Below are 144,179 nucleotides of genomic sequence, written 5' to 3'. Positions count from 1 at the left end.
GGCAGCACAGCACAGTGGAAAAAAAAAATTCTAAGCACTCACCAACCCAATGTCGGGACCGAGACAGACGATTTTGGAAAACAGCTCTACCTCCACGGCAAAACAGAATTCCATCAAGGAGGCTGCCACTGTGGAGCGTCCTATCCCAAACAGGTCACTGGCCACCTGAAAGCTGCAGCCATTGGCAAGACACCAAACTGCAACTCTTCTTTCTACCGAGAGAGGAGCGCGCATGGTGGTGGTCTGGCGCTGGAGACGAGGGCGAAGAACCTCCACCAGTTCAAGAAAGGTCACCTTTGTCATCCTGAATCGCATCATCCAAGCATGGTCATCCCACTGTTCCGACACTATTCTGTCCCACCAATGGAGGCTCCTTGGGCATACCCAATGCTCCCTTGGCTCCTCCAGCTCCGCCAAAACATACCAGCGTCGTATCTTGTTCCTAGGAGGAGCACGGGCCAGGCGACGGAATGTAGAACGCCGGTGGCGAAAGAAAAGTAGCATTGCTGCCGCACGTCTACGACGGGACATGTGCCACCTGTGAAATAGCATCATGGATGTGGTGCATCGCAGCATCATCAAAACTACCTGTGCCATAAGGAACAGGATGGTTTCACGAGGAGCCATGATGTGCAATCCGAAAACCCACCTACTACCCACAGAGATGAAAACTCCACGGACCCAATATCAAAAGACATTTCAAAATTGCCCACCCAAACAGGGGACCAATCACTGCAGACTATCGATGGCGGGAGGAGAAAGAGCCAATCAGCGCCAAGTACTGGGGTGTGGTTTCGACAGGATATGATAGTATTGTGTCGGTATACCGACCGCCTAACAAAAAATTTTTTTTAAAAAAAACCCCGACTTTTCAGAGCAGAACCACGCCCCCACCCGTTCATTGTGGGTTTTATTGAGGGGATGTGATCAAGGTGTTGCGCGAAAAAAACGGAAGTCGGAAGGTGATGTGAACACGCGCGTGATTGTTGCGACCTCAGACATGGTGCAATGATATCGGAAAACAAGCGGGAGGTAAGGTAGTGTGGAATCGACCCTGGTTTGCTGAAAGTGAAATGTATTCTAATCAATGAAATAAGGTCACTTACATTTTTTTCTTATTTTCTTACTAAGATGTGCTTGGTAACGTGTAATGAAATACATGTGAAGATTCAAAAGTACACATAATCCTGCATTTTCTGCTGCATTTTTTAATTATTTAGCTAAGTTTTTATTGAGGACAATTACTAGGAAAGGAACTTGTGATGATTTTAAATGAAAGGGGTATGCATTAGAAAAATACCGTGTAGTGGCTTTTACGTTTCTCTTACAATTATTGAAAGGTGAGTACTTTAACAGGCTTTCCTTTTTAATTTATTTGCAGCTACACACAGTGAGAAGCCAAGATACATCTAAGATTTTAAAAGCAGCTTTGAAATAGTCCTAGAAATGTACCAAAGATGAAACAAAATACTGATGATGAAACGAAATATGAGTATCCTTTTTGTGGTGGCTTGTCCTTACAGCAATCTGGCAGGAGCACTCTGGACCAGCTGTAATTTTTGAACACTTACAGAATGCCATTATGGTAGTCTAATTTGATGTCAGTGCGGCAGGAATAAACACGACCATGTGGATGGCTAATGGATCAAACAAAGCCCTCCTTAATTTTCAATGTGCATAGCAATTTTTCATTCTACTTAATTATCCTAAGTTCTTTTATTGTAAATAATCAACTATAATGACATATATTTGTTAGACAGTACACTGAGATGAGCTAATCTGAAATCATTGCAAATAAGATTGATTTCTGACATGTATCCCTTGTTATTCACATCAAATGTGACACATTCCATGTAACGAACACAAATGTGTATGCCTTAGCCTGTGAACGCACGGACAACTGCCAGAAATGCTATCTATTCATTGTAGTGAAGTGATTATAGAACACTTCCACTGGCATGGACTTTTGCAAATTTTCAAAAATGTAGTACTACCCCACTTGTATTGATTACAAATATAGTGTCAGACTGCAAAAGGCTTTGGTGTAACCTTGCAACGTTCCCTATGCTGCAAAGTCAGATGTTGCTGCAATATACTGGCAGCCCAAGCAAGTTATGTACTGGATACAAGTGCAGGATCAATACTTAGGATACCTGTATTGAGTAAAGCCCCTGTGACTTTCTGGTATCTCAGCTGCACACACAGATTCTTGTAAACTACCGATTGGACTGGGCAGGGCAATGTGTGGTTGCTCTTTGACAGTGCATGAAACCTAAATATCTACCAATAGTCATCTGGTCTATATCTGATGGATTCAGCAGCATGCACATTGTAAGGATATTAACTATATATTTAGGATCTGTTAATAAGCCTCTATGTCAGTGTTTCCCAATCTTTTTTCCATGGAGGAACACCTAAATTAATTTTTCAGATCCCAAGGAACCTCTATATTTACTGGCAAGAAAAAGTTTTTGGTGGTGAACACACCTTTAAATTATTGTCTAGAAAACGTATTTGTAAAGAGCTGCTCTCTCTCTCTCTGTCTCTGTATAAGTTAGCTTACTTTGTAAAGTTCTGAAAAGAATTTTTCCTATCTTTTTTGTATTGTCTAATCTTTTTTTTTTCAAATATCAAAATATCAAATTAAAATAAAGTTTACTTTAACATCAAAATGCAAGGTCAGTATAAGGCTTACTTTCAGCATGATATTCGGGTGTGCTTATTTTTGCTCAAATGTTGCCTTCTTGACTGAATTTGGATATTTGGAATTTTTCACAATATTTCAAATTTTATTTATTTATTCCATGATTTCTCATGATACCTGTGAAGATGTCATGCAGTACCCCAGGGTTCTGTAGAATTCTGGTTGGGAAACAGTGTTCTATGTGGTGTTTAGAAAAGACAAAGTTTAGCTGAAGTTTTATATATCATCATAACACTGCTGCTGCTAATGAGTTCTTTCTGCATTTATTTAGCCTAACATTTCCATTAAAACGGTTCCCCCCATGTGACAATAATTTTCTCTAGGTGCAAACTGAAGGACCGCCTTATATTTGTGCCTTCCTTTTTAAAACAAAGACTTTTTATCCTTTACATTGTAATTCCCAATAAATATACTTTGGAAATATTGTATATTCAGTTCCTGCTTCATCATCATATATATATTTCCTGTTTCAGATCTTGAAAGATAAATACTTGTGTATATTAATACACAATAATTCCTTCATTCCAACCTAACTCTACAGTAAACAATTCATTGAAATCAATTACATTTTTGGCATTTGGTGTATTGGTTTGTACATGACTCATATATAGGGATGTGCGTTTCGGGTTTCTGAAACCCGAAAGAAACCCAAAACAAACTGTTTCGGGTTTCTTTCGGGTTATCCGAAACGTTTCAGGAAACCCGAAACGTTTCAGGTTATCCGAAAGAAAAAAACCCGAAACGTTTCGGGTTGTTTCGGGTTTCTTTCGGGTTTCAAGAATCACTATTTTGTTTTTGCTAGGCGCTTGCCTTTGCAAGCGTCTAGCAAAATCCTGCTGGAAGCTAAGGCTTCCTGCAGGCTCTAAGAAGAGGGGAGGGGGGAGAAGGAGTGAATCACTCACTCCTTCTATCACCCCCCACCCCTCTTGCAAAGGAGGGAAGGGAATCCTGTGCTTTGCCTTGCAAATGCAAGGTGCATTGCATATATTTTCAGTTTCTCTGTCCTACTCAGTTCTAGAGATGGGCACGAACAGCAATATGAACCAAAAAACCCCATGAACAGCCCAATCTGCTATTTGCAAAAAAGCTTTTCGTGAGGCCCCATTCTAAACAAACAGGTGGTTGTTGCAAGCCTCATTTGTTGCTGTTTGTTGCTGTTTGTCAAGCCAGACACTCTGGCACCTGCAATCAATTCCCATGGCAACTCAAGCAGGGATTGTCTGAACTCCTGCTGTTGTTCTGGAAACCCCAGTCTAAGCCTAATTTAGCTTGATAGGCAGGTCTTCCTTCCAAGTGTGGACTGGAGCTCCAAATTTGTTACAAAAGGTAAAGACCAGGGGGGAGGGGAGCTCCCAGCTCTGGCTTTCAGGGAGAGACAGCTGCTGTTAGAGAGAGAGGGTGAGTGCATTGGAGCTTGAATTCTCTTTGTGAGTGGTGGGATAGGGATCTACCTCTTCAAGTTCCAGGGCTGCTGCCAGGCTCTGGGCCAAGCTATTATTTATTACTGGTACCTTTCCTGCTGCCTACTCAGGTAAGGTTTCTGGGAGTGGTATGGTAGGGATCTACCCCTTCAGGTTCCAGGGCTGCTGCCAGGCTCTGGGGCCAAGCTATTATTTATTATTGGTACCTTTCCTGCTGCCTGCTCAGGTAGTGTTTCTGGAAGTGGTGCAGTAGGGATCTTGATGGCTGGAGAAGAGCCTGCTGGCCCCCACGAACAATGACCAAGTTCACAACAGGATCATGTTCATCATTGTTCATTGTTCGTGGATGGCAATGAACAACGAACACCATGTTCGTTTTTTCTGTTCGTGCCCATGTGAAGTGCCAGTATGAAAAAAGAGATGCTCAGTAAAATGAATAAATCTATTCATTCTTATTCGTAATCAGTTCCTCCTAATGTTTGGAAAAGGTTGACAGTAATGGAAATGGAAGCCTGAGTTGAGATGGTAAGAGTCTTGCTTGCTACTTCACGCAACAGTCTAGGAGTCACTGGAGCACACAGTGAAATGGCATGCACATGTGCTCCAGAGGCATGAATTATGCATAATAAAAATGCTGTTTGGCCCTGCTGAGAACCCATAGCTTCGAGTTTTCAACTGGAAGTGATGTCATTGGGGCATCCAGAGTGTATGTGCATGCTCTGCAAGTGTGAGAGGAATATGGATTCATGGCACTGCCTTCCTACCGACTCCATGTCCTCCACTTTTCAGGTAAGGGGGAGTTGGCAACCCTAGGCTCACAATGCACTGCCATCTGTTACAATGTGAAATATGTAACTTTCAGAGGTAGAAGTGGAGTTCTTTTTAAAGAACTGGACTTTAGAGCTGCCTTCAACTCCCCCATTGCACTGAAAAAATGACATCATTTTCTGGCATTATGGGGGAGTGTGGGAAGTAAGCACCCCACTGCCTCCACCCCACAGCCCTTTGCTCCCTGACTTTGGCCCTTGGGGCCCCTGGTAGCCATTTCCCTGAACATTTATATAGTGGTAGAAAATAAAGATACCCTCTGCTTTCTACCAATAAACCTATTGTTTTACGAGCTGTTTTGTGAGCATTGAAATAATTATCCTTCTGGATATGTTTCCATGCAAATGAATCACCAAAAGTGTCTAGCATGCACTGAGGGGACATAATGTTGGTCCTAAGTAAAAAGAAATGCTCTGTAGAGCTACTTGTGATAGAGTAGGATGTATTGTTCAAGATATACATGCTACCCCTCAAATATGTATTGTATTTTGCTCAATTAAGGAAGTATTATCTCATAAACATAATTGAAAAAAATCATGGCAAGTACTGTTGGTAGACAATATTTTGCTAATGTCTGTGTTATAGGATGGGTAGATGGAGATTCCTGTCTTTGCAAGTGATAGTAATCATCATACATATGTTGGTAGACAATATTTTACTAATGTCTGTTTTATAGGATGGCTAGATGGAGATTCCTGGCTTTGCAAGTGATAGTAATCATCATAAGCCACCTCTTTTGCCTTTCTTCAAAGGTACTATAAAAAAGGCCACAGATAAGGCTTAATTCTATTCACATTATAATTTAAACTTGGTATTTTACACAGGAACAAACCTGATAGTATGATTCTCATGCCATGAATGAATATATTGAGTTTTTTTTTCAACTAGTGGGTAAGGTTATTGACTTTTTTACTATCAATAAGAAGCATCTTACCACCAATCTAATTTCTAATACCACTGAGAACCATCCACCACCCATGCAGGAGCTCATAAGTGTGATGCAGGGCTTGATGTAAGAGCCAAGTCCTGCACCTAAAATACTGTATTTTAATATTTATATACGCCAATTGAGAAATTTTTATTGTTTATGGAATAGTGTTTTAATGTTTATTTATAATGTTTTTATTGTTTTTAATCTGTATGTTATTAATTGTATGTTGTCACACCACCCTGAGCCCATCTGACGGGGAGGGCGGTCTAGAAATGCAACAAACAAACAAACAAACAAACAAACAATATTCAAAACTTCGTAGTGCAGAATTAGAATAGGATGTAGAATTATGATCTATTGATTTGTAAGTATTTCTTCCATATTAAAGTGGAGCATTCTTCTAACTAATGCATATGATTCTTTTTATACTTTTCTAAAATGCTTCTTTTAAATGCTATATTATTACAGGATCACATATATTGTACAAATACACTAAATATGATTAGTCACATAATATGATTTTAGCAATCATGACATAATGTTGTAAACATAATATGTTATGATGGTCTGAAGGAAATGATATTTATTGGATTTGATAAAAACAAGATGTTTGGAGAAAATAACCAGTCAGATATTCCTTCTTATTTACTTAGCTTTGCTAAAATGGAGAGCTGAAATGACACAAAGTATTTTACACGCACACACACACACACAGATCTGTGTATTGGCAGGGTTCTTTACTTGTCCATGCCAACATTTTCTCCTTCTGAATTCCATTCGTTGTACATGCAAGTTACAATTGATTTTAGGTGCAATGAATTAATGTTAGAACACTTTGGGGGTGACATCTTTTTTGCATATGTGAAACTCTGCTTTTCTTCTGGGCTTTAGCAAAGCAAATGATGACATTGACACTACTAACCCAGCAAGGCTCTTTCAGAACTGTCTTCAGAGAAGTAGTGCTGTAAGACTGGGCTGGCTTCAGGTTTCTGTAAGCTTTTAACTGTTTCCCAGTGGAAGGAGTATAAAGAGGCAACAGACGAGAAGCATGAAAGAGTTGTTTGATCTTCTCTGGCCTCAGACCCCCTACCTACCAGAAAAAGAAAATTACCCAGTCATCATCGTCACAGGGGATTTTGGGGGTGACTCAGCCCAGGCCTTAAGCCAAGAAGAAAAGTGAGGTGCTGCCTCCAGGTACACCTGCTATTGGGAAATAGGTTATACCCCAGCATCTTGGGTCATGCTGGTTCATAGGTAGACATGGGCACGAATGGAAAAAACCCATGAACAGCCCATTCTGTTCACAAACAAGCTGTTCGTGAGGCTCCATTCTAAACGAACCAATGGTCTTTGCAAGCCTCATTCGTTGCCTTTGTCAGCCATTCATCAAGCCAGACAGTCTGGGGCCTTTCAATCAATTCCCCTGGCAACGGCAGGGACTGAACTCTGTCTGAACTCCTTCTGGCTTTCCTTCTGGCTTTAACCCTTCAAAGTACTTCCAGCAGAGAGTCCCATTTTTGCCACTGTGAAGAGAAAATGACAACAAAGGGGGAGACCCATGCATCATGCCTTTCCCAGGGTGCAATCTCTCTGAAACTTGGAGGGTCTTTGGAGGACACTGAGGACTATGTCCCCTGCACATTTGGGGGGTATTGGACATTGGGAAGGTCAGTTTGTAACCCCTCAAAGTAGCTGCCTTCCAACAGGCAGTTCTGTTTTTGTCACTGTGACCAGAAAATGACAGCAAAGGGGAGCACATGGATTATGCCTTTTCTGGGGTGCAATCTCTCCGAAACTTGGGGGGGGGGACTTGGGAGGAGTGAGGACTATGTCCCATGCAAATTTGGTGGGAAGGTCAGTTTGTGGGGTGTTTAAAGGGCCGTGCCCCTTGCACGTGGCAGGAAAGGCCCCTTTAAACTATTCACTGGCAGGCGGCAGGGGGGAATTCCCCCTGCCACCTGCCAGTGGATAGTTTAAAGGGATCTTTAAGGGGCCACGAACAACGAACATGTTTGTGAACAGGGTCATGTTTGTTACTGTTCGTTGTTCATTGTTCATGGAAGGCAACAAACAACTAACAGCTTGTTCAGTCCCCCCCCCCGTTCATGCCCATGTCTATTCATAGGCTTTTGACAAGTATTCAGTAATGTTTGCTCTTGAAGCACCTGTATTCTAGCCCTGCAGAACTTGATAAGGAAGAGATGGCATGGGTGAAATAATGCCCTATACCAGACATCTTAGCATATCAAGGGCCATTTGGACCCAGCAGATCAGTGCAGCTTATGAGGTCCTGTGACTCTGTAAGTGTGTCCCATATGTGAGTGAGTGAATGAGTTTCCAGGGAGTAGATTTACATGTTTGTGCCTCCATTGCCAGGCATGAAATATTGCAGTTACTATAATGACTGGAGCGACTGCTTGTAGATAAGAGATTTGACAGTACCATGATGCAAGTATTCTGGCTGCTCTTTTCTCACTGAAGTTCAGTATGGGTTATATTAAGTTTATTATCCTGAGAACAAAAGCACAATGGAGTTTAAATCCCATGAGAACATTTGACAACCCCAGCCACTGAAAAGATGACTAAAAAAGCATGGAAAATTCCTAGAGAGTTGGGGGCCAAGCGTGGAGTGGGTTGAGTCTGGAGAGGGGAAGGATCTCAGCTGGGGATTATGCCATAAAGTCTACCTTCCAAAGCTGTCATTTCCTCCAGAGGAACTGATATCTGTAGTCTGGAAATCATTTGTAATCCTGGGAGATTTCCAGATTCCAATTAGAAGTTGGCAGCCTTAAACAACGGTGGCGGTGAGGAAGGGAGAATTTAACAGAAAAATTAGAACCTGGGAAAAGTATATCAAATGACAGCACGAAGAGCTAGCCAATATATTCAATGTACAGTTAAGTAAGACTAATAATGTGTATGCATGGGTACAATATAGAATGGTATCTCAAAAGGGTTTGAAAGAGAAGGCTCCAACAGGGTGCCTGTAATTACAGGCAATTAGAAGCATTAAATATAAGGGAGAAGAACAAACAAGTCAGACAATAAATGACTCTGCTTTTGATTTATTAAGGATATGTGTTCTTTAGAAGATTCCCTAAATGAAGTTCATTTCTATTATGTATTATTTATTATACAGTACCTCAGCTAATGGCTCAACCCTCTGTTCCAGCATACTTCTCACAGAGCACATAGTGTTGGACTCAAGGTGTAAGGATTGGTTCTTAGCACTTGTTTAATGGTTGCCATCATCAGTGCTACTTGTCAGTGCTTTCCTCTTGTCTGTAGTGTGGCTATTCTATAGTTCTTGGTTGATTCTAAAGTAGATAATTAATTTGGGCACAAATGTTTGAGGCAAGATCTCAGTCTCAAGAATGTAGATAAATTAAACAGTTCCATAACTGGAACTGCGAGAAAACTTTGATTTAGGACTTGAAATATAAATAGGATAAGTATCCATTCTCAGCACAGTGTCACACTAGTATCCATGGTTTCTAATGACTAAAAAGATGTGTTTGGTATGTATGTGACTGAGATCCTGAGTTTGCTGTTCCTTGTGTGTTGCCGATACATGGTGAAGAATTCTATGACTGGCACAAGAAACCTTTAGGAAGGATCCTGAAAACTGCTGTTTCTAGACAGCACTGGTAATGGTTTGCAACTGTCAAGAGAAAAGCTGTCAGGGGAACTGAACTCTGTTGTCTGAAGATTGGTTGTAATTCTGGGAGATCTCCAGGCCCCACCTGAAGGATGGCAACTGTATGTTAAGTGCTTAATTCTGACTAGCTTTGTATTTTTAGTCACATTTTGCAAAAGGAATGCACTGTTATGATTTCTTGCATTAATTTATAGGAGTTTGCAAAACAAAACAAACAAGCTGGAAATATACACAGGAATCTCCTTTTTTTTGTTTGTCAAAGTAGCTTCTGGAATGGTAAACTAAATCTGGGCAACCAAATTATATTTATTTATTTATTTATTTTAGATTTTTATTCCGCCTTTCCCATAAGTGGGCTCAAGGTAGATTACAAGTCACAATACATCATATAATGTATATATATAAAATAATAAAAACATTTAAAAACATTTCATAGCATAAGATACAAGCAATGTGTAATAACCAGATGGCAGCAATCAATATACGCTAATTTAGAAGCAGGATAGTGGTCAACCCTAATAGGGAGGGTTCAGATCTTCCATTTATCCTCTTATCAGCCGGAGGAGGCCAAGCCCAGCCTAGCGGAACATCTCCATCTTGCAGGTCTGGTGAAACGATAACAAGTCCTGCTGGGCCCTGGTCTCAATAGACATAGAGTTCCACCAGGCCAGAGCCAGGATCAAAAAAGCCCTGGTTTTGGTTGAGGTCAGGCAAGCCTCTTTGGGGCCAAGGACCACCAATAGTTGTTTCTCTCCTGATTGGAGCACCCTCCCACCAAAAAGTGTGTGTGTTTTGTTTCAGTTCTTATGTTACAGCAGTGGCAGCAGCAGGCAGGCTGGCACTGTGCCTGCAGATCAGCATCTTGTTTTCCTTAACAGCATTCACCAATTGGATCCCAAAGGGAGAGAGCCCTTGTGTTATCAATTAACTCTGTTGGTGGGAAGGGGGAATGTGCCCAATGCACTTAAGTGCACACCCCCCCCCCCGCTACCTGGGCAATGGCATTTTCTCCCTGACAATCAGGTCCTCTTGAGAGGAGACCCCCATTCTGCTTATCAGCTTTGAGAACATTTGGAAGGGAGAATGTGCAGACTTCCATCAAAGGCTGCAATTCTAAAGACACTTCTCTGGAAGTAAGCACTAATGAATAACATCTGAGTAGAGCTGTTTGGGAGGGGTGCATCTTGATTTGTTTTGTGGTGCCACCCAGGCACTGGTCTGTCCCTCCCACTCCCATCAGGACACTTGGACAGTCAGTCACTGTGAGGAAAAGTGCCACTGGGGACATGCAAGTGGTCTGTTCAACCAATCAAACCTGACAAAACTCCTGGAAGACTTCAATCATAGGCTGCAATTCTAAAGATACTTCCCTGGGCATAGCACTATTGAATAACATGGAACTTGCATCTGAGTAGACATGTTTAGGGATGCTTTCCTCCCATCCAGCATCTGCCAAAACATTATTTAAAAACAAATTCTCCACATCAAGCTTAAGTCAAGCCCCTGTGAGCCACTGGCGTATGCTGCCCTTTCAAAAACATGGACCTCTTTAGGCAACAGGGGAGAAGGGGTCAGGCAATCATTCTGCCTGCCTGTCTGCACTTGGGCAATGGGGATTTGCAGTAATTAATGTGAGAATACCTCAGTTTGTGGTGGAATGCTGAGAGTCAAAAGGAAATATTTGCCTCTCATTGTGGGAGCAAAACTGCAAAGCACAAGGAAATATGACATCAGCAGTCAACAGCAGGATGTAATAATTGATTGGCACTAGAGAAAAAGAAAAAAATGGACATAAAGAAGGTTTGTTTTTAATGCCCCCACTTCCTAGCTACCCTTAACCAGACACTTTCCTGTCATAGTGTACAGTCACTGACACTCATCTTCTTCAGGGTCCATTGGTGTGTGTGGCTCTAGTGTAACAGAGGAAAAACTTGATGGATCAATGGTTTAGAGGGAAGACTGTATTCTGTACAATTTTTGTGCCATTAAGGACAAAAACAGCACCAAAGAGCCTGGAAGTCGCCATTGCAAAGAATTTGTTTGTTTGTTTGTTTGTTTGTGTGTGTGTGTGTGTGTGTGTGTTTGTTTGTTTGTTTATATCCCGCCCTCCCTGCAAGCGGGCTCTGGGCAGGAGACAATCATAAAACGACAGTTTAAAATACAATAAATAACAGTTAAAATCATAAAACAATAAAATCAACAGATCTCATTGGACAGTGGAGCGGAACAAAACAAAACAGGCAAGGGACCAGCAGGATAGTTCACAAGCTCCTCAACCGCTCTCTAGGCCTGGCAGAACATCTCTGTTTTACAGGCCCAGTGGAACTGTAATAAGTCCCACAGGGCCTGGGTCTCAACTGGGAGTGCATTCCACCAGGCCACAGCCAGAGCCAAAAAGGCTCTGGCCCTGTTTGAGGCCAAGTGAACATCCTTGGGCCCAGGGACCATCAGCAGATGTTGATCTACAGAGCATAGCACCCTCTGGGGAACATACAGCAGAATGGGACTGAAACTCATGAATGATAATGAAAAACAAAACAAACTGGCAATTCACCACGTGGAAAAAAAGATAATGACATATAGTTTGTTCAGAAACCCCAAATTTGAAACTGAAATGGGTTTTTTTTCAGTATCCATCCCTATTTACTTTGTGAAATTGACAACACTTTGGGCCTAATTCTTCCCTTTTTTGTATGGTTAATGGATTTGTTGAATCCAGGCCTAAAAGAGTAAATCAAATGATGAATGTAACAATTAACGGGCTGTCAAAACAGTCCTGCAAAGTGCACTCCAACTGAATTTGCCTTCTCACGTGGTCCTCCTGTTAGTTTTTCACAGATCAGTAGTCTCAGTCACCAAAAGAAAAAATAGAGAAAGCTGAAGAATGAGCCTTGATTTAGAGAGCGAGCCATGCTACAACTGTTGTACACTCTTGTTTTTTATTGGCCTTAACAAAATTATTTAAGTGTTACTTGTGCCATTGTAAGCAGGTAAGTGAATTTAAAAGGGTATTTTTATCAGCCAATAACCCTGACGTCTAATGACAAACATTGGAGAGTCAGGTTCAGCATTAAAATGAAACTGATGTGGCTTCTTCATGATTGGGATAATCGGAGACCTCTTTTAAATATGTTACAGAACTAAGATTGCTCAATCAGGAAAGATTAATAAAAGAAAAACCTTATTGAAAATCTTTTCCAAATGTTGTGCATGGCAAAGAGAGTTTGTGTCACTTGTCTTGGGACTCTGCCCAGTAGGTATCTGTGGTATTTGCACAGTCATAATCCATATGGCATTATCTGGTAGAATATTTTTCTCTCTAGCATCTATATTTTACTGTTCAAATGGAAGAGGGTAGAAGAGAGGATGACCAGTTCCCAGTCCCACATTAGTCAGATGCTGTTTTCCTAGCTCATGACTTTGTAACATCTGATTCCTTAGAGTCCTCTTGATCAGAGGAAGATGGATGTTCAGAGGGAGAATTCGTAGAGGATCCTAGTCCAAACATATAAGGATCAGAAAGGGGAGAAGGCTAGACAGCCCATAGGCTCATGCAGGGTTTTTTCCTTTGAAGATTTAACTGTTTGCCTCTTTCTGCCTTCTCTGAACTCTGGGAGTATTGTCCAGCTGTTACTTGTTTAGGTTGAGTCAGGTGCGTGCCATAGGATAGGATTTTATTGAAACACAACCTCTATTGCTGACTGATTTATATGATTTGTAAGTCATCTAATTGTATGTTTAAACAATTAGTGGTTGATCAGAGCAATTTTGCAGCAAGGATGGAGTGGAAGCAGACCCCAATTGGGCTGTGTAAGAACTGGCATGTACAAAACCCCAGTTGCGCTATACCGTATGGTTAGTAAGGAATATGGTGATACAACCTGTCAAACATGCACAAACAGATAGATGAACTATCAAACTGATTGTTGAAAAACTGTCTCTTTTTGTAACTCACAAACAGGGCATGGGATGAACTGGCGGGTGTTTGAACAGTCTTAATCAAGTTTATTATTGTCTTCTTGGACTGGCAGTATCTTTCCAGGATTTTCCGTTTTGTGAAGATTGCATTGCAGATTCTGTTTATAGGAAATCACTTAGGTGACTATTTTCTCAGAGCTGACATAAAAAGAAAGATGTCATAAGTAGAACACATGAACAATGCTATCCTAAGAACAACTTCATTAGACAGACCTGTGTAGGATTCTGAGTAGAGCTACTTAGAATTGCTCTGTAAGTTGCCTCATACTGATTCTATCAACATCAGTTCTGTTTAATGTAACTGGCAGCTGAAGCAGCAACGTTTACTTTACCTACCATCCTTTTAATTGCAGATGTCGGAGATGGAAAGCAAAGCATATGCAGTACCACAGAGCCACAGCTCCTGCTGTGTAGTTAGGTAACTAGACAAATGGCCTGCTCTTGTGCCATTAACAATAGCTGATGAGGAGAAATTAGCAGGTGAAGTTTTTCATAGAATGGAGGTGAACATTGTTACTGGCTAATCACAAAATTACCCTTGAGCCTAGTGGTGGCTGTGAGCATCAGCCTTAACATTTACTTTATCTTACAATGCAAGTCATTAATTTAAAAGTTACAGTGTTAGGTGGCTGGTATGAGTATGACATTGGAAAACTCAGGGAATTTAGGCTCTAGCCACACATTTACTTACTTTATTTATAGTCCTTTCTCACTGAGGCTTGGTGGATTATCTCTTAAATTTGTAGTATAGATAATATTTTTCCTCTACTAGCATTTCTCACAGATAATAAACATATCGCATTCTGGGTGTAGTGCACATATGTGGTACATCTTCCACAAACGATTGTTTGCGAAAATACACTCTATAGCGAAAAGACCTTGTTTGCGAAAATACACTCTATAGCAAACTCTCTTCAGACATACACCATTGACTCTACAGATCATGCTGGGCTAGATACATTGCAGATTCTTTTCTGCAGTCAAAGCAACGAAGGTGATAGTCTTTTATTGTCAAAGCAGCATTTGGCTCAATCCCAAGAGATCTTCTGTGGGATAAATTGGCCAGAATAAACATGGAGCCCAGACTACTTTTTCTAATTAAAAAACTTTACACAGACACTAGCTGTCAGGTTAAACTCAACCTCTTAGGAAATCTTATCCCCAAAATTCCAATTTGCAAAGGGGTTAAACAGGGCTGCATTCTTGCCCCCTCATTGTTTAATCTGTTTCTAAACGAGCTGGTCCCTACCTTGTCCGAAATTGATGGACATTTTCCTAAAATTGGTCACCACCTTATTCCAATTCTTCTATATGTGGATGACGCCGTCTTACTATCATGCTCTCGAATAGGACTGAAGTGACTTCTACATCAATGCCTGACCTATTGTAATAATAACAGGCTAACTTTGAATGACAAGTAAACAAAGATAATAGTCTTCGCTAAAGCCTGGAAACAGCTTGCATGGTCAATTCAAGGAAATCCTATCGAGCAGGTTAAAAACTTTAAATATCTGGGGATTAACTTTTTCTACAAGGGGGGATGGGCTACTCACTGCATAGGTGCTATTAACGTAGCAAGAAATACTGCCGCTGTTATGGGCAGAGATTGTGTGTTTTATCTTAATTTTGCTGTATGCATAAAATGTTATATGGGGCAATGCAGGTGTCACTTTCCACTGTGCTTTCTGTTCTTCTTTTTTACTTCACTGCCTCCCTTTAAATTAAAAAAAATACAATGTTGCAATGCTGAGATAAAACAATGTTGCAAATCTGGCAACCTAAGAATTGCCAGCTTTCATATTGTGAAATACATTTCTTGGATTCATTAGTGCATCCCCCCCCCCCGCCCCTATTTGGATTACATGGCATTTACTGGGCCTACATGATTGTGAAGGTTCATCGCTTAGCCTTGCCCCATGATCACAGGACTGGGATTTTCCAACCACTTTCTAGAGTCCCTGGCTGCCAAAGATTGGAACTTTTCTCTACAGGCCCATCAGTGCCATTTATAGCCTTGGCAGCACAGTGCTTCACAAGGCAAAATGGCAGCACAAAAAGGAGTTGACGGCGATGTATAGTGATTGTGCTCTAGATAATCTGTGTAAAGGGCATCTTAATATTCCCCAAGTGTAATGGATATTTCTGTTTTTTATTATCTTTTTTCCTGTATCTCCCTTGTTGTTTAGAAAATTTAAAAGAAAAATAATAAAGGAGTTGGCGGCAGAGGGATGACATGGTGGGAGAAGGAGACATGGGACCTGATAGAGATTTGGAGGGAGGAAAAAGTACAGGAGGCTATTTCTCTGTCTCATGGAAACATCAGGTGGCTGAGCAACTAGCGGAAAGGGGATATCAGTGGACTGCCATTGAGTGCAGAACTAAGTGCAAAGTTCTGTGGCAAGAATACAAGAGGGTAATAGCCCACAACAACCGCTCCGGGAACTCCCTGGCATTGTGTCCTATTTTCCAGGAACTGGTCTTGTAAATTTCATCTTTAAAAAAATCTGAGAGCTAAACCACAGGAGATGAATTACACGAGGACACTCAAGGGAGATGTAATGTTAGCTGGGAAGTGTAGCTTGAATTTCACCTTTCTCTACAGAACCAGCTAGATTGCTCCTCAGAGGGCTTGTTAATTTCACCTCTCTACAGAGATGGCAAAGATAGCTCTTCAGAGGGTTTGTTAATTTCCTCTTTGCCTCCCTTAAGGCTCTGTCAATTAATAAACCCTCTGAAGATTGCTCTGAAGTTAACCACACTGGAGTCCAGAAGCACCATTGAGATCTCAAGGTTTTTACTTTGTAAGGCTTAGCATACCGAGTTTTCCTTCTACAGATACCTACAGTTCACTTCTGTGGATGTGCTTTTGATGCATCTGCAAAAATGTCTCTCTCTGTACAGGCAAACTTAGATAATTGAACAGCATCTATATCATAACTAGAAGTAAGTGGACAGGAAGGTGTGGAAGAGTCTCTGGTCATGGAACCATGCTTCAAGACTATGAACCAGAAACGTGACACTACTGTGGGGGGCATATAATCTCTCCCAGCCAAACACTGAATGTACATACCCACGTGCTGTTTAGGGACAGGATCCTCCTCCACTGGACCACCCTTCTGGGCCCATGGTTCCTCCTCCTGCATTCTCCCTTCCTGTTCTTCTTGCACAATGCGTGATGATGCTTTGGGGATTAAAATAGGGGATTTGAATAAAGTCAGTAGCGTGCATTTAAGAAGGAAAAAAATTTGCTTCCCAAAAGTGTCATCAAAGCAATTGCATGGCACATGCCTGACATAGGGAGATGACTATTTGATCTTGTTGTAGGCCCAGTTTGTGCATTGTCACCTCAGCAGTCTAACTATAGGTAAAGCCTCTCTCTGGACAAGAAGGTTTGGACGACTCTGCGTTACAAGTGTTGTGATTTGAATCAATGAATGACAAACTTCTCACTATGCAAGTGTGGGAGAGAGGCCCTAGCTGGACTTCTATTCCAATGCATTGCACAGCAACCAAACCTGCCCACCCCCTTAAAATCACAAAGCAAACACTCACCAACATAGTGCCTGTCTTCCCATCGGGGGCATCTGGCAGCCTTCCACAGACTCATCATTGTATTGTGGAAGGCGGTCCTTCCACTCAGGTAGGGGATTCCCTTCCAAGCCTCCAGGATGTTGCACTTTACCCTCTTGAACTTGGTTTGGCACTGTGTGGCTGATCGGGTGAAGGTTCGACTGGTGAGTTCCTCAGCAATCCATCAGTAGATCATCCTATTGCTGGCATGTCTGGAAGTCATGAAAGCCTCTTCATGTCCCCAGTCTAGGGCTATTTTCAGCAAGAGTGTTAATTTCTCCCTCTGCCAGGATGCCCCTCTTCTTGCCCTGCCAGCCATCTGCACCCTAGAAGCCATTGTGCAGCCTTAAGAAGCACGATGCAATGAAGGCTCATCCAAATGTCTGGTTTTGTTTTTTTTAAATCAAACTCACATCTCTATTGGGTTTTTAAAAGAAACTTGACCTCTTATCAGGCTCGTGGTTTGTTCCCAATTAATAATACCACTTTTGCAGCCTGTGGCTAGTTTGATTGTCCAATGTAGGCCATTTGTTTTTTTTGAAAATTGAATAAATTGATGAAGCAATGTATCTACTAGGAGGTAGACAGGGATTGGTCCAAGAGGAACACCCTATACTGAAAAGTGGGAAGTTATTTGTTTGTTTCACCCTATAAAGGCTCCTCCAACCCCACCCCACATGAAGAAACAACTATTGAGTTATTTGAGACAGAAATATCTGTATTCCCCCCTCCTACACACACACCATGAGAGACATTTTAATTGCCAGCACTTCAAAAAAACAGAGAATGGGAGCAAAGGCTTTTGGTAGATTTTGAGATTTTTACCTGGAAACTGCAATGAACCCCCCCCCCCATCTTTCCCTATTTCTCCCTTTCTTGTGTCACTTCTCAACCAGCCCTCCTTTCTTGTCCCTGATGGCTGCAAAGCCAGTGAATGCCAGGGAAGGATACAACCTAAGTTTGTCTTGAAGGGCGCATATAAATCGAATGTTATTTTTATTATTATAATCTTTGTGGTTTATAATGAATGGAAAGATTCTCCACCTTTGAAAGGTGGGTCTCCTTTTGAAAGGAGTTTCCAGGCACAGAGCACGTTTGCTGGTTGTAGGGACCGTCATTCCCCTCTGGGGGCTTTCATTCCCAGCCCAATGCATGATACTTTAACTCCATTGTATATTTGCATTGCAACTTTTCTGTGCTATAATTTATTTCAATGGAACCCATGCAAGTCAATTGGTATTTGTAGCTCCCAATGTATCCAATGGGCCTTCAAGCCTCTTCCATTGTTTTCAATGGACATTTTTGTCATTTATTACAGTACATCCCCTGCAATTTTCTCCATGAAGGACACTTTTCTGAAGCAGCCACCCCTCCTTTTTAACCCTCACCTCTTACTTTCTCAAGGCTATGTAATCACCTTCTGTACTAGGGAGAACCTCAGTCTCACCTACTGAACATCAAACAGCTTGCTACCCAACCCCATGGGGTTCTTGTATATAGAGGGAATGTGCAATAAGAATGCCACCGTGTTTTACAAAAGTGTTTTAATTATTATGTTGCCTGTTTTATATTTTCTCTGTGATCCGCTCCAAGCATGGTTCTCAGGGAGAGCAGAATATAAATGTAAATGTATTTTCCAAGCAATGTACATATACATTTCCAAGCAAAGGAATGTTTTGACTGCCTCCACGCTAATTGCATTCTGTCTCCTTGTGATATATGTCCCCTTCTTTCTCCCCTCTCATCCCTCCTCTTCTGTATTTGACCAGTTCGGATCATGCATCTGATGAAGAGAACTTGATTCTCGAAGCTTATGCTACAATAAAATTGGTTAGTCTTAAAGGTGCTACTGGACTCTTTTTGATTTTACCGTAAGGAAGTGTTTCAGACATCACAGTTGCCAATATCCAATGCCACCATTGTCTCCAATGTAGGTAAAATAGATCATATGGAGTTCAGTTGAAATGGAAGGAAATCTCCAGGTATGGCAACCCTAATATGGAGGGTCCTCAGTGGGGTATAATTCCACAGAAGCCACATTCCAAAGCCACCATTCTGTGTCATTTGAAAATCATTTGTAATTCTGGGAAATCTCTAGGTGGGTTGGCATCAATTGTCAGGCGGTACCTAAGTGGGCCAGCCTAAGAAGCCTCCATGTTTCCGAGAATGTTAACATTCATTTGGATATCAGCTGTAATTTGTGGAGATCTCCAGGAGGGTTGGCAACCACAGTAGTGTCGTCAAGCCAGGAGGCCTTAGCATGGACCTGCCTACTGCCAAGCCTGCCACTGTCTCCCAAAGAACCTTAGGAGCAGAGAATGCTGAGGGAAAGGGCAGAGGCCTGGACCAAAGATAGATTAGGATGAAGGAATAGAGAGAATGCTTATTAAATTTGCAGAGAATAATAAATTAGGAGGAGTGGCAAATCTGATAGAAGACAAAGCCAGGATACAGGATGATCTTGACAGGCTGGGAAACTGGGCTAAAACAAATAAAACGAATTTCAATGGAGGTAAACACAAAGTTCTGCATTTAGGTAAGAAAAATCAAAGGCATAATTATAGTATGGTGGAGACTCTTGGCAGTAGTATGTACAAAAAGAATCTAAGGTTTTTAGTAGACCATACACTGAACATGAGTCAGCAGTATGATGTAGTAGGTCAAAAGGCAAAAGCGATTTTGGGCTGTATCAACAGAAGCATAGTATCCAAATCAAGCGAAGTGATGATATTGCTCTACTCTGCTCTGGTTACACCTCACTTAGAATAGTTTTGGGCACCACAGTTTTGGGCACCACAATTTCAGAAGGATATAGACAAGCTGGAACATGTCGAATGGAGGGCAACGAAGATGCTGAGAGGGTCTGGAGACCAAGTCCTATGGGGAAAGGTTGAAGGAGCTTGTATGTTTAACCTGGAGAGGAGACGACTAAGAGGTGATATGATAACCATCTTCAAGTACCTGAAGGGCTGTCATATAGAGGATGGCACAGTTGTTTCCCACTGCCTCAGAAGGCTGGACCACGACCAACGGATCGAAATTAAATCAAAAGAGTTTTTGGCTAAACATTAGAAAAAACTTCCTGACAGTTACAGCGGTCCCTCAGTGGAACAGGTTTCCTTGGGAGGTGGTGGGTTCTCCTTCTTTGGGGGTTTTTAAGCAGAGGCTAGATGGCCATCTGACAACAATGCTTATTCTGTGAACCTAGGCAGATCATGAGAGGGAGGGCAGAAAGGGTTACTATGTAAAAGGCAAGCTGTATTGGTGATGACTAACTTTTTATCCCCGCACAGGCACACTCTGGCAATCCTGAGGATAAAGAGTCATTGCCAATATGGCTTGCTGAGGAGTGGGGCAGAGAGGGCCGACATGCTCCTCCCAAGGCTCACAGTGGCTGTGGGAAGCCTGGCGCAGCCCAGCACTACTCACGGTACGCCAGTAGGGAGGGATCCTGCACTGGCCTTCTTTGTTGCTGCAGCAGCCTCCTCGTGGTCTCTGAAGGGTTGTGCTGCCACAGCCGCCAAAGAACTAGGGAGGTCCACCATGCCGGGACAGCCCTCAGCATGCCCCAAGAAGGCTGGGGTGTCGCAATGGCCGTGGAGTGCTGCTGCACTCCGCACTGGCCCAATTTCTGCCTGCTTGAGGTAGAATTGGGCCAGTGCAGAGCACAGGAATACTGCCAAGGTGGCGAGATGGGCTGTGGAGTGTTCCTGCGCACTGCAGAGGCTAAATCAGGCCAGTGCAGAGTGCAGGAACACTGCCAGGGAGGTGCGATGGGCCATGGAGTGCTGCTGTGCTTCACACCGGCCCAGTTTCTGCCGGCTTGAGGCTGAATTGGGAAGGTGCAAAACATAGGAACGCTGCCAGGGTGGTAGATTGGCCATGGAGTGCTCCTGTGCTCTGCATCATCTTGATTTCTGCCCATTTCAGGCCAAATCAGGCTGGTGAAGAGTGCAGGCATGCTGCCGGGGCAGTGCCATGGGCCCTGGAGTGCTCCTGAGGTTTGCAAAGGTCTGATTTTGTCTTTTTGAGGCCGAATAGGGCCAGAGCAGAGCACAGAAATGCTGCCAGGGTGGCGCGATGGGCCCTGAAGTGCTGCTGCACTCCCTACCAGCCTGATTTCTGCCTACTTGAGGCAGAAATCAGTTCAGGAACACTGCTGCAGTGGTGCAACAGGTCGTGTAGTGGTACTGCACTCTGCACCGGTTCGATTTCCACCTGCTTGAGGCTGAATCAGGCCAGTACAGAGTGCAGGAACACTGATGGGGCCACATGGTGGGCCCTGGAGCGCTCCTGCACTCTGCACGGCCCTATTTTGGCCAGTTTGAGGCTGAAATCGACCCACTTTGGGGCGCAGGAATGCTGCTGAGTTGGTGCATGCCCTCACAAGGCCCTGCTAGAACCTGTTGTGTTGGGCTTTGTTGCTAGTGATTCTATGTGTGTATGCCTGGCATCCCTGCTGAGGAAACGTCAGGAGAGCCTTGGGTCAGTACAGGATCTGAAACCTACTACTCCTCATGAGTAGCAGAGATAAGTCCGCTTAAAGAGTCTATGAACCCAGCCTCACCTGTAGGGGAAACCCCCTCATATAAGACTACAGCCAGTGTGGGATTAGTTTATCACAATCTTGGTGTTCTTGACCTGCCTGTGACTGAGCTCTTGGACTACTGCTGCCTGAGCCTTGGATTGCCACAGTCTTTGATTTTGGAATATGTTACCTGACCCTGCACTTTGACCTGAGAAGCCTTGTTGTGGACCCGGTTGTTGCCAGGACTTTTCTCCAACCTGGTGAGCAGGACACATTTAATTCTTCTATTTTTATCTGTTGCTCTCTGCTAAGCATTATGTTGCTGCTGTTTCTGCTGGTTTGATATGAAAATATGGTTTAGAGCACATTACACTTAATGATACACATTACACTTAATGATTCTTTTTATTATTATTATTTTTTTAATTACTAAACTCAAAAAACTACAAAAGGGAAAAAGGGAGAACAAGGGGAAAGGGAAGGAACAACATATAAAAAACACACACTACAACTACAAGTCTTTCATTCCCTTCATAATACAGTTATTTAAAGTTAAACTTTCTAATATGCCATTAGATTGGTAGACCCTATAAAATACAAACTACAGTCAGGATCAGGTCTTCTTCCCTCCCCTGCGTCTCAGTCACAGCTCTCTCTGAACAGCTATAGTAGCTGCGCTCACTGCCCCTCCCCCGTCCCCCTTCAGATTCTGGATCTTCTCCTTGCTGAAACTCTTGATGATTAAACACAAAGTCCCTCAGCTGTGCTTCTGATGTTATCTTGTAGGCTTGATCTTTATAACTGAACCAGATGCCTTCTGGAAATAACCATTTGTATTTTATTTCACACTTCCTCAGAAGAGCTGCAAACCTTTTGTATTTGAATCTTCTTTTCCGAGCTAGAAATGGAACGTCCTTCAATATCTTAACCTTGTTACCCAGAAAGTCCAAGTACACATTATACGAATTATATAAGATGGTGTACCGAGTCTCCTTAGATGAAAAGTCAATAATAATCTCGTGAGGCAGCTGACGCTTCGTTGCATATTTTGAAGATGTCCGGCGGACTTCCAAACTATCGCTTTTAAACTCTTCTTTAGTTGCCTTTGCGAATGACACCAAAAGTTCCGACACCAAATCCTTTAAATTTTCATTTTCCTCCTCCTTTACATTCTGAAGACACAATACCGTCTGAGCACGCTCCACTTGTAGCCCTATCAGTTGATTCTCCAAAAGCTTTACTTCTTTGTTTGTAGTTTTCATGAGTGCTGCGTTTTCCCAAGCAGATTGCTCTGCCCCAGACGCTACGTCTTTAATGGTTTTCACTTCGTTCTCAATTGTGTCAACCCTTTGACTGATTTCATTTAGCTTATCAACAAAGGGCTTCATAGCTTCAACGATCGACCGTTTAACTACCTCTTCAAGAGACTCTCCTTTCCCCTGCAATGCAGCCGAGACCGATTTGCCCACGGCCGGGCTCTGCTTTTTCGTCGCCATCTTAGGGGTGGGGGGAGTCTGCCAACTAAGTTTCAAAACTCAATGAAGGGGAAGATACCCGAGCCTTCTTGGCTTGAACTACCACCAATCCTTCGCATATGCTTGGAATAACAGAAGAGATTCACTTACTTACAGGTTTTCACCTTAAATCTGCTTGTTGCTGTTCTCCATGGCCCGGCAGCACGCGATGTGCTGCGCAAGTCTGCCGGCCTTCGTTGGAGCAAACGGGCAATTTACCCCCTGCATCGACTTCAGGGGGCTCTTCCCGCAGCGCTCCGGACCCTGACCCCCTCACTGGGAGTCCTGGGGGTTAACCCTCACAGGTCAACCACCCGGTCAGGCTGCTCGGGCGCTTCCTCCTGGACCTGCGGAGAGGAGCGTCCGACATGGCTGGGAAAACGAAACCGAATCTCATGATACACATGTATTCTAATGAATTCTGTATATTTTGGAATTTCATGAAACCTTACGGTGTTACTCCTGAGTTTTGTTTCTAAGATTTCTATTCATTGGTTTGCTTCTGTCAAGGAGCTTGCTTGTAGTTCTTGTACTAATTCATTTTTTCTTGTGTCCCTCCGAGTTCCTTTTTGCTGTGTCTTAATTTCTTGGATATCTTGTGTGTTTTCTTGTGTTTTTTTTTTTTACTTATTGCTTGTAGTACAGAAGATAACTCAGTCCTTGGCTTAGTATTCTAGTGAAATCTGTATGAACTTTACTGTAGTTTTTTTCTAGCATGTTGTATAGCTACACAAGTTCTCCTTCATCTTTGACAGCCAATTAAAAACAGTGTACAGTATCAGAGAAATGTTCTCTGATTTTTAGAATGGATCAACAATGTTCTGCTCACTTAACTTTTCCTGTCATCTTTACTGATTTATACATCTTACTTTGCAGCTAGACATAGTGTCACTTTTTGGCTAGGCAGAATGTCACATGATTGGATATATGAATAATTAATTAAACTATGATTGGTTTGAGATTTATTGTTATCACATGAAAAAGATCTTAGATTTATGCATAAGATAACATATGGAAAAAGCTAACCCAAATAGCAGATCAGGATTTTGGCTGAAAGAAATCTCATGAAGATCTAGGTGAGAAACTTACCATTGTAATGTGTGCTTTGGGAACTTTAATGCATTTCACAGTAAATATGATTGATTTAAACTTAGATTTAATTCAGAAATGTCAGGTAATTTCATTCTTTTTTATATAATATATTTTTTGGAAAACCAAAATAATAGTAAGAGGGGATACAGAAAGAAAAAAGGGATTGTATAACATAGTTGTATAAACCAGCAATAGTTATATATGACAGATTATAAAGTACTTCTCCCCACCATCCCCTTTATTAAATTTCTTTAAACACTTTCTATGAGATACAATACTTATTTATATTAAGATACATTTATATTCAACAATTTAATTATAAACTTGATAGCTAATCTATTTTACTTATCAATCTTCTTAATTATTCTTAATTTTCAGATACATAGTCAAAGCAAGCTTTCCATTTTTTCCTATAATGTATGTAAGATGTTAATATATTACTCCCTGGACTGAATGTCCACAGAAAATTTCTGAACAACAGGAAGTAAAAATCTTGCTGTTAGGCAAGAAAAAAAAATGTACATGTGATCTAGCCATATTTATCCATGAAGTTATACACTACTTATAAAATACTTGACGTATGGCTTGTAGGCTGTTATGTTACAGGAAAGGGAAACAAATTTTTTTGCCAGTGATGCATATTTGTACAGCTTATACATCCATTCTGTCAAATCTGGACAGCATTCTGCCTTCCATTTTGCTGCGTATACTATTTTCTCCAAAGTTTTGCATCCATTTATCATACAGTTTTAACTTGTTCTGATTCTGTGACATATTGCAGTAAAATTTTATTTACTTCTCCTAATAGGTGCTTCGAATCTCCAGTGATTAAGTGTCCAAACACTTTCTTTCTTAACTGGCCACCTTCTTTGGATAGTTGTTCATTAAGTATTGGCACCATTTGATAATACATCATCCATGAAATGTTTTTTCCTTGAGCTTGAATTTCTTGCAATGTTTATATTTTTCCTTGTTTATTCATTATACATTCATAATATAATGTTTTATTTCTTCAAATAATATCATAATAGGCATAAATTGGGGATGTCAATGGTGAATTTGGCAGACTTAATCGATTTCTCCATTGAATCCATATTCTTAGTAGACCATCCCTCAAAATATTAGAGCTGTCTTGTCTTTGAAAAGTTTTTAATGATTTCTTGATCCATAAATAGTTATAAATTCCTTTTTTGGTATTATTTATTTTCAGTTTTATGTTTCTTCTGTTTGGATTTTAATCCAGTCTGATAAACAAACTAATTTAGCTGCTTGACGATACAGTTTAATATTTAGTACCACTAACTCTCCTTGGGTTCCCCCCCCATCTTGTAATATTTTAAACCTTATTCTTGGTTTCTTTGCATTCCATACAAAATAATTTATCCTCTTCTGCCATTTTTTAAAGATCTCATCTGTACGGATTGGTAACATTTGGAACATGAAGTTCAGTTTTGGTAATATGTTCTTTTTGACAGCAGAGATTCTTTGTAACCACAAAATATTCAGTTTTTCCCATCTTTGCAGATCTTAATTAATGCTTGTCCAAACTTTTTGGTAGTTATTTATCTTTATATACTTTATCATTTTGTCCTGTTACATTTATCCCCAAATATCTGACTGATTTTCTGGTGACAACACAATCTCTTATTTCCTCTATCTCTTCTTGTTCTGTTCTAGTTGCCTCTAGTAATCTTATCTTAGTCTTCTTTTTGTTCAATTTATATCCAGAATACAATCCAAATCTGACTATTTTCCATTATTTTTTCAGAGAGAGGTTTGGTTTTATACTTGATATAACAATATAATCCACATAACTTTTCATTTTGTTATTTTTTTGCCTTCTTTTATTCCCACAATTCTAGTGTCTTGCCTAATTTTCACAGCCAATATCTCCAATGCCATACTAAAGAAAAGTGGTGATATTGGTTGAATTCCTTTTCTATTTCAATTTTCTCTATTCAGGAACCATTTACTAAAATTATGGCTTGCTGATCAATATAAATGCTTTTCATCCAATTTAAAAAAATCAGTCCCATGGTTCATATTTTGTAATACTTTCATCAAAAATTGCCAAGAAACATTATTAAAATCTTTCTCAGCATACAAAACAGAAATGTGTTTTTTTTCCCTTGTATACTCAATTGCATTAAGCAGATATCTGATGCTATCTCTCATATCTCTTTGTAACAAATCTTGTTTGATTTTTCTGAATTATATCTGGAATACATATAATATAGAATGCTCTGCCATTATTTTTGTAAAAATGCTATAGTCCACTGTGATGATTTTAAATGTTTGTGTGTGTTTCTTTAAATGCTTGGTATGGTACAGATGAAGAATGGGGATGAAAGAGAGTGATGAGTGAGTGATATGACTCGTTGATGACTGAGAGTGTGGATGGAGTGAATGGAGTTTTCAGTTACTGAGTGGCGAGAAAAGATTCAGTCTGGGGAAAGCAGGCAACCTGTGTGCAGCCTGAGCAAGTCTAAGCATTTCTGAGAGAAATATTGTGTCGGGGCAAGAGAGGCAAGCTGTGTGCAGCCTGAGTGTGTTTAAGCATTTCTGAGAGAAATCTAACCTGTGCGGAAATCTGAACTCTGTGTGTCTGAGAGAAACATATTCATTCTATCTAAAGCTGGCAAAGTGTGGGTGTGCCTGAGAGAAAATCTATGCGTATTTGAGTGAGAAATTGGTATCTGAAGCAGGCAAACTGTGTGTGCAGCTTGAGAGAGAAAGTTTATGAAGAGTTGAGTGATTGTACCTGTACAAAGAAACTAAGAACAGATAACGCTTTTTGAAACCATCAAGCTTAAGAAGTAATATGAAACTGATACACATCTCGTAAAAATAAAAGTTTATTTCCCCCCCCCCCCCAGAGTTATTCCTTTCCTCAGGGCCACATAGTATCATGAAGGAGCCTGACATTTGGACACGTTATTAAAGGGGAAATTTAAATTATTTTGGAATATAATTCCTAGTGGCAGCAATCTACCCAGAGTGGGCAAGAAGAAAAGGCTTAAAGGCAAAATCTAACTGAAAGACAGAAAGGCGGTTGTAACATCCACATTCAATAATGACACTGGTCTGCATGATTGTGGTGTAATAATGGATCATTCCCTTCTTTATATATTAAAATTATACTCACATCTTGCCACGTTGGTGGTATATACTTTCTGTCCTGTATTTCATTCATTAGTCTTTGTAAGGGTATTGCTAATATGTCTTCGAGGCATTTGCCATCAGTCTGTCTTGGCAAGGCTCTTATTTTTAGTTTTTTGATTGTGTAGGCAATCTCTTGTATGGTTATCGCTTGAATCAGGACTCTTCCATGTTTGGATGTAAATTCTTTTTGGATTTTTTTGGAGCTTCTTTTTTATTTTTTTCAGATTTAAATAAACTATTAAAACAGAAAATGTACAATAGCTTAAAAACAATGTACATCAGAAGCTAGAAATCAAAACATTGAAAGACACTAAACTGAAAGATACTAAAGTATACACAAGAATTACTAAGTAATTGAAGAACAATGGGTCAACTAAATTTACAATCATGGATAGAACTACAGGTAACAATAAATCTATTTCATAAAAGTAGGAAATGTTTGGGGTGCGTGAAGTGGAATGTTGCTTCATTTCTTGCTATAAAGTCAATTATATGTTGCCATGTTTCAGCAAAATGAGATATACTGGTCTGATTTGATCTGCTTTTCTTGATCTAGAATTTTCTCCATTTCAAATATGTCCCATATCTTCTTGTACCAATCAGAAAACAAAGGGATTTTACTGCTCTTCCAAGCTGCTGCAATGACTAAGTGGGCTGCAGCACATAAAAATGCTATTATGTTAAGTCCTAACCAAGGTATACCTGTATTTTGAAAGAAATTCAACATTACTTCTGGCTTAAAAGGAATTAGACGTGTTGTCTAAATACGTGTTGTGTAAATATTAGACATCAGAATGATTGGACATGTTTACAGGACCACCAAGTATGAAAATAGGAAACTCATTCTCCACGTTTTTTCCAGCAGGTTGATTGCTGGTTGCAGTTCATATGATTAATTTTAACTGGCATAAGATACTACCTCATTAATATTTTAAACATCTGGGTTTTAATATTGATTGATCTGGAAGTAGCCAATTTAGATTACCAGATCTGTTGCCATTGAACTTTACATATTGTAAAACCAAGGGCTCTGTGCCAAGCTGCACATATGATGGTGGAAGCTGTTAATAAGATGTAGATGGTTGAGATAATTCCTTTGTCACTTGCTGGAGGTACTTCTAACAATTTTTCAAAGTCAGTCAAGGTTTAAACAACCAATCTTTAAACATGTTACCTATGTTTATTATCTGAAAGTATTGATACCAATGGATCTGGGAATGTAATTTGGCCCCTAAAACCTTAATGTTCTTGGTTAAATCTATTACCTTGTATAGTGAGTTTTCCTCCAAAACCTGAGCTAGCTGAAGTGATGGAGGCTGCATAAAACTCTTTCTTCACAGCCTTCACTGCCACCTCATAGGCTTTCATAAACATCCTATAAGATGATCAATACATATATCTATATAATTAGCATTTCGTTTCTAATTTTTAATATCCTCATCCCCATCCACAAAGACAGAGACAGGCTTTGCCGGGTGCGGGCCGGAGGCCTCTGGTCACAGCAACACTGCTCCCTGGGGCCCGACAGGCTTTGCAAGGAGCAGGCTGGAGGCCCTGGGTCACAGCAACACCGCTCCCCGGAGCCCCTAGTATTCCCTAGCAGCAAGCTTATTCTCTCTTTTTGCCTCTGCACAAACATGGGCTCCATTATTTACTACAGGCAGTTTCTGTCCCCATTATTCCCTGCGGGCAAGCATGCTTTCCACCATTTCCTATGGGCAAGTGTGGTCTCCATTGTTGCCTATGGGCTAGCGTGGTCTCCCTTATTTCCTATAAGTAAATGTTATCCAAAGAGCAGGTCTCCTTTTGAGTAAGGGGAATTAGCAACAAGGAGAAGCTTGCAAGAGGGGGATAACTGGGATCTTTTGCGCCAATGTATAGGAGGATCCCTTCCTCTAGAAAACCCTGCCATCCTCTAGAAAACATGCCATCTGAGGGTGTGTGGAAGGTCCAGAACACACATACACTGAGCACATGGCAGGACAGTCAGATATACTGTGAAACATCCCTGAGGCAGGACTGAGAGTCTCTGCCCTAAAACAATGCCTTGATGGGGTTCTTCCCAGGGTGGGACAAAGGATTGGGAAACTGTCTCCAGGGTGAGACAATAAGGCTGGTGAACTGTCTCCAAGGTGGGACAATGAAAGTTTGATTAGGTTTTCCTGAGAGGAACTATAGGTGTAAAATGATTATTTGATGACCCACAATGACTGGTTGGGTGAAGCTATAATAGGAGAGTGGGTAAATGGTAGAATTGGAAGGATGTGTGAATGGATTCATTCAAGTACTTCTGGAGACCTCCATTGTTCTTTGGTTATGCACAAACTCCAGGGTGTGGGGCTAAGTCTTACTTCACTTCTCACATTCCAGTACTTTTCCATCTCCTGCCTAGCCAGGCAGCTTGTCTGTGTTTTAAACATATGATATTGCCATATTCATAAGCCTTAATATCGTAAGGACAAGTATGGCCACTTATACAAATGTGCTTTCCATTATTTCCTATGGGTAAGCGTTCATTACTCTCTGTCAGGACTGTGACCCACAGCACTTCCATCTTGCCTTGTCTTATCTGAGATGGCTTGCCACAGCGACCTTGGAGAAGTTACTTTTGAATTCCCAGCTTCTATACTAACTGGGCAGACAGGGGGGAGGTGGACTGGAGGGTTTGATATACTGCAACAAGTCAGTAACACGTCATTCTCAACAAGAGTTCTGTGTACAGCCAAAGCTTCTTTCAGCCTTTGGCTTATCTATGGACACTTGTACCTTCTGAATATATATGCTCTCAATAAATAACCTTTGACTCAAGAGACCTTGGATTTCTTGCTGCAAGGGGTGGGAAATGAAATCAGAGTATCCTGCTTTCTATAGACTGACACTCCCTATGGGCAAGCGTTCTTTCCATTATTTCCTAAGGGCCATTATGCTTTCCATTATTCCCTATGGGCAAGCATGGTTTTCTTCTTCTTTTTTAATTGTTTTATATAATGAAAACAAACCTAAAAAACTACAATTACACATGTACTATAAAAAAACAAGAATAAAACAACTAGCCAACATACAAAAACAAAAATAATCTAAACTGAAATGTTTCTGGCAACATTGGACTATTTTAAATAAATAAATAATAGTACCCCATAGACCAGTGGTCCAGAGGGCAAACAGATTGCTCCCAGCAGCATCTCTTGAAAGCTCCCTTCCAGAAGGGAGTCAACCCAGTCTAGCATAGCACCAACCAGGCTCATCTCTGCCATGTGGTTCTGAAATATTGTTACTCAAAAGGCTACCAGTGTCTGTACCCCTTCCCTTACTCTGAACATGTCTACGGTGTAGACCAGAAACCAAAGTGGGGCTCTCTTCCCATGGAGGGTGCTATTCTTGCTACTGAGGAAAATAGCATTGGGGAATGGGTGGGTGGAGGGGAGTGAGAAACCTGGGCTTGCTGCCTCTAGATAACTCTTCTAACACAGTGGGGAATAAACCAAACAAAAAAATTTACAACGGGGAATTAACCAGACACAACACTTAAGGATCCCCTGGTGATGCAGTAGAGTCATTGCTTGACAGCTGTGGTCAAATGGCTGAAAGGAAACAAACTGAAATTGAACCCAGAAAAGATGGAAATGATGCTGGTTGGGAAGGCAGAAGTTTGGAAAGCATTGAACCCTACTGAAGATGAAAACATCTTCAGTAGGGTTCAGTTGAACCTGACTGACTCAGAGTCTGTCTACACAAGATGACTCAGCGCATGTTCGTTAAGTGTAGGGAGACACAATGTTAGCGGGAAAGTGTAATTTAAAAAGACAGAGCCAAGGAGCTTCCGGTTTGGGATTATGGAGGTCTGAAGTGGTCCAGGGAGCTGGACCATCCGAGGTGCTGTTTTTTTGGCTGGTGCGGTGCCTCGACCACCCGCAGCCCCCTGATTTCAGTTAGAAATCGGGCAGGAACTCTTTGTGGCCCTAAGAGTGAGTGATCTCGGCAGAGAGGGGGTTCTGAATAAAGGATTCCCTTTCTGCCTTGAGGTCCCCTTGTAGAAGGGCGGCTATTATCTCTGCAGCAGCTTTTGGAGTCATTTAATTGGCATAGGACCTTTGTACCCAAGCTTCAGAAACGGATTTGAAGCAGAATTGAACAAAAGAAACAGTGAGTACAACCCAAGAAGAACAAAAGAAGTAAAGATTGCTATCTCCCCTAACGGACTTGATAATTAAACAAAGACCAAAGTATTGTCAAAGGCTTTCACGGCCGGAGAACGATGGTTGTTGTGGGTTTTCCAGGCTGTATTGCCGTGGTCTTGGCATTGTAGTTCCTGACGTTTCGCCAGCAGCTGTGGCTGGCATCTTCAGAGGTGTAGCACCAAAAGACAGAGATCTGGTGACACTGAGAGATCTCTGTCTTTTGGTGCTACATCTCTGAAGATGCCAAGACCACAGCTGCTGGTGAAACGTCAGGAACTACAATGCCAAGACCACGGCAATACAGCCTGGAAAACCCACAACAACCCAAGACCAAAGTATATTGAATTAAAGGGACAGATACCTAAAGCGGAGGAAGTAAGAAAGTGATTGGAAGTGGAAAGTGTGACTTTTTGAATGTAAGAGAGCTAAAAAGAGTAAAAAAGACGTTTTGTTTTGCATATCTGTGGTTTGAGAGATAATGACGTGGGGAAGGAGTGTGGGAAGTGGCTGGAAGATCGCGAGAAATTGTGTACTCATTAAAAGTAGCGAGCCGCGGCTTAAAGGGCAAGAAGTGTGTTGGGGGAGCAACGGAAGGAGAACAGCGTGGGACAGAGGACCTGAAGAGGAAGCAGAAATTCGCCATCTTGAGTGTGGGAAAGGTTGAAGACTTCACCATAGACTATTAGAGAGAAAAAATGCCTGATATTTTGAAGAAGGGAAATTCACCATTTTGAGTAAGGGAAGGTTGTGAATTTTACCATAGACTGTACCATAGAGAAAAGATGCCCGACATTTTGAATGATATAAAAATTGGACTATTAATTTAAGATTCAATACGGGAGTTTAAAGTGACAGGTGAGAAAATGGAGTTGAGAAAGAGAGCGGATTCGTGGGGTGCCAAGGCAAGTCCAGCGATGGCAAAAAAAGATAAAGATAGAGACTGGCAGATGGTGATTGAAAGCTTGGACAAAAAAGTGACAGAGGGCAATAAAGAAATAAATGAAATCATACAAAAGATGCAAGAAATGGTACAGGAATCGCAAAAGCAGATACAGGAGTCACAGCAAAATTTATTGAAGGATATTAAAGAGGCTATAAAATCTGAAGTGGCAGAGTTGGCGAAAAATATTGATGAGATAAAAAAAGAGCTGCAAACAACACAGCAGAAGGTGCAGGAGGTGGAACGGATGGCATAAAAGCAGAAACATCAGCATTAAGTGACAGGATGGTTGTGACGGAATGCAAAGCAACGGAAAAACAACTTTGTTTTAGGGGCGTTCCAGAGACAATGTCAGGATCAACCTTGAAACAAATCACGGAAATAATAGCAGAATTTCTAAATAAGGAAAAAGAAGAGGTGGCAGCCAGCCTGGATATAGCCTACAGAGTGAATTCAAGATATGCAGAGCCAATCTACCAAGAGATGTTATTGTCCAGCTAACTACAAAGAGAATGAAGGAGGAAATTATTAGAAAGCATTTTGAATCCCCGTTGGTACTTGAGGGGACAAGGGTCAGAATTATGAAGGAGTTACCGAGGAGAGTTTTGCAGGAGAGAAAGAAATACAGAGATTTGACACAGAAACTGAAATCTATGAATATAAGATATAGATGGGAAATACCTGAAGGTTTGAGTTTTGAGTTCCAGTCTGTGAGACAAGCGATTAAATGCAATGGAAGTGTTCCTGCTGGAGAACGAAAAGGACTTACCTAAAACAAGTAGACTTTAAATATGGAGTATAAATTAATATCATGGAATGTAAATGGACTTAATTCACCCTCAAAACACAAGGCAATATTTCATTGGCTTACCAAACGAAGATGTAATTTAATTTGTTTACAAGAAACCCATATAAGAGACCAAGATAATAAGTATTTACAAAATAAAAAATTGGGAAAAGAATTTGTAGTGGCAACAAAGCAAAAAAAAAAGAGGAATTGTAATTTACATAAAAGAAGAATTGCAACCAAAACTGATTGTTGGAGATAGAGATGGTAGATATCTGGCGGTGGAATTTGAGTGCAATGGGAAAAAAAACCTTGATTTTGGGAATCTATGCGCCTAATGGAGCAAAAGAACAATTTTTTAATGAAATAATGACTCAGTTGGATCAAATGACATATGATCAAGTGATTGTGGCAGGGGATTTTAATGGTGTTGTGGACTTACAATTAGACAAAAAAAACAAGTATGAGTAAGAACAAGATGGGAAAATAGCCAAAGTCATTTTTTGAACTTCAAAAACAAGAAAGTTTAGAAGATATATGGAGAAAGCATAACCCAAAGACTAAGCAATACACTTTTTTTTCAGCAAGTCACCAATCATTGTCAAGAATAGATATGATTTGGGCATCCAAAGAATTAGCAGTGTGGACTAAGGAAATGGATATTTTGCCAAAAATCAGTTCAGATCATAACCCTATGTTGTGGAGATTTGGAATGAGAAGGAAAAAACTGAGATGGAGATTAACAGCGCAATCCTATGGCCGGCCCCAACGCCGACGCGGCTGCACTGGTGGTGTGGCGGCGCCGCCGGGCCGGATCCTGTGCCAGCAAAGTGTGGCCGCAGCGGCGCCCGCAGCGGCGCAGAGATGCAATTTTGGAGAACCAGAAAGTGTTGTGGGCGGGTCTGATCCACGGCCGCCGCCAGGCGCAGCCAAAGGGCGCTGTTCCTGACAAGCGTCAGGGGGAGGGGCCAGGAAAGGCGCAGCCTATGGGCAGCACGCGATCCCGGCCAGGCCCCAGAGCAGCAGGCAAACCGCGCCCATGCTGGCAGACTGCCTCGGCTCGTGTGTCGGGCGGGGCTCGCAGTCGGGAAGGAGAGGGGTGGGCGTAGTCTGAGAAGCCTTTCCCCCGTTTGCCCAATGTAGCACCAAGTCCCTGGCGGCCGCGTCCAGAGAGGTTGGCATGGGACTGGCAGGCGCCCTGCCATGAGGAATCCAGGGCAGCAGCCAGTCTCTGGCAGCAGGGGACAGCCCCCAAGTGGTGCCGAAGGGGAGGGCTGGCCTGAGGCCGCCACCAAGAGGCAGACACAGCGGGCCTGCCCCCTCGTCCCCATCCCAAGGCAAAGAACACAGACACCCATTGCACAGAAATCAGCCTTTATTATTATATCATCCCACCTCCCCCAGCAGACGTGAGGAAGGGGAGGCGTGTAGGAGAGCCGTCTGTGCAGCAAAACACCCCACCCCACCCCCAAGGCGGCAGCGGCGGTCACCGGCGAGGCCGGCGGCCGGACCCCCTTGGCCGTCCACGGGCCCGGCCTCTCGCACGCAACTGGGCCCGAGGGAGGGGTGCCTCTGGGGCGGGTGGAGCTGCTGCAGCGGGTGGGGCCGGAGGGTCGAGGATGGCGACGAGCCGCCCGAGCAGGGCTTCGGCACGGACTTGAGAGGCACACCCCACCCCTCCCAACAACCATGGCCTGTTGGCGTGGGAGGCTGGCAACTGCTCCACGGGATTGGATGCGAGGCAGGACGCCCTGGGGTGGAAGGTGTTGGAATGACCAATGGGGCTGCTGCAGACGCCCGAGGGGCTGGACCCACTCTGGGAGGCGGCCGCTCATGGGACTGTGTTGCTGGGGCTGCGGCTGCGATGGGGGCGACCCTCCCCAGGCGCGCGAGACCTCCTGCCCGGGATATGGCATCCACCTGCCACCACCCTGGATTCTCCATTGGTGGGGGCTAGGGTTCCAGCGAGCGGACCGTTTGCCCTGCCATCTCCCGCCCCCTTGCAGCTGCAGCTCGCACCACCCTCTCCCTGGCTTATCGTGTGCCAGCTACTCTCCCCACCGGGGATCCCCGCTCACATGCCCCGCCCCAACCCTCTACCTGGCCATAGATACAGGGGGGTTAGCCGTGTTAGCCTGTGGTAGCGAATTCAAAAAGGGTCCCGTAGCACCTTTACAACTATCCAATTTTATTGTGGCACAGGCTTCTGAGAATCAAGTTCTCTTCGGCAGATGGGTGGTACAGACACTGGTCAAATACAGAGGAGGAGGGGGGGAGGAGGGAGGGAGGGGGCGGGGAGGCAAGACGGGGTGTGTCGGATACATTTGTGGCAATGTGCAGGTGGGGAGATGTGACGGGAGTGTTGGGGGAGGGGCGGAGGACGAAGTCAGACTCGCAGACACAGAAAACAGTTGTTGTACATCTCGTTTTATTGCACTGGAAAGAGCGGGCTTGCGTTTAGGCTGGCGAGGGAGCCGGAGCATTCCACACAGCCCTCCTTCCCGCTCGGAGGGGCGGGGCTGGGATGCAGGCCGCGGCGCGACGGTGCTTCCTGGGCTGCAGCCAACCGTCCGTCAGAGATGTTTGGGGAGGGCGGGGCGCGGGGGAGCAGCCATGCCCTGGACGTGCCTGTGGGGGAAAAAGACACGTGTGGGCTTTGCCTCATTCCACTGGCAAGGCAAGCCCCACACTCCGCCATCGGGGGGGGGGGTTGCACATGGTCGAGGGCAGCAGCTGATGCATGACAGTCTGGTGAGGATGCACTCGGCCTTGGCAAGCCTTTACCTCTAAGGGAGAGAATGAGCTGGTCACAACAAACACCTGGCCACATGTGGTTTTCGAGGCGCCTGCCTCTGAGGCAGCCAGGGGCGGCCATGGTTGCCCCCCACCCCTGCTGGGCCTCACCCAAAGCGGCAAGTGAGCGGGTGGGTTCAGGTGAATGGGCGGTTTGCACTAATCTGCGGAATGCCCCCCCACCTCCTCCTTACCTGTCAGCGCTCCGTCGGTCATCACCAGGTGGGAGCGCCAGAGTCAGGGCACCTGCAAGGAAACGGGAGAGCATGCGGTTAATTTGCAAAGTGTCATTCCCTTCTGCCACGGAAGGGTTAGTTTGTTTGTGCTTAGTTAGAAGCAACTAGCATGCATCAGTTAGCTGTGGAGTCATTCTTTCTATCACGGTAGAAAGAGAGTTAGGCAGACATTTGCACCTCTTCCCCTTTATGCGAAGTTCCCCCAGTTTTTCGCAAAGTCCCCGGAGTGCATTCTGCGCCTGCCAATGTGAATGCCCTCAGCCCGTTTCGGTTTTCAAAGGGGCAATGCCACTCAGCAGACGGGCAGAGCCTCCGGCCGAGTGCTCACTTACCTGGGGGTTTGGGCGGCGCTGGCCGGATGTTTTGTAGGGCGCGGTCGCAGGTGATTGGGTGCAGAGAGGGGGGCTCGTCCACGCCGGGCGCGCACGCTGATTGGTCCCCGGGATAGTTCTCATCCTATGCTCCTTCGGGCCATAGGGGCGGGGCGAGGCGCTCAGAGAGGGGGCTGATTTTTCGCCGTTCCATGGACGCCTATGGGCTACGCCTTCTTTTTCCGTGGCGTAGCTTTTTTGCGCCGCTGTGGGCGTTCCCGCTTCTGGAGGAGCTTAGGGAGCGGACTAACTCTGACCCCGCCTTGCTCCCCGCCCCCCCCCTGCGTCGGCGTAGGGCTCTACGCCACTTCTGCGCTGCCGCCCGGGCGCCTGTGGCTTGCACCGGTGCTGGCCCGCCGGCGGGCCAGCGCCGCGTCCCAGCGCGGGCGGAAGGCCACTTACGCGGGCGTACGGGCTAGATGCGCCCTCGCAAGCCTTAGTTCGGTTCCTGTTCACTTTCCGTGCCCTTCTTAGGATTGGGCTGCCCATGAAGATCTGCTGTGCCAAGTAAATTTGGATGTTCTTAAAAAAGAGACTAAATGCTTTATTCAATATAATGTGGATCAAGGTGTATCAATTCATAAAGTATGGGATACTTACAAGGCTGTTATTCAATGAGTATTGATAGATTTAAATGCCAGAGATAAGAAGAATAAAGAATTGAAATTGAAGGAAATTCAAGAAAAGATAATGCAAAAAGAGCAACAATTAAAGAAAAGACCAGGTAAAAAGAAATTGCAACATGAGATTAGAATGTTACAGGAACAAATAAAAGTGATGGAAAACAAGGAGGTGGAATGGGAATTGAAAAGACTGAAACAAAAATCTTTTGAAGGAGCCAACAAACCTGGGAAATATCTAGCATGGCAGTTGAAGAAAAAGAGAGAGAAGAAAATAATAAGTAAAATTATAGAAGATGGAAAAGAGCTATTTGATCAAAATGCAATTGGGAGAGCATTTTATAAATATTATGTGAAATTATATCAGAAAAAACCTATTGACAAAAGGCTAATGGAGGATTTTTTTCATAAAATGAAATTGCCAGAGGTGCCTAAGAAATTGAAAGACAATTTGAATGCTAAAATTACACTAACAGAAATTATGGAGGCGATACAAGCAACGAAAGTGGGGAAGGCGCCAGGACCGGATGGAATTACGGCTAAATTTTACAAAGTATTGGAGGATGAATTAGTACAATTGATGCAAAAAGTAATGAACGCAATATTAGAAGGACAGGAAATACCGGAAACATGGAATGAAGCCAATATCTCACTGATACCGAAAGAAGCACAGGATTTACAAACGTTAAAAACTATTGACCGATATCTTTGACTAATAATGACTATAAGATTTTTGCAAAAATATTGGCTGAAAGACTTAAAATCTGGTTGGTGGAGTTTATAGCAGAGGAACAAGCAGGTTTTTTGCCAGATAGACAAATAAAAGACAATCTAAGAGTAGTACTGAATGCAATAGAGTACTATGATAAGAATCCCGGAAAAAAGTCGGCTTTTTCTTTGTGGATGCAGAGAAAGCTTTTGACAATTTAAATTGGGACTTTATGTTTGCCATGATGGAAAAGATGCAAATGGGCAAGATGTTTATTCAAGCAGTGAAGGCAATATATAAAGACCAATCTGCAGCTATAATTGTAAACTATGATATAACAAAAAAGTTGGAAATAAGTAAAGGAACAAGACAAGGATGTCCACTCTCCCCATTGTTGTTTGTGATGGTATTGGAAATTTTATTGAGGCAGATACGTGGAGATGATATGATAAGAGGCTTGGAAATTAAAGGATTCTCATATAAAGTGAGAGCTTTTGCCGATGATATTATGGTGATAGTGGAAGATCCAATCCAAAATATGCCAAGATTGATGGAGAAAATAAAAGAATTTGGGGAGTAAATCAAAATTAATATGTAAAACTATGTCTAAGCAAGAACAACAAGATTTAATGGAGATAACGAACTGTGAGGTAGTCCATAAAGCAAAGTATCTAGGTATTGAGTTGACAGTGAAAAATATTGATCTTTTAAAAAACAACTACGACAAATTATGGCAGCAAATAGATATGGACATGTTGAAATGGAACAAAATGAATTTATCATGGTTGGGTCGCATGGCTGTAATTAAGATGAACGTACTTCTGAGAATAATGTTTTTAATGCAAACAATACCAATTGTGAAAGATAATAAACAATTTGAAAAATGGCAAAGGAAGATTTTGAACTTTGTATAGGCAGGGAAGAAGCCCAGAGTTAAGATGAAGGTATTATATGATGCTAAGGAGAGAGGTGGACTACAATTACCGAATTTGCAATTGTATCACGAAGCTATATGTTTGGTTTGGTTGAAAGAGTGGATGTTATTGAAAAACCATAAGATATTGACGTTGGAAGGATATAACAAACTTTTTGGATGGCATGCGTATCTGTGGTATGAGAAGACAAGAGCTGATGCTATGTTTTTACATCATTTTGTGAGATGGAGTTTATTTGCGGTTTGGAAAAAATATAAGAGATATTTAGATGAAGAGACTCCAATGTGGATTATACCTGCAGAAGTTGTAAACCCAAAGGTGGAATATGATGGAGAGGAGTGGAGGACATATAAAGAAATTTTAAGAGTAGATTGTGATAAATATATACTTAAAACCAATGAAGAACTGCCGTTTCAGTATGGTTGATCTCAATATAGACAAATAAAAGATTTATATGATACAGATCGTAGAAAGGTAGGATTTAGGACTAAAAACTCGGAACTAGAAGTATGTTTACTTCAAGAGGGGGAAAAGATGATATCTAAAGTATATAAGATTCTGTTAAAATGGTTTACAGAAGATGATATAGTTAAAGTACAGATGGTGAAATGGGCAATAAATTGTAATAAAGATATACTGATGGAAGCTTGGGAAAGGTTGTGGAAAAATACTATAAAAATTTCAACATGTACCACTATAAGAGAAAATGTGTATAAAATGATGTATAGATGGTATTTAACGCCAAAAAGGTTAGCAAATGGTAATAGTCAAATGTCAGATAAGTGTTGGAAGTGTAAAAAACATGAAGGTTCTTTTTATCATATGTGGTGGACTTGTGAAAAAGCTAAACAATTTTGGGGAGAAATTGTAGAGGTTATGTCAGATATTTTACGGAAAAATGTGATTAAGAACCCAGAATTGTTGTTATTAAGTATGAACCTAGAAGAATTTGATAGAATGGATAGAACAATGGTGTTCTATATGATTACTGTGGCTAGGATGTCCTATGCACAGTTGTGGAAGACTCAAGAGATACCATTAGTGGAAGACTGGATTCTGAAATTACTAAATATGGCAGAAATGGACAAGCTAACAAGGAAGTTGAAAGAACAAGATACTGTGGAATATGTTATGAGTTGGGAGAAACTTAAGAATTATGTGGAAAAAAAGTGGGACATGAAAGGCAAAATGTGGTCTTTGGATAATTTTTAAGAGGGCAGAATAGATCTTTACTCTATAGTAGTTAGAGGTGAAAATATGGATAGTGTATAAGTAAGAATGATATAGTATATTTTATATTATAGTCTTGAAAGTAATATTAGAGACTTATTTTAAACGTGGTAGATACAGACATGTTATACTATATATTATAATGTAGAAATTAATATTATAGGGGATAGTGATGTAATGTAGATGAAGGGAATGGAAAACTGTTGGAAGTCAACTGAAAAGGGGGGGAATGGGTGGGAGTGATATAATGTGATGGATATTGATATTGAATATTATGATTTGTGTATACTGACCCATCCAATAATTTTTTTAAAAAAAATAAATAAAAAGACAGAGTCAGCAGAGATCGCGCCTCAGTTTGTTGATTTCATCTTCGCCTCCAGAAAGGCCTCCTCTAAGGCTCTGTCAATTTCACCTCATTCTCTGTCTTGTTAAACTACCTTTCCTGGCTAACATTTCACCTCCTGATATGTGTTCTTCGTGTGTCAGATGTCTCATGTAGAAAGACTCTCAGTTAAGAGACAAGGGGTTATACTGAATCCAGCATGACAGTTAGAAAAGAAAATTAATGCAGCTGCAAAAAAGGCCTTCTCCCAACTCAGGCTAGCCTAACCTTGACACAGCTGATCTGGCCACCTGGATTCATGCTGCGGTAGCATCAAGACTAAACTATGGTAATACACTCTATATAGGAGACTCTAGCTGCTGCAAAACACTGCAGCTCATTTACTAGCAGGAGCTAGGCAGAGCATGCATATTACTCCCATTCTGCAGTTAGAATGCTACCCATCAGTTACCAGGCTTAGGTCAAGGTTTTGACTAGCACATAGCCTTGGCCCCTCATATCTGCAGGACCAAAGCAGTGGGTGAAGATGACCCCATTTGTGCATGTCATCTACCTAGATCTTTGTGGCTGTGTGGCAGATAGAGCTTGTCTTTGGGATATACATTTATGTATGGCTAAACTACCTGGTTCCAGGTTACAGTGTGAGCAAATATGAATGCTGTGCTGTCACAGGCTGGCATTGTCAACAATATCAAAAGGCACTGAGAAGTACAGGAAGACAAACAGGGATGCAGTCTCCCAATCTGTGGACCAGTGTAGAGCATTCATAACGGCAACCAATGATGTTTGTCTGTCGTGATGAGGGCAACAATCAGACTGAAATGGATCATCTTTATGACTTAGCAATGGGGTGGACAAGGTTGCCAAAACAGCCATGGAAAATGGCTCTTCACTTCCACTGGTCCCATCCCTCTTCCAGCAACACTGTCTCATCTCAGCAATTGTGGTGAATGACGAGTTGACCAAAAAACTGACTATTGGCAAAGGTACCAGACAAGGTTGCCCGTTGTCTCCACTGTTGTTTATTTTGGTCTTGGAAATTCTAATGATACAGATTCGAGAAGATAATGCAATCCGTGGAATAAAGATAAAAGACTTTTCCTACAAGGTCAGAGCATTTGCAGATGATATAATGTTAATTGTGGAAGATCCAATTGAAAACATGCCTAAGGTAATAGAAAAAATTAAAGAATTTGGAGATTTGGCAGGTTTTTATGTAAACAAAAAGAAATCAAAGATACTATGCAAAAATATGACTAAGTTAAAGCAGCAGCAATTGATGGAAGTAACAGATTGTGAAGTAACAAATAAGGTGAAATATTTGGGAATTGAACTGACTGCAAAAAATATAGATCTATTCAAGAATAACTATGAGAAACTATGGACTCAAATAGAGCATGATTTGATTAAATGGAATAGATTGAACTTGTCATGGCTGGGAAGAATTGCAGTAGTTAAGATGAATGTGTTGCCAAGAGTGATGTTTCTGTTACAGACAATACCAATTATTAGGGACTCTAAGCAGTTTGACAAATGGCAGAGGAAAATATCGGAGTTTGTGTGGGCAGGCAGGAAGCCTCGAGTGAAAATGAAAGTATTACAGGATGCAAAAGAAAGAGGTGGAATGCAGCTGCCCAACCTGAGACTTTATTATGATGCAATTTGTTTGGTATGGTTGAAAGATTGGATGACGCTGAAAAAACGCAAATTGCTGGCCTTAGAGGGATATAAAAAATTATTTGGATGGCATGCATACCTATGGTACGACAAAGTAAAAGCAGACTCTATGTTCTTGCACCACTACATTCGGAGAAGCCTCTTCACAATTGTTAAAATGGTACACGGAAGATGAAGTAGTTAAAGTGCAAATGGTGAAGTGGGCTATAAACTTTAATAAAGAAATAACAATGGAGGCGTGGGAATATTTGTGGAAAAATACATTGAAGATTACGACATGCACCAGTATCAAAGGGAATCTCTACAAAATGATTTACCGTTGGTATTTGACACCAAAGAAAATTGCGCTAGGGAATTTGAATACATCTAATAAATGCTGGAAATGTAAAAAGCATGAGGGATCTCTGTATCACATGTGGTGGACTTGTGAGGTAGCCAGGCAGTACTGGGGGGAAATAATAAGAGTAATGAGTGAGATTTTACAATTTCAAGTTAATAAGAACCCAGAACTCCTGCTACTGAACTTGGGAATGGAAGACATTCCAGCACAATACAGAACATTGTTATTTTACATGACAGCAGCAGCTAGACTTTTGTATGCGCAGAAATGGAAAGTACAAGAAGTGCCAACTATTGAGGACTGGATTTATAAGTTGCTGTACATGGCGGAGATGGATAAAATGACAAGAAAATTGAGAGACCTTGACCCAGGACAGTTTAACACGGACTGGGAGAAGCTGAAACGATATTTGGTGAAAAAATGGGAGGTGGGAGGACTGTGGCAGTTCGAAAATTACTGAAATATAACAAAAGGAGAGGGGAGTGACTATACCGGGGGGAGAGAGTTAAGTGAAAAAATTCTAAGCAATTATTTTATTTGATTAGTATGAATAGTTGGGTATTAATAGTGTTATTATCATAAGGATTACAAGGATAGAATTTAATTAATTTTTTACGCTAGTAGATAACTGTACAATGGAGAATGAATATACATTAGGATACAGAATGTGGGTCTAATTGATAGACTTATGCTGAACGTGTACATGAATTGTCTATTTTTGTTGGATAGTTTTATAATGGAGAAATTATTTAATTAAAATGGACAAGATATGTAAAAGAAAGTAAAGAGCAACATATAGAGTATAAGCCAAACTGATTGATTTATAATAAATGTATGCAATGTTTATAGAAGTATTTTAAGTTATGCATAAGGAGGGACAAATTGTTTGTCCCATTTTGAAGTAATTAGAAAGAGTATGATAGAGTACAGATTATCAAAATGATGATGATGATGATGATGATTAAGAGTGTTATACTTTTACCCATTTGGGAAGGGAATTAGAGATAGCACTATGTTACAGATAGGCTTAGAAGAGTTTGAAAGTATATTATAATAAGCATAATAAGTTTGAAATGAGTAGAGGGAGAATAGATAAGGGGTTGGAAAACTGTTGGAAGTCAACAAAAGGGGGGGAAAGGGAGGGGGTTAGAATTGGAAAATTTAAGGGAATGTGATTGTAATAAATTTTATATGTGTCTAATCCAATAAAAAATTTTATAAACAAAAAACAAAAAAAACACTGTCTCATCTAATGGAGGTTCACCAGCTAATGGGTTAATATGCAAGTACAAGCCAGCAGTGGAAGCCAGCATCACAGTGAAGCCAAGGACTATTGCTACCTGTCTCCCTCAGCTCATCCTTGCCTCACTTGCCTCATCATTGGTCATCTGTGGCTGGTGCCTCTGGTTCAAGGTGGTCACTGATGGGGCAAGTGAGGCAAAGATAAGCCAAGTGAGGAAGACCAGCAGCAGCTGGCAGCACCAGGCTTTTCTGCACCACTATACTGCTGGCTGATTCTTGCCTAGGCAGCCTTATTAGCACTCCTGGCTGCCTGGGCACTGACATGTCTGTGAGTAGAGAAGTTGTACCCGAGGCCACTATCCCGTGGAAATTTTCTCCTGGAGGCCATAAAGGCAAACCTACTCCTGCTTAGAAGCCCCTTATCTGTTATATTTTAGTGGATTACATTTGCTACTCCACCATCCTTAGCCTCCCCAGTTGTATGGCTGTTGACTCCTGCTTGTACCTGAAGATGTGGGAGTGGAACCTGAGGAGGCATGGTTTAGGAAGGGAAGGAGTATAATGTCATAGAGTCCCCCCCCCTCCAAAACAGCCATTATCCCCAGGGGAATTGATCTAGAGATCAGCTGTAATTCAAGGAGAACGCCAGGCCCCACCTGGAGGTTGGCAGCCTTACCCAGTCTCCTGCACGTAAAATCAGCTCTGCTGTTCTCCCATGTATGCTTGAATTCTCTCCAAGCACGTACTGATGCTTTAGTCAAATTCCTCTTCAAATACCAATGCTTTATGCAGCTTTCCAACCAAAGTGTTGTCAATTTTTGCATCACTAGTTTTGTTCACATTCATCCACTGTTCAATGTTCACACACACACCTTTTCCATCATTGTTGCACTCACCTTCATTTTGACCCACTAACTGAATTGGTCTATGGGATGCATCTGACAAAGAGAACTGTGATTCTCTAAAGCTTATGATACAGTAAAGTTGGTTAGTCTTAAAGGTGCTACTGGACTCTTTTCTATTTTGCTACTACAGATTAACATGGCTAACTTCTCTGGGTCTATGGGTTGAAATGCTTAAAGTAGTTTCCTTTGTTTGGTTGATTTTATATATATTACTAGGACATCTCTTTTTGATTGTTAGTTGGAGCCTCCAGCCAGGTGACCCCTATTGGCTCAAAGCCATGTTTTAAGCCCCAGGCTACTTCCAGAAAAGTGAGTGGGTGGGGAGCTGAAAACATGGTCTGGGTGCACTTTCAGCACCCAGACCACTGCAGAAATCCCTGCTGCATGATATTCTGAACCAATTCTCCATTGTTCTCCCCTCCTGAAAATCTGGCAAATTATCCTTTCCAGAACTCACCCTTAGCTCATCCCTACCTTTTTATGGAACTTGGCAACCCCATATTTCAGACAGTTTTGCTGCAATGTCTGAGCAAATGTAAGAGCTGATGGTTAGTTTGGATGTTTAGTTCAAGCTTTTTCTGCAGACAAGGGTACACCTGATATTTGTTCCCTGGTGTTCCAGGAACATTTTGGCAGGGACGTTAGTAAAAGCATATTTTCATGTTTTCATTTCTAAAATATTGTTCTCCAACGTCTTTAACACACCCCACTGTTTGTTTAATGCCTGTTCTGGCTTTTACCCTTTCTAAATATTTCTAAAATATTGTTCTCCACGGTATTTAACACATCCCACTATTTTTTTGTGGTATCACTATTGCCCGTTCTGGCTTTTACTCCTTCCCTTTTTATATGGACCCCTCAGGGCAACCGCCAGACCAACACAACAATTGGGATTTAGAATTTAAAACTGTTCCATAAGGAGCACGTGGACGCTACCCAACCGGAAAGCCTCTTTACTGTCGACTGTCTTTGAAGGACTGGGGACAGCGGATGTGTTTATTTTCACTTTCGTGAGTATGAAAGTTGTGACTCCCACCCCCTCAGGTGTCTTTTCTGGCTCCTGGCTTAAATTGACGGCAGATGCCTTACTGGAAAAGTAGCGTGAAAAGAATTCTTTCCGTCCGGGAGGGTTGTCGGGGGCTGAGTGAGAGCGGAGGCAGGCAAGAAGCATGACGTTCGCGCCCGTTGAAAGGGGCGGGAAAGTGGGCGAGCCTTGGGGTCGGGGCAGGAGTAGCGTGCTGCAGCCTCCGAGTCAGCCTGCCTGCACTGCGGAGTTGGTGGCTGCGATGGACGGAGAGTGGGATGGAAGAGCGCCCGCTGCCTGCACTGGGGCAAGAGAGGTAAATAGTCTTTCTATGCTCTGCGAGGCAAACTTTTGTGGACAAAGAAGCTGCTCTTTGGAGTTGGGGAACGAAAAGCGGCGGCGGCTGAACCGCCCGGCGAGAAAGCGCTGCTTGCGAGGAGAGCTGCGTGTGAAAGTCTGGCTGTGCGACTTCCCTTTATGCGTCCTGTGAGAACGCCTGATTGATTCACTGTGATGAGAATGAACCGGTGTCTGGATTGGGGAGGACGGATGATTGAGGCAGAAATGGCTCTGGAATGAGAGGGGCAGAAAACGGACGCCACAGTGCTCAACCTCCCCCCCCCCCGACCCTTTCACCTGCTCTCCCCGTCCTCTTGTCTTCACTCACGTCCCGCCTTTTCTTCGCACACCTGATCCTCAGCCTTATCCTCCGCTACGCTACGTTTGCTCCTCTTTCTACCACTGAAACCACCGGGTTTCATCGCTTCGTTTTTTTCCGTCTCTCCTCATATAACTTCCCCATATTTCTTTTGCATACAACGACTACAGGACACTCTTTCTTGAGCTACCCGATCGTCATTAGATCTACCATGTCTCTTCTCCCTTGTCTATATTCAAATCTTTCTTGTATCGCAACTGCTTTCTAACAGCGTGTTCCCAATTACTACCCACTAATCAACCCAACCAGTAGGCCACCCTTAAACCCTTCAAATTTCTAACACACTCCCTGTTATGTTTCCTTTGTCCTCCTTTCCTCCTTGCATCTTGGCCCATCAGTATAGGTATTCTCCCTTATGCATATGTGCTTACTTTCGTCTTCATCTGTACCTACTCTTTTCTTTCTGCTTCCAACCATACTTCTAATTTCTGCAGTATACTAAAGTGCCTGAACTGAAATTGTATTGGAGCATGCCATCAAGTAGCAGCAGATTTCCTGCTTTATTGCCTGATCTCACATCTTTTGGCTAATATTGGAATATAACTCCTAAGCAATCTACTTGGATGGTGATATACCAGCGTTGATACTAGAATATCACTTTGCTAGTGCGTGCTGTTCTAAGCAATTCTGGGAAGACAGCTTTTTGAAAATGTCTGTAGAGAGAATTCTTTTAAAACAATGGATACCTTGTAACCTGTATGAGTATGAGTGTACATGGGGATGTGAAACAAAACAAAGGTTGTAAGTGATAAGTCTAGGGACAGATCTGGAAGTTGTGCATCTTTAAATCAAATTAAAAAGATCTGTTTAGTGCAATTTACGTTTGATTTAAAAATGCATTCATGTAGCAGTCATACTTTTGAGAAATGTCATCTTCAAGATAACTAAATTTAATAATGCTTTCATTTTCCTTTGAAATTGCTCTTTTTCCAGAGCAACTTTTTAATCTCTTGAGTATGCTATTGGAACTAACTAAACAAACATCTAGCAATGAGTGTATTTCTATCAGAATTTACTGTTTTTTGTTTTGAATCAATTAATTTTTATTGAAGACAATTATTTTAAAATTACTTTAAAACACAGTTTAAGAGGCTTGTGAGACAACACAACCATTCTTTCTCACAAGTCCATAATTTACTTCTGTGCTGCTCAAATGATCAGTAGTTGCCATCTTGGTTCCTAGAACTTTACAAACATGTCATCTTAAGCAATGCTAGCTTAAAGTTCAGAAAGTTGGAAAATATTACTTATTTTGCAATAGATGAGGGGAAGTTTTGAGTATGTGGGCTGAGGAACGAAAGGATGAATGTGCATACAGTCAGCCAATTGAGTACTCTCTGGAGCTTTATGGATCATTGATTCCCATTGGGGACAATGAGTGAAAATACTACATATGCTCTGTTTTTTTTAATTGAAGAAAAATGTATTGCATATAAAAACAGAAAAAAATAGTATTTCAGCAATTGCAAGGTTTAAATTTTTATTCATTATGAACATTACAACCAAATTATAAATTGCCTTTACTGCTCTAGGACAGAAAATTTATAAATAAATTTGATAATAATAGAAACTTAGCAGCATTCTCTTTGCTGCTACAAATGCAGAGTATAATAGTGTGTGTGTGTGTGTACTGTCAAGTCGCAATCAACTTGACCCCAGCAAGGGGGCTTTCAAGGTAAGTGAGAAGCAGAGGTGGTTTGCCAGTGCCTTCCTCTGCAGAATCTTTCTTGGCAGTCACCCATCCAAGCACTGACCTTGCTTATCTTCTGAGATCTGATGATATTGGGCTATACCATGCTGCCTTCCCTTCCAATAGTGTGTATATTGAAAACTGGTATGTTTTGAAGCACCTGCTTAGATTCCTTAATAAGTTTAAACAGTGCAATCCTATGCAGTATGACTCTACTCTAAACCCATTTTCTGTTTAGGACTGCACTGCAAAGCAGTTCCATCTGATATATGCTCCTTGCTACCACTGTGTTTCTATAAAATGTTCTTGATCGGTGAGAGGAATGGGGATCACAGATATGCAGTATGGATGGTTGTCATCTCTTGCGCATGCCCCTTGGCTGCCAGAATCTACTAATCACCTGCCTCTAACATGGCACAGTGTAGCAAAGGCACATGGTGCTCTGAGTTGTGTGAATACTTCTATAACGTTTTGATTTTGATCATTGACAGATGGAGAGTATCTGATTAACGAGTCCGTTAATATAGCTACAACAAATGATTCATGTTCATGGAAAAGCATTATAACAAATTTCAAAGAATTTGAACAATATGAATAATATAAAAGTTTTAGCAAAAGATCTATGCCAAAAATGTGTGAAACTTTGACTCACACTGTTGTGAGCTGTCAAGATAGAGTTTTGTCATTACATTTTGTCTCTGTGATGGGCTAGATCAGATCTGTTTACTGCATGTATTAAAAGATAACATCCAATTTGCCATCACAGTAGCTACTTGGTAGGCCTATTTAGCAGTTGGTTTGTATGTATTTACACTATCTCAAGATTTATTTGTTTACAGTATTTCTATAACATTTTTCCCATTACTCAAAACGAACATTAAAAAACAACCAGACACCTGTCATGTTAAAATACTAATTACTAAATACTAAAATACTAACACAAACACAATTAAAACCGTCAGGCAAAAGCCTGCATAACAATACAGCCTTACACTGTTGTCTCAAATGTGAAAAGGAGCAGCCCGTTCTTCATAAAACAAGGACTGATTTTACATCTCTGGGATGACTGTACACACAGCAACACTTTAGTGTATCAACAAAATAGAACACATACAGTGCAATCTTGTACAAAGTTATTCCACTCTAAACCTGTGGTAATCAGTAGACTGAAGTGCTTTTGCACTGGAATGCATGCAAATGCTTTGAGCAAAGTAGAAACCCTAAACTGGTCATGATTTCTACTGTTAATGTAGCATTTTGCCTCTTGTGATCATTGTGTTTGATAAAAATCCCATTGTGGCTATGAAATTGTTTTTTATTATTTCTTTTCACTACATTCCTAATATTTGCAGCTTTTGAAAAAGCAGTATATACTCCTCTAGTAAAAAGTAGTTTCCTGTTAATTGGTTTCTTCCAGAAGTAAATGTTCACAATATTCATCCAGCTGAGATGAAACACACCTGAACTGTTTAGCCCATTTGCTACAACTGACACTGAGTTTCAGTACCATTACATAACCAGCAAGTCTAAAGTTGAGGCTTGCTCGAGCCAGAATAGTAAGCCAGCCCAATGCTACAAGCTGTCTTTTGAATCCCAAAGTCCTGTACTTGAATGTACCATGAAGAAACTGCAAAATTGCCTTCAATTAGAGAGAAAACAATGTTTGTGTATATCAAGTGCAAGAAGAAGAGTTTTACTTCTGCAAAATTGGGTTAATTACAAAGGAAAACTATTTTTGAATATACATTTATTTTTCCTTATCGTTTATTTCACATGAGGGAAAAAATCTAAGAACTCAGAGTCTCCAGGTTTGAGAGTATTATTAATATTCTCCTACTTCTCTGTGTAATATGTTCAGAGGGAAACACTAGCTTTAGTTGCCTTGGCTGAGAGAGTGCTGGAGACTTAAATTTTTTGTTTGTAATATTGCAAGCATATTTACAAATGTGCAAGCATAGCAGAGTAAAATTAAATAAAGGCAGACAGCAAAATTACTGATCTTGCAATAAGTTTCCACAGTTCTAGCTAAATTCACAACTAAGAACTGTTTTGTCTGTCTCAGTGTATGCAGGGTGGCTGAAGGTTTTTGATGCCCTAGGCAACCTGAATTTGGTGTCACCCAGCCACACTGAATATAGTGAAAAATGAAAATGAACTTTTGTTATACTTTTTATTTAAATTTGTTAGGCAACAGCATAAGTCTGTTTGGTGTAATTGAGACAACTAAACTTGTAACAATGATATAAGTTGTATTTTTTATTCCTCCATATGATCCTACTCTGACTGCTCATGATAATACTGTTGTGAGCGTTTCAGACTTGTTTAGGGTTAACATTTTAAGCTGGCAAAAATATTTGCATAATCAGATTCTGTTAGGAAAATGGAAATGTTTTGAAACAGTGAGATGTATATTAGACAGAATATGGTGAAGACAGAATGGAGAAGACAGAAACCAGGCAACTCAATTCAAAGGTATGCAGATGTCACTGCAGAAGAATGGTACATAATAGATTTACTATATTGGTTTAATAATTTAGCAGGAAGATGACAGCTATTTCAGACAGATCATTAATTCTGGAAACTAAATAACCTTTATGATAAGCCAAATTTATGTGTGTGTATATATATGTGTGTGTGTGTGTGTGTTTCTCAGGTTTGTTTTAAGCATTTCAAATTGTAACGTGTGTAGCATTAGTGTAGCACTAGCAGATATACTCTGATATGGAATTACATGGTGAAAAAGTTTGATAAACATGTATAGGATTATAGTACAATTTTTTACTGTTGTACAGGGTTGTTTGCTGTTCTAAAATACTGTTCTACTATTGCACTCCAAAACAGCAGTGCAGGCTTGATGTCATAAAAACGTTAACATTTCAGTCATATGTGACAGATGAGATGAGCAAAACATTGCTATTTCTTATGCTTTAAACAACCTTTTAAAAATGTATTACAGATGCCTGATGATTGCCTGACTACTGAAGTATTTTGACTGCTGAGCTTAACTTTCTAACAATGAACAGTTCAAAACCACCTGTGTTGGCTGGAATTGGTATATTTTCTAATACAACCTGTCGCACAGAAAAGAAGATCTCTGTGTTTTTTTCTGTAATTTTTATGACAGTGGGAATTTTATCCAACACTCTTGCAATAGGAATTCTTATGAAGGCTTATCAGAGATTTAGACAGAAGTCAAAAGCCTCTTTTTTGCTTTTTGCTAGTGGTTTGGTTATCACAGACTTGCTGGGCCATCTCATCGCTGGAACCATTGCAGTATTTGTATATATCTCTGACAAAGACTGGATCCGATTTAATCAGTCCAATGTTCTCTGTAGCATTTTTGGCATCTGTTTGGTGTTCTTCGGACTATGTCCCCTTTTTCTGGGCAGTGTGATGGCTGTTGAACGCTGCATAGGAGTCACAAAGCCAATATTTCATTCAACAAAAATGACCTCTAAACATGTAAAAATGATGTTGACTGTGGTATGCCTTTTTGCTATTTTTATAGCTTTGCTGCCTATATTTAGGTTAAGAGCCTATCAAATTCAAGCATCAAGGACTTGGTGTTTCTATAAAACAGAACATGTTGAAGAGTGGGAAGACAGATTTTACCTCCTACTTTTTTCATGCTTGGGTTTATTGGCCCTTGGTATTTCATTCTTGTGCAATGCTGTGACAGGAATTACACTTCTGAGGGTCAAATTTAAGAGTCAACATAGACAAGGCAGATCTCATCATTTTGAAATGATCATTCAGCTCTTGGCTATAATGTGTGTCTCTTGCATTTGCTGGAGTCCATTCCTGGTAAGACTTTAATATCTTTGTGAATTTTAATGCATTCCTTTGTTTGAGAGTTTATTAAAAATTTAATGCCTTGATGTTTCCTATATGAGAACTCACTTCATTCAACAGCACATACTTCAGATGTACATAGAGCTATGAATCTATTTTCTGTGTAGACCTGATCCAGTCAAAGTAGAGCACAGTTAGTTCCACAGTTCAAAGTGTAAAACTTGGTATGGTATAATGTCCTATACTCTCAGATGGAACCTCTCAGTGTTGGGATTATTAATACTTAAATGACATTTAATACGAATAGTTATAAACCAAGAGTAGATTTCCAGGTAAAGATTCTAGTCATAGACAACCACTTCCTGCTTTTCTTTGACTGTGCGGAATGCATGCAGGTTTTATCGATGGCTTGGGAAACGATACTACTGTTAGTAAACTTACTCTGTGTTTATATTCATGTATGTGCATTTTTGCAATTCTGTACTTAACTATTATACATTCAGATCTAATTTTAAATCCTTGGAATACAGAGTTAATGGAATACAGAATTAATCTTAATCACATTAGAATGTGGTTTAAAGAATTATTAAAGAAAGACCTTAAGTGATCAATAGTGCAATCCTAAGAACATTTTTCTGGAAGTAAGCCCCATTGAAAAGACCTGAGCAGAGTAACTGTCTAGGATTGCTCTCTAAATCTGTTAACCGAGTAATACTTAGATTGATTGTCTGGTGTCAGTAATCTGGTGTAGTCAGGTTTAACCCTAAAACTATAGTTAAATAATTATGAAGAAAACTGTTCATATTTTGCATTTTTATTGAGTTCAATGCAGTGCACTAAAATTCAACAAGAGATTGAATAAGTCTGGGGTAAAAACAATTGAATTGAATTGTCTGTGTTTGTTTTTGAATACTGCAGTTTGCATTAATTGAACTCACTGAGAACCCTTTCTGTCTTTCTCTTGCCTTTCATATGGAAACTTATTATCTGTAGTTGGACAAATAGTATCTTGATGGATGTGTATGCACTTTAGTTTGAGAAAATGGCACGAGGGGAGAGAAGGGTTATAGACCCTTCCATGCATCATGGCCTCAAGCCAAATCAGGTGACTTTCCCATTTATTTAATATGTAATCCTGTCAGGAAGTGGTGGAGATGGCCTAGTTGACTGGCAGTTGCTCTGGATCAGTGGCGGCCTCTGGGATCCCCCCCCCACAGGGTGGGATTGGAGAACAGACTGTGTAATAACCTGCAGCAGAGCTTGGCAGTGTGGACTGGGGGCTGATCAGACAGGTGATTGGCTGAGCACAACACATGACTTGAGGCCGCAAATAGGCTCGTGGGCCTTTAACATCCAACTTGTACATCTGGCTGGCAAGCTGGAAACACACCAGCTGTTAATGCACAGGATGCAGGTGCTGCAGGACAAAAGGGTACAGGCTGCAGAGGCTGGACTACTCCTTGGGAAGGATGCCCACCCCTGCAAGGAACCCAGGGAACCTATTAAGCCCGTGCAGACTGAGGGAAGGCTTTTATGAGGAAGAAGGGCCATGAGAGCTATGTGTCGTCTCTGTGCCCAGCTAAGTTTAAATGCAGTGGGACAGGGCTGCAGCAGGTGGGACAGCTTCCCTTTCCTCAGGCTGGAACCAGATAAAAAGGCAGGCCCAACTGTGAGAAAGGAGGAGAGGCTGTAAAAAAAAAAAGGATGCCCAAGTTAGGGCAAAGGATGGCTTTCTTGCAGACAGCTTGCTGAAAAGAAGAGCAGAGATTTTTCTCAAAGAAGGGAAAGGGTCTAAGACTGGAGGCAGAGAGGGCCAAGCAGCAGCGAGCAGTGCCAGGCATAGCTGCTCCCTTGGTGAGGTGGGACCAGCAATTGGACTCCAAACCTACGAAGGGACTGCAGACTCAAATTAAAGGAAGAATACTCTTTAGTTGCCTGTGAAAGGGAATAAAGAAAGGGCTAATGGCAGCTTATGATGAGGGTGGGCAAAGGGGGAAAAATGTATAGGGTTCCCAGATGCCCACTGGTGGCAGGCAAACTCCTGGAAATTTGATTTCTTGCCCGCTGATTGCTAGGCAAGTCCCCTGGAGGTAGCCGCCACTAGTAGGCACTCAGTGAACGCAAGCTGTGTGCATGTTCCCTGGGTGTGTGGCAACGTCATTCTGGAAGTGACATTGTGACCATGGGAGCATTCCTGTGCTTTGTTTGGGGCTAATTTGGGCCCCCAAATGGGCCAAATTAGTCCCATGTGGAGCATGGGAGTGCTTGCGTGGCTGGCACAGTGACATCACTTCTTGAAGTGACATTACCATGTCAGCCTTGGGGTGTGTGCGCACAAAGCATGTTCCCTGGGTGCCTTCAGGGTGTGTGTGTGGGAAACCTCTGTGGGGGGCGGGGCTTGTGCACACGAAGAGCTATCTCGTGCCCACACGAGGTAAGTGCCAGTGAGAGGGACGTGGCAACCATAAATGTGTAGTGGGTACTCTTGCCCCCTGAGGTCCCATTGAGCTCAAGTGTGACACAAGCCTGTGAGGATGTGCCAGACTGTTGCTTCTGAGGAAGCAAGGAGGAAGAATGAAAAGTAGGGGAAGAATTAGGGTGTTGAACCCTTCCCTTTTCACTTCTGATGCCATAGGGGGTTCATGGCGCTGAGCAAGGAGACAAAGGGTGTGGTGCATTGACCCTGCCTGTCAACAGATACATTAATACCAGAATCTTGTCTAGTTTTGACTAGTAGTGGTTCTGAAAGAAGACAGTGGATGTTCTAACATGCTTATTGAAATTATTTAATTAAAGCTGGAGAATTCAGTTAAAATCACTGCTTGCTCACAGGTTTTGAGCAAGCTCTCTCTCTCTCTCTCTCTCTTTGTGTGTGTGTGTGTGTGTGTGGTGTCAGTAAAATGGGAATAATAATAGCCTAATATAAACAAGTAAGATTTTTGAATAATAAAATATTACGTGAATTATTAATAATAACGTTTTAAAAGTTATATAAGAAATGTGTGCAATCGGTTATTGGGCTCAGTTCAAGGTTTTGGCTATCATGCCCAAAGCCCTTCATGACCTTGGTCCCTCATATCTACAGGGTCGCCTTTCTCCCTATGCTCTCCTATGACAGTTTTCCTCATCTGAACAGGGCCTTCTGCAGATATTAGCCTGCAAATGAGCAAAATCAATAGCTGCCTGTACAAATGCAGTATCTTCGGTGAGACCCACTTTATGGAATGGCCTACCTGAAGAGGTCAGGAAAGCTTCCATTCTCCTGATTTTCTGCAAACTATGCAAAATTGAATTATTCAAGTGGGGTTTTTAACACATGGTTCAGAGAGATGCTTTCATAAAGAGAGGGAGACTATAGACTATAATTTCTGTTGCTGTAAGTATGCTCCTGTTTTGTTTCAACATTGTTTCAGTTCTGTACTGTTTTTCTGCTTGTTTTTTCATATTTCTGCTTCCCCTAACCTATTGTATTATTGAATGTCTCAGCTATTGATCATATTAAGTTACGCTGTGTAATCTGCCTTGAGTCTCAGTGAGAAAGGCGGACTATAAATAACAAACAAATGAACATTACAAGATGGGAAGCATTTGTTATTAAAGTATAATCAAGGTATATGAACTCTGCTGGTGAATTCAGGAAGTTAGGTGCTTCTTTCAACCCAGTTATTTTAAGAAAAAGGCCAGTTCAAGTAGGAGTGGAAGTAATTACTTAACATAACAAACAATTATAGCACATGTATCTAACATTTTGCCTACATAAAATATGTACCGCAGAAGTAATTCGAATGTCATTAGTACATTTAACCTTTCTTTTATAAATTAGTTTGAAGTATCAGGTAGCTTTGCAGCCTAGCTGCTTGTTTTCTCTTTAACTTTATTTATTATAAAAGGGTTCACAGACTTACCTGCAGGCCATGTTACAGCCAGGAGAAGAGGCAGGGGGCAGAGGGCAAAGTGTCACATATGGGTGAAGGGCGAGGGTGCAGGTGGGAACTGGCTCCTCTCCAGCAGCTCTTCACGGTTGCACCACCATTTCTTCATTTGGCAGCTGAGGTGACAGTGGTCACGTCTGGCTAATGATGGCTGGAGCACTGGGTTGCAACAGGAGCGAGCTAGTGTGGTCCAGGAGGGGAGGCCTGCATTGAGAGCGAGTTTGCAGGATGTGCTGGGAATGCAACCAAAGGAAGTGTCACAGGGCATGTTGCAAGTTTGATTACGTCTGGGAGAGCTGCTATGGTCCTCTTCCACAGCTGGTGTGCATGTTCATGTCTAGGTTGCAACAACCCTTTGAGGAGGGGCTGTCAAATGCGATGGTAGAAGCCATGTCTCCCAGGAATCTGTCAGCTGAGTAACAAGCCAGCAGGAGTCAGGACTCTTGTCTTGCCCAGACAGCAGTCAACCTGAAATGCCTTTGCCCTTTCTTGATCATTATTCTGACTGCCAAGCCGCCTGCTAGATTTGGGAGGGCTTTATGCTAGGTTTTCTTATCCCCTGTTTGGGGTGCTCATGGCCACTGATGAGGCAAAGCTGAAGTTGACAAGGAACTTACTTACCTTACATGGTGGCAGCCAAGCTGCTGAAAAAACTGGAGGCTGGCAGGGTAACTGGTCCATTTGATTTGTCCCCCCGCCCCGCACCTAATCTCAGGGTTTTGCCACAGGATGTCATCTCCAAAAAGACTTCTAGGATTTTTGGATGATACATTATCCTAAAGGTTCCTCTATTATTGAGGCTGTTCTACATGAGGTCTTCTCGGTATAGCAAACCTCCCTTGATCGTGCAGTCAGACTGGTGCACTCATAAACCAGGGCCTCTTATGGCCAAGTGCAACATTGAATCTTTTTTCCGGTGACCCTGATCATTGCCTGCTTGATTTTTAAGTTTGATGGTCACTGGTACATGGACAAAGCCATGCCTATGGGGTGTGTGGTTGACTGCAGCCTTTGAGATCTTCAACACCTTCCTGGAGTGGGCTGCCAAGGATTACTGTGACTCCCCTCACATTATTCATTATCTGGATGACATCTTGTTTTCTGGGACAGATGGGATCACAGCATATGCTGACTGGCTGCAGGCATTTCAGAGGCTTGCTGAGAAGTTTGGCTTGTGTTTGGCACCTGAAAAGATCAAGGGTTCCATAAAGTGGTTGGTGTGCTTAGGCATCCTGATCTACTCAGTAGTTGTCACTTGCAACCTGCCAGTGGACAAGCTGATGGCCCTTTGGGGCATGATTGACATGGTGCTGGCAAGTAAACAAACAAATAAAAATTCCTGAAGGAGATTCAGCCCCTGTTGGGCACTTGAACATCACATGCAAGGTGGTGGCCCCTGGGAGAGCCTTCTGTGCCCACCTTGCCAGGGCGACAGCGAGCGGATGGAGTTTTGTCACCATGTTAGGATCACCAAGGAGATGAAGGCAGACTTAAAGATGTAGTGTACATTCCTGGACAATTTCAATGGCACATCTTTCTGGTTTGAGGCATTGGACATTGGTGCATGGGATTCAGGTTGTATCAGGGGGCGTGGGAGTCGGGTTGTATCTAGATGAAAGGTGGTGCACTCAGTGATGGCTGGCAGCTTGGTTGGGAACAGTGATTAGTACAGATTTAGTATTTTCGGAGTTCTTGATAATGGTTGCAGATGATCGGGTAGGACCTGTTCTGGAACAAGAATGTACGTTTTGGTGCAACAATCAAGTGGTGGTGCAGGTCATTAACTGGCAGTTGTCGTACTCTGAGAGGGTCATGCGACTTGTCCATAAATTTGTCTTAGTGCTAACATTGCTTTCTCAGCCCACTATGTTGCAGGTGTGGATGCCTTGTCTTGCTTTCAGGAGGAGAGATTCAGGGTCTTAGCACCTGGAGCATGCAGCTAGCTGCCCCATTCCCGGAGGAGCTGTAGGAGCTGGGAAATAACTCATCATGGAGGGAGTATTGAACTCACTGGTGCCGTTTACTAGGTGGGCTTATGTTGCTGCACTTGCCTCATTTTTGGCATTCTCCAACAGGTTAAGGAGGCACGAGGTGTCACCAGCATTAGAGGTGGCTGTGCTGCAGTACCTGGCCTCTGCATGCACCCTGTGACAGGGCGTGCACCTCCAAGACCATGATCCTCTACCTGGCAGCCATTTCCTTCTTCTGCAAGATTGCAGGCTTACCAGACCTAACCAATAGTTGCCCGTCTAGGAAAGCAGTAGCAGGATGGTCCTGGATGGCTTGAGCTCATGGGGATATGTGGCCTATCACCTTGCCAGTCCCTCAGGGACTTCTAGGGTAGCTTCCCAGCATCTGCTGGTCGCAGTTTGGGACAACACTTTCCCAAGTGTCTTTCACCCTTGCGTTTGATGGGACTCTCCAGGAAGATGAACGGTGGCTGCTTCAGTGAGGGACTGGTCAGGCAGGGTATTGGAACTTGGTGATGTGTTCATTGATGGAAATACACTCCAGGCTCAAGTTTGGTATTTGAAGACCAACCAGTTGGGTCTGGGGGTGACTGTGCAGCTGCGCAGTGTGGCATGAAGTGCTGCCTGCCCAGTAAAGCAGTGGCTGCCTTCATGACAATATGATTGTGCTGTCGAGGTCCCTTGCTAGTGCATTCTGATGGAGCTTTTCTTACCAGATTCCAATTCAGTGCAGTATCGTGGGTTGGGTTGGCAGCAGCTGGGTTCCTGCAAAGGAATTTTGGACTCCCTCCTTCAGGATTGGGACCATGACCATGGCAGTGGAAGTTAGATTGCCCACATCTCACATCCAATCATTCGGGTACAAGGGGTACATCTGGGGCCAGTCTGGCACTAAAGCTTCTCTACTCTAGTCACAGGTGAGTTGGCAAGATGGAGGCGGGAATGTAACATTGAGTGGACTAGTGCAGGGTAGGCTCCACTGGTGCTTGTGACCTGGGTTGTCCATGCTTGGTTGCCCACAGTTTTGCATACCAGAGGGCAAGGAGGAATGTTTTCCCTGTGGGGCCCAAATTGGCTGTGGGCCCTGTGTTTTTTTAACCTTCCGCTGGGCAAGGGGCCACCTGGGTGGGGCCTCCAACATAGCTGCACTCATTGGTGCATTGGCAGGAATTGACGATATGCCCACGTCTTGTGGCATTTTTGAGCCATTGGGCTAGATCCACTGGATTAGTTGTGCTGACGGTGTGGCTCACCCCTCCTCTTTTCATGGACCTCTTAAGTGATCTGGGGGAAACCGAAGGGTTTGCACAAGGCAGTCCATTGCAGGCTTCACCGGGGGTGACAGGGACCATCTGAGCCATGCCTGGATGGGAATGTACCAACTGCCATCCCACAGTGCCTAGTAAATGTGCTGGGGAAGTATCCATCAAGTGGCAAGGGGCAGCTTGATGTAAAGGATCCGTTGTCTTATGCCTCGGCAATGCTCCTATGGCTGTAATCAATAAAGTTGTGCCCAAAAGTTGGTGTGTTGTGTATTCTTTGTCTGGGTCATCAACCTTACCATCACCTGAATGGATGCAACAACCTTTGTGCTTAGGTTTTTTTCCTTCAAAAGATATATGGGTGTAGGGAGTTTGGGTTGAATATTGGATTCTTGTAGCAATACAAATGCCACATAGAAGTGTGGTAGAGACAGCTATCAGGAACAAGTGAGATGAGGGAGAGCTAGAGCTTATGTCATCTTGCTTTCTCTGGCCACCTGCTTATCTCTCCTCTTCAAAGCACTAGTGGGAGTGGAAACGTGATCAGACAAACAGGGTGGAGAGGGAAGACTACTGATGGGCAAGGTGGCATGTATGCGGGAAGATTAGTCAGATGGACAAATGGGTGGCAGGGCAAAATCTGGGGCAGGCGAGGAAGACAAAGGAAAGGCAGAACAAAAAGATTGACAAGATAAGTAAATCTAGAGTGAAGTGACTAAGCAAGTAGGGAAGAGTTGAGCTAGAGCCAGAGAAGTAGAGATGGGAGGGTGGGGGAGGATAGGACAAGTATTTCCTTTTCCTTGTGAGAGAGAGAAGTAGTGCTGCTACTGAGACAGAAAAACGTTTTGCTTTGATCAAAGGCAACTCTGTAGAAGGGGTGCACTGCAACCAATACACTTTCAGACAAATTTAGGGCTAAAGCAGATGATACTGAAGAGACCTGTGATGAGGATCTGACAGTGAAATCCCAAACATAGTTACTCCAGTCTAAGTCCATTGATTTCAATGGGTTTAGACTGGAGTAAGTCTGCTTAGGAAGTCTTCTCAGAGCCTAATTTTTAAAAAAGGGTATGGGAGACCTGATTTGGATTAAGGCTATAGTGTTGGGATGGATGCAGTACTTTACCCCAAACAATTTCCTACCCTAGCTGCTACTCAACCACATAAGAAAGCAGGGAACCAATTTTAGTTAACTGGACAAAAGGACTAGGTTAGATGTTCTCAGGGGGCTCTCATGCATGAGTCTACCTGTTAAGATCTGAATACTATTTTTATTGCCTAAAATTATAGGGGTCTATTTTTAACAAAAGTAAAATGCAGATAGGACAGCTTACCTGTGCCCATCACATAGCTCCTTTGCTTGAAATATTTTTCTTCCAGCTTGGCTCCACTTCCGGAAGTGACACCGAATAATAGGGAAAAAATGCTGAAAGCAACAGTGTACAATGAGTTACGGCACAGGAGAGGCAAGGGTTTAAACAATCTCCCTACTTTATAAATAAACAGTTTGATGCAGAAGGATCTTCCTGAGGAAAGTCTCATAAGTCATTGACCAGGCATATTGCCTATAAATGAGTTACTCCAGCTGGCCTAGTATTTATTGGACCTTTATTAAAGCTAATTGACTAGATCAGAAAAATGCCTAAGCAAAGAGCACAGTTTGTAGCTCAGGGCTCTAGTGTGGTGCCCATGGGCACAATGATCCCCAACAAGTTTTTCAGGTGCCTGCTGAGTGTTTTTAAAAAGTGAGCCAAGCTGGGTGTGGCTTTTGCCAGTAGGACTTCTGATTGGCCATTTGAGATCTGATTGGCTGTGCAGATTTTTTGAAGATGATGGTTTGGGAATAGCTGCCCCCACAGTGCAAGAATATTTACTACATGGTTGAAGATAACCTGTGTGTATGCAAGAAAATATTTTAAAACAGTATATTCATTTTAAAAGGCATCCTATTAAACAGAGCTTCGATCTGAAATGATGAAGAGTTACTGATAGATTTATGTATACTCTCAATCCCTGGCTCAGCCTCCTTTGGTGGCCGTTTTGTTTTTTGCACCACTGTTTGTGCTGGCCATTTTTTGGTTGCGCCCACTACCCTTTGTGAGAAGTCAAATGGTGCCCAGAGGCTCAAAAAGGTTGGCTGTTCCTATTATATCTTGTCACCTATGCGCTCTGTCAGTCTGAATTCCATCAAATAACAGTAGAGATGGGTACAGAACAAAAAAAATAAACACGTGATTTGTGGTTTATAGCATTCCACGGAACATCAAACCACGAACTTCCAACCTTTTCCCAGTTTGTGGTTCATTGTTCTGTGGCATTTCAATCACCCTGCACCGGCTGCTGAAGCTGGTGTGGGGCGTTTGAAACAGACAGACCCTTTCTTCTGCTGCCTGGCATGGAATTTTGTTCTGTGGTTTGTTTTGTGCCCATTTCTAACACATTGACACTGTCCTTTGGTTGGAATGGCCACAACTTTATTGATTACAGCTAGATGGAGCATTGGCCAGGCATGTGGGCATGGATCCATGTTGACATTGGAAGGCCCACTCGCTGTCTGATGCTTAACACTCCAGCCCCATACCGGTGCACCTCAAACAAGTGTTCCTCCGCCACCAGCCATGCTGGACGGCCGTTGCCTCCCAATCCATTGGGGTGAGCTGCCCCCTCACCCGTTTAGGATCTGGCCCAATGCCTCAAACCCACCAAACCCATAAAGTTGAGATACTCCCCCATGCCGCCATGAGAGCGGAGGGTGAGTGGGAAATGTGTTGCTCCTGCTAGGAATCCTGAGGAATGGCGCTGATCATGTGGCTGGACAGGAGGAGGGATGGATACTGCTCCACTTCCGGGCTGACCACACCTCCACTGCATTCTTCCTTCCATACCAATACAACCCACTGGTGAGTCTGCGAGCGTCTCTTGTCACCTATGTGCTACGTCAGTCTGAGTTCCGGCAAATAACACACAGACACTGTCCTTTGGTTGGAATGGCCACAACTTTATTGATTACAGCTAGATGGAGCAATGGCCAGGCATATGGACATGGATTCTCATTGGCATTGGAAGGCCCACTCGCTGTCTGATGCATAACACTCCAGCTCCATGCTGGTGCACCTCAGCAAGCGTTCTGCCATCAACCATGCCAATCCGTTGGGGTGAGCTGCCTGAGCGCCCCATTCACCCTTTTAGGATCCAGCCCAATGCCTGAAACTCACCACAGGAGGAAGGCTGAAGGCCCGACTCCCGCCAATGCTCCAACAGCTGTAGCAAAAGTTGGAGCCACCCCCCCCAAGGTTCCCAACTTCAATGCCCAGAGGAAGGAGAAAAAAAACCCAAGGGAGCCCCAGCCAACCTGGCCCCTTGTGGGAAAAATTCCTTCCTGGCCCCTGCAGGCGACCGGCACAACTGGCCCTATGGATTTCTGCTGGGACCCGCAGGGTCCCAACCGCATCCCCCTGAATAACTTCCAAATTTCTTTGCTCATCCAGGTGTTGCTGCCATGCCATTCGGCCTTCTCTCCCAGGGGAACGCTGTGCCTGTAACTAGATCAAACAAGGTTAATGCTTTCTTCCTTCCTAACATAACCCAAGTATGCTTGAGAAGTCCATCTGCCAATAGCCTTTATGCTGTCTGCTGACAGCCCTGCCTTGGCTGCTGTGGTGGCTGCCCCGATGCGGAATGAGTGAGAGCCGAACTCCATCGGTGGAAGGCCTGCTGCCTGGAGGCTGGATTTTAGAACAGCTGTGAACTGAAACATGAGTAAACTCCCGTCCATGTGGACCAGGAGTTGGCCTGCAGCCAGGGGACACTTGCCAAGATACTCCCTGACAGCCCAGACTCTCGGAGCCATACCACCACTCCTCGCCTCTGCTGGTCCGTCTTGGAGCGCCGGACTTTGGCCCGCAAGCTGCCACCCTCGAATGATATGTCACCCACTGCCAGGGCACTGCCTGATGGATCCCCAGATGAAGCAGCTACAAGTTTCCCAACCCGGAAGGCCCCGTATAACGCTAGGCAGAAGGCCACTCTGAACTGTGTGGTCTCGAAGGACAAGCAACATACTCCGGGGAAGCCCCCCAAAATATTCAGGAAGATACCTGCCGTGATCAGCCGCTGGGAGTCCTTATGGGGTGGGGGTTCCCGGCAGGTCAGGAAGCTCCTGGTTGGGTCTGTCCGACCTGTCACCCTGTAGAAAAATGAGATAGCTGCCACGTGCGTTCTGATGGTCTTGGGTGCATATCTGATCTCGTCCAACCCAGCCAAGTACTCCAAGAATGCCTCCTCTGGTACCTCGACCTCCACTCAGCTGAGTTGTTTGGAGAGGAAGGCTATGAACACAGAAACAGCTGTCCCGTATGCCTGCCTTGTAGATGGTGCTAGTGAGTTCAAAACTCCTTGGATGATCTGGTGTTCCCAAGCTCCCACAACTCATCTGCGAAGTAGTCTGGGTGTTGCTCGGCATTCGGTGCCATGTCCCAAAATCTGTCTTGCTGAAAGCAAGAAAGGGCGTCTGCTATGTTGTTCTGCACCCCCGAAATGTGGCAAGCTCCGAACACAATGTTGTGCTGCAGGCAGTCTGTATACCAGTCGCATGACTCGCTCCGAGCATGATGACTGTCTGTTTACCACCCACACCATCGCTTGGTTGTCGCACTAAAAGAGGACCTTCCTGTTCTGGAACCGGTTGGTCCAGAGGACCACCACAACCAGGATCAGAAAGAGCTCCAGGAACGTGAGGTCTCTGAGAATGTCGCTACCCCTCCAGGCTTCCGGTCATCTTTGTGCACACCAACACCCTTCCCAGTATGCTCCAAAACCCACACCCCCCATGGTGTCAAGAGTGCACCTAGAAAGCTGCCTCTATCTCCATGGGCTTGCTCCAAAAGGACACGCCGTTATAGGACTTCAAGAAGGTTTGCCATATCCGCAGATCCGCTTTCAACCATTCTGTGATCCGAATGTGATGATGGGGCGCCATCACTCCCACGGTTGTCCTGATGAGGCTGAGCGTAGAATGGCCTCCTGGGTGCTCCCACCCTACAGGCGAAGTTCAGACTACCCAAAAGGGATTGAACCTCCCACAGAGTCCTCTTATTCGCCCGAAGTGCATTGTTTACTTTCTTGCGGAGAGCTACCAGTTTGTCCTGGGGTAGGCTACATGAGCCCTGAACGGTGTCTATCAAGATCCCCAGGTATGCTATGCAGTTAGAGGGGCCCTCTGTCTTCTCATGGACTAGCGGGACGCCCAGCTCTCCAGCCACCTCCTGAAACAGTTGAAGGAGCCTCTGGCAATCAGTGTTCCCCACTGGACCCACCATGAAAGAATCTTCTAGGCAGTGCGTCGCGAAAGGGGAGCCCACTTCATCCTTCACATCCCATTCCAGTAAGGTGCTGAACGTCTCAAAGGCTGAGCAGGCTACCATGCAACCCGTAGGCATAGCCTTGTCCACATACCACTTTCCCTGAACTTTGAACCCCAGCAGGCAGAAGTTGATGGGGTGGACTGGCAGGAGCCGGAAGACCGATGGATGCCACAGTTTGCCATGAGTGCCTCACAGCCTCAAGCCCACACCAGGTTCACTGCCTGATCCAATGAGGTGTAGCGTATGGAGCAGAGGTCCAGAGGGATCGCGTCATTCACGGAGGCCCCCTTTGAGTAGGACAAGTGATGGATCAAGTGATATTCTCTGGGTGCCTTCTTTGGGACCGCACCAAGCGGGGACACTCAAATTCGGGATGGGAGGAGCATCAAAGGGGATTGCTACCTGTCCTGCACTCAAGCTCCTTCTGGATTTTGGCTGCCACCACCTCCGAGAAATCCCGTGCTGACTTCAGGTTGGTTGCATCCATGGCTACATGCGGCCCTTCGTATGGTATTCTGAACCCCTTGGTGAACCCATCCCAAATTATGTTGGCAGCAGCTCGATTCTTGTAACGCTGCAGCAAAGGCTACGTCAGTCTGAGTTCCGGCAAATAACACACTGCCGGGGAAAGTGGCATCTGGGCGAGAGACCACCAGTCCCCTTGCGTGCTTCCCTCATTTCTTGTCTGGAGTGGTAGAGCCACCTTGACTGCCACCCTGACCTGTTCGGTTCCTGTCATCTCCCTGTGCCTTGTTCCCAGTTGCACTGCCCTGAAAGGGCCGGTGAGAGCTGGACCCCCGAGAGCAATCCTGCCGTGGATGTCACCCATAGCACCCCTTGCACACATGGTCATATCTGCACCTCGACCTTTGGCATCCTCCCACGTTAAATTCCCAGCATGGCTTCCTGAGTGAGTACCTCCAAGCACCAATCCCCTCAGCTGGTAGCCTGTCCCCCCTGCTCTGGCTGTTTAGGCCCACAGCCTGGAGCCACACCACGCTGTCAAGCTGATCCCATCTGGTGAGCTCATTGCTTTTCTCCAAAATTCCTTATTGTACTTGAAGGCTGCTCGGTTCCCAGCTGCTGCCCTAATCTGTGCTACCTCCCGCTGGTGGGTGGTCAAGTGCCAGGTCCTCTTGGGATAGGCCGCTTGGATAACCCCCATGTAAACACTGTAGTCAAGGACCCAGTTGTTAAAGGTATGCTCAGCAGGGCACTCCCTCTCGGCTGTTCTCTGCTTCTTGGCGCATCCACACTACCCGGCCAGCTTGTCCAGGTGCAGCAGGGTGAAAACATCTACAAAGTACCCATTCAAGATGCGCTCCCGCACTTTTGTGGATAGATGGTACACCAGGGCCCACTAGAGGGGGGGATCGCCCCTGCCTGCTGGGCTGCGGTCCCTCCCACAAAGCACTTGTGCCCTTCATTGCCCTCCTTCAGTGCCTGCGGCGCCTAGCCCAGTCAACCAGTCCTGGAGTGTATGCTGCCTTCTCCCAGTATTCTCGTGCTCCGTGCTCCCATTCCTCATCCGCAGATGACTCACCCTGCGATTATCTGGACGATGAAGAACTGTGGCTGCGGCTTCTCCGTTGTGACCATCGAGACCTCCATTTCGATGCCTGAGCCTGGCTGTGGCCCGCTGCTGCCAGGAATCCTGAGGAATGGCACTGACCATGCGGCTGGACAGGAGGAGGGATGGATGCACCTCCTCTTCCAGGCTGACCACGCCTCCACTGCATTCTTCCCTCATTGCCAATACAGCCCGCCGGTGAGTCTGCGAGCTTCCCTCATTAGAAATAAAAGACATACACTATTGCTGTTTTTGTCAAACTATGGGTTTGTTTCTGGATGTTTTAACTCCTTTTCTTCTAGCAGCTTCATATGGCAACAGTCTTCTAACACATAGGTTATGATTTAATAGACAGAGCCCCTTTTCTGCACTTGAAAAGTAGTTCTACATTAGGGATGTGTAGCTTAACAGTAAGCCGTAAGCACATTGCTTGATCATTTTGTTAAGAAAGAAACAATGGACCAAATACATCTGTTACATAATAAATGATTGCAAAGAAATGACTTGCTAAATCCTTCAAGAAATTATGCAAACCTGGCTATAGTTTGATTGTTAATAATCTTAGACAAGCAAGGAAGAGTGGGGCTGTCCAGTTCATTTTGTTCTCTTAAATACAGCTGTAATGTACTTCTGAACTATCAGTGTATATCCTCCAAAGCACTTAGTTACTCTGTGGGTCTAACAAGACTAGGTCATTAATAGAGTGTATCTAGCAGTGGTTTTAGAGTGTCCATGTTATTAGGAGGCATGTTGCAGTGATGTTTTAAGTAATTTCTATTAACCACAATTTGCTAGACACTATGATTTTCAAATGAAAACTGGAGTTCAAACAACTGCAAACAGATGTCTTCTGGTTAAGTAAAAAAATGTCTTGTGGACCACTTGTGGTTTGCCTGGCTGAAATCTTGTATCCTGGTTTTAAACAAAGCATAAATGAATTTACAAACATTATATCATTTACCAATGTAACTGTTTCTGTTTAAATAGATAAAATATTTTAATATTATTTTCAATATGATTAATATATTTTGCTATACACTGTTGTCAGTGAGAAAATTGGAGGAGAGATTATTTTTTAATACACATATGTATAGGATTCCAGAAAATGAGGCTCTAGGTTTAGCATTCATTTGAGGCTGTAATCGTAGGGTTACCTGGATGCAAGTTCTACTGGAATCTACGGGACTTACTTCCAGGTAAATTTATTTCATATTGAGAATCAAGGACTAGATCCTGATATATTTTCTGATCATGGGTTCATGACATATATAACATCCTATGTCTTGATACTATGTAATTTCAGTGTCAAAATATTTTATTCATATCAGTTGCTTATGAATGTCAGTCTTCATATTTGCCTGTGAACATCCTTATCTGTAATGTATATGTCTGTTTTAATTAATGAATAAACAGCTTCCCTATGATGGTTCCATCTTGATATCACCTGGATTGTCCATATCACATCATTAATGAACTTTGCTGTTGGTCATTATTGGGTTTATATAGAATTTCCGTAGAACAATGAAGTCTATGTGGCAAACCACTCCATACTTTATGTACACAGTAAGAAGTGGCAGCTTTTGGTAAGAAAACTTCTTGAGCTTCTGCTGAGTTTTGAGTTGAGCATTTTAGCTTTCCTGAGGTAAAAATGGCTGAAACCATCTCATGTTGCAAACTAGCCAAGTATCTTGTCTTCCTTTGTATATATACCCACTGTATGAACAATGAAGGCACCAAAGGGTTTTATGGTTGGATGGCTTTATTTATTTCTTTATTATAATTTTTCTCACTTTTTCATCCAAATATTGGCTCCTGAAACAGCTCTCACAAATCAGATGTGAAATAAAATTATATCATTTGGCTTCTTTTTCTCCATATGATTGTCTGGTTGATGATGGCTGAAAGCTACATGGGCAGACCTTTGGCTGGAGTTTGAGCCAGGAATGATGATAAAATTAAGAACCAATGAGATGGGTCCAAGCTCCTACAAATGAGCAAAGTTTGTGTATTACAGCAGAAACTTTGTTATTTGGAACTCATAGGTTGCTAGTTAAGCAAATGTACTAGATACACAAATTTATTGTTCTTCCCCACTCCCTACCCAGAGGGATCCCCAGCAATCAAACCCAACCCCTTTGGGAATGCTATGGGAAAGCCTCCATACCTGGCAGGTCCATTCCCCCTGAGCCATCCTATACAGCATGGAGACAAGAGGAACTGGCTCCTGGTACCTTGAGGGAGGATAAAGGGGAAGGGAAATAGTAGAGTCCAGTAGCACCTTTAAGACTAACCAATTTTATTGTAGCATAAGCTTTCGGGAACCACAGCTCTCTTCGTCAGAGAGCTGTGGTTCTCGAAAGCTTATGCTATAATAAAGTTGGTTAGTCTTAAAGGTGCTACTGGACTCTTTACTATTTTGCAGCTACAGACTAACATGGCTAACTCCTCTGGATCTATGAAGGAGAAGGAGGCACCCCAGGATGATGCCAGCTGAAGTGCTGTCTGGAAGAAGCATAGCAATGGCTGAAGGCATCAAGCTTGCAGAAAAGGGACTCCTGAAGTATGGTGTCTGTGAGGAAGCCCTCTGGGGCTTTCTGCTTGTGATTTGGATAATCCCATGCTGGATAACAAAGCATTTACTATATAATATTGTCTGCTGAGAAGACATTCTTAGGTTATCTTTTGTGTGTATATTTTAGTATATTTTAGTTTTAGAATAAGAAATATTTTTGTTACTTTAAAATAATTCATACATAATCCCATCATTTTTTCAATCGCACCATTTTGTTATCCAGTCACAGTGTTCTTCTTTTACTTCACTTATCTGCTTATTAAAGCATTTTTATTTCACAGTCTGTCCCCCCACCCTCATCTACTTATTATTTGGCAAATGAGACTCCCATTTTTTTTTTAAAAAATGTTCAGCTAGTTGGCTTTGTGCAAAGCATTCCCATCACAGAGTTAAGAAAAAGAAAACTGTCCTAAGGTCACAAAGCTTGAAGACATTTACTCTTTAAGAATCTTGAGTAGAAAATATAATAAATAGGAAAAATACCTCTTTCATTGCTGCTTTTTGTTAGTTTCAAGATCTCGTTTTCACTGACAGTTTTTTTAGTCTGAATTGTGGCAGAATAATGGCATAAGAAAAATGTATTTGAGGAAAAATCTTAACTGTCAACATTAATTTGAGATTGAAGCAGCAAAAAATAGTAATTGCAATTCCTAGCTTCTATATGAATAAAACCCATATTTCCTACAGGAACCTAATGATGTATTATACAAAGAAAGGAAACCATTTTTGTGAGGAAGAATAGAGTAGATTGGAGGGGGGCTTTCATTGTAGGATCTGACACTTCTTGTTTTGAAAAATTACTGACACCAATGAATCATTTTTTCATGCCTTGTTGCTTCTTAAGTTCATGGAAAAGAAAATTGGAAGGAAGAACAAAAAGAGAAATTATATCTTTTCAACATTATAAGTCAAACAAGTTATAAAATATATTGCCATAACAGAAAATTCCTTTACAGTTCTTGCTAATTTTTAAATCAGTGCTTTCTTTAGAACATTGCTGCATTTTCTGAATGGTTCAGGCTTGTCAATAGCTACTCATCTGGATGTTTGTGGTAAAGAACAATTGCCTTCAGGTCACTAGACAGGCATGGTTAACAAATGTTATTTCATCTCTCTCTCTCTCTCATATATTTGTTTATATGGTCCATATATAATTTTACTATGAACTCTATTTTGTGTTTATTATAATTCCAAAAGAAGTACATGAAGTAACTTTGGCTAGTTTGTGATCTTATTTTATAGAAAAAGATAGACATTCCAAGTCAGTGGTTTCTGATTATGCCATCCATCTCCAAACGAAGTACAGGAATTACAATATAATCCTAAGCATAGTTACATCTTTTAAAGAAAAGAGTATAAATATGCTCAGGATTGCATTGTTAATAACTTTTTCAGTTGAAGTTTTAAGCTGAGGGCTCATATTCTTTTAAACAGTTCTTTGAGAAGTTATTTGATAAAGCATACAATGAAATAAAAATAAGCAAAAATACATGGTTATTTGTCTCTTGGAAATTTATCAAATAAAATAATTGACATTATTCCTACGTAATCACTGTCATATATAAATGAAATTATACATCTCTTCAATTCTAGAGAATTGATTCTTTTGTTTTATTTATTAAATGCTTTTACCCCACCTTTCCCCTGCAAGGAAGACAAGTTAAAATAAAAGTCTCACTAAACAAATAGAAGTTCAATAAAATGGCACCAAAAATTCTCTCATGCTACATGACTCAGGTGGAATAGGCCATGCAGTCTTTACCCCCAGGCAGAAGTTCTTTCAGTAATTAAGATGGAGACAAGGGCAGTTGGTCTCACTCATCCTTGGAAGAACCTTCTCCTCTGGCAGTAACAAATATGTATGCTTGAAAAGTTTATATGGCTTCAAAATATGGATAGATTTTCTTATTAATTTCCAGAGTATTTTAGATTGATCTTTTTAATAAGAGCCTTTTAATAATTCATATATAATTGTTAGTATGTACTTCTGTTTTTCTAAGACAGGAGTCTCCAACCTTTTTGAGTCTGTGGACACCTTTGGAATTTTGACATGTGGTGGATACAAACACAAAATGGTTGCAACAGCCGGCGGAGCAAATCAGAAAACGGCTGCTGCAGGTGGCAGAGCCACACACACAGAGGAAGCCCAAGTGCAGGGGAGAAAAGTAGTAATTAAATAATACACTGGGAAAGAGGGGTGAAAGAATAAAAACACTGTGGTAGCAGCTGCCACTGAAACAATGTTACTTTAATTTGTATAGCTGTTCAGATCTTTAGTGGCTAATCAGAAGCCCCACTGAAAAAGAGCCCTCCGACCCCACCCACTTTCCAAAAACAATTGGTGTCTACAAAGAAAGGTGTAGGCGGGAGCCATGCTGCCCATGGGCATTATATTTGGGACCCCTGTTCAATAACATTGGCAGTTTTGTCCAGCTGCTCCAATCTTACTAAGCTAAGGAAAATGGTTTATGCCATTCTCAGAGTGCTGTACTGTTTATGGGAGAGAAATATAATTTTAAATTTTATGTCTCATGTAGGTTGTTGTGATGGAATGCACTTTAAAGAAGGTTTCCTAAGTGCAGCACTCAGTTGGAAGGGAAGGAGTTAACAATTGACTGGAATGAGGGCTTGATTGACAAGCTGCTCCCTCCTCTTCTGATTGGCCAGTCAGAACCAGCCTTCAGAATGACAGTTGCTGACAGGATTTTGAGTACAGTTTGTGAGTGAGTCTGACAGGGAAGGTCAGACAGGTTCCCTCTGAAGTGAGGAAAAAGAAACATTTTGCTCTAATTGTTACATCATTGTCTTGAGGGAGAATTCTAGTTAAGAATTCCAAGTATAAAAGCCAGCACAAACTGAAGTCTGTTTACACAACCACAGTAGAACTGGGGGGTGTTTTTGGCAAAGTGTGATTGGGTAGTAAGTGAAGCCAAGTGAAGAAGGGTTATTTCTTTTTAGGAGAAGAAAATTAATTCCTGCCTAGTGTCTAAAAGGGAGTCTGGCTCTGAGGAGGACCTCGGGTCTGTTAGGGGAAAACAGTTTTGAACTAACATCAGGAAATCTGAGTTGTAAAAGGGAACTCTGTGAAGAAACATTTGTTGGTGCAACCAAAGTATTGAACAAAATACCTCTCACTGTTAAGGATTAAGAATATAGAAACTGAACTTAAAGGAAAGGAAATTTTGCCTGTGACTTAAAGCATATGCTGTTTTATTAATTTTACCTCAACACTTCCGTTCCCTAACTGCCCTTATTCCATCCCTGCCTGTTCAATAAAGTGGTTTTTTCTTTTGAACGTTATAAAGTCTCCAATGCCGTTTTCAACACAGAGGAAGAGGGCTCCTGCTTCCCCCCCTCCCTCAAGTTTCTCGGCTGAGCTATAAAGCCAACATTCTAACTGCTTATCAGGGTGGGACACAAAAGAGCTTTTAAAACCACAAATAGAGACACACTACTTGCGCTGCTCAGCAGGGGTGGAAAATAGTCAGTAAAATCAGTAAAAGTCAGTTTTTTCATCTTGGTAAGTAATTTGTACGTTTTTTAAAAAAATTGGTCAGTAAAAGACCAATTTTGAAACAGAGCAGGCTGAAGTTAAACCCCACGAAGACAGAGGTCCTGTACTTGGGCCATGGGAGGGGGGGGGTAGATATGGGGATTCAGCTCCTGGCCTTTGAGAGGGCACCACTTGTGCCTGTTTCATTGGTCAGGAGCCTTGGTGTGATGCTGGACTCCGCCCTGTCAATGGAGGCCCAGGTCAAGGCAGCTGCTAGAACTGCCTTTTCTCCCTCTGAGGCGGAGGACATCTTGGGTGTTTCCCACCATCCAATCGGGGAGGCAGGAAGTAGAATCTTTCTTCCTCTTCCTTTGGTGTGTGGGACCACCCTCTCTCTCCTCAGTTCTTTTCCTGCCTCAGGGGAGAGCAGTGCTCAATAGGTTAGCTAGGCTACCCTTCTTGACTTGAATACCTTTTTCAGTCTTTTCTCAGTCTTATTTCTTACTTGTTTTTTGTTGTCTATCCCTATACTTTCCTTGTCTGCCCCATTCTCTCTCCAACCCCATCGTTACCTGATTGGTATTCTTCCTTCTTCTTCTAACCTTTTCCTTTAAAAAAAAAAAAAGAGGGAGAGAGAAATGGAGCAACAGAGGAGAGCGGAGGAGTCATCAGACTCAGACGAGTCCTTTTTGGAGAGGGCTGAGGGCTGTTCCCCAGGAACCGTCCTTCCGGCGGTGGGGACAGACCCGGCCGGGTCCGACTCGCCTAGGAGGCTTGATCGGCCCCCCGGCAGAAGAGCGCACGCCGGCGCGGAGCAGCCCAACAAGAAACGGCCCCGTCTGTTGCAGATGCAGCCGGGGACAGCCGCATGCAGCCAACGGGCCGCAGAAGAGAGCGCGGCTGCGAGAGGCCCCTTTTCGGCGGGAAAAGACGCTGCGGCCGATTTCCCGCCAAGACGCATCGCCGAGGTTGCCAACCTCCCGGCGGGGGAGTCAAGGCAAATTTCTACAGATCCGGCGCAGGGCTCTCTCCACGGCATTCCGGACCATAATGTAAGTGCTTCCAGTGTATCCCCCGAAATGCTTGAAGCCATTAGAAGGTCTCTTAGGGAAGAGCTAAGAGCCCTTTGCCAAACAGAAGGCTTAGGGAGCAGTTCCTCTTTCTCAGCTGAGCTTCCAGGAACATCCCAAACTCAGAGTGGTGTGCCCGCATCCTGGCCAACTAAAGCAGCTAGAAAGCAGCAAGGAAAGACCCCAAGATGGGATGAGGAGGACCACTCTCTTAGTGAGGTTTCTGATGAGGGGGAGTTCCTCTCAGAGGAGGAACAGGAAGCGATCTTGGTCACTCCAGAACAGTCCAACAGGCTGTTTCAGATGGAAGACTATACATATTTATTGGCCAAAACCCTTTCAGCCTTGGAGCTAAAGGAGTCTGAAAAGGGGGAGGAGGAGGAGATCCCCTCCCAGGGTTCAAAGGGGAGACCCAAAGGGAATAAGGAGTTCTTCCCTAGATCAGAGAGCAACCCCAGAGTATTTCCTTTTCCAGAGTACTTTGAGCGACAACTCAAGGCAGAATGGTCCAATCCAGCTGCCAATAAGCAGATTCCCAATGTGATGAAAAAGCTGTATGTGTTGCCTAACTATACTGCTCAGTTCCTGCAGGTTCCTGTGATTGACGCGCCAGTGGCCGCTCTCCAGTCCCAGGGACTTCTGTCTGAAGATGGGCAAGGGATGATAAAAGATGGCCTAGACAAAAAAGGCGAAGCGGTGCTAAAGAGGGCTCACGAGGCACTAGCTACGTCCATCAAGGCGTCTTCTATAGCCTCCATGGTGTCCAGGGCCGCAGTAGTGTGGACCAGGAGGTTAATTCAGCTTCTTCCGGAAAACAACAGGAGATTGCTGGAAGGAGCCAACAGGATACTGAAAGCATGCACCTTCACCGCGGATGCCACCTTAGATGCAATGACTATGGCCTCCAGAGCGCTGGCATCCTCCTCATCAGCCAGACGACTCTTATGGCTTCGTGCCTGGCAAGCGGACCTACAGGCCAAGCTCATCTTGATGGCGTACCCTTTCCAGGGCGACAAGCTCTTTGGTGATCAACTAGAGAAGATTCTAGTGGAAACCAAGGATAAGAAAAAAGCACTTCCAAGATCCTTGAGAAAACAGGAGAGACGATCTTTTGGTTTTCAATCATTCAGATCACACCATACCTTACCTAGACATCGCCAGGACCACAAACGCAATTGGACCGGGACCAGACCACAGTCTCGGAGAGGAACATTTCAGACCAAATTCAACAGGCAACAAGGTCTTCGCGGCAACAGGCACGACTCGGAGGATAAAAGCCAGAAGCCCTGACTCTCAAGATGCTTCGGTGGGGGGAAGACTGCTCATGTTCCATCACACATGGGTGGAGTCCAAGGCGGATGCCTGGGCATTGGAGATTGTATCAAAAGGTTATCTGATAGAATTTCATTCCTTTCCACTGGAGCGATTCATAATCTCACCCCTCAAGAAAGACCCACACAAGCGTCACATCACCATTCAAGCAATGCAACATCTCCTACGGATAGGAGCAGTCGAATACGTCCCTGCAGACGAAAAGGGGCAGGGGGTGTACTCGATATTCTTCACAGTCCCCAAAAGGAATGGGGACTGGAGATCCATCCTGGACCTAAAGCATGTAAACAAATTCATCAAGCTGAAGCGGTTCAGGATGGAAACTCTTCGATCCATAGCGGAGGCCCTACAACACGGCGAGTTCTTGACATCAATAGATCTTACCGAAGCGTACCTCCACGTACCCATCGCTCCAGCTCACCGGAAGTTTCTGAGATTCTGCGTACAAGACACACACCTACAATTCAGAGCAATGCCCTTCGGACTGGCAACGGCACCCAGGGTATTTACAAAGCTGCTAGTGATACCAGTGGTCAGACTCAGGGAGAGGGGATTCCAATTACATCCATACTTGGACGATGTCTTGATAAGATCCGCCTCCTGGGAAACGTCAATCAGAGAAACAATGGAGGTCATTCGGGTCCTGGAGGACCATGGCTTCCTCATCAACAGATCCAAATGTTCTCTGCAGCCGACTCAACGCCTGGAACACCTGGGCCTTACCATAGACACCAGGGAGGGCCGCATGTTCCTTCCCAGAGAAAAGAGGATAAAACTCATTCGCTTGACTTCAGAGGTCATCAAACAATCCTCATCCTTACTAATGGAACTGTCAAAATTATTGGGCCTGATGGTGGCACACTCAGAGGCAATTTATTGGGGAAGATTCCATCTCCGACCCCTGCAGGGCTTGTTACGTCCGTTCCAGCTTCAGATAGCCCGCAAAGCGACCCTCAAAGTACAAGTTCCACTCTCAGTCAAGGAAAGCCTGCGTTGGTGGACGGTCGAGTCCAACCTACTCCAGGGCAAGAGCTTCCTCACTCCTCGCTTCACTCAGATTTTCACCGATGCCAGCTTAAAAGGTTGGGGAGCAACTCTAGAGGGCTCGCCGACACAGGGAGAGTGGTCCCCGAGAGAACGCGAACTTCCAATCAACGTTTTGGAAATGAGGGCGATTCTGCTAGCCTTGGAGTTCTTCGGCAGTCAGGGGACACTCGAACACGTGCTGATCAGGACGGACAACATCGCAGCCAAAGCTTATCTAAACAAACAAGGGGGAACCAAGTCGTCCCGCTTGCAGCGAGAAGCCAACAAGATCATCAGCTGGGCAGAACACAACCTCAAGTCTCTACAGGCAGAGCACATCCGAGGAGTACTCAATATCCAGGCAGATTGGCTGAGCAGAGAATCTCTGCATCCCGGAGAGTGGGCTCTGAAGAGAGAGATCTTCCAGATGCTGTCGGAACACTTCTGGAATCCGGTGGTAGATCTGTTCGCATCTCACCAGAACAATCAACTTCCAAGATTCCTGTCGCGGTATTTCCATCCACGAGCAGAGGGGACAGACGCACTTCATGCACAGTGGCCTCGGGGCCTTCTGTACGCATTCCCCCCTCTGCCGACTATTCCCAGACTCCTGAGAAAAATACAGGAGCAACATGCGACAGTGATCCTGGTTGCACCTTGGTGGCCAAGAAGACCATGGTTTGCTACACTACATCGGATGTCGGTAGCTCCACCTCTCAGGCTCCCGAACCACCCGGACCTACTACAGCAGGGTCCAATATGGCACCCCCGTCCAGAGTGGTGGGCTCTGACCGGCTGGAAATTGAGCGGGACCATCTCCGATTAGAGGGTTTCCCTCCAAATATTATAGCTACTCTTCTAGTGTCAAGAAAGGAGTCCACAGTCAGGATTTACAACGCAGCCTGGAAGGCATTCCACCGCTGGTGTAGACGAAAACAAATTGATCCTACAAAGCCCACTAAGTCTTCTATACTGTCATTGCTACAAGAGGGATTGGATAGAGGTTTACGTCCAGCTACGTTGAGAAAACAGGTAGCTGCTATCGGCACGGTACTACCAACGATAGAGGGAGTTCCTCTAGCTTCCCATTACCACGTAAAAAGGTTCCTGAGGGGGGCTACCCTACTAAAACCTCCGACGGTGCATAGGTTTCCAACTTGGCACTTAAGCGTGGTTCTCTCGGCACTCACACGACCTCCGTTTGAACCAATCAAGGAGATACAACTGAAATGGCTGAAGCTAAAAACCATATTCCTCGTGGCTATTACTTCGGCTCGTCGTATTTCAGAGTTGAGTGCCTTGTCCGTTCGGCCAGACCTATGTATATTTCATAGAGACAAGGTTGTCCTTAGGACCGATCCGTCCTTCATGCCTAAGGCATATTCCATGTTTCATAGATCACAGGAAATATGTCTTCCTTCATTCTGTCCAAGGCCGAGCCACCCGAAGGAACGGGAATGGCATAACCTCGACGTGAGGAGAGCTCTTAAGGCGTACTTGATAAGAACTGAATCGATACGCCTTTCGGATTCACTTTTTGTCAATGTTTCTCGTCCAAAACTGGGACAGCGAATGTCATCCACCGCCATAGCTTACAGCATCAAGTCGTGTATACAAGAAGCTTATAAAACAATGAAGATGGAGGTTCCATCAGGGATCACAGCACATTCGGCAAGGAGCACAGCTACAAACGCTGCTCTCAGAAGGAATGCCTCCATAGAAGACATTTGTAAAGCGGCTACCTGGTCTTCATCATCTACATTTATTAGACACTATCATATGCACACTTATGCTTCTGCAGACGCTGCCTTCGGACGCAGAGTTCTTCAACACGTAGTAGAGGACGAAGGCTCCATCCCACCCAGGGCTTAGTACACTGCTTTGGGAGCACCCAAGATGTCCTCCGCCTCAGAGGGAGAACGGCCCCTTGGATACTCACCGAGAAGGGTCCTTCTCCTCTGAGGACAGGAGGACATCTTGCCCTCCCGTGAGCTTCGTCTGTGTTTTTTCCTTTTGTCTGAGTCCTGGATTGTTCTTTATATGTTCCGGCTATGCGACAGCCTTTACTGCCGGACTTTGTTATGTGCATGTGCTGAACAGTGTTGCACTTTGTTCTGTGTTCATGTGTTCTTTCTATAGATTACAGTTTAAGATAGTTCTATAAAAATAGAGAGTACAAGATACTGCTGAGGGGAGTCACCCGAACTGAGGAGAGAGAGGGTGGTCCCACACACCAAAGGAAGAGGAAGAAAGATTCTACTTCCTGCCTCCCCGATTGGATGGTGGGAAACACCCAAGATGTCCTCCTGTCCTCAGAGGAGAAGGACCCTTCTCGGTGAGTATCCAAGGGGCCGTTTCCATCTCCGGTGGGCTTGGCAGCTTGCCCCCTATCTCTCAACCCATGACAGTGATCCATGCAACGATCACCTCCAGATTAGATTACTGTAACTCGCTCTACGCAGGGCTTCCCTTGGGTCTGACCCGGAAACTGCAGCAGGTCCAAAATGTTGCTGCTCGTGTCCTGACAGGAATTTCATTCAGGGCACATGTGACACCAACTCTGCAGCAGCTGCATTGGCTTCCCCTGGAGTTCCGGATCAAGTTCAAGGTTCTGGTTCTGACCTATAAAGCCCTAAACTGACTGGGACCAGCATACCTGAGGGACCGCCTCTCCCTGTATGTACCTCAGAGAGCTCTTAGATCTGCAAGTAAATACCTACTGGTGGTCCCTGGCCCCAGGGAGGCTTGGCTCGCCCCAGGGAGGCTCGGCTGGCCTCAACCATTTTCTGTCCTGGCCCCAACCTGATGGAAGTCTCTGTCGGAAGACACTTGGGCCCACCAAGATCTTGTATCTTTTCGGCGGGCCTGTAAGACAGAGTTGTTCTGCCAGGCATATGGTTGAGGCCAGTACTAGGTCCATCTAATTGGTCTCCCTGCTGGTCTCCTGCCAGTGGGGGGGCATATGGTCCATCTGCCCCCATGCTTAAGGAGTTTCACCAACCCACACCTCCACCCTTTTCTTCCCTTGGGTAGGGGAAGGGGAAGGGTGCCCCATCTGGAATGCCAAAATCTATGTTTGCACTGAGATGTATTTTATTGGTTTTATCGTAATTTATTTATGATTGTAACCTGCCCTGAGCCTGCCCTGAGCCTGCTTGCGGGGAGGGCGGGCTAAAAATCTAATCAATCAATCAAAATCAGTATTTCTTTGGTTTTGTGAATGCAATTTGTGGGTTTTTTGTTTTCATTACTGCATTTTGTAAGAAACATGATGATTTCTGAGTGAGAAGACAGATTTTTTTTCAGTTCAACTGAAATGCTCAAGAGACACTTTCATCATTGGACCACTTCGTCAGTACAATAATAATTATGAGTAGATTAGAAAAAATGAGAAAAATAATGTCTTACCTTGAGTTGAACTTGTGAATGATGATCTTATTTTGAGAGACAGCCTATGGTAGATATTGGCACTTGTAACATTCATATAATCCCTAGTGCGTCCCATAGGGGCATGGTAGAACTGGAAGATAATGCATCAAATTTAATTTTCCTCCTTCATGATTTTTTTGATGGGTGGCCATTACAATGGGAGGATTTCGCAAAAATTCAAAGAGATCTTGGCATCCCATATCATTGTTTCTTGAAACATGTTTCTTCTAGATGGTTATCACTAGAGAGTGCTGCCACAAGACTGACTGAACAGTGGCAAGCAGTTACAAAGTACTTTAAGGACTTTGTTCCTAAGATTAAAAGTGATTTGGTGAAAACTTCCACAAAGTATAGACACATAATTAACCTCTTAAAACATGAGAAAATGAAAGCAGAGGTGATGTTCTGTTGCACGAGTGCCCGCTTATTTACAAAGTTCACTTGAGAATTCCAGAAAGAAGAGCTTTTGGTGCATGTGATGCACAGTGAGGTAAAAACGCTCACAAGAACCATAATGAATCGTGTTTGTAAGAGTTCAGCACCATTGTCATTTGAAGCTTTCAGTGATGAGTACTACATACCTGTGAGAGAAGTAATCTGTGAAAGTAGAATCTGTGATGAACTGAAAAAACTTTCTGAAAAGGAACAGCTATTCTTTTTTAATAAGAGCAAAAAACATTTCATAGCAGCCTGCAAACACCGTTTATTTCAGTCATCTTTAGACAAGGCAATCCTCAGGAATCTCCAATGTTTAACTCAAGCACAGCGAGTCAAGGAAGGAACCCACAAGGCTATAATGGAAGTTGTAGGAGCACTCCCAATAGATATTCCACTGGACATGATTGTGGATGAATGGAAACTTCTTAGACTTGAAGATGAAACTGCCAGTGAAACTTGCTGCATAGATACATACTGGAATCAGTTCTTTGAAAGGACAGAACCATCTGGAGATCCAAAATACCGACTGGTTACCAAGGTGGTGAAAGCAGCATTATCGTTATCACATGGTAGTGCGGACATAGAAAAAGGGTTTCCAAAATCTGGGCACATTTTGACTGATGAAAGGGCCAGCATGTCAGAGAGAACTTTGCATGCCCATCTGATGGTCAAAGAAACTTTATATCATGTATATGAAAACAAGGTATACCATGTTAATATCACACAGAAGCTTTTACAGATGGCAAGAGCAGCTCATGTTCATTACAAGCTATTTTGTGATGAACAGCATACCATTAAAGAGGAGCAAACAGAAAAAGAAAAAAGGGAGAAGACAGAGGAGTTAGAAAGGTTTAAGAAGATCAACAGTGAAAAGGATAGTATACAAGAGATGGAAGCAAAACTAAAAAAGCTGAGACAAGAACGAGAAGAGGATGATCGCTTGAATGTTGTTAAATGATGCAACAAAACATGTAAAGGAGGCTGCTGAGAAAAAGGATATGGTGGGATTCAACACAGGAGGAGTAGAGAAAGCAATGGAAGAAGAGGACAAGAAAAAAATGCTTGCAGATGCAGAGCAGAAAACTTGAGAATCAAAAGAGTTCGTTAATAACTTTTTTTCAGCAAAAAAACAAAGAAAGTAAAAGCAATGACAAATCTTACCTTACAGTAATTATGTTTTGTTCTCATAATGATTATTTTATGTATGATTTTTAATACATTTTCCTATTTTATTATCTGCAGTACGCGATTATTTGTAAAAAGGAATCTCTTTTGCCACAAATTTTATACAAGAATAAAACATCGTCCTATCTTCATAAAAATATTTTTTTCAATAAAAAGGTGCGTGATGGCTGGCTATGGGAATGGTGGAGGCCAGATAATAATAATTTTTTAATGAAGTCCCAGTTTTACTTTTAAAACGCTAGTTTATCGATAGGCAGAAATTAAATTGTTCAGTAATTTGTCAGTTTTTTGTCAGTGTTTTTGGAATTTTGGTCAGTAAAATCATTAATTTTGACCCTTTGACTAGTTTCCACCCCTGCTCAGCCAAAGCAGGTAAACTTGGGTTTTGATAGGAAAATCTGCCTCAGAGTGGGGGTGTGAAGGGGGGGCATCATAGTTGTAAATGAAGTAGTCCTGGTTCATTAGTTATTGGAGTAAAAATGCTAGTGATATGAGCATTTAGGCATAGAATTGTTATGCAGTCATTTATTCAAGGTTTTGTTTCGGCCTTGATTATCTTTTTTTAAAAGTCTGTTCTGGTTGGATAGTGTTTTGTTATCTCAGTGTTGTGAATTCATGTCCAATTAAGGACAACCTGTGGTTGAATGTTTAGACTTCTAAACAGAATGGGTTAGTCCTATCTATTTCTTCACTTGCATACATTGCTTTTCCATCTGTGAAGGAGAGATTTCTACTGATTCACCTTCCCACTATGGATGACTATGTTGAACCCTGCACAGTCTCCAAGGGTTCACTGATCCCTGGGAGCTGCCTTTTAAAGAGCAAATAAATAGCAGTGGAAGGGGGAAAGGGTGGGAAGTTCCTTTCCAGTCATCCTGCTGTGCTTCTGCCAACTAGGCAGATCCAACAGTTTCTCTGAACAATTCACATATATTTTGAACTATTTTCTATTCTGAAATAATGCAGTCAACTCAACTTGAAAAAGTCAGTTTGAAAAACCATGAACTAATGGTGTTTGCTCCTTAATCAGGAAGATTTTTGTGTGTGTAGGCAAAACAAGCTTTACTACAGGAAAGCTTGGGTTACTACAAGAAACATTGGGTTAGTTGGATCTTATGAACTACGACCAAATGATACTTGTGACAATGAACATTCCCTGCATTCCTCTTCTCATATTACCCCTTGTGATCCATGATGGGGGACCCTCATGGACAAAAAGTCATGGGATGAGCTGCAGTGAGGAAGGGAATATTGTGCATTAAGTCTTTATTTGTCATTTGAGACTTAAGAAGCGATGAGTCCTTTTGCTCTGCACTGGTAAGGGAATATGAACAAAGCTGCCACAGGTTTTTCTCGTGTACCGGTAGCACAACAGATAGAATCATAGGGTCGTCTAGTCCAACCTCTTGCACAATGCAGGAAATTCACAACTATACTTCCCCCCCACCCCCAGAAGTGTACCTGCTCCATGCACAGAAGATGGCAATACACTGTCAGGATCCCTAGCCAAACTGGCATGGGAAAAATTGCTTCCTGACTTCAAAGTGCGATAGGCATTACCCTGGGCATGTAAGAAGGGGTCACGAGAGCTAAGCCCTGATGTAACCCTTCCTGTCCTCCTTCTCATGATCTGACTAGATTCACAGGATCAAGATGAGCGGGTGATTTCTGTCAGTTTCTTTAATCTTCTGACTGCTGCATCTCAGGAATGCAGCTTTCAGGAATGACAGATGCTGAACAAGAAACTGCAGTAAGGTGGAAGAGATGGCAAATACTCTATCTGTGAAGTTGCTTCATTTGGTACTGTAGGATCCAATGTAAAGAATGCTTTTCCTAAAACATTTTCCTGTTTAATATGTTTCCTACTTTACATGCTTCCCTAAAAGGAGAGATCATGCATAAAGGCAGTGTCCCCCAGATCCTTCCATCCATTCACAATTTATCTCCACAGCATTTTTTTCTTGATTCTAAAAGCATTTTGCTAATTACTTCCATCCTTTAAGAATTGCTTCCAGGCAGCTTTTGTAAATTGGAAGAAGTTTTAATTTTTTTTCTTTCAGGTTGTCAGTGTGCCAGTGCCATGTAATTCAGATATGTGTTAGCAGCTAATTAGTAATGTTTTGGATGTGCCTTTTTGCCTTAACAAATACAAATGCAAAGTATGGCATTATACAAACCATGTTTCACAGCTTCCATGTAGAAGGACAGATTTGCAATTTATTTAGAAAATTCCAGTTGATTCACAAATGTTTAAAAACAAGTTGGAGGAGTAGGAAGTTCTAGTCAGTTATGTTCATAACAAGTCTCTGAAGTTGTAGAAGGAAAGAAAATTAGATCACATTTAAATAAAAATAGATTTTCTATCTTACTTTCAGAACACACGATGGAATATTTTCATAGATAAGTAGTTCAGTATTTATGGTCAGATTAATTTACTTTTTAGCAATTAAAATGGAAACAATTTATGTACTCCAACTGTGTGCTGTAATAGTGATTCATTGGCCCGCTGGCTTGTTTATTGCACAGCTCATTACAACCGTTCCTTTAAAATGTTTGTAGTTTTAGGGATCAGTAATTTAAATTTTTTAAATAAAATACGAAAATAGTAAATCATAGCCATTTTTCTTAAGCCAAAAATTAATCTGCAGACAAGGTCTAGAGAGATCATCAGCAACTGAGATTATATGAAAATGTTGAAGTTGGCAGAAGTTTTCTCCTGCCAACTTCAACATTCAAGACAAACGACTTGAAGATCTCTGCTAATCCAATGAAAGATTCCCATCTGCTCCATGCTTTTCTCATCAATGCTGGTCAGTATCAAGCAGTTATAATACACCTATCCCTTGACAAGATGCTTATTTTTATAACAGTAACCGCAAAATATATGTCGATATAACTTTAGATATAAGAAAATCATATGTCCTGAAAAATGAGACCTGAAAGGGAATTAACAGTGTATTCCTGTGCTGAATTCCTCTAATTTAAATCCTTTGATTTCTGCGGGCTTAGATTAGGGTAGCTACATAGGGTTGCACTGTGAATGTCACTCTTTGGTGGAAATTAGTTTTATAATGGTTTATTCATGGTTACTAAATCTGTCCATAATTTTTATCAGGCTTTCTGCAAAAAATGCTCCAACTGCTGGTCACAAATTGTTACTTGGTTGGTCTACTGGTATAGATTATTGATGAATCTGGTGAAGTTTTACAATTACACTCTCTAAACATCTTTCTTGTTTTACCATACATTTATATACATATTGTTAAGGATAGTTGAATCCACAAACCACCTGGAGAGGGAAAAGCAAGAGCAAAACATTCAAAACTGAGGAGTGAATTCTCACTTCCCATGGTAATGTGCTACCACTAGTGTAGTGTCTCTGTCTAATCCTCATTTTGAGACTAAGAGATAAATCTCAAAGCCCTACTGAGTGTTCAACAACAAGAAGTTAGCCCTGTAATGTAGACTGTTTTGCAGACTGGGTTCCATAAAACAATTACTTGGGTAGCTATGGCAAATAGGACAAAGTACTGGACTCAGGTTGAAGCAGTCAAACCCCAAATAACACAACAGAAGTATACTCAGAGTTTATTGAGAAGAGTGCAACGATTGTAAACATAGAAGTGTGCAAATAGGAAAGGGAAATAACAAAGCTAAATAACTATCCTGAAGTACTACACAGGGATTGGTCTTCTGTAACATGTTACCTTGTCAGGCTAAAATCAGATAGTCCAGATAGGGCTCTAAAGTCTAAAATCTAAGAGCAATAGTTCTGATAACCAGATCTAAACAGCATGTAGTGTAGATGTCCACCAGCAACCTCACAGAATTGGGGATGTGGTGGGCAGACTTGCTTTCTTCCAAACTGGCTGCAATGGTCTGTCCTGATTGACCAATCAGGGGTGTTGCATGTTTCTCTACAGTTGGCATATACCTCTACAGCTGCACCCAGAATCCCTTGTGCTGCTGATGAAATTTAATAACAACATTTGACGTTTGATTTATATACCACTCTTACCCACTACACCAAACTGCCTCTCAATACAAAAACTCTCTTCTGACCTCTGACCTTGAAGTTTTGCACCTGTGTATTTCAGTTTCACTTCTGAAAACTGCAGTTATGACGACCGCTCTACCAAAGACAGGCTTCCTTTGCTTGACCAGGCCTCGAAACCCAAAAGTTTGAAAAGCCAAGAAACAGACTAGGCAAAATCAGTTTCTTCACATATATTTATCTACATAGTGGCTGCCAACCTGAACTGTGGCCAAAAGCTGACCCCCTTCTTCATCAACCCCCCTCCGCAAAGGAATTTGTTGTACAGATAGCTGAATGAAGTAAACCATTCATAGATGCCTCTGATGAGAATTCTCTTGATAACTTGGTATAGCACTTAATGTGAAATGCTGGATGATCTGTGTACATCATGAAATAGTATATGGAATACTGTGTACTGCTATTTTGAAAATAATATGATGACATCTGCCCATATTCATCTACCTACCGCAAGAGGTGGAGACAACCACAATGATCATAGAGTGAGGTCATGAATGAATGAATTTTTGAATGAATGAATTTTTATTCAGTCAATGACCAGCACTTAAAAACACCAGTAAAAAGGTACCACATAAATAAATAGAAACATCAGTAAAATCATTCAGAATACATTAAATTAAAATTTAAAATGCTTGATAGTACAGTAGAATCTTAACATTTTGAGCAGTTAAGGTTAATCATGAGTAACTCTAGTAACTCTTGAGCATTTCAGGCAGAGGTTCTATTTAACAGGGTGTCTTTTAAAATTAACTTGTTTAAAAATATTTTTTATATGCTTTCAGTCACATAATGAAGAACGTTGAACTGTAGTGGCAGCTGCTGCAGAAGTAGCATAAAATCTGCAAATAATACATAACTTGTTTATTTTTTTCTCCCACTGGGGATTTTTAAAAATGGCTCACATAAAAACAGCATAACATTCTAAAATATCCTTGAGCCATAAAACATTAAACAAACCATCATAAAACAAACTTATCAATGAAACTGAATAGTACTAGAAATACCCAGCTATCCTGCCAAACCAAATTATGCCTTTTTGCACACTGCAGTTAGAATCCTACGCCTGTCTTATTCTTGTGATCTCCCATTAGTCTTATTAATAGTAGTGAGATGCATCATGCCATGGTCCCTACCTTTACATATTTTTCCTTTGTATTTAGTGTTGGGGGTATGGTAGGAAATTTTTCAATAAATTCCTGCTCAAGTACCAATGTAATGTGAGAAAGCATTGACTTCATAAAACAGGCACTATTCTGCTTTCTTCATAATCTTTCAAAGCAAGCAAGCAATCAGACAGTATGTTGTTAGGGACACACATATAGAAAAATTACATGGTTTTTTATCTGGGGCTGTTGAGTGAAATGTTTAACATGATTGGGTAGTTTTCCATTGGGGCATTGCTGGGTTGGGGGTTGAAATTTGTTAGATTTTTTCCCATTCTTGTGATTTTTGTAGCTGTTCTTTTGAATGGAGAAGGGGAAGGGGGCCAATTGGAGGCTCTAGGACAGCTGTTTTTACACTCTACAGCACCAGCATTGCATAGAACTGTCCTCCCTCTAATCTAAAGAACTCTAAATTTCAAACAGATGGAACAAGGGAGCAATATTACAGAGCCCCAAAGTAGGTCCCTCTCTGCGCAGTCACACTAAGTTCTCTTTACTAATTTCTAAAATGGTTGTCAATCAGCAGACAGCAGGAGAGCTTCAGCCAGCCACCAACATTTAAAAGAACAAAGCCCTGTCTGCTTTCATTGTATTTCCTTACAGGTACTCTGCATTTGTCTTCCTTTCTTCTTGTGGTTTGTTGTTTATTTCTTTTCAGAAAGTGAGGAAGGCTTCCATTGCAACTCTCCCTTGCCATTGTTGCAGTTTCATTATTCCCTATGGGAGACTTCTGTGGGAGAGCTAGAATGGTTTTTTAACCAGCTCTCACAAAATTGCAGTGGAGTGTCTTCTGCTAGTCCTTAAAAGAACCCCCAAGCCTCAAGCAAATTGGGCAAAGTGTTTAAATTCTTTGGGCCACTGAGCAAGCTGCCCCTACAACAATTGTTGTATTGCCATTATTCCCTATGGGGAAATTCAGGAAGTTGCTGGAGTCATTGTTTTTCAACCAAATGTCACCAACATTGCAGCGGAGTGTCTTCTGCCAGTCCTTCAAAGAATTCTCAAGTTTCAAACAAATGGGAACACACAAAGCACTTAAATTCTGTGGCTCCCTGAGTGAGCCAAGGCTTGTCTACTGTTGCAAGAAAAAAATCTCTCTTCAGCCTACAAGAAGGGGGAAGGAAAACTGCAGCTCTTCGCAGCTTGGGATTGGCTTGGAGTACTTGTTACTCCTCCCTTGCAATGATTTGATTGGAAGGAAGAAATTCTCCAGGAAATCTATACAGATTCAGAGTGAATTGTGAGCTCATGTTGCACTGTTGGTAAACACTGGAACTTGCGGGGGGGGGGGCGGAATACAGATTTTTTTCAGGGATGGGTTTTGTGACCACCAAGGAGCCAGGACTAGCATTTCCGTTCCAGAGAACATCAAGTAAAACTCAGAAACTGTTATTTTCATGCTTTTTATGACTAGTGACTTTCATTACACATACCCCTATTCATTATATTATATTCTTTAACTGTCATGACTCTGCACTTTTCCCTTTATATATGAGCACAACTTCTTCACTTTGTTAAAAGTTCAGGTTAAGATTGCAGAGGAAACAGAAGCAACTCTGAGCTGCTCCTCTTGTGAATATTATGCTTTGATTTGGACCTGTTTCATCTGATACTGCATTGATTTGAGTAATGAAATCTATTGAAGTTAGAAACATAAGAAAGGTTTAGTTTGAATGTGGAAAAGTAGTGGACATGCCTATTATGTCCACTATGTCTTCATTATGTGATGCCTTAGAAAGGTCCCCCCACACGCGCACACAGAATAAAATAGAGAAAGAAATCTAAGAAAAGATGTAATTACAGGCTCTGCTTTTGCAGTAGCAATAACTTACATCTTCCTTTTACGTATTGTGACACTTTTATAGCAACCCAATACGTATGCTGTTGCCAGTGGTTTTATAACAATCAGTTTTCAGGAACTATAAAATTATAGATAAAAAATGAGTATGGTGTTGCTTTAAAAATGTATAGGTAAAACACTACAATAATACATCTGGAAAAAATACACTTGGTGAAAGTTGAAGGTTGCAAGAATGCTAATAAATAAATAATATCAATGTCAAGAAAATCTGAGAAAAGCAGGATATTTAAACAATATTTGCAATTAAGAACATTGCAGTAAAAATATTTTTTTTTGGATTTTGAAGAATGTGTGTAGACAAATCTCCTTTTCCTCTTATATAAAGATTGTTTCTCCCATTTTCAAAGATCTGTGTGTGATGAGTCATTATTCTCAGAAATTTTAAAATAATAAATGTGGGTTGGATTGATTTGAGCCTACAAAGAAATTAGCAGTCCCCCGAAATGAAGTCTCAGCCTTCTCCCTCTGAGGCGGAGGACATCTTGGGGTGTTTCCCACCATCCTATCGGGGAGGCAGGAAGTAGAATTTCTTCCTCTTCCTCTAGTAGGTGGGACCACACTCTCTGTCCTCAGTTCTTTCCTGCCTCCAGGGAGAGAAGTTCTGCCTTTAGTTAGCTCTGCTAGCTACTTACTGTTCTTCCTGATCTTGAATTATTATCCTATCTACAATTTCTTTTTCTATTTCTATTCCTCCTTTCCTGGATCCTTTTCCTTTCTTAATCACTTCCCTCCTCCTCAGAGAACAGGAAGAGGAACCATGACATCCAGGGAGTCATCGGACTCCGAAGACAGTTTTTTGGAGCGGGCATCAGATCCTGCCCAGGAAGCTGTCCTACCGATGGCAGGATCGAGCCCAGCCGGCACCAGCATGCCACCAAGGCCTGCATGGTCCCCCGGCAAGGAGCATCCAGCGTCCAAAGCCAGACCCCCTAAGTGGCCCTGGCTAAGCGGGAACAGGGGAAGGCTGCGCGCCCCATCCAGCCGGCTGAGGGTGCCGCAGCGCGGTGGAGCTAGTTTTTGGCGGGAAACTCAGCTGCGGCAGAAGTTTTCCCGCACGAATGCAACGATGTGCTTGCCAATCTCCCTGCGAGAGAAAATCGGCCTGAAAACAACGCAGATAACCAGAGCTCCAGCCGCATGGACCAGGAGGCCTCCGTAAGTGCCCCCAACAGCGCCTTATCCCCAGAAATCTTGGAAGCCATTAGGCGGACCATGAGGGAGGAATTGTTATCCCTGTGCCAGCTGGAGCCTTAGTGCTCCAATAGCGAGTATCCTTCCAGGTGGTCAGTAAGTAACTCCACCAGTCAGGAAGCAAGCAGCCCTTGGCCCCCAATGGCTGCCAGAAAGACCATCAGCAAGCAAGCAGATAAATCTTTCTGCTGGCTGGAAGATGGGTTGTCTCTCAGTGAGGGCTCAGATGACGGGGGCTTCCTCTCTGAGGAGGAGGAGCAAGAGGCAACCAAAGCAGAACAGTCCGTTCCAGGCTGAGGACTACCAGTATCTCCTGTCAAAGACCTTAGAAGCCTTAGACCTCAGGGAAACCCCAAAAGGGGAAGAGGAGGAACCCAGAGCAGAGTCCTCTAGAATCAGGCCCAGGGGGAATAAGGAATTCTTCCCTAGATCGGAAGATAAAGCCAAAGTCTTTCCTTTCCCCGAGTTGTTTGAAAGACAACTGAGGGCGGAATGGGCTATGCCAACAGCCCCTAAGCAGTTTTCAAATGCCATTAAAAAACTGTATGCTCTGCCTCACTTTGCATCTGAGTTATTACAGGTACCGATCGTAGACGCTCCAGTGACGGCACTCCAGTCACAAAGCCTGCTTTCGGAAGGTGGTCAAAGATCAATCAAGGATGCTCTAGATAAGAAGGGAGATGGAGCCCTTAGGAGAGCACATGAAGCAATGGCTATGGCAATCAGAGCCTCAGCCATAGCATCGATTGTATCCAGAGCGTCAGTGATGTGGATCCGGAGATTGATGGAACTCCTTCCAAACAACAGTAAACGACTTCTAGATGGGGCCAACAGAATCCTGAAAGCCAACACATTTACTGCAGATGCCACACTGGACTCTATGTCATTCGATGGTTGTTGTGGATTTTCAGGGCTGTATAGCCGTGGTCTTGGCATTGTAGTTCCTGACGTTTCGCCAGCAGCTGTGGCTGGCATCTTCAGAGGTGTAGCACCAAAAGACAGAGATCTCTCAGTGTCACAGTGTGGAAAAGATGTTGGCAGGTCATTTATATCTACTCAGGAGGGGTGGGGTTGAGCTGAGTCATCCTGTAAGAGTTTCCCAGGGTGTGGAATGCTAATGGCGGGAGGCTTCACTGTATCCTGAGGAGGTTCTTTTGCATATGGGCTATTGTCGGGTATAGAGTGTTTTGTTAGCCTGGTGTTTTTCAGGACTGGAAACCATGCTCTATTCATTCTTAAAGTCTCTTCTTTCCTGTTGAAATTGTGCTTATGCTTATGAATTTCAATGACTTCCCTGTGCAGTCTGACAAAGTAGCTGGAAGTGTTGTCAAGTATTTTAGTGTCCTGGAATAGCCATCTTTTGCCATGGTGAGGAAGAATTGATGGAGTTTTTAAACCACCTCAACAATATCCACCTGAACATACAATTCACCATGGAGAAAGAAACCGAGGGTAAACTTCCATTTCTGGATACCTTGGTCATCCGCAAAGCAAACTTTCAGTTAGGTCACAAGGTCTACAGGAAACCAACTCACACGGATCGATACTTACACAAAAACTCCAATCACCACCCTCGACAGAAAAGAGGCATAATAAAAACATTAGTAGACCGTAAAGACGGATATGTGAACCGCACTTTCTCAACGAGGACATTTAATCATCTAAACCACATACTTCAAGCAAATGGCTACTCCAGAAATGAAATCAGAAGAGCGAGTAAACCAAGGATAAATCAAACAACTAAGGAAAAATAGTCTCCCACAGGAAAAGTGTTTTTGCCATATATCAAAGGAATCACTGATCAGATGGGAAAACTTATGAAAAAGTACAGCTTACAAACAGTATTCAGACCCACCAGAAAAATACAACAGGTGCTACGTTCAGCAAAAGACAGTAGAGACCCCCTCACCTCTGCAGGAGTATACCGTATACCCTGCAGCTGTGTACAAGTTTATATCGGGACCACAAAGCGTAGCATCCAGACAAGAATATAAGAACATGAAAGACACTGCAGATTTGGCCATCCTGAAAAATCAGCAGTGGCTGAACATAGCCTAACTCAAACAGGACACAGTATCCTATTCCAGGACACTAAAATACTTGGCAACACATAGGGAAGCCATTGAAATTCATAAGCATAAGCACAATTTCAACAGGAAAGAAGAGACTTTAAGAATGAATAGAGCATGGTTTCCAGTCCTGAAAAACACCAGGCTAACAAAACACTCTATACCCGACAATAGCCCTGCAGAGAAGATTAGCATATCAAGCACCAATCCATATGCAAAAGAACCTCCTCAGGATACAGTGAAGCCTCCCTCCATTAGCATTCCACACCCTGGGAAACTCTTACAGGATGACTCAGCTCAACCCCACCCCTCCTGAGTAGATATAAATGACCTGCCATCATCTTTTCCACACTGTGACACTGAGAGATCTCTGTCTTTTGGTGCTACACCTCTGAAGATGCCAGCCACAGCTGCTGGCAAAACATCAGGAACTACAATGCCAAGACCACAGCTATACAGCCCGGAAAATCCACAACAACCATCGTTCTCTGGCCGTGAAAGCCTTCGACAATATACTATGTCATTCGTTTCCAGAGCAATGGCTACAACGATGTTGGCAAGACGCCTCTTCTGGCTTCGGGCATGGCCTGCAGACATCCAAGCTAAGACCATACTGATGTCCTATCCTTTCATGGGCGGTAAGCTTTTTGGGGAACAACTGGATAAGATCCTAGTAGAGACCAGGGAAAAGAAAAAGGCCCTTCCGAGATCTCTAAAAAGAACAGACAAACGATCCTTTGGCTACCAGCCTTTCAGATCCCAACACACGTTGCCCAGGAGCAGACCTGATAGCAAGCGCACCTGGAACCCCCAGAGGAATCAAACGCGCAGAGGGACTTTCCTATCCAGATCGCAAAGACAACAATTCAACCGCACCAACAAGCATGAGTTGGATGACAAAAGCCAGAAGCCCTGACTCGCAGGAAGCTCCGGTGTTGCCAAGTAGGCCCCCTCCCCTGCTTTGAAGCCTGCTATGAACTGTGTTAAAGTTTCCTGCGTTGCTGTTTTACTGCTACACCAAAGACTGCTTTGCACGTGTGTGTTCTGATACACGTGTCAGTTTCCTGCCTGCGTGTCAATTACCTTGCTGCTGCTATAGACTGTGTAGTTACTGACTCCATGTTTGGGTAACTGCACAAAAGGACTCTCTTTCTGGGCAGCCCTGCCCCGACCTGTATCTGGACTTCCTAGTGTGTGTTTGGACTGTGTTACAAGTATGCCCCGTGCCTGCATTGCCATCTGCCACGGACCGTGCCTGTTCCCTGCTTTGGACTGTGTTTTAAAGTGTTGTTCCCGCTGCCTCCATGGAAGCCTGCCTCATATGGGCCCAAGCCGCTGCTAGCAGCCGGGCGCCTGCCGGGGAAACCTCCAGCGAGCCTGGCTAGGCGCTCCCTGGTCAGTTCCCGCCTGGAGCCTCCCACGGGTCGGTCCCCGCGCTTGCCCTCGCTACCGGGCAGCCTGCTATCTAGCCCCAGCTATGCCCAGCCGGCATCCATGTTCTCAGGCAGACAGAAGACCCTGGGAAGAAGACTGCTTTGAGAAGCCATTTCGGCGAAGCGGGCACACCACGTCCGCAGCGAGAGCCCCTCGCCCCGCTCTGCATATCTTAGGAGCCGCCCCGGAGAAGGAACTAAGTGCCGACCATCCCAAGCACTTAGAGAATGCATCTCAAAGAAACCTCCGCATTCCAGAAGCTGATGACATCAGGACAAGCCCTGTCCGCTGGAACATCCTTTCAGCCCACCTGGATTTCCCCCTCCCTCTTTTGTCCCCTCTTCCTGAGGTGTCACTTATCACAATCTGATTACCAAAGTGGCCCATCCAAGCCATTCAGTAGCCCATTAGACCCTTTGTTGTAATCTGTGAGAACCACCAAGTACAGCACCAGCCCCAGGGTACGTTTTGGGGTATTTAAGCTGGTCTCCCAGACCACTCGGTGCTCAGGCCATTCCCTATCCAGACTTCCTTGCTGTCCGTCTGTGGTCCCAGTGCTGGCATTGGGCCACCCTCGCTGCTGCGTCTCTGCTTCGCTCCAGGATAAGTGAGTATTCCCCCTATCATCGTTGGGAACCAGCTAATGCGAACGTCTCTGTATTTCCTACTCTGTATTTCTTAGACCTTGTATGTTCTTTGTATGATTGTGCAAGCTAGGCTTACGCTACACTCAATACACGTGTTTGGACCTTACTCCTTGTCTGCCTCTTTTTCACTAGAGTGTCTGGGATCGGGACCTCCGTAAACATAGGTTATGATCCTCGCTTAATATTAATAGTTACAGACTGCTGCAGCTAATTCCCCATTATAATAAAGAGCAGTTCTGGTAACAGTTTACTGGTGGAGAATGCAGGCATAACCCAGTTCGTGTGAATACACGTGAGTCGACACGCGTGTTTTCGGCGAACTGACTTAGAGGAAAATTTTCCAGACCTCAGTGTAAAGAGCGCAATTTAGCTCAGGGAATTAAAAGTGTGATTGTGTGTGGCTCTAGTGAGCATTTCTATCTTGTGGGTTGGCTTTTTCCCCATTTCCTCCTTCAGCCAGCTTTGGACTACTTGCCTTTTGTGGTGCACCGCGAGGCCCTCCAGCCGTTATAACCGGTGTACTGTGGGTGAGGACCTCTGAACTGGTGAAGTTCCTGGCCACCTTCCGGGCCGCCTAAACGCGTCTATGTGGGTGGGATCCCAGAAGTAGGTTCTATAGATTTATATATATCCTGAAGCAGCACATATAAAACTCTTTTCCGCCCTCCCCCGTCTCTCCTAAGTCCGTCCAAACCCCGTTCCTGTCAGCACTTAGGCTTCAATCCCCGCTCCGGAGGAAACGTGAAGGGATCGTTAGTCCGTTTGGTTGTTCAGTCAGTTTAGCTTTGGGAATCTAAAGCCAGGTTCCTGAAGCCCCGCGGCAGCCGGCCGCACCGTGCTTAAGAGTTTTAAGTTAGACTCTTGGGCGACTTTCCGCTTGCGAGTTTTAAGGTAGACTCGTGGGCGCACCTCGCTTGGGAGTCAGTGGGACTCTTGGGCACACTTCTGCTTGGGAGTTGTTAGAACTCTTGAGCGCACCTCGCTTGGGAGTACAGTAAGCTTTACTCCTGAGCACTTTTGCTTGGGGACTTGCAGAGGCAGTCCTTGAGCGCTTTCAGTCTTTTGGTCGAGGCTTGGAGACAGTTTAACCGTTTGTCTCTGAGCACGAGGCCTGGGGACACTTTGAGTTTAGTTCTTGGGCAGAGAGCTTGAGAGCATTTTAGCTTCTGGGCAGAGGCTTGGGAGCATTTCTGGTTGCCTGAGCAGAGGCTTAGGAGACCCCTTAGTTGCAGTTTCCGGGCAGAGGCTTGGGAACACTTTTTGGTTTTCTGAGCGCATAGGCTTGGGAGACCCCTGAGCTTTGGTTTTCCGAGTAGAGGCTTGGGAGACCCCTGAGCTTTGGCTTCTGAGCAGAGGCTTGGAAGCACTGAGCGTTTTGGTTCTTGGGCTTAGAGAGCTTGAGAGCACCCTCTGAGCCAGTAAACTTTTCCTGGTCCCGTGGCTTGTAGGCAAGCTTGAAACGGGAATAGGAATTTCCCTTCTCCCCCGGTGGAGAAGAACCGAGTGTAGGACCCTTAAAAATCCCCTTGTGAACCTAAAAGTAGGACCTTAAAACCCCCTGGTAAAAACCCTTGAGGACCTGAGGGAAGGATAAACCTCCCAAAAGGAACATAGAGAGGAAGAAGTTGTTAAAACCCTTGAGCAGCTTTAAGCGCCCCACCCCTGGTGTCGCTGATCCACTCTTTAACCTCCCCCGAGATCAGCCTTAAACTAAAAAGAAAAAAAATGTACCGGGCAGCCCCCACCGTGCCCCGCCTGGAGAAGTGGCTAGTTAAGAAGGGAGATTGCCCCTGGGAAGCCGGTTCCTTCAAGGGACCTGACCCGCTCCAGATAGTTAGAAGCGCCTTCCAAGATTTTTGCGAAAAAGAGAAACCTAGGTCCAGTAAGAAGGATAGGTATGGAGCCTGGGCACTTTTCACCGCCCTACAGGACAGCGTGTCCCTAATTAATAAGCTACAAGTAGCTCAGGAAGAACAGGAACAGGAGATAGAAAAGCTAAGGAGAGAAAAGAAGGAACATGAGGAAAAAGCAGCCGAGTGGCGTTCAGAACGCGTTAACTTCATGCTGGAGAAGCAGGGACTAGCCGCTGCCCTCCAGGACGCCCAGCACAAGGCTGAAGTAGCCACCGCGCGTGCCGATATGGCTGAACACGCAGTAATTGAGGGACAAGAGAAAATTGCCAAATTAACCCATGCTGCCCAGTTCATGGCAGAGCAGAAGGTCGCAAAGATAGCCGCAGCAGACCACTCCGCTTGTAAGAGGGAGCTAGAGGCCCTAAAGCAGCACCTGGGGATGCAGCAGGCCGTAATTTCCGCCGTGCATCCCGCAGCCCTCTTGGCCCTCCCAGAAGATAGTAAGGATAGCTGGGCATCTCAATCGCCCCAACCCGAGGAAGCCCCACAGCCCCTCCACCCAATAGCTACTAAGGAAATAGTATCCATGAACGAGGATGGCAGAAAAACAGACCGGGTCGTTAAGGAAACCCGCAATTGGAGGCCCGACGAGCTCCAAGCCATAGCAGACCGCATGGGACCCCTAAACCGAGACACGGCCATCCAGTGGTTCACCCATGTGACCACTTCCCAGCCCTCCGCTAGTGGTTCCGATGTGGCCCAGCTGGCCCGCCAATGCGCTGCCCCTGAAATAGTCTCGGCCCTGAATGCCTATATCTCCAACCGAAGGTTAGCCACCCGCAGCCAGTATGGAGCAATTAAGGAAATTTGTGCATTCCTGTGGCCCACCAAGAGCTTGAAAGCCCTGTATATCGCGGAGTCCCAGAAACCCGGAGAGGACCCAGAGGCATACTTAGCTAGGAAACAGCTTCTTGCTGAGCTAGCAGACGAAGTGGACCTGGATGCCAGCGATGTACCCGACTTTGACGAGTTAGAATTCAGGAGAGCAGTCTTAGATGGACTCAATAGTACCACCCGCCTAGCACTGGCAGGAGTGGAGCCCGGGAGCATCTCATGGGGAGACCTGGAGGCTCGCATCAGAAGCATTGCTGGCCTGTTGCGAGAAACCGGCGCCATCCGCCATGTGAAGTCCCCGGCCTCCCATAGGAGAGAGAGTGAGCCCATCAACACAGTCACGTATGCCAACCATGGTCCCCACTCCCAATATCGGCCCCAAGGGCATAGCTCGTACTCGGAGCCTAGAGGTGGCATCTTGCGTGGGAGAAGCGGTAGCTTCACTCGGGGCCGCAGCCAAAGGGACTCTCATCCAGGAGTAACCTTTGCGCCCACCCCCAGTCGCTACCCTTCCTCCCCACAGGGACCCTCTGAGCCCTGGAGACCTGCGCTGCCCTCGGCGCCCCCGCCCCCTCGGGCACCGCACACATACAATCACCAGGTCTACCCTCCCCCAAGTCAGGCTGACTCCTGGAGACTGCGGCCAAAGGACCATGAGGAGCCCTCTGACATAGGAGAGCCGCCACCAGCTGGGAACCCCTTTTTCCAATAGGGATGCCCGGGGGTCACACATTACTCTCCCCACTTAACTGCCCGTGGGAGAAAACCAAAGGTTGAGGCTAGCCTTCGACCTCCGGGAACTAAAAATAGCTGGAAACTTAAAAGAGAGAAGGAAAGATTCCAAAGGGTGATTCGCACCCAGAACCCAGCACCAACTTTGCCAGACACCTCTGAAAGAAACCTGGCAGAGCTGCAAAATAAAATCCATGAACTCATAAGTGTAAATAGGGAACAGAATTTAAAAATAAATGATCTTAATAAAGAGAATAAGGAATTAAAGGAAAAACTAAATTCTTGCACAATAGAGAAAGAGCAGCTCCACAATAAATTCCTTAACATGCAGACTTTGCTGGAGAACCAGAATAATGAAACTGCCACTTTAAAAACCCTGATGCAAAATCTCCTGGAATCCCAGAGACTCACTGAGGCCAGATTAAAGACTTTAGAGGAACAATCAGTGATTGAATCAGCACCCCGCCCCGCCAAAGGCAGTGAAACAGGTAGCCAGTCACCTTTGCCTCCAATTTCTGCCTCAGCCCCCATGCCCAAGAAGCCAGAATTCACTTTAGCCTCTGAGCATGTGCAGAGTTTAAAAGTCATTCCCCAAGAAATTGTCTTGGCTCCCATAGACTGCCCCCAGCCAAGCTATGTACAGCCCACTGTGACTGTGCCCTCTGGCAATGACCCTGAAGAACAGGTAAACAAAAGTAAAAATGCAGTTCCTTTAAAAGAATTAAATTGCTTTGAGAATCCAGTGCTTGCAACTACACACCAAATAGTTTTCTCTCAGCCTTCCCTGACTAACACCCCTGAAGAAAACCTCATGTTGGGCCTGTGTGGTTTAGTAGTGCTTGAGCTAATTCAGAGACATGTGTGCAGCTGTTTCCTCATTTTAAAAGGCTCAAGCCCAAAACTTAATGAAAAGGTAGAGCCTCCAGCAGTAAGTGCAGTCAGGAATGTAATAAGGCAAGTGAGCAAATTCCAGAAAGACTCCCAGTTGCTAGCAGCGTCTGAAACAAACTGTTCCCACTCAGCGCTGCACCCCCACCCCTCATTGAAATGGAAAAACTGGCCAGACCAGGATTTTGACCTCCTCCCAGTTCGTCCTTTTGTCCTCTCCCAGGCTGAAGTAAGCCCAAATAAATGTAATCACTGGTTCCCTGTCAGAATTTGGAAGGGATTGGAACCAGGAGTGGAAAAGCCACCTTAAGGAGACTTGAGTTCAAGTCCCTGCAGCCCCCGTCCCTTTTCGTTGTGCAGTCTTAACTTTATGTGTGTGTGAACCTGAAGCCCAATTCCCTTTTGAAATTAGATGTAAAAAGCCAACTTGGCTTCATATAATCATTTAGTGTTTTTGTTATTTCTTGTCGGTTCTATTCTTTAACTTCATTAGGCGGGCCCCACAGTTGGGACCCTTGGGGGAAACACGGCAACCAAGGCCAAATAGGACCACCACCGAAAGTGATTCTTAATTGGATTTTTAAGCCGCATGTTCGGAAAAAATTGCACAGGCAAAAGAGATTTGCTGTGTGTGAAAGTGGTCGGAGAGGCGTTAGCCCAAGAGTGAATGCATTTCCAATATTGGAGACGCACCAATAAAGGTGATCTCTGTATTTGAAAACATTTCACCCGCCGTGCTGGTGAAGATCCCGCATCTACGTAGATTCGGGGTCTCACCTGCCAGACCCACGCTTTCGCATGATGGTCGGCTTTGGCTTTGAGGGCCGTGCCTCCCCTGGAAAAGGTCCCCCAGATAGCACAACACCTCTCTTTTACTAATGTTCATATTCGTCATGGTGAGTTGCTATACGGCGCCACCAGCCAGTACGCTTTAGTGCAAAGGTAAAAGACCCGCCAGTATTTTGTAAATATGTGACCCCTGGAATATGTTATTGAGGTGCGTTCGCTACGCACAAGGGGCAGCGTGCCTCATTTACATAGCCAGGATCCCCCACGCCAAGATGACCCCCGAACAACCCAGACCCAGTGGCGCCGACAGATCTCGGCCGCCTCCGCCACTTTTCGATAAACGCCGCCGAGCGCCCTCGGCTCCACTTCGGCCCTTTCCGCCAGCAGCCGCCCGCCCCACGTAATCTTTTCCCTTGCCCGTACCGCACAAGGGAAAAGAAGGGGGGGAGACATGTTGAAGTTTTAATGAAACCCTGCCAGGCCTTCCAAGTGAGGGCAACCCGAAAGTACCCCACACCCGTATGCCTCTAGCCCCGTGTATTTTTCTTTTTACTCAGTGCATTTTTCTCTTGCTCAGTGTATTTTTCTTTTTGCCCGGTGTACCTTTTTTTTTTTAAACCAGAAAATGGGGCCTCCCGAGGGAGTCCCCCCCCCAAAATTGGTTGTCCTGCAAACATATGACGAAGGCCTATTTTTGAAAAATTAAAGCGAGGGCCCCCGTCTGCAGCAACCCTTATAGTTAATGGAAGCCGCTCTTTAGTTTTTTTTTCGCTTTAAAACGGCAAGGCCAGGCCGAGCCGGACCGATAGCTCTCAGCCCGCAAAATAAAAGCAGCCCGCCGCCAAGCAAGGGGCACCTGAAAGCCACATAGCCTAGGCACCCAGGGACCCCTGGGGCGAGTTTGCATAATCCCGCCTAACGCACAGCCGACCCTTGCCCGACGTAAAGACGTTACCCTCTGAAATATACACGCTTTAGAAAGAAACCTTCGCACAGGAGCTCCCCAGAGCAACAAGCTGGAAGGCTCGCTTAGTGCTCTGGGACTTCTCGTTCGAGCCCCAATCAGTAAGAGTGCTGGCAGAAAAACACCCCTCCTTTTCCCCACTTCACTTCATTTATTTTTGCTGCAATAAACTCAGGGAACCTGTACTTATATCCGCAGGTCTCCCCAGGATATTTTCACCACAAAAGGAAAAAGAAGGCCAGGAGATGAGGCACCTGGCTACCCTGTGTTTGCTCGTGCTGGCAGGCACCCTAATAGAGGGACGCCCGTCTAAATTAATGCCCTACCCCCACTGGAGATGCATCAATACCCTGGCAGGGAATGAAATGATGGTCTGCAAAGTTGTGCAGCAGAGCAATATGACCACCCCCACGGACCGCACTAACTTCCGCAGTTGCGAAGAGCAGTGGATCCGGCCCCCAGAGCTTGTTATTTTATGTGTGGGAGTAAAGACTCTGTCCCAAGAGCTAGTGTGCTATTCACCTACGGACACAGTGTCACCACTGGCTCCGATTCCATGTATGTTTCTTCCCCGTATCAAGCCAGCCCCCACCGCAGTCCCGGTGGTAGACAAATATACCACCCCTGCCAACTTCGAAACCTCGCCATTTGTCACTGAGGCTTTCGGACCATACTGTGAAGTTATTCTAGTGTCGGCCGCAGTATGGAAGGCAGGAGACCCCTTTAGGATGACCATCCTACTAGGCACTACTACCACTGAATCTCCATCTGTCACTATCACGCCCCCTTCAGGCGCAGTTCTCTCCTTTGCTATAGAACGCTGGGAGAACCTGACCTGGATTGTAAAAGAGGAAGACCTAGCCAAACACGGCCCACCCGATTGGATTCTGGTTCAACAGACGCCCGAATGCCAAACCAAGCCCCTAGTAGAGAAATTTCACCGGCTTGGGCTGCTCTTTGTAAATTTGACTCACGAACCAGGCATTCCCTGCTGATCCGGACCCAGGAGACCCACACCATCCAAATTGACCCTTTGATTGCTAGCAATGAACAATTAAGCCAAGGCGGCACGCATATAGTGGGCTCCCATGTTTTGAAGACTGACATTCGAGAGAGAGTTCTAGTCCGCCCGCAAATGTCTTTAAAAGAGATCCGCATAGACTTAGCTGAGCTAAATGTAACCCAGAGGCTGCCGCAGTGCGCTCCCTATCTGGAGGCCGGTAGCAAGGGTTGGAATGCATGGCTACAACTGTGGATCGATCCCTCCCCCTCTCTCTCGCGTGCCAGACGAAGCATTGCCGACTGGACTGCTCCTGCAGCCGGAGGCTTAGCAATCATGGATTCGGTCAATATTGAGACTCTCGCTAATAAGTTTGCCCATGTCACGACTAGCATCTCTGACTTAGGTAAACCAGTGGTGCAGTCCCTAAATTCCATTTCGAATGGGCAACACGAGATCAGCTCCATTTTAGTTAACTGGGAGAGTCAAATTGAAAGAGATTTTTCTCTGCTGCTCAAAGGAACACAGTCTTTTGAACGCAACGTGTCAATAGCCATGGCATGTATGCAAGCCCAACAATTAAATCAGGCTGTGGCCATGGGGCTAATTCGGCAAGCCACGGACGGGCACTTGCCCCTGGAAATTAAAAGATTGATTATGCCCAAATTGTCACCCATAGAACTGGAGCTTGAATCCTGGTGGTCTCTCGTAAATTCCTCATTCTCGCCGACCACCCAGGAGCTTAAATTATTTTTATTAACGGCCAGTGCGCACGAGTCATTCCATGTGTATCCAGTCGTGCCTCTGGGACTCCAAGTCAGCGACACCGAAGTCCTCTACGCCCGCCACCCCGACCATTGGGCCCGCTTCACCCCGACCGGATGGCAGCTCGTCAGCCTCCAAGGGTGCCAGCATCGAGACCAGACCGGCTTCATTTGCCAAGACCAAGCCTTTGCACCTCATCACCCCTGTGTAGCCCCGCAAGTCGACGCCCTCAATGAGTGCCCTTTCGAGGTCGTCCGGGAGAACAGCTCCGCTGTGGTCTACATTGGGAAAGGATGTGCCTGCGTGCGAACGGCCTGCGACTTCGTGGTCCTGAACTCGTTCCAGCTCAAGCCTGTGATCCCGGGAGTCAATCGCTGCTTTTGCAACCTGTCTTCGGTGGCAGCCTGCGACTTCACCTACACGGTACCGGTCTGGACCCAAGAAGAGATCCTGGTGGCACCCTCCATCTATCGTTATGTGAAGCCTGTCGCCCTTGGCATCGGTCTGGAATTAATCCACGAGCTCCTGGCCCACCCGCAGCTCCACCGCACCCTCCAAAGCATCCAGAGGGACGGGGACACCACTGCTTTGGTTGTGTCCCACAACGGAAAGGAGATTTTGGATCTTGTCCAGCGGATTAAGACCACCGGAGAGCACTCGTGGTGGGAAACCCTCTTTGGTTGGAGCCCCACTGCCACTGGAATTTACAATTTGGCTTTGCACCCGATTATTGTTATTTTGGCTTTTCAAGTCCTACTGTGTGCCTCACTGCTTTATTTGGGCTGTTGGAGCCGCCGACAGCTCCAGCAACTCCAACTGTCTTACCGCTTGGATCACTATAACCCCGACCTCCTCCTGCCTTAAAGGTCGTTCTTGGCGCCCCATTTTGATCCCGTGCTTGTGTTATTATTTATGGTGTTATGAACTATGATTATGTTTTATTATGTGTATGGATCCTGCACCGGCCCCATGGACGCTCTGCTGCCGGATACCGCTCCGAGGCCCTCTTGTGGACTAGGGGGGGACATATCTCTCTGCCTCCCAGCCCACGGCCCGTCTCCAAACGACCGCCAGCAGCGCCACCTCCATGAGGACTAGAACTGTGTGCCTGAAGCCCTTCTCGCCGCTCACCGACCCTGCTCTGCGGATTGTCGCAGACAGCAAGGGGGGGTGGAAGTGTGTTTTGGAACACATGGACTAAGTTTGCCTGTTTCTGTAAATATGCAACCCAGTCCAGCAGCTGTACTGCGGACTGAGCCGTCTGTGATCTGTGTAGCTCTATTGTTTTATGAATTTCTTCCCATTGCTTTCATGAATTTTACTCCCATGAATTTAGCCCCGAACTAGCCCCCCTCTATCTATTGCAAGTGCGCCCATGAACTTTATCCCGATGAATTTGATTTTAACCTTTTGAATTGCCTTCTTAACCCAACTCCCTCCGCCGAGGCTGTTCTAGTCTATGAATTTGATTTTAATCCAGCCATATTGATTTGGTTTTTAATTGCAGAGTGTATTTTTCTGGCCCCCATGAACCCTTCCGCCGCCTACCCCCCCTCATGAATTGTTTCCACGCACTTGCTTTTATTCTTGCTGCTTCTGACTTCATGAACTATTGCTTTTAATCACATATATGTATTTATGATTTTAATCGTTTATGAATTACTCTACCCTCTATGAATTGTTCTACCTGACTTGCACTTTCTTATGAATTATTCCCTCGCCTATGAGCTTTGTTTTAATTGCCTTTGCTTTTAATCCTATGCCTATGAATTAATCCATGTATATGAATTGCTCCTGGTTTTTAGTGCTTTTAACCCATCATGAATTCCGTATGAATTACCTTCAATCATGAATTAATCAATGTACACAATTATGAATTATTGCTATTTATATGCATGAATTGCTCATTGCTGCCTATACTACTATGAATTGCTATTACTTATGAATTATTGCTATTTATCCTGACAATTGCACTTAGCACACCCCCTGGTGTGAACCCAGAGACCTGCAGCCCATTGGCTGATCTAAATTGCACTTATTCGGTTAGGTGGTTCTCCAAACTAAATTTTTGAGTGACGCCTCCCCCTCCTTCCCTTCCCACTCCTTCTTCGCTCGAAGCTCGACCACCGGACATTGCCGACCACCTCGCCTTTGAAGTCAAGTTCGGAGACCCGCGCGCCTGACGTCCCGGGGTCTCCGAGGGAGGGAATTGTTGCCAAGTAGGCCCCCTCCCCTGCTTTGAAGCCTGCTATGAACTGTGTTAAAGTTTCCTGCGTTGCTGTTTTACTGCTACACCAAAGACTGCTTTGCACGTGTGTGTTCTGATACACGTGTCAGTTTCCTGCCTGCGTGTCAATTACCTTGCTGCTGCTATAGACTGTGTAGTTACTGACTCCATGTTTGGGTAACTGCACAAAAGGACTCTCTTTCTGGGCAGCCCTGCCCCGACCTGTATCTGGACTTCCTAGTGTGTGTTTGGACTGTGTTACAAGTATGCCCCGTGCCTGCATTGCCATCTGCCACGGACCGTGCCTGTTCCCTGCTTTGGACTGTGTTTTAAAGTGTTGTTCCCGCTGCCTCCATGGAAGCCTGCCTCATATGGGCCCAAGCCGCTGCTAGCAGCCGGGCGCCTGCCGGGGAAACCTCCAGCGAGCCTGGCTAGGCGCTCCCTGGTCAGTTCCCGCCTGGAGCCTCCCACGGGTCGGTCCCCGCGCTTGCCCTCGCTACCGGGCAGCCTGCTATCTAGCCCCAGCTATGCCCAGCCGGCATCCATGTTCTCAGGCAGACAGAAGACCCTGGGAAGAAGACTGCTTTGAGAAGCCATTTCGGCGAAGCGGGCACACCACGTCCGCAGCGAGAGCCCCTCGCCCCGCTCTGCATATCTTAGGAGCCGCCCCGGAGAAGGAACTAAGTGCCGACCATCCCAAGCACTTAGAGAATGCATCTCAAAGAAACCTCCGCATTCCAGAAGCTGATGACATCAGGACAAGCCCTGTCCGCTGGAACATCCTTTCAGCCCACCTGGATTTCCCCCTCCCTCTTTTGTCCCCTCTTCCTGAGGTGTCACTTATCACAATCTGATTACCAAAGTGGCCCATCCAAGCCATTCAGTAGCCCATTAGACCCTTTGTTGTAATCTGTGAGAACCACCAAGTACAGCACCAGCCCCAGGGTACGTTTTGGGGTATTTAAGCTGGTCTCCCAGACCACTCGGTGCTCAGGCCATTCCCTATCCAGACTTCCTTGCTGTCCGTCTGTGGTCCCAGTGCTGGCATTGGGCCACCCTCGCTGCTGCGTCTCTGCTTCGCTCCAGGATAAGTGAGTATTCCCCCTATCATCGTTGGGAACCAGCTAATGCGAACGTCTCTGTATTTCCTACTCTGTATTTCTTAGACCTTGTATGTTCTTTGTATGATTGTGCAAGCTAGGCTTACGCTACACTCAATACACGTGTTTGGACCTTACTCCTTGTCTGCCTCTTTTTCACTAGAGTGTCTGGGATCGGGACCTCCGTAAACATAGGTTATGATCCTCGCTTAATATTAATAGTTACAGACTGCTGCAGCTAATTCCCCATTATAATAAAGAGCAGTTCTGGTAACACCGGTGGGGGGAAGACTACTTCCCTTTCGTCAAATCTGGCTGATCTCCAGGGCGGATGCCTGGGCAAGAGTAGTATCCAGTGGTTACTTAATAGAATTTCACTCACTTCCACCGGAGTGCTTCCTAATTTCCCCGCTAAAAACAAATCCAACCAGACGCGACATCACAGTCAGGGCGATACGTCACTTCATAGAAATAAAGGCTGTTGAACCAGTTCCTTGCATCGAGGAAGGAAGAGGGGTGTACTCTATCTTCTTCACAGTCCCAAAGAGGAATGGGGACTGGAGAGCCATATTGGACTTGAAGTACGTGAATCGGTTCATAAAGCTGCACCACTTCCGAATGGAGACCCTTCGCTCCATAGCAGAGGCGCTTCAGCAGGGAGAGTTCTTAACATCCATAGATCTTACGGAAGTGTACCTTCACGTTCCAATTGCCTTGGCTCACAGAAAGTTCCTGAGGTTCTGCGTAGGGGGCCTACATCTACAATTCAGAGCTCTACCATTCGGCCTGGCCATGGCCCCGCGAGTCTATACCAAGCTTCTCATAGTGCCGATCGTCAGACTCCGAGAAATGGGCCTCCATCTCCACCCCTATCTGGATGATATCTTAATAAGATCCAAATCAAGAGAGTCTTCCCTTCAAGACACCAGACGCATACTCAAGTTTCTGAAGGAGTACGGTTTCCTGATAAACACGTCCCGGGTGGGATGTTTCTTTCTCCCCAAGGAAAAGATTGCCAAGACCAAACAGTTGGCACAGAACATTATCGGACAACCTTTGTCCCTGCTGATGGAGTTATCAAAACTCCAAGGTCTATTGGTAGCAGACGCGGAAGCAATTCAATGGGGCCCCTTCCACATCAGGACCCTTCAATCCTTTTTGAGACCCTTCCAGTTGCAGATGGTGCCTAGACAGGTCGTAAGGATGCAGCTACCCAGACAGGTCAAGGAAAGCCAGAAATGGTGGACAATAGAATCCAACCTGAAACAAGACAAGAGTTTTCTTACCCTGACTTACAGACAGATATTTATGGATGCGAGCCTTCAAGATTGGGGAGCCACTCTAGACAGTTCCCCGATCCAGGGCACCTGGACATTGAAAGAGCAATCGTTACCGATCAACGTCCTAGAAATGAGGGCCATTCATCTCGCACTGAACAAGTTCAGCAAACAAATCTCCCGCTCACATGTCCTTATCCGAACGGACAATATAGCTGCAAAGGCATATATCAACAGAAAAGGGGGGACGAGATAGTCATGGCTACGGAGAGAAGCATCCAGGATCATCGGCTGGGCAGAAGAGAATCTACTATCTATCAAAGCGGAACATGTCAGAGGCATTTTGAATATTCAAGCAGATTGGCTGAGCCAAGAACAACTGCACCTGGGGGAGTGGTCTCTCAACAGGGAGGTCTTTCTCCTCGTCACAGCACACTTCAGTACCCCGAAAGTGGATCTGTGTGCCTCGCATCTGAATCATCAGGTTCCAAGATTCTTCTCCAGATATTTCCATCCAGAGGTGGAGGGCACCAACGCCCTGACCTCACCATGGCCAAGGGGTCTACTCTATGCCTGTCCTCCCCTACCATCACTGCCCAGACTACTGAGAAAGATACGGGAACAGAGGGCGACGGTGATACTAATAGCTCCATGGTGGCCAAGGAGACCCTGGTTTTCTTCCATTCAGCTTCTGTCCAGCATGCCTCCAATACGTCTTCCCTTACAGCCGGACATTCTACAGCAGGGACTGATATGGCATCCCCACCCAGAGTGGATGTCACTGACAGGGTGGAACTTGAACAGGGACATCGCCCCCAGATGGGCTACCATCCACAGATAGTCCGGACCATACTGGCAGCACGTAAAGCTTCAACCATAAAGATTTACAATATAACTTGAAAGGCCTTCACACGCTGGTGCAGGCGCAAGAAGTTTGATCCAGTGAAACCATCTCTGTCGAACGTTCTTGGTTTTCTCCAAGAAGGCTTAGACAACGGACTGAGACCGGCAACGCTAAAGAAACAAGTAGCAGCCATTAGTACAGTTATACCCATGGTGGGAAACGAAGCCCTCTCGTCACATCCACGTGTGCGAAAGTACCTCAGGGAAGCAACGTTGTTGAATCCTCCTATAGTACACAGATTCCCAACGTGGCGTCTGAGCGTTGTGTTAAAGGCTCTCACAAGAACACCATTCGAGCCCATAAGAGACATTGCTATGAAATGGCTCAAGCTAAAAACTATCTTCCTCATAGCAATAACATCAGCGCACCGTGTTTCAGAGCTGAGCGCCTTATCCGTCTGCTCAGACCTTTGCATTTTTCATGCGGATAAGGTAGTGCTGAGAACTGATCCATCCTTCCTACCCAAAGCCTAATCAAAATTCCATTGTTCTCAGGAGATTAATTTGCCTTCCTTTTGTCCAAATCCAAGACACTCTAAGGAACGTGAGTGGCATACCCTCGACGAGAGGAGAACCCTCAAGGCGTACTTAATTAGAACAGAGCACATCCGTCAAACGGAGTCTCTCTTCATAAACATCACGCCCCCCAGACTTGGACAACGCATGTCCTCGGTGGCAATTGCTCGTAGCATCAAGACCTGCATAGAGGAAGCGTACAAGGCCACAAAATTGAGCATTCCTACAGGGATCACGGCACATTCCGCAAGGAGCGCGGCAACCAATGCAGCTCTTCGAAGAAACGCTCCAATAGAGGAAATATGCAGAGCCGCCACCTGGTTGTTGCTCTCTACCTTCATTAGACACTACCGTTTACACACCTATTCTTTGGCCACAGCAGCCTTCGGAAGACGAGTACTACAGCATGTGGTGGAAGACGAAGATCTTGTCCCACCCGAAGAATAGTGCACTGCTTTGGGAGCACCCAAGATGTCCTCTGCCTCAAAGGGAGAATGGACCTTTGGACACTTACCGTGAAGGGTCCTTCTCCTCTGATGGCAGGAGGACATCTTGCCCTCCCAAGATCTTCAGGGACATTAGGGACATTTCCGAGCCTTTACTGTCCTGCTGTGCCTTTTTTCTCATGCTGTCCGACCTTTCTTTTTCTCTATCTGTATCTGAGGGTCCTTCGGGACAGATGTTGTTTAAGTGTCAGGATACACGGATATATACTGCTGAAGGGAGTCACCCGAACTGAGGACAGAGAGGGTGGTCCCACCTACTAGAGGAAGAGGAAGAAATTCTACTTCCTGCCTCCCCGATAGGATGGTGGGAAACACCCCAAGATGTCCTCCTGCCATCAGAGGAGAAGGACCCTTCACGGTAAGTGTCCAAAGGTCCGTTCTCACTTCTGCTGCTTGTTTTGGGGTTGCCAACTGTAATTTGGGAAACTCCTGGAGATTTGGGAGCAGAATCTCCACAAAGCAGAATTAGGAGAGGGGAGGGAAATCAGCAGGGATGTGATGCCATAAAACCCCACCGTCCAAAGCTTGTCATTTCTTTCAGAAGTCTGTGTAGTCTGGAGAACAGTTAAAATTCTTGGAGAACACCAGGCCTCACCTGGAGTTTGGCTACCCTAGCTGCTGGCTGGACTGATCCAAAGAATGAAGAACTATGCACTCTTTTAAATAATAACTTAATTGTAAGCCAGCAAACAACTTAAAGACCTCTTTGTTTTATACCACTAAAAAGGAAAGTTATAATTTACAACTTCTCCCTTAGGACCCACCACATACCTGCAAAGAAATTAGCAGTTCCCTCAAATCAAAGTCCCAGTCTTCTCTCCTCTGTTGCTGGCCAGACTGACTGAACAGCATGGCCTGGCAGTTAATGGTAAGAGGAGTTTCTTCTTTAACTGCTTATGTTCCATGACCTTTTGTTTCCTTGGTGCACACTATGGGGCAGACCTCCTGACCTGTCCCCCCTTTCCCTGCTGCCATTCAACAGGCTGGTGAGGGAAAAATTGGAGGGGGAAGCCCCACCTGACTCTGCCTGCATTCTAAGAACACTTCATGCTAGTAAAGGTCTCAGTAGGTACTATGGAGCCCACAGGCATCACTCTAGCATTTGCCTGACTCTTTATGGTATTCAAAGGGTTTTGGCCGTATGCCAGAGCATTGCTCCTATGCGTTAACGTCACTTCCAGTTCACTCCAAGAGTAACATCATGACACCAGGGATGTCAAGACTGGTAGGTCCTAGCCCCCTTTCCCTAAATTTCTCCTTGGCTGGCAACCCTAGTGCAGATTGATTCAGCCCATTCCTGTAACTTCAACCCTTTTTTCCTTTTCTTTTTATATAGCCACAGAACAATACCTTAAAGTAACATGTGTTCGTTTGTGTTCTACATTTTGCCCGATTTTTGTAGATAATTTCTTGGTTAAAAATATTTTATGAATAGCACATTCTTGTGCTGTTCTCACAGCACTTTGGTTTTGGATATGAAGATGGTCCAGACTTCACAAAAGCACCTTTCTGAGGCCAGACTCTGCTTTTTCTCTCTGCTTATAAGGAAAGAGTTTATTTTCTTGCTACAGCAGCTGTGTCTAAAATGGTTCACTGGGTCGCAAGTAAGAAATTGAAGTGAATCTTGGAGTCATTATGATAGAAGGTGATTCAATTACCTAGAGGCCAACAAAATAGCTAATGCAGAAGTGTGCAAATTCTTCATGCAGTCTGTGAACCTAAAATAATTGTAATTGTTCCCATGCATCACTTGATTTTCCATGCTTTCATGAACTGGCTACCCTGCTAGAAGCATATTTTAGCCCAAACCTACCTCTGTTATCTTGTATAAGAGTTGTTTTTTTCAAGTGAGACCAAACAAGCTAGTAAACATACTTCTGATTGTAGCTCCATAGTTTTGCTGAATGTTGTGAATCTTCATCAACAGTCATGAAAGTTGAATAATTTATAATGCTTAAACTGTGGTGGGCATCATAAGTTAAGTGAATGGTCCTCAAAAGGTTTGATATACTATTGCGATCCCCTTTTGACTCTACCATCCACCTGGAAACCCCCCTGTACATGTTTGGGGCTTCCCAGGCAGTTACGGCAGTCTAACTTCTATTTATCAGAGACAGAGCCCTGACCCAAATCCACACAGGATCCCCTCTTTCCTCTTCCAGAGGCTCCACCAGACAGGCAGCCAGTTCCCTATATTTACTTCCTCTCACCCGGCTACTGCTCAGGGCTATTGGGGAAAGGCAGACTACAAATGACATAAATAAATAGCATAATACTCAAAAACATGATTTTTATTCTTTGCACTCAGAGTAAGGCTTATGTATGAGTGGTTTTGAGAACAAGGAAGTTTGTAAGTTTCTGCATCTCAGAAACTGCCCTTGATTAGCAGACTCTTCAGCCAGGTTTCCATGTCTGGTATTCAGGATTTATAGACATTATTCTTTCTTGCAGTGAAGTCCTAAACAGAGTCACATTCTTCTAAGGTAAATGGGCTTAGAAAAATGTGATTCTGTTCAGGATTGCACTTTTATTTACTTAGTTTCTTCCTTACTGAAACTAGTATATGAGCTTAATGTCTGCAATTGACATATTGTCAAAACTACTGTAGATGTAAGTGTCCACTATGAGATGCCAGATTGATGTGTGTGGCATCTATTGAACTGAGAAAAGGTAAAGATGGTGCCCCTGCACTAATATGCGGACAAGGTCTTCAAGCCTTCTCAGGATTACTAAACTTTTATTGAAAGCTGCTACTAAAGGAAAAAAATGAATTGATTAATTTCATGAGCTCAGTAGAGGGGTGGTGGTCACGATAAGCCGGCTGTGACTTGATCACAGTTCCCACTAACAGATGTGGACAAACCATCCACATGTATGTCAAATCTTCTTAGAACACCAAGAAGCTACCTCTGACTATATGATGAATAGAGGTCATAATCCATTATTATGTGATGTCTCACTCTTGGTGTTGGAGCTGCTCTTCTTATATACAACGTTCGATGGTACTGATGCACCTGTTGCATTTACTCAGACAATGGCCTCAGGTGAGAGAAAGTATGCCCAGACTGATAACAAGAAGGAAAAAAACCTACAGGCCAGACCCCCTAAATCTGTACACAAAATAGCAACAATAAAATGTGTATAATATACACTGACATATATTACAGTATCTGTAGGGTATATACAGAATTATATAGAATGGTAACGAAACATTGGCTAAAATGATGTGAGGGAAGAAATTTCATAGTTACATTCATGGTTGCCTTTTTGAAATCCAAGGTGACCCCAAACCACTTATTGATCTTTTTACAAAGACAAGGCAACACCTCTAATTTTGTTTGCTTGAACACAGTGCTAGAGCATCATGCTTAATGCTGGTCACTGTACCTAAAAACCAGGGGATATAGTTGGTTGCATGAGTTCATTGATCTCTATCTCATATATACATCTGATTGTGCTTTTTTAAATCAGAAGAAGTCCCCATGTTGAAATCTGTTCTAGTACCCCTAAATAGACATGAATCTTATCCTGGCATGTATGGGGAGATCATATGATAAATTGTTAGAAAGAATTCATACTATTTTCATGTCAGTAGGACACTGTTCTCATAAGGAGTTTCTCCTACAGGGAAGTCATGTAGTAATTTCAGAAGCAGCTCAGTCATGCAGATAAAAGTACGTGTTGGAAATTATGTATGATATCTAGGGCTGTACATGGGTGGGGAGATTTGGTATTACCGCTTTGGGTGTACCCGAGGCAGGAAACCGATTCGGAATACCCCCAAATCCGAAGCGGCAAGCTGCTTTGGATTCGGGGTTCAGGAATCGCTTTGGTATGCACCGTGAAGATTCGGAGCGTACTGAAGCAAGGGGGGGACTCCCTACCACCACCACCACCCTCCCTGGGGCAACCCCTTTACCCCCCCACCCCCCTGGGGAGACCCCTCCAACCCCCACCCACTTACCTGGCAGCGGGAGGGTCATCAGCTGGGCAGCAGGCTGCTGCTGCTGTGGCAGCGGCGGCGGCAGCACAAGGCAGCGCGGCCTGGAGCCAGCCGGCTCCTCTGCCGCCGCCACGCCGCCGCCCGAGCCTGCAGGGTGGTGGGGAAGGCCAGAGCTGCCTACTCCTGCCTTTCCTGCCCCTCAAATGGCCACGGTGAGCCGGCGGCGCGCTAGCCGTTTGAGGGGTAGGAAGGGCTTTCTCCTCCTCCTCAGGCCGTTCCCCACCACCCCGCAGGCATGGGCAGCGGTGCGGCGGCGGCAGAGGAGCTGGCCTGGAGCCACCGCAAGGTAGGTGGGGGGGAGGTGGGGGTGTTGATATTTAAAGGCCCCCGCATCTGCTTGCAAGCAGCGGCGGGGCCCTTTAAACAAGCCCCAAAGCTTTCTGAAGCATTTCTGAATGCTTTGGAAAGCTTTGCTTTGGTATTCCGAAGCTGGCCCCGCTTCGGGAATACTGAAGCTTGCCAAATTGGGTCCGCTTTGTGTATCTTTACCCGAAGCAAAACCCGAATAACACAGCCCTAATGATAGCCACAGATGGACAATGGCATAGAAAAGGTTGTGAGTGAGTGCAACATCTGTCAGGTTCACCACTATGATCATCCTAAGTCATCTGTTTTTTCTTGAGAGATACCCAAGACGTCCTTATCATGTATTTATATTTTCTTTGCTGGATCTTTTTAGAACTTCTAAATTTTTGTGGACTCATTCAAAATTATTCTAGTCTCTCGCATCAGTTGATGCCATAACATTCTCTGTTAATTATTTGCATTTCATGCAGCCCTAGACACTATCATTTCACAATGTCAGTACAGTCACCGCTAGAAAGTTCCCTAACTTGATATATCAGCATTGTATGTTGTAGAGACCTCAGGCCAATGGGCTATCTGAGTGAATCAAACAGACCACAAAATAGAGATTTTGTTTTATGAGACTAGCCACCAAAGATGGCAAGATTACTGTTTGCTTAACATGTTATACTTGGATTCCAGCATGACTACAGTTCTTCTTCACAGATTCTGGGTTTCTCCTGGATCTTGTAATTAATTTCTTTGCTTAATAAATATTTTGAAGTTTAGCTGCTCTCAACACCCTCGAGTCAATTTAAAAGTTTTCTGGGCCATAGTTTCTTGTAAGGTAGAGCTTTATTACACTGGCTTCTTCTGTGACTGTAAGGGATGTGAAGTAATTTTGGATGTTTTATGATATCTCTCAGAGGGTAGAAATGTTCCATTATGGCTCTTTTAAGAAATAGTTAAAATGCCAACTACATTTTATTAGAGGAATCTTAGACAGTTGTTAGAAAAATATAGTTTTTATGTGTGTAAGCTCTCAGCATGAGGAATACAGAGCTACAATTACAAGAAAATTAAATTTGGTTCACATATATTGTACATTTCTGCATTCTTCAATTGTGAATTTACAAACACTGCACATGATAATTGTTCATTGTACATCTTATATTTTATGTTCACACTTTTGCTCACATTATCATTCAGTTTTGAATTCTTATTCCTATTGTATTTTTCATTTGATGTTCTGTACTGTAGGATTACGTTTTTTAATCTTTCTGTACTGGGTAAACTGCCTTGAGTTAGAAAGGTGGGCTATAAATTAGTAAAACAAACAAACAAAAAACAGCATTGCTAATGTAATACTTCATATTATTTTTTCTGTGATTTCTTGCCAGTTAGATCTCAAATGAGCCAGTTTGGTGTGGTTAAGAGTGGCGGGACTCTAATCTGAAGAACCCAGTTTGAGTCCTACTCCCCACTTGAAGCCAGCTGGGTGACCTTGGGTCAGTCATGGCTCTTCCAGAGCTCTCTCAGCCCCACCCACCTCAAAGGGTGATTATTGTGGGGATAATAATAACATACTTTGTAAACTGCTCTGAGTGACTGTTAAGTTGTCCTGAAGGGCAGTATATAAATCAAATGTTATTTGTTATATTGAGACCAAAGTGAATGTCACGTGAATTGTGTTTTATTAGAAGTGGTACAGAATTTTAACACTAGTTGCACCGAGATACATATCTAATGATTTTGTTTTATTTATGGATATTTGAAGGCATTGTAGCTGGGAATGTGAAAAATTGTGTATATGCAGATTTTGAAATTTTTAGTTTTTTATAGTTTTGAATGTTAACAAAATTTATCTAGATGCTTGCTAAAATGGTTGAATGTATGAACCTTCCTTACACTGTATCAGACCACTGATTCATCTAGCTCAGCATTGTTTCCTCTGTCTGGTAGTAAGTCTGGTCTTTCTCAGCTCTGTCCCTGGGTATCCATTTTAACAGGAGATGTCAGGATATAAACCTAGTATTTTCTTCATGTAGTATAAAAAGCTCTGGCACTTTTTCCACAAGAGTTGTAAGGACTTATTACTTCATATGAGGCTCCTTTTTAGCTTCTATGGGGATTTTTGTGCCATTTTTCTTTGTGTAAATCTGCCAACGGTTGCAGATACTCACCATTCTCTGCTGTCTCCAGACATTGGCAGCTGTGACCATTATGCAGATCTATGTGCTCCACTGGTGAGGTCTGGGAATTAGGTAGAAGGTAAGTAACTGGCTTTCCTGAGGCTTGAACAGGAAATAAACTTGGAGGATACACTTAAAGGACTGCAGGGTGGCAACTAATTGGGCTTGGAGAAATGTGCCTGACAGTGCATTGCTTTCTACGGAATGTGCATCCCAGGGACATTCCCAACACAGGTAAAGATAATCATGACTGTTAGGGCCAAACTACACAATATATTTTGCCATGAGTTGAGTTGAGGTTCTCCTGACCTGACTCACTTTTTCCACAGCCATACTGCAGCAGCAAAAAATTCCCCAAGCCCATGGGGCCTGATTTGGATTGGGACCATTGTGCCAGGTGAGGAGAGGCATCATCTTCTCCCCCACACTATTTTCCCAAGCTGAAATGGTGCTGCACATGCATTGAAAGCATGTTAATCATTATTGGTTTGCTCTACTTATGTCAAGTTCTATATTACAAAATAAAGTGAAAAAGGCTTCCTTTAGAAAGGATTCCAAAGGAAAACACGACTTAGCCAATTTTAGGTGGTTCTCTGGTGTCACAGAAGAACATACCCAGTTGATGCAGAGTTATAAAAGCAGGTTCAGAGACAAAGCTGTTTTTTCTGGCATGCTGCTCTGGCATTCCTCAGACTTATGTCAGTTCCTAGCCAATCTCCTGCAGATCTGCTTAATTATCTTGACTGTCACTCGTTCACTATCACCTTCTTGCAGTTTCCATTAATTCGCAGGCAGATTTAGCTTTAAAAATATATAAAAATAATAAAATGAGTTCTGTAATCCTTACTTTGTTTTTCATGGCCTCTGTTGGTTCAAGCACAAGATGTTACCTTTCCAGACTGGCCGCCTCTTATACTGTTTTAATCAGTTAGCTTCTAAACACTCAGCAGTTTCTATTATCAAGGATACAGTTTATTATGAAGTCTTTAGAATTATACATTTCTAAGATAGCAACCCTAAACAGGTTTACTCAGAATCCAACTCATGTATACTCACTGGAGCTTATTCAAAGGAAATTTTCTTAGGATTGCACTGTTAATTCCATATCAAGGGTAATTTTCAAATTATTTTTTCAGTGTTTAACATTTTGCTATGATGTTGTATTTCATACATAATGGAACTTGTTTCATTTTGTAGGTGACCATGGCCAGTATTGGAATAAATGAAAACCATTCCCAGGAATCCTGTGAAACAATACTTTTTGCACTCCGAATGGCAACATGGAATCAAATTTTAGATCCTTGGGTATATATTCTTCTTAGAAAAGCTGTTCTTAAAAAACTCTATAAGATTGCTAGGAGATGTTGTGGTGTGCACCTTATTAACTTTCATATGTGGGAACTCAGCTCCATCAAAAATTCTTTAAAAGTTGCAGCCATTTCTGATTCACAAGTTACTTCCAAGCAAATGAATCAGCAGCCACTCAGTTCAACAATGCAATAAAATGCATCACAGAAAATGATGAATTGAAGGAGTAATGATCATGAAGCACCTCAATATTTTATTGGGTGTGTTATTTTCTGGTTCCTCAAAACAAAAAATTGGCATCTTTTCCTGATGTTTACCAGTCTGGAGTTATGACAAGATATTCACCTTCCAAATATACTTTTAAAGGATGCCCTTGATGTAACCCGCTCATACAAACTGTGGCACCAAAGACTCAGTCAGGACTGTATAATGGACTGGAAAAACATTTATTAAAAACTACTATAAGTAAGACAATTAAAATCTCTTAAAATATGAAAATTAGACACATAGGGTGATATCAACAGCTCCTGAAATACTTTTGAAAACAATAGCTTTTAGGTTTTTAAAAGGAATACAGGGACAGAAAAGCGAAGCTAAGCACTTTGAAGTCCCATTTACTTCAGTGGAAGTGATTTAAAGAAATGTTTAGTTCTCACATTGAAATAAATGATGCTTAACTTTGGCTAGTTCAGGCTCATATTAATAGAAAATATATTCTGGGGTGGGTATTTAGTTATAGAAATAACTCCTGAAACGGAAGAGAAAGTTATTACAGATTTAAAGTTTAGCAAGAAAATATGCTTAGCAAGTAAAATGTCACACTGTTGAAAAGACAGTGGCAATGAATGTATGTAATGTGTGTTAACTTTGAAGGTGAACCTCATTTTGTAGGTATAATGTCTTTGCTTTTATTGCAAATGTAGTGCCCAAACCTGTAAAGCGTGAGTAGCAAAAGTTATGACTAGAGATGGGCACGATCCCAAAAAAAATACCGATTAAGCTGTTCGTGGACCCGGGCCACTGCCAAACCCAGGCCACTGATTCTAACCGATCAAGTCCCATTTCCGATCCGGAATCGGGAAGGCCAAAGCAGGAGGGCGCCCTGCTGTTTCCAGCGATATAGGAATGGTGGTGGGTGGCAGCGGGGGGAGGTGGCGATGAGCTGCCTCCCTTCGGGGAGGGAGGGGACATTCACACACACACACACTTAGAGTAAGGGGGGAAGTTTTTAACCCGGCAACGAGCCGCCTCCTCTAAGGGAGGGGACATTCCCAGGGCCGGATCTATGGTTGCCAGCGCCCAGGGCAACCGTAGTCAGGCTCTTGCGCGTGCGCGTGCGCTCCTGGGTCGCCCCACACACGCAGCAAGCTGGCTGTCCCGGTGCACTGCGGAGCTGGCGGCAGCACGAGTGGCTTGGCGGTTGCCCGCGCCGTTCACCTGCCCCGCAAGACAAGGGGTGGCCAGCTTGCCCACGTGCCCCTTGTCCTGGGGAAAGGCGAACGGCATAGGCGGCCTCCCAGCCTCCTGCGCTGCCTTTTGCCTTTACCCAGGACAAGGGCAGCTGGCTTGCCCGCGCACCCCTTGTCCTGGGGAAAGACAAATGGCGTGGGCGTCCTCCCAGCCTCCCGCGCTGCCTTTTGCCTTTCCCTAGGACAAGGGGTGGCCGGCTTGCCCACACGCCCCTTGTCCTGGGGAAAGATGAATGGCGCGGCTGGCCTCCCAGCGTCCTGCGCTGCCTTTTGCCTTTCCTTTGTGTCCATGGCTTCAGAACACGCCCTTCCCCCTCCCTCCCCTGGGTTGCTGCTCCATGGTTGGAAGGAATCCTGCTAATCAAGGAAAGCTGGGCTTCCATTCGTGTTTCGAGGGCGACAGAAGGAGGGCAAACACAGCTCATTCCCCTGGCTCTGTTGCCCCGGGAATAAATTACTGGCGCAAGAGTGTCTGCAATTCCGAACAGAAACTGATACATCCGATCAAGTCCCGAACAAGCAAACCCCCGACTGCTGGATCAGTTGCCGTGGACGGAACCGATTAGCTGAGTCACGATGGCGCAAACGCCATAATTGGGGTTTTTTTGAAATCGTAATTCAGATCGTGCCCATGTCTAGTTATGACCCTTTAGTCTTAACTAGGAATGTGAGAATCCATGATTATAATCTCTTGATATCTTTAATCTCATTTAAGAGAAGCCACAGGAGATTGGGTTGGTTTGAATTATGCCAGTGAATCTTGGTTAAGGGTGCTTAACTCTTTTCTTCAAGCTGTTTCCTGGATAGAAATCTCCTCCTCCCCCACAAGTGACTATTTGCCTCAATAGGTGATAAAGATGCCTGTATTTCTCCCTACTATGGTTAATAATTGTTTTTTGGGGAAAGGAGTTAACTCCCCTGCCTGAGTTCTCTGTCCCCCTATTTGAATCTCTTACTCCACCCTCCCAATACTGGAGTGGTTTTAAATTAATTTCATGCCGTCAGGAAATCTGATTATTATTCTCTTGTCTAATTAAATCCTTAATATCTAGCTGAAGGGTCTCAAAACTTGGTAAGTTATAATTAGTATATATATACATTTTAAATGTATATGCGCTGATAACAAGAATTAGGGGGGAAAGCCTGTAGGAGTCAGTCAACTTTCAACACAGTTTATTGGGGTAGAAATTCTACTGCACCACATTATTTGCTGATCATCCACTGGCTGTTGCAGTGCCATTATTTTTTCATTACAGTAACATGAATATAAAGTTACTTGTTAAATATTGTGAAACTTTAGAAGTTCAGCAAATTCATATCTTTGTATCATGTAAACAGTTCTACTTATTGTGAAGTATCATGTGCCAAATGTTAGTTTTGAGAGCTCAAATTCATTTTTAATTCATTTGTGGTTATGTGGTTATAAACATGAAAAACAAAACATCCATGTGTTTTATTGAGCTCATAATCAAACATGTAGCAATCATTTCTTTAAAAAAATACATGAAATGGTTAAGATACTAATTTGAGAATTTCCAGGCACTTGGTTCCATTTAAGTAACAAATAATTGGTTCTGTTTTTTACAGTGCAATCCTATGCAGAATTGCTCCAGTCTGTTGAAACCAATGGATTTAGATTGGAGTAACTCTGCAGAGGATTGCAGCGATGGGCTATAACTCTACAGAGTTTTCCTTAAATGTCTATTGAGCTTCATGTCACAGTTTAAATACATTGTGGCATGGTCAAACTGAGTTTGAATTGTGTATTGATTCTCCTGTTTCAGTAAGATGAAGAGACAGAAACTGGATTGGTTGGAGAGGGACTGTTTCTATTCTCTAAGCCCTGGAACTCACAGAACAGACTGGTGAAAACCTAATAAGAATGTATTAATATATTAGCTTAATATGATCACTAGCCTTAATGTTGGGGAGCCAGTACCAGCTTTTTTGGTACCAGCCCTGAGCAGTACTGAATTAATATTGCTGATCCCATAACATTTCTAGTATCTCAGGCATCCAAGTGCCTAGGATTTTTCCTGCCTTGTATATGCTTGTTCGGTTTTTTTAAAAATAAAGAGTAGTGATATTATGCAGAAGTGTTAATTTGTTTACAAGCAATCATATAGCGATAGAAAAATTGTGAATGTACTTGCACAAATCACGAGCCTGGCCTTGAATTGTTTTCTTCTTTTGACAAGTGAAATCAGCATGTAAAATAGTACCACTTCTTTTGCTGCTGCTATTACTGTTACTACTAAAACTATCATATTTTCCCATACAAACAATGTTCTCCAGTTGTACAGAAGCAGAATCATCTAAAAGGCTTGCAGTCTATGTTACATAAACAAGACAAGGATAGGGTTTCATAAAGGATTAGCACAGATAAAGCCTGAAAAAATAATCCACCATGGCTGATTCCATACAGAGGTTTTCTCTAGTTCAGCAACTCTAGTTGTGCACTTTTTTTTGTTTCCACATGCTCTCCTCTATTCCTGCTAAAAACTACACTGTTTTATACCTGAAAAAAATTCCAGCATGTCTTCATTGGGACAATATTTTTTGTGGGTCCAAAAAAGAAAGTGTGCCTTCTGTCTAAACAAAAGAAATGCCCTTTTCCTTTGCAATTCCACAATGAACACCCTTGGGACACCAACAAAACAGATTTGACAATACAAGTAGCAGGTGTTTTACTCTGCTCTCCTGATTAGCATTTGAAAAGTTCCTGAAGTGCTCTCTTTCCTCTTTCCACAAGTAGTTGTTAGCCAGCTAGTCTTTTCAATGTAGATGACTGCAGTGGGACATCCAGTACCTTTCAGTTATCAGCATTAGTAGAGGATTCAAGTATTAGTCATTTTTTGGGAGGAGCACTATAAATATATATTTTGTTTTAAAAGGTTAGCAGCACTGAGCAGTGCTATGCATGCACCCCACTTTTTTAAAAAGGTGGGTGGAGACTCATGAGGGCAGCTTTTACAACAGTGGGGGCAGGGGAGCAATGCAATCTGCTTCTCGTCTGAAAGGGAAACAGTAAATAGTAAAGGTGAAAAAAAACTTATCCTATGCTGTGTGGCATCTCTGTTACCAGTGCAAATTGAACAACAATCACGATGGCAACATAACCCCTGGGGAGGGGGGGCCTCATGTAAAATCAGACCGTGTCAGATGCAGTCCAACAGCTCTGTTTTTGCAGTCCCTGGCAAGCAGCGCTGACTTAGCGTCAGCTTCTGATGGGTCATTTTATATATAGCTGATCAGCTACGGTTGTGTTGGTAGTCAGAATTTGTGGAGGTCTGACAAAGATAAATTGACAGAGTAGGGGAAGTAGGTTAAAGCAATATAGCCTTTACTAACATTTCAATAAACAAACTGGGGCAGAAGGGGGAGAGAACTTGAGCCACTTGCTATCAAGCTACTGTGTCATATGCTGTTATACTGAATTTACGTCATAAATCTGTCCCTGCAAAGTGCCAGACTTAATTTATGGTGGATAAGAGAGATTTCCGTACCAAATTAATTCTATCACTCTTACAGCACCACTGAAATGACTTGGCAAGTCAGTGCTAAAATAGGTCTCTTTATGGTACGAAACAGAATTTCAGTGTATGTATACTACAGTTTTTAAAAAATCTTTCTAGGTGAGAAGTTGGCTTCAGAGACTGCAGATTGATGTTCAACCATACAATCGTGGATATGCTTAACTAGTGAAAAAAGCATGTGATTTTTTCCATTTTGTTGTTTAAATAAATATTAATGTATATATTTTTTCATTCTGGCTGAATTGTTAAAAAGTTATGTATATTTGCTTTATATTCATTAATGTATTAATACAGATTGAATGTAAGACACAGTGCCTCATTAAACTTATTACAATGTGCCTCCAGAGTGATGACATTTTTAGAATGGTGAGGGGGATCTTTAAATCCTGAGAATTCAGTTTCTGCATGTTCCTGATCCAACTGGTTTTTTTTCTTTAAATGAAAAGAATCTGTGGCCATAAAGGTCTTTGCTGGACATTACCAAAATTAACAGCATTTCTCACGGTTTGAATATAATGTAAGCATTTCTCTAATTTTTTTTAAAAATCTAATTTGGTGGGACAAGAGTTCATTCTTTGATCTTCTAACAACTCTTTATATTTTAGATATCATTAATGTTTATTCACTTTTCATTCATTATGACTTTTCATAGAGGGAGTAATTTATCCTCCCTCTAAATCACTGACCTGCCGAGATTCCACTCAGTTACAATACACACACACACACACACCCTAAAGAAAGCAAGTGTTGGCAGGTACACATAGCTTTCTTTCTGGCTAAGGGAAAGCTGGAGGAGGAGGCAGTGGCATTAAAAAAGAATCCTGTTTTATGTTCATTTTTTCTTTTTCTATGGTGCCAGTAAATTATCAATTTGGTGCCATGTTTCCTTGTGCTTGCTCCCAGGGAAGTGTCTTTAGAATTGCAGCAAATGATTGAAGTCTTCCAGGACTTTTATCAAGTTTGATTGAACAGACCATCCCTCCCCTGTAGCACTTTTCCTCACAGAGATTGACCAGCTGCCCTGATGGGGGAGGGAGGAGACAGACCAGTGCCTGAGTAGCACTGCAAAACAAACCAGTGCCCGCCTGCTGATTTTGTTTCAAGGTACAAATCAAAATGAAACACAGACTTTTTGGTAGGAGGAACCCGTTACAATTTATTTTCCCAGATTTGGTTCAGCGTTCTGGAATCTGTTTTAACAAAAAACATCCATTTCTGGGTGTATTTTTGGCTCTTTTTTCCATTTTGAATACCCCTAGATACCATTATAGTATTTTCTTAAATGTATGTGAAAGGTATGTGTCATGAGCCACTTCACAGTAAATCTCCCAGCAGAGCCATACTGATGCTACCTTGTGTAAACACCTGGTACAGACAAGAGCAGGTAAGAAGACATTGTATTGTGGGGAAAAAAGGTTCATGCGTTGCATTTGGAAAACAGACAAGCCACAACACTTCATTAATACAAAAGACTGTTTGGAAACTCAGTATCAGAGAAATTGGTTCTAGTCTACCTGGGTTCCTGACAAAGAACCATAAATCAAGTCTTTATGCAGCCTAGAATGGTATACAATTCAAGCACAGGTTTGCCACTCCATCTGCTTATAAGAATAAGACTTAGGTCTTGTAGAGGAACTTCTCTTACTTTCAGCTTTGTTTAAATAGGTATGTAAGGAAAAGCTCTCATCAGGCTCTCAGATGTATCACTTTGGTTCAAGCTGTAAGTCTATAGAGGCCCCCAACCAGTCCTATTTGCGAAAAGTCTCTTGGCTTGCTGATCAGGTACATCTGCAAGTCTTTGCCATTCTCTTGAGAACTGGCCTTGGGAACCCTGGTGGTGCAGCTGTAATCAGTTTCGATCACTACTCCCATATTTTCTCATGCTAGCATTGCCAATTAAGTATCTAAGCCCTGGTTGGTCCTGGTGTTGGTGGGCTGACGTAGCCACGCCAGAAAATGGTTGTTTGCCTCCACAATGAAACCTCTCTAGTTAGTATTGGTCTACCAGCGTGTGTGTGAGAAAGAGGCTCTTGCTTTCATGTTATACCACCGAGATGTATCATGTTGCATGGCATGGATTCCTTTGCTAAAGCCTTTCGTAAGAACTGCCAGCTGTGGAGCTAAGTCAGAGATTGCTAGACTGCCGGCTTGAAGTATTTTAGCCAGTTAGTTTGTATTTAGAAATACCTACGCCTTATTTGTGTTGTGCTTGCCTTAATGCCTATCTGAAGAGCAGCTCCTGCCCAGCATACACTAAACTACAAATTATTTTACCTGTCTGTGTCCAGATTTACTTGCTGAATGTGTGCATGCCTTCAGAGAGAACCCGGAGGGTGAAAAGCCTCAAATGAACAGACCCAGAGCTCTTGGAAACTCCTAGGGGACTTGGTGTGGCTGTGGTTCAGCATCCAAGAACAGGAATAAGGGTCTCTGGGGATCCTGATAGAGTTAAATCAGAAGTTTCCACAGCTCTTAAGCAGCTACATCTTTAGTGGTCCATAAATTTTTTTACCCTATTATAGCTATTTTAGGAGAATTTTTTCATCTGCTCAGTTGGGATGAAGAATATTAGCTGGTGTTATTGAAGGCCATTTGAGTGCAGCTATTCAGATTCCACTGTAAATGTACAGCATATTAAAGCTTTGGTTGTCATTATGAGAAATATCTGAACATATGCAGAATTACAAAACAGGATTTTAATGCCATCAAATCCTCAACAAAAAAAGATTACATGAGCTCTGTTCTCACTGTAGGAAATGAAACTTTCAGTTTCAACCATTTGTTTTGCTATTTATACTGGAAAGGACAGTCCCTTTCTTTGGAACAGAATAATGATACTCATGTAAATATTGTTTGCAGCCTGGCAAAAAATAAAATAAAATACCAATATTATGGAATGCAATGAAGTTTAAAATATATATTTTACTGGGGGGAAAGTCCCAACGTTATACATAGACACCAAGAGTGACGATTTAATGCAAAAACGTATGACAATGCAAAAATATTTCTCATTTTTTAACCTTCAATTTCTACCCTAATATATGAGCAGAATGTATTTAACTGTTGGTATGGATATTTAGTTCTGTTAGGGTATATTCAGCCGAGCATAAGAGGAGAGAATATACATATTTATGCATTTCTGCCTGTGGGTTTTTAAATATCGACATTTACTCTGTAGCTAAATATAGGGTTGATCTGGCATATTTTCTAACACGTTAATCTATTTGGGGAATGCTGCTTCCCTGCCCAGGAGTGCACCATGGCCCTCTCAAAAGATCCCTGTTTTGAATTCTACCACATTGTGAACAATAAGCATGATGAAGTATTAGAAAGACTGGTGCATATCCATACCAGTCCTGTGTGCATATGCTGTCCTGTGTGCATTGCTGTCTTTCTTGCAATCTGGAACAGAGGCGTTTCTACTTGCACAACAATGTGTGTTTTTGTAGCCTCCAACATCAGCATTGGGGCTACTGGGGAAGGGACATGGTGGGAAAGCACTCCAGTATGAGTGTCCTTGCGTAGATGGATCATAGGATTCAAGCAAAGGCCATTAATTCTAAATGCACGAAACAGTTCTATTACAATGAAATAGCAGACATTTTAGTTCAGCATTTTACAAATAAGGCTGTAAAACTAAAAAAGAAGGTTCATGCAATGGCAGAGCAGAACCTAGGCCATCATCACACAACCCCTTATTTCGTCAGTTTTGTGCTAGAAATCGTTTACTCTGTTATCGTTATCAGAATGGACTCTCCCATCTTTTGATGACTGCTTGCACTTCCAGTCAGTCACATTAACAGAGAAAAGCGCAATTTGATGGGCAGTCAAAGTGCATCCGGAAATGGGGCCAAAAATCCCCCCCTTTTAATTTTTTTTTTGTATATTTGCACTATATTGCACTTCCGTTATACCAATGTTGTGCTGGGCCAACATTGAGATATATATATATATATATAAGCAGAGAATCCACAGCTACTTGGCACTAAAGTTTTAGAGGAAATGTCAGTGTACTCAATCGGTGTAAACTGCTTCAGTTCTTGCATGGCAGAATATCGCAATGGTGCTATAAGGCTTACCTTTTTAAAAAAAATTACGTTGAGGCTTAATTGCGGGTCACGCTGGGGCTTGTGGGAGTGTGGGCCGGGAGAATCAGCGTTAGGTAGGACAGATGATCGGAGAAGTGAGTGCTTTGGCGTTGCAAAGGATTCACAGTCAATCCAGGGCATTCAAATGGAAGCGGATGAGGACAACATAAAGAATCACAAAGCGTGATTTGGGGAGGATGGCTAAATTGCAACAGAACCAGAATAAGGTGAGCATTCAGCAGGAGATGGCGCTAGTTTGGCGCTAAGTGCCTCGCATTGTTCTGAAGCACTTCCCTATTGACAAAGTACTTAACTATGAGCAAAGCTACAAGTCACTTTCTTCACGTGGAGAACACTAGATTTTTCTTGCAAGTTTACCTGGGAAGTGAAGCCCGAGTGGTCCTTCCCCTCTCTGTTAGAATTGCTGCCTGAAGAGTCACAAGGGGGCTTTGTTTGGGGGTGGGCAGCTGCTACTTTCTCCAAGGGCATCCTGTGGGCTGCCTTCTCCCCGGGAGATGCTCTGGAGAAAGCTGCTGCGTCGGTGAAGCTTCAGCCACAGCAACAGTGGAAGGATCTGCTGCAGACTCTTCCACTGTCACTGCGGCTGAAGCTTCACTGACGCTGCTGCTTCCAGAGCAGCTCCCCGCGAGCAGGCAGCCTGCAGGACGCCCTGGGAGAAAGTAGCAGCTGCCCGCCCCCAAACGAAGCCCTCTTGTGGCTCTTCAGGCAGCAATTCTAACAGAGAGGGGCAGGACCACTCGGTCTTCACTTCCCAGGTAACCTTGCGAGAAAAATCTAGTGTTCTCCACATGAAGAAAGTGACTTGTAGCTTTGCTCATAGTTAAGCACTTTGTCAATAGGGAAGTGCTTCAGAACAATGGGAGGCAGAATCACCTGCTTCCTGGAAAAGGGCAAAACTAAAGAGGGAATCATACAGTTTAGAACCTCAGTCACTTTTTATGGAATACTGGTTTTGCTTCCATGCTAATTAAGAACATTTGGAGGTTAAGTGATCCAGGCTCTACTAAACTCCCCATTCCACCAGAAGCAGGGTTTGTGCAAGAAGCAACTTCGGAATGATACAGAGAAGTTGCAGGAGATGTTTAGAACTCCTGCAGAACAAAGAGAAGGGAACCAGTTAAGGAAGAAGAATTTGGCCTGGGAATGGGAATTGGAGAGTGCCAAAGCACCTCTGCCGGCACCGCGAAGATGACTCACAAAGACCTTCTGATACCAATACACAACGAAGCAGAGAACTGCTGAGAAAAGGCAGCGAGGATGAAGTTTCAGTTCAGGGCTACTTATGCCTGCCTGTGGAGCCACTTCCCCAGCAGCAAAACAGAAGAAGAGCTGCAACTCGCAGCAGGGAAGGTGCCATGGCGAGAAACCTGAGCGCAGTACTAGTATGTGGCCCAGGCAGCCATGGGCACTTCTATTCAATGGAGAGGGGAGGGAAAGACTCCATCTCCAGCACCAGTAGCGTCGACACATGTGTAAATCACTGCCTAGAATTCCCCATTGGCTTCTGGGATTCGTAGGTTATGACTAGCAAACAGAGCAAGGGAAGCTCTTGTCATGCCTCTTCCCATGCTTGACACAGTAACACAGATTTTGCTGGGGGAGGGAGAGTAAAGAGGTGCCGGAACTCCGTTCTACCGCATTCCAAAAGTCTTGACTGTAAATGTATGATTTAAATGATTGTATTATTGTAGTTCATGATTTAAGATTGTGAGTTTATTAATTGAAATAAAAATTTATATGATAATTTTTTTAAAAATGAGAGATATGACAATAGAGATAAACATCTTTTCAAAGAGTTAATGTAGGTAGTAGATGGAGGTTAGAGGACAAGCCAAAGGATATATTCTTTCTTAATTTAAAACTTAAAATTAAGAAAGATATATTCTTTCTTAATTTTGACCAATTCCAATGCTGGAGACTAACAGTGCAATCCTAAGAAGAGTTACTGCAGTCGAAGTCCATTGAAATGGTCTTAGAGTGGAGTAATCCTGCTTTGGATTGCACTGTAAGTATACTAAGCTTGCTCAGCATGTTCTCGAGAACATTAGAAATTTGTTAAATAGTTTAGTGACAATATTATCCAAATTAGGACCAAATCAGGTTAATATGGGAGATGACAATGATCAGTGCCAAGGCTAATCATGACACTTGGCAAGGATACAGGGATCTTGTCATTCTGACTTTTATTGGAATTACTAATCTGTTTTCTTCTCATCCCCTTGGATGGTTCTACATTCCTGTCATGTTTCTAAGAGAGGCCAAGGGAATGATTGTGCTCAGCACAATCTTTCTTTCAGAGAAATTTAGTCATGCATTATGAGGCAATAAATATGTCTCATCTATTTAGTGTACCCGATCTTGAACAGAAGTCATCACATTTTGTAGTATTCCTTTCCCCATGGTTTGACTGTATAGAGCTTCAGAAAATATGTTTCTAATGCAACCAAACAATCTAACTTTTGTAGCAATTCCCAGTGAGCTACTTGTGTGTGATTTTGAGCAGAGCTGCTCAAGGTTTTCAATTTAATATCAGAAGATGGTGTTAATTGCTAGAACTGCTCCTCAGTTTTAAAAACTAAATGGAATTAAATCCTTTAGAGAAAGTAATGATATAAATTGTTTCTATCTGGTTTTTCCATTGTGACAGGATTGATTTTTTTCTTTTAGAGGAAATTACAAGTAGAGATGGCTTCTTTGTTCATAGGACTGGTGAAAGAAGATTAAGAAAAGTTGTATTTAGCAAGCTCAGTTAGAGAGTTCTAGCTTTTGCATCTATTGTTCAGTCCTTTCTGTAGTGAACTGCCTCTCCCACCCCACTTTCCTTGCCTGTGAATATCCGACAGACGTGTATAAGGAGGCTTGTATCCACTTGTCCTTTCTTTCCTATTGTATGGGATAAATATCTGCCACCACTCTAATTTGCCTGCCCTTCCCATGCTGTTAGTATTTTGAGGCACTGACAGAAGAGAGCTAAGTGTGGGCACACACTCCCCTCTCCTCTGACTGCTAACTCTCTACCCTGGTCAGGTGTTTTGCTCTGTGCATGGATAAATGGCCAGATGCTGGGGCTAAGAACTTTTTGGTCATAACATGAGATTTTTTAAAAAGAAAAAAAATATGTATTCACTAACATCTCTATTTTCTGTTAGCATAGATGCACAGGAAGAAGGTATCAGAACATTTGCTGAAGTGTTACAGAAACCAATAAAAAGAAAACCATGAGGCTTACTAGGTTGAACAAGTCACTGGTTTTACGTTGGTATTTCTTTCTGAAGAATGGACAAAAACAAAGCTTGAGCTTCAAAACAGAGGCTGGTCTATGCAGACTATTCCATTTCTTCCCATGCCCAGGTTCTTGGCTTGCAAGCTTTCAGAGTGTTAATCTTTTTAAATCTTTCTCTCCCACCTGGAATGTTCTTCTTTGACTTATCTTGAAATGGCATCACACTGTGTACCCAATCATAACAAGAAATATATGCCTGGTCTATATGGCCCTAACCCAGGATATCAAAAAGTGATCCATCTTGCCTCTTTCTGGAAGGTTATCGGTGTTCTGTCCATTTGTCTCCATAAATGCGAAGTATCTCCTTTCTGCCTGAAACCCAAGGATTTTATTGTTAGGTTCCCAGGTTAGTGAGTGATTAATCTGGGGACAGGGCCTTCTGCATTTCCTTATCATAGCAAGTGCCCCCTTCCTTATTTCAAAGCCAGGAAAGAAAAGAATTTTGTGTCTTTTAACTTTTGCTGCTTGTCTTATAATAGGGTAGAATCTAACTCTAAAGAATGACCAATCCTAGCATAATCTTCTAGGGTGCACTTTACCTGCCCAATACAACTCCTGTATTGTGAGCTGCTGACACCTATTCTACCATTACAATATATGTATTTTGTCTCTTTCTGTTTTGTATTATTTGCTTGAACCCCTGCCATGGGACTTAGAACTTCTCTTGGACTTACATAGATTAGTACCTATAGCTGTCCCCGGTTTCTTGTCTCCATCCTCGAGTGGTATAACTTGTGTAGAGTTTAGATGCCTGGTACTATTTAGATGCCTGGTACTAGAGCTTATTGAGCATTATCATTGGATGTTATTTTGATTGCCTGAGATTTGCTAATGCCTAGGTCAGATATTTATATTGTTCCCCTTTCAAAATTCCCTGACCTTAATCACATTCCTCTGGATCTCTCTGCTAAATGCTAATTAAAAACACTCCACTGTTTGTAGATACTTACCAAGAAAAAAATATTTCTGCCTATGGTAAATTAGAGATTGTCGCTTTATGTTCCGCAGCCTTTCACTGACAAACTACTCTTCCTTGAGAATTTGAGCGCAGTAATGCTCTTAGAACTGTAGAACTTCTGGTTGGAAAAGGAGGATTGGGGATGGTATCACATCTGCCCAGTTATGCTCAAGCAATGGAGAGAAGCAGGGTCTTCCAGGTTCACAATCACTCATTCCCCACTCATATGTTAGAAATCATCTGGATTATACGGTGGAGGGAAGTGGAGATGAAGAACAAGGGCTGCTTGGGAGTTTAGCAGTAAGAGATGGTTTAAAATATGACAGCTTAGTAGAAAGATTATCTGAGACCATTCTCGGAGAAACAGAAAATGGATTAAATACATTATTTCTTTGTTTCCATAGATCACCGTTGATTCTAAAGGCTATACTATGTTTTAGGAATATTAAATAACAAGCAGAGAATCCATAAGGACTTGGGAGGGGGGGCATCTTATTTCTACTCCCCACTATTTCCTCTTTCCCTTCTCTGAAACCCACCATAGCCTCTCCCCCTTTCCTTCTTCCTTCTCTCCTTCCCATGCACCAGCCAATCTATCTGCTCCCATCTTCAGCTTTCCCTCCACCCGCCCCCGCAACCTCTCCCTAGGAAAATTCTGGCCAAGTTGTACTGTGCCAGCCAATCCTTGCTCAGTTGTGCAGTGGAGAACCCACAAGGACTTGGAGGGGGAGCTCATTTTCCTCCGTATTCCCTCCTGTTTCTTCTTTTGGTCCTCCTGGCAAACCCCATGTCTTCACATTTCCCCGCTTCCTTTCTTCCTAACCAGCAACCTTTTACCTAACCCCCATTTCTGCTATATTTATTATTTATTTACTTAATTTATATCCTGCTTTTATTGACAATGGGGACCCAAAGCAGCTTGCTGGCCCAAAGTCAACCAGTGTAACTGGCCCAAAGTCAACCAGTGAGCTTTCACAGCGGAGTATTTGAATTTTGCTCTCCCAGATCCTAGTTTGAAACTCTAACCACTAAACTGCCTTTCATGGTGTGGCTGCTGTTAAACAGTAGCAAGCAGCAAGTACTAGGTAAATCATGCACTGGGTGAACAATTAAAGGCAAGGAGATATGCCACATCCTGCACAGTGGACCACAGTCCTAGTCTAGAAAGGCTCACCATTGTGCTATAAACATTGGCCTTCAATGTCTCTTAAACAGAACTGATTGATCAGTTGAGCATAGGCAGATCTATCACATGCAAAACCTTTAACTGAGAAATGATAATGAATCGAGGACAGAATGTGTGGAGCTACGTTTTCCTTAGTGCCTGGCCTTGACTGCGTTGGAAGCTTAATGGCAGGATCTGCTTTACTTTTTCTTGGGTGGAGCTAGAGATATTAAAATGTGTGGGATGGTGTGGGGGCAGGCGTAGAACTATTTGCTTTATTCTTACACAGATAAGCTGTTAACTTGTAACCTTTACTCAGGCAGTTATAAACTAAGGATGTACAACATCAGTGTGCTGCTGTGTAATGAATGTTGACATTAAGCATGTAATCAGAGTGGCTGTTGCTCACGTACTCACATGACATTGAGCATTTGGCAATGTATTGGTATGACTGAAGGTTTAGAACAATTATTTTTCTACTATTTGATTAAATGTAATTATAAAAAGTACACCAATACATCAAACTAAGCAACAATAATAATTTTTTTATAACCAGCCCCCTCCACCATATTATAAAACAAACAAAAAGTCCATTTTCAGTATATATATATATATGTATGTCTAGGTCAATTGACATCGTTGGTGCATTTTTTAATTTGAGGTTACACACACTCTCTCTCTCTCTAAAGAGGAAACCAGGACCAGGAGAAAGTCCCCTTGGCAGAGCAGCTATAAATTCAGCCAAGTGTTTAATCAAATCATTCTGCAAGTCCTTTCTCTAATAGCTCTTGGTGTTATAAAATCACAGTCATGGCGCCTTGAACAATATATCCTAAATGTTGTTTAACTGACCCAGAGATTTCATAACAAGGGGCATTTTGTAAAGTTCTTTAGTTAAGCTGAGAAGAAGATGGAAGTTACTCCCTTGTTTGAGATAAAAAGAGAGCTTTCCTTGCCAGCAACAGACTCATAAAACAATGCTGAAGAGAATATTGCTAGAAATAATTATTTTATGTTTTGAGTATTTCTGTCTTCATTCCTAGTAGAATTTACAGATTATATATGCTTAGCTTTGTGTTTGTCTTAGTGTATATCTTTTGCAAGAATACACGTTCCATATATAATGGGCGACCTTAATAATTTTTTTTAGCTGTTGCTCTGACCTGAATGGTTCAAGTTTCCCTAAATAATATACATTTCATTGTGATCTGTAGGATTAGAAAACACTAATTCTGTCCTCTGAAATCCAACCCTGAACATTTCCTGGAAGCAACACAAAATGCTCTTCTTAGAAGAGGCTTTTAAATTATCACGGAAATGCTCATAAATATTCGTGCTGTAGTATTATATTATTTGCAGAATTAAAGCATTATAAAGTCCAGTCCAAAAGGTATGTCCTTTTTTCTTATTTATAGTTGGGATATCTGTTTAAGTACAAACAGGTCATTTCGTAGAAAAAGAGCTGGAGGAACTCATTAGCATAACTCATTAGGATATGCCACACCCTTTGCCATCACCAGAAATGTGTCATTAGCATAACTGATTTGCATATGCCACACCCCTGACATCACCTATCCTGGCTGTTTTGGACCCAATCCTGGCTATTCAGGGCCGAAATTGGGCCCAAAATGGCAAAAAGGGGCTGAAAATGATTGAAAGGGGGCCCAAAATGGTCAGGATCGGGCCTTGCCTGAACAGGAGAATGATCCACCACCTGTCAGAGGCCCGATCTGGGCCGTTTCGGCCCCAATCCAGGAAGAAATGGGCCCAAAATGGCCGAGAGTCAGGTGGGCAGGGCCACCTGACATGTGACCTCTTTGGGGAACTGCCGGAACTGCGTTCCTGTGCATTCCCCCTCGAAATGAGCCCTGAGTTGAAACATTACGGAGGCTAGGCTATTGTAAGCATATTTATGCATTTCCTTTTACCTTCTTCAGAAGGTTTGATTCATTCAGAGCCACGATAAATATCTTAAGAAAGTAGCACCCAATAATTTTTACAGTGATGTATAGATTGTCAGCCAGGGATATCGCAAAACTGAACTCTGGTCTTCTGCAAGATTTTCATACTAGACAAGACTGCCAGTTCCTGGTTTGCTTCCGCAAGATTTAATTAATGTCTGGAATTGTTTGCAGTTCAAACTGCCTTAAAGCTAATTTTTGTTACTATATTCTTTTTTCAAGAAGTAGTGGAGGACTATACAAACATTCTCTGTTTTCCCTCTCCTCTTATTTATTTGTACATTTTTGTCAGTGGTTTCAGGTCCCTGTTATTTTTATTGTTGGTTTTCTAGATTTGTATATGTTGTGTACAAACATTGTACAGTTTTCATATAGAGTTGGTATGGCATTCCAATGTGTGATGTATAGCCTTTGTACATATAAATAACATTATAAAGCTGATTTATTGATGCACAAATAACATTGGGTAAAATGTATATTTATGGAAAAAATTGTGGAGGAAAATAAAAATAGTGTGCAAATGATCATGAACTTTATTTGCATGGGGAAGAAGGGAAGTTGACTCAGCAGGGATGAGAAGTTCAAATACCTCCTTAATCTTAGGGAATGGGGATAATGCAGATAATGTTCTGTACAACATAGTGAGAAGGGCCTACCTTTAGCTTATTTTATGTTAGTCCCAGCAAGGGAATTGTAAATATTCCAGGTACAGCAATCAGATAGCATGTTTTATGTATAATTTGATAACATGATATTTAGCTGTACATTATATTTTTTTCTACTGAAAAGCTATTTAGGGGCCTCTTCTTTTCTGCAGAATAAGAATCAAACCATATTTACTGAAGAAACTAAGGCTGCAGTCATCATCCTCTTCTTCCTGAAATAAACCTTTTCCTAATATACCCCATTAGCACTGAGTAAATTGAAGGAAGCCATGCCATCTATTCTTTGCCAAACCATCACTTGTAGATAGAAATGCCAAACAGCAGCCCGACATTCCTGGGAACAGGGCAAGGGGTGGAAATGACATCAGGCTACATACCAACATCATGTCCAGGCAAAATCCAGATGTGACATCAGTGCATCAACCAACACTCTAGAAACTCTAGAAGCTCTAAGATAGTACCATGGAGTTTCTAAAGTATCAGCTGACATCCAAGGTCACATGTGGTTTTTTGTCTGGACATGATGTTGATATTTAGTTCAATATCATCCCCCCCCCTTTTTCCACTGGCCCAAGAGGCAACGGTGGATGAAGGGGCCCTTCCATGGGAGATTTCCTTCCTGAAGTGGAATTTGGCAAGCCTACTGGCAGATTATCTTTTTGATATTTTTGTCCTACTATGGGTGGGCTGATTAAAAAAAACACTTTTGACAATGTTTAATTTATTATGCAAATCTTTCTCTTGTTCTTCTGCTTTATAAATCTGTCTCTTACAGATCTATATCTTGATAATTAAGATGAAGTGTTTGAGTAGCAGCCAAATATATTTTGTTCTTTGTTTAAACGTTACTCATATTGGCTTTAAATTCCAGGACTCTGTGCTTTCCTGCCTTCCTTTCTCTAATCTGCAGTTTAATCCAGGGTTGCACAGCTCAGATGACTCTAAGGGCTATTTTTGTATTTTGCTTGACTCCAGAGGGCCAGTCTAATATATTAAATGTTGATCTATTAGTGAAAAAAATTCCCCCAGACAACAGCAGTTGCCTTTTATTAAAATCAATTTAAATATCACAAAGAAGTGAACTTCAGAGTTGTACAAAACCTTTCTTTAGATGTTTAGTGCAAATATTAACAGTAAAAGGAGGAGTCAGGAGTGGACATGATGGAAAACACCTACTTTTTTATAGTTGGAACAGTTCTCCAACAGAGTACAGGAAGTATTATGCAGATGACAGTGCCATTCTAGGCAGAGTTTATTTTATTTTATTTCAAATTTCTTCTCCACCCTCCCCGTGGGCGGGCTCAGGGCAGATAACCTATTAAAACACAATAAAAAATTAATCTACATTAAAACCGCAGCATATTTCTGTTAATACAAATTTAAAAACAGGATGGTGGACAGCCTTCAAAGAGAGGGTTAGAATTTTATACACCTCTTTTTTCAGGCTGGCGAAGGCCCAGTCTCAGCCATGTGCCTGGCAAAACAACTCTGTCTTCTAGGCCTGATGCCGGGCCCTGATCTATGCAGAGAAAGTGTTCCACCAGGTGGGAACCAGGACCAAAAAGGCTCTGGCTCTAGTTGAGGCTAGGTGGCCCGCCTTGGGGCCAGGGACCACCAACAGCTGTTTGTCCTCTGATTGGTGTGTCCTCTGGGGAATATATGGGGAGAGATGGCCCCGTAGATACACCCTGCTAAGCCCATTGACTTCAATGGTATTAGAAGGGTATAACTCTGCTTAGGGGAACACTGTTAACAAGGGTAAGTCATGCTAGGCTTACACAAATCTCAGGCTGCACCAATGATATTGGGAGCAGACACAAAAGAACACTCTCCTTTTGAAAGCATAAAAGCATGCAATAATTCATGTTAACCACCAAAAACACTTCTTTAAAGTCAAATATTTACATATATCAATTTTATTTCAGGACATTTATAAACAATTAAAAAAGCATAAATATTTACACTGAGGTGGAAGATGAAGTTGTATCAACATTCCTATAACATGACAAATACATTCTATGGAGGAAAGACTTGGTTCAGTGCCACAGGCAACAAGAAGTCATTTTTCTGTCCTCTTTGGTCATCTATTTGTTGTTGAAATTGTGTATGTTATGTGGGTTCTGACTTCAACTTCTCTTTTACCTGGACTCATTCTAAAAGATTCCATAAGATTGTGTGTGTGTGTGTGTGTGTGTGGTGCCCTCAAGGCATAGCTGACTTATGGCAAACCCTGGCAGGGTTTTCATGGCAAGATACTATCAGAGGTGGTTTGCCATCACCTGCCTCTGCAACCCTTGTCTTAGCTGGAGGTCTCCTATCCAATAACTAACCAAGGTTGACCCTGCTTAGCTTCTAAGATCTGATGAGATCAGGCTCACCTGGGCTATCCAAGTCAGGGCTCCATAAGATTAAACATAGAATTCAGCTAAAAAATTGTAAGAAATTTGCCTTTCTTACTGATAATCTAATGGATTATACAATGTAAATCAATATGAATAACAAGATGGGACATCGAATAAACAATGCAATAGGGTTTGGTTTGTGGAAAACTGAAAAGAAACAAACTGGAACAGAGCTGCAAGAAAGCATTAGCATTTAAACATGACACATTAAACAAGGCAGAAATTACACAGCAATAGCATACTTACAGCAGTGGACAACACATAGTAATATAACCCACAGTCCCTACCCCTTTACCACAGCCTCTCTTTGAACCATTTCATTATGCTGTCGAAGGCTTTCACGGCCTGAGAACATTAGTTGTTGTAGATTTTCTAGGCTGTATGGCCGTGGTCTTGGCATTGTAGTTCCTGACGTTTTGCCAGCAGCTGTGACTGGCATCTTCAGAGGTGCAGCACCAAAAGACAGAGATCTCTCAGTGTCAATGTGTGGAGAAGATGTTAGCAGGTAATTTATATCTACTCAGTAAGGTGGGTTTGGGCTCAGTCATCCTGTAAGAGTTTCCCAGGGTGTGGAATGCTAATGAGAGGAAGCTTCACTGTATCCTGAGGAGGTTTTTTTGCATATGGATTGGTGATTGATATGCTAATCTTATCTGCAGGGCTATTGTAAGATGTAGAGTATTTTGTTAGTCTGGTGTTTTTCAGGACTGGAAACCAAGCCCTATTCATTCTTAAAGTCTCTTCTTTCCTGTTGAAATTGTGCTTATGCTTATGAATTTCAATGGCTTCCCTGTGCCATTGAATCTTGGAGACCAAGATCAAGATAATCCACACTATGGTATTTCCCGTTACTAAGTATGGATGTGAGAGTTGGACAATGAAGAAAGCTGACAGGAAGAAAATGGATTCATTTGAAATGTGATGCTGAAGGAGAGTTTCGCAGTTACCTTGGATGGCAAAAAAGACAAATGAGAGGTTTTAGGTCAAATCAAGCCTGAATTCTCCCTAGAAGCTAAAATGACAAAGCTGACACTATTGCACTTTGGTCACATCATGAGAAGACAAGACTCACTGGAAAGGTCAATAATGCTAGGGAAAGTGGCAGGAAGTAGAAAAAGAGAAAGACACAAACTGAGATGGCTTGACTCAATAAAGGAAGCCACATTGTTGCCAAGGAGCCCCCCCTCTCCTGCTCTAAGGCCTGCAATGAACTGTGTCTGTTTCCTTTGTTGCTATTTAAAGCTACACTAAAGACTCTCTTTCTGGGCAGCATTGCCCATGCCTGTATCCTGACTTTCCTGCATGTCTGGACTCTACTACACGTGTCTGTTTCCTGCCTACTGTCAGAATGTCAGTTCTCAAGCCAAAGCTATGCCATGTTCTCCTGTTATAATCTGTAGTTATTTAGTTCTCTCCCTCCAGGCCCAGGTGCTGCCCGGGCCGCCTATATCCATGGGAACGAAGAATTCTTATCAGCCTGGCTGACTTTGATGTCCTCGCCTTCCCAGGCCTTCTAGACAGGACTAAGGGGGGAGGCTGGGAAGGGGTGTTTGAAGTGTTGTTACTTTCATTTTATGTGTCATTCTCAACAAAGCTTTGGTTCAGCCAAGGGCCTCAAGTCCTTGGATCATGGACCCCTGTATCCTGAGCATAATCTTCCAATAAACCTTTTGAAACCAAGAGACCTTGTGCTTCTTGCAGAAGGAGGGAGACGAACTCTACATAAATGGGATTCCATAGTCTGGCACCTACACTCTTTGCTATGGATTACCTACACCGGGCTATTCCCATCTCTGCTATGGACTGTGTTGCCTACTGTTCACTGCCTCCATGGACGTTTGCCTCACCTGGGCCCAGAGCCATGCTGTTAGCAGCCAGGTGCCAGCCAGGGAAAGCCCTCAGCGAGTCTGGCCAGGCACCCCCTGGTCAGTTCCCACCGGGAGCCTCCCGCAGGCCAGTCACCAAGCTTGCCCTCACTACTGGGCAGCCTGCTAGCAAGCCCCAGTCATGCTCAGCCGGCAGCCATGTTCCCAGGCAGCCGGAAGACCAGCCAAAGCAGCCTGCCTAGAGAAGCCATTTCAGAGAAGCGATGATGAACAACAATGAAAAAGAAAAGTATGGCCGTTTCTGCAACCGCAGTAGAGACAAGGGAGGGGTTACCCACAGAAACGTTTGCACTCTGTGTGCACGCCGCAACAATAATGAATGATTATACAATTTTCAAAGTGCAAGTGCCTCTTGTTCGTTGAGCCAATATTGCAATTCATACAAAGACCATTGCTCATAGGACAATTCATACATGTGCAAATCGTACAAGTGCAAAATCATACATGTGCAATTTCATTTCTGGTGCAGTACAGCTCTACAATACCAGGTATATAAGTAATACAATGAATTTTATACAGATTCACTCCTTCCTCTCCTTCAACTAGTTCTTCCCAAAGGTGGTGTAAAGCCCAAATGAATTCCAAAGGAGGGAGTGGAGACCGCCACGCTCAATCTGGGGCCGGCTACGAACGCAGATTTCGTGCCACCTTCTTCAGGAGCGTGCCATAAACACTCCCCAATAGAATGTCACCACCACATTTCTCTCATCGCCTGGTTAGTAGGTATGCTTGTTCTCTTCCTTGACAAGGAAGTGAATCTGTATAAAATTCATTGTATTACTTATATACCTGGTATTGTAGAGCTGTACTGCACCAGAAATGAAATTGCACATGTATGATTTTGCACTTGTACGATTTGCACATGTATGAATTGTCCTATGAGCAATGGTCTTTGTATGAATTGCAATATTGGCTCAACGAACAAGAGGCACTTGCACTTTGAAAATTGTATAATCATTCATTATTGTTGCGGCGTGCACACAGAGTGCAAACGTTTCTGTGGGTAACCCCTCCCTTGTCTCTATTTCAGAGAAGCGAGCAGACCACGTCCGCAGTGGCCAACCTCGCCTTGCTCTGCATATCTTGATAGCCGCCCCGGAATGGAAGCTAAGTGCCGGCCATCCTAAGCACTTAATGGACGCATCTCAAAGCAGCCTCCGCATTCCAGAGATGATGACATCGCGACCAAGCCCAGTGTCCTGGAACATCCATTCAACCCGCCCGGCATTTCCCCCTCCCTCCTTTGTCCCCTCTTCCCAAGGTGTCACAATAACAATCAGATTCTAAAGTGGCCCATCTAGGGTAGTTGTAGAGCCATTAAAACCTTTGTTTCACCCATGAGAACCACTGGAAACTGCATCAGCCCCAGGGTACGTTTTGGGGTATTTAAGCTGGCCTCCCAGGCCGCATGGTGCATGTGCCATTCCTATCCAGACTCCTTGCTGTCACCCTCTCTGTGGATCTAGTGCAGGCGTTAGACCACCCCATCTCGCTGCTACGTCTTTGCTCCACACCGTGACTTGGTGAGTATACCCAGTTCTGTCGTTCTCATGTGGGCTACCCTGCTAATGCAACCGTCTCTACTTTTCCTACTCTGTGTTTCCTAGTATCTTGTATGTTTCTTGTATGTGCGTGCTAACTTAGGCATACACAACACTATTTAGTAAAAACACATTTTATTGTTATTTAGTCTGCCTCTTTATTACATGAGTGTCTGGAGAGGGACTCTGGTATAAATTGGTTAAGATCCACATTAAATCCAGTCTGAGACCTAATTCCCCCCATCAAATAGAGCAGTTCTGGTAACAGCATCTCTCAGTTTGCAAGATCCTAGCAAGTCTGTTAATGATAGAATGTTTTGGAAGTCTTTCATTCATAGGGTTGCCATGTCAGAAGTGACTTGATGGCTCATGACACAAACAGAACTGATGAGCAGCCAATGGAGCAGCTGCAGAATAGGGATAGTATGTACCCTTCACCTAGCTCCCAATGATAACTGAGATGTGACGTTCTGCACCAATTTGAGTCTCCCAGTTGACTTTGAGGGGAGAGCTCTGTAGAGTGCATTACAGTAGTCTAGTCTTGGTGCTACTGTGGCATAAAACTAAGTGGACAGATAAGCAGTATCAAGGTAGAGGCCCATCTTGAGGGCCAGAATGAGTTGGAAGAAAGCATTTTTTTTTTGCAGCTGCAATGTTGGTTCCTAGGCTCTTAACTGAGTCAGCAGAGGTTAGTTGAACCCTCCATCAAAAGTAAACTGAAGCTTAACCCTGACAAGATAGAAGGGTCATTGTGAAAGGAAGGTCTGTGTCAGGATTTAAGGTATCATCCATTCTGCACAAGGTCAATCCCAAAGTTCTACCTGTCTCAAGGACTCTGAACTAGACATGGGCACGAACAGAAAAAAAACACTAACATGGTGTTCGTTGTTCATTGCCATCCATGAACAATGAACATTGACAAACATGATCGTGTTCACGAACATGTTTGTTGTTTGTTGTTCATGGGGGCCAGCAGGCTCTCCTCCAGCCATCAAGATCCCTACCACATCACTCCCAGAAACCCTACCTGAGCAGGCAGCAGGAAATGTACCAATAATAAATAATAGCTTAGTCCCAGAGCCTGGCAGCAGCCCTGGAACCTAAAGGGGTAGATCCCTATCCCACCACACACAAAGAAAATTCAAGCTCCAATGTACTCACCCTGTCTCTCTAGCAGCAGCTGTCTCTCCCTGAAAGCCAGAGCTGGGAGCCCCCTCCCCCCTGGTCTTTTCCTCTTGTAACAAATTTGGAGCTCCAGTCCACACTTGGAAGGACGGCCTGCCTATCAAGCTAAATTGGGTTTAGATTGGGCTTTCCAGGGCAACAGCAGGAGTTCATACAATCCCTGCCTAAGTTGCCAAGGGAATTGATTGCAGGTGCCAGACTGTCTGGCTTGACGAACAGCAATGAACGAGGCTTGCAATGACCACCTGTTCGTTTAGGATGGGGTTTCATGAACAGCTTGTTCGCAAACAGCAGATTGGGCTGTTCATGGCTTTTTTTTTTTCCGTATTGCTCTTCATGCCTGTCTCTACTCTGAACCACAAGGAAGTCCTAAAGACTGGTCAGCCAACCAGAGCCCCTGGAGCAGCACTTGATGGAAAAGGGGTGAGCCATATCAGTTTAAGGGAGGTTTGATACATTTTCCTTGTTTTAAGGAAGTAAACAAGCACCCTCTTCAGGGCCCGTCCAAACTCTGTTTTTTCTGGTACTGTTTCTGAGGCCAAATTCTATTAAAGTTTAAAAGAGTGGACTAATGCTTTCATGGCCTCCCCAAGTAGGTGCTCTCAGCCCCCAAAGTCCACCCCTTACAGCCCCACACAAACCCAATTCCCCCCCAGCTGCCACACACAGACCCAAATCCCCACATTAGCCCTTCACAGACCCAAATCCACCCCCAGCAGCCCCACACCCATAACCCCAGGAACAGGCTGGCAAAGGCCAGCCCTCTCCCTTTGTTCCCTATGCTGGGAACTTCTAAACTCTCTTTCCCTGGGCACTTCTGCACAGCCCAGGGGTGCCACAATGGTGGGCACACTTCTGAGTGCCAGCTGGTCCCTGTGAAAGAGCACCTGAACCACAGACACCCTCCCTCAAATTCCCCCACCACCTACAGAGATGGCTGGCCAGCCAGCCCCATTGTTCCCTATGATGGGAACCAACTGCACAACAAAGAATAAAACACGAACAACACAAAATAAAGTTTTTAAAAAATTATTTTCTCCCTTTCAAAGTACAAGTAGGCAAAGCATTATGACACATTACACCAGCAGTCCCCCACACAGAAAAATAACACAACTCACTTAACATCAGAGAATCACAAAACACAATTACTGTCAAAAACACTTTATTTCTTGAACAGCTTTAGGATACACAGCAGGGGGGGGCACACCAAAGGACATTCCAGCATTCCACCTCACAAAAATAACACAACTCACTTAACATCAGAGAATCACAAAAACACAATTCCTGTCAAAAACACTTTATTTCTTGAACAGCTTTAGGTTACACAGCAGGGGGGCACACCAAAGGGCATGGCAGCAGTATCTTACACACAAATAACACAACTCACTTAACATTAAAGAATCACCCCAAAAATTGCTGTCAAAAGCACTTTATTTCTTTAACTGCTTTAGGTTACACAGTAGGGAGGCACAACAGGGCATGAAAGCAGTGTACTACACAAAAATAACACAACTCACTTCACATCAGAGAATCACCCAAACACAATTGCTGTCAGAAACGGTAAAGTGGGTTGTATTATTTTGTGTAGTACACTGCTATCATGCCCTGTTGTGCCCTCCTACTCTGTAACCTAAAGCTGTTCAAGAAATAAAGTGTTTTTGAAAGGAAGTGTGCTTTTGTGATTCTCTGATGTCAAGTGAGTTGTGTTATTTTTGTGAGGTGGAATGCTGGAATGTCCTTTGGTGTGCTCCCCCCCCGCTGTGTATCCTAAAGCTGTTCAAGAAATAAAGTGTTTTTGACAGGAATTGTGTTTTTGTGATTCTCTGATGTTAAGTGAGTTGTGTTATTTTTGTGAGGTGGAATGCTGGAATGTCCTTTTGTGTGCCCCCCCCCCGCTGTGTATCCTAAAGCTGTTCAAGAAATAAAGTGTTTTTGACAGGAATTGTGTTTTTGTGATTCTCTGATGTTAAGTGAGTTGTGTTATTTTTGTGAGGTGGAATGCTGGAATGTCCTTTTGTGTGCCCCCCCGCTGTGTATCCTAAAGCTGTTCAAGAAATAAAGTGTTTTTGACAGGAATTGTGTTTTTGTGATTCTCTGATGTTAAGTGAGTTGTGTTATTTTTGGAATGCTGGAATGCCCTTTGGTGTGCCCCCCTGCTGTGTAACCTAAAGCTGTTCAAGAAATAAAGTGTTTTTGACAGTAATTGTGCTTTGTGATTCTCTGATGTTAAGTGAGTTGTGTTATTTTTCTGTGTGGGGGACTGCTGGTGTAATGTGTCATAATGCTTTGCCTACTTGTACTTTGAAAGGGAGAAAATAATTTTTTAAAAACTTTGTTTTGTGTTGTATTGTCGAAGGCTTTCACGGCCGGAGAACGATGGTTGTTGGGGGTTTTCCGGGCTGTATTGCCGTGGTCTTGGCATTGTAGTTCCTGACGTTTCGCCAGCAGCTGTGGCTGGCATCTTCAGAGGTGTAGCACCAAAAGACAGAGATCTCTCAGTGTGATTTGTGTTGTTCGTGTTTTATTCCTTGTTGTGCAGTTGGTTCCCATCATAGGGAACAATGGGGCTGGCTGGCCAGCCATCTCTGTAGGTGGTGGGGGAATATGAGGGAGGGTGCCTGTGGTTCAGGTGCTCTTTCACAGGGACCAGCTGGCACTCAGAAGTGTGCCCACCATTGTGGCACCCCTGGGCTGTGCAGAAGCGCCCAGGGAAAGAGAGTTTAGAAGTTCCCAGCATAGGGAACAAAGGGAGAGGGCTGGCCTTTGCCAGCCTGTTCCTGGGGTTATGGGTGTGGGGCTGCTGGGGGTGGATTTGGGTCTGTGAGGGGCTAATGTGGGGATTTGGGTCTGTGTGTGGCAGCTGGGGGGGAATTGGGTTTGTGTGGGGCTGTAAGGGGTGGACTTTGGGGGCTGAGAGCACCTACTTGGGGAGGCCATGAAATGGCCCCCCCAAGTGGGAGCAGGCTGAGCCTTGGTGGGGGGTGGGAGGTAAGGTGGGAGAAGGGCCCCTGAGGGTTGGGGGGCATTTTGCATGCAAAATGCCACCCCTGGCAAGACAAGCCTCCCCCAGCTGTAGTACAGAAAAGAGCACCTACTTGGGGAGGCCATGAAATGCCCCCCCCCCAAGTGGGAGCAGGCTGTGCCTTGGTGGGGGTGGGAGGAAGGTGGGAGAAGGGCCCCTGAGGGCTGGGGGGCATTTTGCATGCAAAATGCCACCCCTGGCAAGACAAGCCTCCCCCAGCTGTAAGTAGTAGAGAAAAGAGCACCTACTTGGGGAGGCCATGAAATGCCCCCCCAAGTGGGAGCAGGCTGAGCCTTGGTGGGGGGTGGGAGGAAGGGTGGGAGAAGGGCCCCAGAGGGTTGGGTGGCATTTTGCATGCAAAATGCCACCCCTGGCAAAGGAAGCCTGCCTCTTCATTTTTTCCCCATAGGAAATAATGAAGAAGATGATGAGCAGCAGCAAGCTAACAATATGCTCACCCTTCCCTTTCTTATGCGAGGATAGGGGGACCTGGTTTGGGGGGCCATAACATGGCCCTCCAAAGTCCAATCGGTCTGAAACCTGGGGGGTTGTTAGAGAGGAGCTAGAGGAAGGTCCCCACCAATTTTGGCTTGATTCGGTGGGAAAATGCCTCCCCCAGGCGTCCGGGAAGATGGAGGCATTTTCCCATTGAAAAAACCCGAAACCCAAAACAACCCAAAACAAACCCGAAATGCTAAACCCGAAATGGCTAGCCGTTTCGGGTTTTGCTATTTCCGAAACAAGAAACACGAAACAGAGTGCCTTTGCACACCCCTAGATGAGTCCTATGGGTTTGTTGTCAGGTTACTGCTTTATTATTTTCTTTTCAGGTCTGATCCTATGCCTGCAACATACTATTTGAAAAAAATTATTTCCTACCTTTGCCCACTCTGCTTTGAGAAATTTCTAGAGATTTGAGAGGCAGTTCCTGGGGAGGTTACTCTATGGAGATGTGATGGTACAGAATCTGCCCTATGACCTGCCATTTCCTCCGGAGAAACTGATCTCTGTAGTCTGAATATCAGTTATAATCCCAGAAGAATTCCAGGCCCCAACAGGACTATTAGTACTTTATGACTTGGATACAGTAGAGCATTCCTGCTGATGATTCCAATCCATAATCCTGTTTAAGGATGATCATCTTAGCTGAAATGAGTAGATGTGATTGTGAATACGGTTTCTTTACCTTTAATAATAGGGTTCAAGAAGAAAAGTCAGCCACAGAATGTTTTCTCACTCCTGCATGACAAGATGCACCTGCCGAAATTCTCTGTTTCACATACATGTTCTCTCTCTTTCCCTCCCTCTCTTTTATTCTGTCTTTCCTGGGAACTCAAGAAGCAGTTCTTCTTTGCAGTCGATACTTTAGGGTTTGTCTTGGGATCTTGCCACTTTTAACCAATTTAAATGGGAGATGTGAGAGTTGGAGGAGGAGGCACACCTTTTACCTACTATTTTACAATACTTTTTATACGATGCAGAAACGTTAACTTTCTGCTTTGTTTTTACATGCAGATTTATTCTTGCCCAGCCTTCTAAAAAAGAATTTCTTTTAGACCTACACAACAACTTGTTTGCTGCTGGAATCTGAAACCCTTAGCAACTGAAACCGGTAATGGCATGACTTCAATATTTAGCAAAAGTCACATCTGCAAAAGATGAAGAGTTGACTTTTGCTCTCAGTTATGCCTGTGCATCTCTATTAATGTCAATTCTTAAATTGTTTAACTGCATCTAAAAATAATCTGGCTACAGAAAATGCTTTCAATTTGCTAATGTGCATCTTGTGATTCAAGTTCTGCCTCAGCAGCATTT

The 144,179-nt window shown here is 43.6% G+C and overlaps 1 protein-coding gene across 1 annotated transcript; it reads left to right on the top strand.

Moving 5' to 3' along the window:
* The first annotated feature begins 51,129 nt into the window (after window positions 1-51,129).
* On the top strand, window positions 51,130-115,377 carry PTGFR (prostaglandin F receptor). Its single transcript, XM_054981727.1, has 2 exons — window positions 51,130-51,931; window positions 115,072-115,377. The coding sequence occupies exons 1-2, from the start codon at window positions 51,143-51,145 to the stop codon at window positions 115,375-115,377; spliced, it is 1,095 nt and encodes a 364-aa protein (XP_054837702.1). The 5' UTR covers window positions 51,130-51,142.
* Window positions 115,378-144,179: the final 28,802 nt, after the last annotated feature.

The sequence above is a fragment of the Eublepharis macularius genome, chromosome 5 (genome assembly GCF_028583425.1).
Source record: "Eublepharis macularius isolate TG4126 chromosome 5, MPM_Emac_v1.0, whole genome shotgun sequence".
Lineage (NCBI taxonomy): Eukaryota > Metazoa > Chordata > Lepidosauria > Squamata > Eublepharidae > Eublepharis > Eublepharis macularius.
This window is presented reverse-complemented; position numbering and strand designations above follow the sequence as displayed.

Excerpts from the sequence above, each read along its gene's own strand:
- PTGFR (XM_054981727.1), top strand. The coding sequence starts at position 51,143 with ATGAACAGTTCAAAACCACCTGTGTTGGCTGGAATTGGTATATTTTCT. Across the intron at positions 51,932-115,071 it reads TTTGCTGGAGTCCATTCCTG|GTGACCATGGCCAGTATTGG; the intron begins GTAAGACTTTAA and ends TTCATTTTGTAG.